This window comes from Mugil cephalus, chromosome 10, assembly GCF_022458985.1.
Source record: "Mugil cephalus isolate CIBA_MC_2020 chromosome 10, CIBA_Mcephalus_1.1, whole genome shotgun sequence".
Classification (NCBI taxonomy): Eukaryota; Metazoa; Chordata; class Actinopteri; order Mugiliformes; family Mugilidae; genus Mugil; species Mugil cephalus.
Window position 1 is genome coordinate 17,724,912 of NC_061779.1, and position 144,179 is coordinate 17,869,090.

The 144,179-nt window shown below is 42.9% G+C and overlaps 4 protein-coding genes across 12 annotated transcripts; 2 read left to right on the plus strand and 2 right to left on the minus strand.

Annotated features, from left to right (window-relative positions):
• The first annotated feature begins 933 nt into the window (after positions 1–933).
• Positions 934–70,521, plus strand: LOC125014874 (cGMP-inhibited 3',5'-cyclic phosphodiesterase A-like). 4 transcript variants are annotated; one of them, XM_047596382.1, is made up of 14 exons: positions 935–4,306; positions 39,703–39,753; positions 48,811–49,071; positions 51,265–51,422; positions 58,484–58,557; positions 59,075–59,229; positions 59,319–59,456; positions 59,731–59,842; positions 60,089–60,202; positions 60,756–60,955; positions 61,340–61,543; positions 62,739–62,900; positions 65,355–65,613; positions 66,582–70,521. In XM_047596382.1, exons 1-14 carry the CDS (start codon positions 3,377–3,379, stop codon positions 66,893–66,895), a joined length of 3,132 nt encoding a protein of 1,043 aa, XP_047452338.1. In that variant the 5' UTR covers positions 935–3,376; the 3' UTR covers positions 66,896–70,521. The 4 variants fall into 4 exon arrangements, with proteins under 4 accessions (XP_047452340.1, XP_047452338.1, XP_047452339.1 ...); XM_047596381.1 differs by having other exon boundaries at positions 937–4,306; positions 59,072–59,229; XM_047596384.1 differs by lacking the exon at positions 39,703–39,753 and having other exon boundaries at positions 934–4,306.
• A 1,944-nt stretch (positions 70,522–72,465) lies between these two features.
• LOC125015494 (solute carrier organic anion transporter family member 1C1-like) lies at positions 72,466–88,517 on the plus strand. 3 transcript variants are annotated; one of them, XM_047597428.1, is made up of 15 exons: positions 72,466–72,756; positions 75,770–75,941; positions 80,716–80,857; positions 81,388–81,520; positions 81,704–81,825; positions 81,919–82,065; positions 83,258–83,356; positions 83,599–83,847; positions 84,183–84,347; positions 84,990–85,185; positions 85,395–85,560; positions 85,776–85,960; positions 86,522–86,586; positions 86,916–87,033; positions 88,289–88,517. In XM_047597428.1, the coding sequence occupies exons 2-15, from the start codon at positions 75,846–75,848 to the stop codon at positions 88,506–88,508; spliced, it is 2,103 nt and encodes a 700-aa protein (XP_047453384.1). In that variant the 5' UTR covers positions 72,466–72,756; positions 75,770–75,845; the 3' UTR covers positions 88,509–88,517. The 3 variants fall into 3 exon arrangements, with proteins under 3 accessions (XP_047453384.1, XP_047453385.1, XP_047453386.1); XM_047597429.1 differs by lacking the exon at positions 72,466–72,756 and adding an exon at positions 73,264–73,520; XM_047597430.1 differs by lacking the exons at positions 72,466–72,756; positions 75,770–75,941 and having other exon boundaries at positions 80,755–80,853.
• Positions 88,518–88,667: 150 nt separating this feature from the next.
• LOC125015496 (B-cell receptor-associated protein 29-like) lies at positions 88,668–92,335 on the minus strand. 4 transcript variants are annotated; one of them, XM_047597433.1, is made up of 8 exons: positions 92,179–92,335; positions 91,402–91,508; positions 91,078–91,178; positions 90,826–90,973; positions 90,568–90,703; positions 90,293–90,389; positions 90,107–90,207; positions 88,668–90,028 (listed from the first exon to the last, which is right to left on the minus strand). In XM_047597433.1, the coding sequence occupies exons 2-8, from the start codon at positions 91,491–91,493 to the stop codon at positions 89,993–89,995; spliced, it is 711 nt and encodes a 236-aa protein (XP_047453389.1). In that variant the 5' UTR covers positions 91,494–91,508; positions 92,179–92,335; the 3' UTR covers positions 88,668–89,992. The 4 variants fall into 4 exon arrangements, with proteins under 4 accessions (XP_047453389.1, XP_047453387.1, XP_047453388.1 ...); XM_047597431.1 differs by having other exon boundaries at positions 91,402–91,504; positions 91,985–92,319; XM_047597432.1 differs by having other exon boundaries at positions 91,985–92,302.
• A 13,998-nt stretch (positions 92,336–106,333) lies between these two features.
• On the minus strand, positions 106,334–111,559 carry LOC125015502 (G-protein coupled receptor 22-like). The gene is made up of 3 exons (XM_047597443.1): positions 111,118–111,559; positions 108,853–109,994; positions 106,334–108,029 (listed from the first exon to the last, which is right to left on the minus strand). The coding sequence occupies exon 3, from the start codon at positions 108,023–108,025 to the stop codon at positions 106,709–106,711; it is 1,317 nt and encodes a 438-aa protein (XP_047453399.1). The 5' UTR covers positions 108,026–108,029; positions 108,853–109,994; positions 111,118–111,559; the 3' UTR covers positions 106,334–106,708.
• Positions 111,560–144,179: the final 32,620 nt, after the last annotated feature.

The window sequence follows — 144,179 nt, forward strand, 5'->3', positions numbered from 1 at the left end:
GACTAATTGCAGTTTACTCAACGAGCGTGTTTCTAAAGAGCAGTGATGTTTGTTGATTCATCCGATGTTCTGCAAGCGCTTGCGCAACTGGGATCAGCTGGGAGCACACACACACACACACACACACACACACACACACACACACACAAGATGAGTGACTGTGCCATGCAGTGTGTGCACGTGCATGTCCTAGTGTTTGATGGTGGTGGCATTTGTGTGTGTGTGTGTGTGTGTGTGTGTGTGTGGAGATGGATGTCCACAGCACCTCGGTGGAAACTTGGCCACCGACCAACTGTTGCCTGTGAGGGTTGGTAAACACACTGCGCCGCATGTCCGTCTCTGCACACAAGTGCCACACACAATGTAAACTTGTTTCCATCACTCCATTCAGTTACTTACTCTTCACTTTTTTTCCTTCTGTTTCCAGTCTTTCAACTGTGAGTCGCGTTTCATTTGATGTGTACTGTATAGAAGTAAAACGTTAATAGCTGCCGAAGCGTAATCAAACGCACGTCTGCTCTTTAAGGTTATTTACAACCCGCATTGCCTTAAGTGTAAAACAAGTGAGATGTGGCATTGGTTAATTTTCATGCAGGATACAAAGGAGTAATAGAAGCTTCGGGGTGAAGCGGTTTAGTGCAAAGCCACTCTGTAGGAAACCGGCCTTTGGTCATTCACACTTCCAGAGTATAGATCTGACCTGTCAGCAGCAGCCCCAGAGGCCGGCAGAGGTCTGAGCCAGGTCACATCTGACAATTGCCCCCCATGCAACATCAAAACCAGATGTCTGATGAATTGCTCCTCATAAAAGATTCCTCTTTTACAATGGACCGCGGCATTGCCTAATAGGGTAAGACGGTTACGTGTGCATTCCCCGGCCGTTAAAATTCCTATGGGTGATTCAGAACGGTCTCTTGACGTGTCTGTAGAGACGACTGAAAGAAAATTTCACAATGAGCCAAGGCGCTGGGTGTAGCGGACGACATGCTACAGCTGAGGACTGCGGTGATTCATCTGGTGCTGCCACAAACTACATCTGAACCAGAATGCGGTGCCTTTCATAAGTGAAATGTGTCAGTTTGTGATGAGTTTCCTTCTTCCTGGCCTTTGACACTTTGCTGGAAATCAAGGCCAGCTGTTGGCTTTCACTTTTGCTAACACTAGCGCCGTTCCAGCTTTTCCACATCTGGCATAACTGTCCCTTCATTCTTATTTTCCTGCCTGTAACATAATCAAAATCAATTTTTATTTCATTTTCAGACAACAGTGTTGTTGTTTCGGACAAACTCCGAGACATAAACGGGGACCAACGTTGTCGCCACATGTGTGCCCTGTGGTGAAACGGACGCTTGTCTGTTTTCTGGCCCACTACAACTCCTCTCTCTTTTTGTCTTATCTTCGGTTTAGGGAGAGCAAATGTTTCTGTGTCTGTCGCCGCTGCAGTAAACAATTCAGATAAAGCCACATTTGTTTGAGCTCCTCCCGAGGAAAGTTACCTGTGGCTTCTGTTTAAAAAAAAAAAAAAAAAAAATGTGTATACGCACACGGGGCCAGCTGCTGTCCCGTGTGATACCCTCTACTGAAAGGGCTGTGTGGCACATGTGCTGAGAGGTGATGGACAGGGCCTGGCCTCCTCCTGCTCCTATCGCTCCCTGTTAGCGCCTCCTCTCCTCCCCTACTTCTCGCTAATCACAGTTGACAGGGCCCTGTGTAAGCCCATGGATAGAAAGAGCTATGCTGACCTGTCTTGGTCTGGGGGAACGAGCACAGGTAGAGACATGATTGAAGGAAGGAAAAAAAAAGAAACACAAGGGGTTGTAAATGCAAGAGCGTGCGTGGCAGAAACATGCAGGGAGCGAATCAAGAAAGAGACAATAAAACGACTACATGCACAACTGATTTTTTTTTTTCAGCAAACATCAGCTTGCTTTGCCTCGTTGTGGATGCCTTTGTGCACATGTCGCGTATATGCACTTTATGTGACAGGCTGTAACCCCAGGAGAGCTTTGCGTGGACCTCCGGGAGGCGTGTGCCTCATGAACTGTGAACATACAGTATGTACCCACGCACCCGGAAGATCTGACGTTCTTGATGCAAACCCTCCACTGTGACGTGCCGCTTATCATCAGTAACACTTAAAGTGGCATGGCGGGATAAATATTTCAGTGAGCTGGTGAAGTGGGGACATTAGGGCTCAAGCAGAAGGCCAACCGCGCGACTATTCTGGGAATTTCCCTGCGCAAACCGTGCGCACGCTGAGCTCCCCTTTCTGCAGTCGCACTCCTCGCCCAATTAAAAATGGATTCATGCGAAGGCGGCGTGAGGCCCTCAGGTTGGCTTGGTGACCTTGCGAAAATACTACAACCACAACCACAAATCAAAACGTCCGCAGTCGGATGAAACGTGATCTGAAATGTTTGTTCCTAAATACACCAGATTTATTCCAGTCAGAGAGAAACTCAAAGGAAATACAGGCCAGCACAATTTTGTATAAAAGTTTTTTTCCCCCTGCTGTTTAAATAAAAAAAAATAAAAAAAAATAAGATAAAATAAAACATATGAGTACACTGCATAAATGTTTTAAGATAAAGCTTAGAACAATTTAAACATTTGTCAGTGAGGACAACGCCTGCTGGGCTGGCTGAGGAGGATTTGGGGGGTTCACTGCTGCTGTAATATCTTTCTGCCTGTGTGGAGCAGGAACTCGGGGGTGTGAATGGGGCTGAGGCTCGCGGCTGCTTGGGGAGCTGGTGACAAACACTCCGGATTTGCCCCTTCAAAACGCCGAGCAACAACCTGGAGGACACTCACCAAGGCAGCTTAAATTTCTCGGCAGCGGGAGACTCTCGTAGCATTTCAGGAGAACCTGGGAAGTGTCCAAACAAATGGTTTACGGGTGAATGTTCGCGGAGCGGGGCTGATGTTTCGGAAGGACTGCTGCCTCTGCTGCTGCTGCTGCTGCTACTACTGCTGCTGCACGGACCGGGCCGTGCAACCACAAGGAAAAGAGAATGACAGCAGGAATCAAAGAGACGGCGCGCCACAAAGGAGGGCAACGCGGGACGTGTGCCTACGGAGGAGCAGTGCCCTAGATCTGTGAAGCATCTGACTTATTCTGTCATCCCGGCTCCTCTTATGCTGTTTGGGGCGGCAGTTCCTCATCCTGCACCTGGAAAAACAAAGAGAGAAAGCATTCCCTGGCAGTGCGTCTCCATGCGTAAATGGAGAGGCAAATGTGCGTATGGGCTGCAGCCTGTTTTTTCAATGCGCTTACAATAAGTTATGTTTGCTTTGCCACTAACTCATGTGCTATCCCATGACGACACCGGTATAGATGCATTATAGACTTCCTCATATTTCATATCTGCCATGAGTGATGGCGATGCCTGCAGACGCGTACAGTACCGGTGCGCAGAGTAGCACTTGTGAAAAAAGCTTCAGCGCACCGGATCGCAATGGTTATGTGAAAACATGTGTCATCCCACTGTGCCGTGACCGAGGGTATGACTCGTGGGTGAGGCTAATGTTCACAAAAATATGGAGTTCCCAGAGATTCCGGAGTGCGGTGTGTGTGGGGTCGCTTTCGGTCTTTCTCGCTCTGCTGGTCAAATGTGCAGACTGGAAAGCTGAAGCCAGCAGCAGCAGCAGCAGCAGCAGCGCTGACAACAGACTCTCGCATTCATCGTCCCCCCTTCACTTCGTTTCAGGCTGCGCAGCGGAGCTGTTGCAAACTTGCTGGAGTGTGGTTTCGCCATTGTTCACCCTCGTATGTGCCTTCTTTTGGGTCGGTGTGTACTTAATCCGCTGCGGGGTTCTGATCCAGACCACCCTCTCTCTCCTAACCTTGTGTCACCTGGGTGAAGTAGCGGCGTGGTCTCTCCTTGACGGGACAGATGAGCCGCTGTTTTCATTCACCACAGCGGCCGTGGTTGTGCTCATCTGCGCGGCCACCGGCGCACTCATGGTAGCACGGCTGAACCAGGGCATATCGGTGGTTGTTTTCATCAGCGTAGTCAGGACTATTTCACTCTTCTCGCTGCACAAAGTGCGGGCCACTTGGAGACCGTACGTAGCGTACCTGGTTGGAGTGCTGGGCATCCTGCTGGCGAGGTATGCTGACAAGCTCCTTCCCAACCAAGGGAGACACAAGGAGGGCTGCACCCCCGTGACTGGAGCCAGGGAAGAGATCCCTGTATTTAAAAGGCGCAGGAGGTCCAGTTCTGTGATAGCATCAGACATGGCACACAGTCAGTCCAACAGTAAGTCACATCGCCGGACCTCTCTGCCATGCATCCAGAGGGACCAGGTAAGAAGTTTCTGTCCCATTCAACTTTTCTGTTTGTGCTCTGTTGTTTTTCCCCCCTCTCATGACGAATTTGGGGTTTGAGATGAAGGGAGGAAATGAGGAAGCAGTGCAATGTCAATAAAATAAGGACAGTTGGCCTTTTATGACTGGTTAGAATTTTCAGCGTTAGTTTTTTTTTTTCACTTTAAGTAATGCTGGGGATGATTTCTTTTTAAAGTCACTTATGCCAAATATGTAGTGTAGAGTAACAGTAAAAAAAAGTCCTAGTAATTCTAAGAATATGAATATGCACACATTAGTATTATTATTGTTATTGTTATTATTAGTTTCCTTGTTAGGATCATGTTACACTGCAGTGTGGATAAGCTTTGGTTTTACTCGGGTCATCTTTGGACTCTTGCCATGTAACATTCTGTTGAGCCACTTGCAGCCATTTTCAGGCTAAAATTGAGTTTGCACTGTTTGCTGTTTTCTGCTCACATCATTTGTCTGCGTCGACACTCCTATTGTTCGGATGCTATCTCACTGCAAATTTAACACACTCACGCCACGTTTTTCTGATTAGATTTTAGAAATAAAAACGGATGCACGTCAGATTTTTCCCTCACATTTTCGCATGCTTTCAGACCCCTCGGATGCTGCTCGTGGGAGAAAACAAAACTGCATTGTAGGCCTCTGATTTAAAGTGGTGCTTCTGTCATTTCAAAATAAAGTACCAAATTTGGTGTGTTGTTTGCTAACGGGATGCTATTTTGGAAACGGTGCCTTTCAAGAGCCGTTGAGAAAGAAAAGCATCTCTGTGGTTCATCTTAATTATTTATGTCATGATATTTTCCCCAGTTGATCCGAGAGGCATGGCTTTTCTGTCCTGGACTTAAATGTCACTTGCTTCTCATCACTTATCAAGGCTTGCCGTCCTCAGAGCCCAGGAATGCAGCAGCACAAGCTTTTGAACCTCTTCTGATACTGATGCACACGCGTACCTGTGTTAACAGGAGGTGATGTGACTCGAACTGACTCATATCAACTACTTATTATGGAAAACCAATGAGCACGCCGAGGATGTGAATGGGAAACAGGCGTTTGAAGTGATCAAAGCTCTCGTTGTGACCTGTGAGTGTGGTTAGGTTTGGAGATGAGAGGCAGCACTGTCGGCCCGGCCACTTGAAAGATGCCCTCAACTCTCGGTGCTAGTTAGCGTTGTAGTGTGCTTGTTTGTTTTTCTTTGTGGTCACACGCATGCAGCACACGAATCTAATATGAAAAGACTCTTAGGTATTTTGCAGTTTGCACCTTTTTTTTCTGATTTAGGTTTGATGTTGCAGCTGAGGCTTTATTCAAAAAATGTCAGCTTTTACTGATTTGATATGCAGCACTTGATTTGATGTAGTGATGCAGTGAGGGTGTTTTTGAGTGAGTGGTGGTGAGCTAGAAAAAAATGGTGAACGCACTGAATAGTTACTATGTGGTTAGAGACAAGCAGAAGAATGGCAGCAAATTTTTGAATTTTTATAGAAAAGCAATCTAAATATACAACATATACGACAAAAGCAGTTCATTTGGTCTATGTTGTCCTCCAAATGTTATGCTGGTATAGCTTCATACCATGTGATCATTCATTTAAAATGAATACAAGTTGAATATAGGTGATTTTCCGTACATTAGTGTAATGTAATGTAAACTCCTTAACAGTTACAGTATTAAATTCCCAATTGCAAAATTCAAAGTTTATCCAAACCTAAAGACCATGTATACCACCATGTTTAGATTTGGTCCCATTACTTTAAAGGATTCAAGATGGAGTTACTTAGAGAACAATAAAAACAGCCCCAAAATGAAGACATTAGTTGTAAACAGCTCGCATGGATGCAAAAAACGGCAATTAACACATCTTGGTCTGGATTAGATTTATTTTTTTTCCCCTGTCCCAATGAAAAGCAAGCAGGAAGGAACTGCCAGACAAACAAAGCAGACGACGACGGCAACGTCGCGATACGCTGCAGACGTTTCCAACATCTGTGACTCTTCTCTTTCTGCTCTGTCACCTCGTCCAAGCTGGAGCCCTCTGCTGAAAGATTGTCTCAATTACACGTTCGTTGGCTGTGGAACACGGAGACAGCAGAGTTCGAGCCCGTGCACATTGTAGGGAGCGTAAGAGTGTGGAACATATTACTGTTCCTGTGTCAAAGCCTTAGTGGTCCGTAATTCCCTTTCATCTGCGATGGTGCTGCTGAGCAGTTGACCAGTCGTGGCCTGCCTGTAATTGAGACACACATGGCGTGCATATGCTGTCTTAACCGTGTCTTGTCTGTGTGGTCTGTAATGTGTAAACAAGCCCATACTGATCCACGCTAGTCATCACCTCACCCTGGCCTCCCTCAGGGGGGTCAGACACACTTTTTCGGGGGCCGCAATGCAACCACCACATGGCGATGGGAATGGGAGGGATGTCCGACAGCGAGAACAGGCTATGTGTAAGAGAAGAGGGCTAATCGATTTTCTGGGAGCTTCTTTGTTAGATGTCTCAAAGTGGTTAGATGACATTTTAACAGTTTGCCCTTTTGCCGTGCTCAGAAGAGTTATGATGTTTTAAAGTAGCGGCATAACAAGGAGTAGATCTGCACTTTGTTGACCCGACGGTGTTTACACTACGCCGTGCATCTTGAGTGTTTAAAGAATAGCGTGAGGCTGGACGGAGGATTACATGTGATACTTAACTTTGTTTTTCTCAGGAAGCTTCCCTGATAGACCTTTGAGATTTATAAAAAAAAAAAAAAAGGCTCTTCAGACTGATAGTTACTGTATAAAAACAGTTTATTCGGAAAATAAATAAGGAATAATAAGATGAATCCCTCTGTCCCTTCTTCTTCTTCGTCTTGATCTTCATCTTGTTTCCGTCGACTGCTCTGCCAAAGCACAATGTACACAACTGTAGATTTACTATGGCCCTTTTGATTACAAATTGGCTGCCAGCATCTATCAGCTCACTAAATAGGTGCATTTTGCGATGCCGGGGTCATCCTCTCCATTATGGGCGTAATAAAAGAAAGTCATTATCAGCTGGTCTGATAGCAGTTAGTAGGGGCCTCTGCGGGATAGTTTTTCTTCTTGGGTTAATACAAAATGACAAGCCAGTCTTCTGTATTCCAGCTGGGGATATTGAACTGGAGGATGAGGTGCAGAGTTGTGGTGTGGATCGCTTTTCACAGCATGTAAGGAAATTTGAGTCTCTCCCGCTGCCGACATCAGCACTGTCACAGGGCTCCCTCTCCTCGCTAGCAGACGAAAGCGGTGTTTTCAGCACACGCTGAGCGTTTTTCAGCCACCTGAGCTGCAAAGTTTGGGCAGAAGTGATTAGGCGCTGAGTGGGAGTGAGCAGCTTTAAGACGCACCGGAGGCCACTCCCTTTACACTCCGCGTCCCCGCCCCTTTCCACAGCGCTCCCTGTCCTCTCACTGACACCAACACAAATATTATCCCAACCGGAGGAGGAAATTCTTTCTTAACTTGGATGATAAAGATATTCTTGAAATCTATGATAATGACTTCCCGTGGAATAGGATCCAAACACAATTACTGTTGCTGTTGTAAATGCTTCCTCTCACTCTATTTTTGCTGCACCGTCCATAATTAAATTGTATTTGGGATGGAGGAGGTTGTTGATAGCCTGTAGGGCAGTGATTTACCTCTGCGCACTCTCATCCCAAACAGCTTGTTTGTATTCTAAACACACAGCCTCATGGGATGTGATGGTTTTTTCATTTTTTTCTCTTCTCTTTTTTTTTTTTTTTTTTGACCGGCCTCTGGTTTAGAAATGGTCTCATTGAAAGCCTCCCTCTGCACTTGGAAAGGAAGCTGATATCAGCGTGAGGCTGTGTGCCTCGTGATTGGGTGATCCACTTCACACTTTCAATCCTCATTCAGTCCCAGTGTGTTAGCAGCACTGTGCGTGTGTGAGGAGGAGGAAGGGGTGGAGGAATTGGGGTAGGAATGAAAGTAGGTCATTCGAGGTTTTGTTTAGTAGCCAGGCAAAACAGCACGCTTACTCTTACCCCCCCTGAATGGTGGAAGAGTCTTGCAATTGACTGATGCAGCACGACCACTTTTTAGCGATCTTGTGTTCCAGATTTGTATGTGTTACCTCTGCCATGTTGGCTACGCGGCGCGAAGGTTTGGTCCTGTGTAGCCGTTGCCAGCTCCTGAGTGTTTAAAGGATAATTTGGGAATATTACAACCTGGTTCTTATTTTCGTAGTTTTGGCAATGGTTTCGGTCATGTTCACATAGCGAAGTGGTTGTTGAAATTTGGAAACACGGGGGAAAAAACACTACCACAAAATCCAACTGGCCTGTGAAATCAATCAGAGATTGTAAACAAACTGAAAGTTTAGCCGAACTATCTAAACCACTGAATATTAATGTTAAATCTAAAAGTTAATGCAATGGGTAATAATCCTCTGTTGCGCAGTAAAAATATGACACGTGTTTAGGCAAGTGGTAGCCTGGAAACTATCATCCTTCTAATGCTGATTCACACTCTGAGTGACAAAAGTTGCCAAACGACAAGTTACACCGCCGGCGAGCAGACGTCAAAGTGTTGTTCAAGCACTCCTTGACGTGGTTACCCTTAGTTCAAATGAAATTGCGAAACACACACATTGCAGCCTTAATTTATTGCGCGTCATGGTCCTCGCACACTGACAGGTGTCAGGCTTTAGTTTGTACCTTCATGTCTGTTGGAAAATGACCAGTAGTTAGTAGTTCTTTTTCACCAGTAGTGTGAACCTAGAGCGACATGAATAGCTGGCTGCACCTCTTCCATTTGAACGGTAAATTTAAAGCTGCAGTCAGTGCACAATAAGCTTAGGGGGGGATAGCTGTTTGGCCTCTTTAACAAATCTACTGCAATACTGTGTATTAATTAATAAGATTTTCAAGGTGCAAATAAGGCAGTTTTTCTTGCCTTTCATCAGAGCCAGGCCAAACAATTCCACCTAGTTCCATGCTAAGCTAACATGCTCCCCGCTGTGCCCCACAGACACACCAGGGAGGAGTAACATTATTCTTTTTGTCTTGCTCTTCCCTTGTGGAAACCGTATTTCCCAAACTGCAGCACCGCCTTTGTAAAATCTGTGTCTGTCCTTATTACCCCATCAGAACTCTTTTGCGCGTTTGCTCTGGGGGTTCCTGACCGGGTTTTGTAAAGAGATTTCTATCGTTATCGATGCTATTCAAACAAAACTGAGCTGAATTGTCAGTGATGTTGTTGCCGCGCTCCTGGAACTCAACAATGGTGAACAAAGTTAATATCATCAATAGCAATGATGGCCAACGCTAAGAAAACAAGATTCAAGAAGTCCTGTAGGTCTTCACCAAGCAGGTTCCTGTTTTTGACTCTACAGCACATAGTTCATACATCTGTGTCCAATTCTTTTATTCATTCTCACATGCTGATTATCTCCCTGTATTTCTGATCGCCTATGCTAAGCTATGCTAACCAAACCAGAAGTACAGGACTAAACTGAATGCCCCTCTCCCCTCTCTTCTCTACCCCTGGCACAACTACACTTTGGTTCCCTACTGATTACCATGGAAATTGCGGACGTCTGTGTGAGCGTGTGTGTGTGTGTGTGTGTGTGTGTGTGTGTGTGTGTGTGTGTGTGGTGCCAGCAGCTTGATGGCTGCCAGCTGCTGCAGGCTGAGAGGTTGAATCTGCTCTGAGAAACATGGAGGGCCTCTAACCACAGACGCAACCCAACGCAGCTGGAACTGCTAGACGGGCACAGGCCTCCGGTCCTAACACACATCACACATATTAACACCTCACGTTCCTCATGAAGGCCCCTCATTTGAATACAATGCAAGAGTCTGAAGCAAATTATGGATCCGTCCATGCCTGTGTGAGTTGAAGGACAGAATACGCTCCGTGCTTTCATCTGCTGTCTGTTCTTAGGCATTTTTGTCACTGAGGTTTTCTGTCTTACCATAAGAGATGGACTGTTTCAGAAATGGAGGTGAACAGAATGTTCCTGGCACAAATGTGTCTATGAGTGGAGTATGTGGGTGTCGGTGTCGGTGCCGGTGCGCAAGTGTGTGGGGCAAAGATAGAGAAAGCCTGTATGTGAAGAACTGGGTGTATGTTAAGAAAAGACTAGCGCCATAATGGCACTTTTGTTGAACATTTAGTTTGAGGAACATAAACATGCTTTTCTACGGGACCCTTTAGCAAAAGCCAGACCTCAGAGCACATGTGACCTCATCACTGGATGCTTGGGAATTTATTATGTTTTGGCAGAACAGAGGATTTTGTAATGAATCAAGTAGTAATGGTGTTCAGTATTCTCAGAGACTCGCTGATAAGTGTAAACAGAAGGCAGGGAAATGCAGAAAAAAAACAAATGCATAAATTGTTAACTCCGGAAAAGTTGGAAAACTGTCCAAATAACAGGCGGAATAACACAGAAACTACAGAAGCAATCAAAACACAAAGTCACTATGGGAGTTATCTAGTGACAGAATATTCCGGCAGTAGCTCCGCTCCAGTTCCAGATGATGGTTGTGAACTTTTTATAGTGTGTCCTCTTTTAAGCAACGGCTGCTCTCTGAATAATATCACTGCCACTAAGGCGGCGAGCTTCAGTACTGAGAACACTTAGATCAGGGGTCTTCAACGTTTTTCAGGCCAAGGACCACCAAACTGATGGAGGGGACCCTCTACTACTATATGTGTTATATATTAAACTTGGCCTAGTGCTGTTTATAAATCTACATCATTATTATAAATTTGCATTCAATATTAAGCTATTCAAATAATACACATTATACAAATAAATACAAATAAAGCAAAAGCAGGGTTGCCGTGCAATATAATAAACATAAACATACCCATATGTACGATGCACTGTTAGCTTCTCTTCTGCTAATTTTGCAGCGTGCTTCTGGATTTCACCTGTGGACTGAATAGGCTCTGGGCTAATTGTGGGGAACTTGACAGAGTCAGCATGTGGTATATGGCCTCATGATTGGCTCAGCAGCGACAGGGGCGTAGCCTACTGTGTACGGGAGGTTTTGATGGACAGGTCTCAGCTAGTGCGGCGCTCTGAATGAGTGAAGTGGTGACTGAAAGATAACGTCTTCTGCCTCCATTTATCCCTTTACTTAAATATGTTGGATTCAAGTTAATGTGCATTCAAAGAAATTAAAAAAAAAAAGATCTACAAATACCGACCGAAGAGACAGACCTCCTAGGGGTCACGGACCCCCTGTTGAAGACCTATGACGTAGATTGTTGACAATTTACTTTGAGAAATATCAGCATTGTTCTCTGTCAGACCCTTCATTATGTAGCAAGAAAAAAGATAAGAAGGCCGTCTGACAGGAGGTTTTCGTAAATGCAACCGTCTAAAGTGAAGTAAAAAGTAAATAAAATTTCTCCAAGCACTTAGCCTATGTGTAACCCTGAAGCAGTGCCATTGCTCTTTCAAGGATGAGAAGGTTAATAAGTACCACTACATATCTGTCACAACAGCACGTTGGGGGACTGACAGCAACACCTCGGGCTTTCGTCTTTATTTATCGTCTGAAGGGCCTTTTCAATCACGCGAGCAGCCCAGTTTGAGGACAGTAATCCCTTACATGAGGGGGCGTTTTTTTGCGCCTGCCCCGCTGCTGTGCAAGCTGGAATGTGCAGGTTGAGCGGGACCTGAAGGACAGGCCTGTGGGCCCATTCAGTCAGCCCTCCCCTCCCTCCACCCTGACCTGAGCCAACACCACCATCCTGGGCTGTCACCAGGTGTGCAACTCGCTTCTGCTGAATGAATAGACACTCTCACATTGCCCCAGGAAGTGTGTGTGTATATGTGTGCGTGTGTGTGTGCATGTTCGTGAGAGGGAGGTAGAAGTGGAGAGTGGGGGGAAGTGTAGTCCCAGACATAAATAGCCGCTGTCAGTAGAATGTGTGAAAAACAAATGGAAGAAACCACTGTTAATTTCCCCTCTCCGAGTGGGCACATTTTGGATACAGGCGCTGTCCCCAGAATTGATCTTGTGGCCTTTTCATCTGTGTCTGGGTTCAGAGAGGAAGTTCAGCTAATCCCTCAGGTCCCGGCGTGGCCCAGAGTGGCCATTGTGTCTGCATTAGAAACAGAGCAGGCCCCAGTCGCTGTTTCTGCTGCCATGATTCATTTAACGAGTAGGAACATTATGAACCCCTCTGACGGGGTCTGTCCAATAAATCCAAACATAGTCCGCTATTAATTGATTATATATTTCAAGAGCATGACAAGGGAGGCAGTTTTCAGTGATGGATGACTGTATTTAGTAATCCACTGCCTGGTTGGTTTCTTATGGTTTCAGTTGGATAGGCTAATGGGGATGTTTTATTTATTTTAAACGGTACATGCAACATAAGTTGTACCCTGAACATCTGAGCCGCTCCGTTTCACCGCAGGACGGTTGTACGCTATGTGTAAAATACTAGTGATATTTAGATCTTTTGTTTAGATGTAAGTAATTAAAAAAAAAAGTTGATATAACCTCTGCAGCAACCAGATGTTAACAAATATTAATGCACTGTCAGTTTTTATTTAATGAACTCAGAAAGTGGAACAGTGGAAATTGCGGACTGGACGTGGCCCGGTATATTTATTTATAGCCTCCCCGCGCTGTGCAGGTGTCACTTATCTTCATTTCCAGAGCCTCAGTCAGTGGCTCAGAGCAGCCGGCGATTGCGGTGTTTCCACAAGGTTTAAAGAGTCAGAGAATGCATCAGCTCAGGAAATGTCACAAGCTGATGGTTCCTTAAGTCGATTCGTCACCTGCCTCAGAAATAATGAGGGACCCCCTTCTTGTTCTGGGGTTTCTGAGATGTCAGGGGGAGGAAAAAAGGGATGTCCAGACTTTTGCACAAGACCAAATTACTGCTGGTTTTTGAAGTTTGTGAAATAACATTTGTTAATATTTAAAGGAGGGCTATTTTTTTTCTTTCAAATTGTTTTAACCCATATTTACCAAAACCTTTTCATACAACAACATTTACTGCGACCATCAAGTTTTCTGCTTTATTGATACTTTTGAATACCTTTGATACTTAAGTACATTTTGCCGATCATGAACGCACATTTACTTCACTGAAATTTCTACTGCAGGACTTCATTAGCCTGCTGTATCAGATCAGATCCGGTCAAAGTTAAATAAATATTGTTTTACTGATTATTATTATTGATTCCTGAACATATATGAAGAATGTTGGAGCTGACCTCATTTTACAACTTTTATGTTGTAAATTAGTTTATCAGCATGTTTTTATGCAACATCTTTTGTCTGCATTCACTTAAATGTGGTGCAGTAAAAAGCAGAATATAATGTAGAGTACAAGTATTAAGTAGAAAAGGAAGGGTTTATATTCTTTCAGAAACAGTTTAAATGTACATGGATCAATATTTTCATGTTTTTATTTCTTCATATAAGAGAGTTCCCCAGCAGACACCACAGGCAACTTACATGGTCAAACTGAAACTGTGACTTTTCTTTCTTTTTTTTTTTTTTGAATAAAAGTCTACGCACCTGAATGTTATGCAGTTCAGTCAGAAAGCTGCACGTCTCTCCAGCTCAGTGGCGTGTTGCAGGGAAATGTGTTATTGTAACCTCTGCCTGGTGAGCCCCCCCTGTCCGTGCAGGCCGGCTGCCTGACTGGCTCGCCATGAGCCCGTCTGTCCCTGCAGCCAACAAGGCTTCTGCTGTTCCCCGCTCAATGCTATGTTTTACTCTCTAAATACATTAATGAAAAAAAAGAAAATCTGTCTGTACATCTGTCTGTCAGTCGAGTTATTTCGCCCCTCGCAGTGGCGAGAGTCTTAGGGGTTTGGGTTAAGGGCTGTTTTTTCACAGTCACTTTCAATTAGGCCGATATTAAAAGCACAATGTATGGCTGTGGTTCTGTGCAGCGCTTGCATGATGGCATGCAGTGTCTGTGTGATTTAGATTTTTATGGACACGCCGTGTGTGAACAAATACCAGCGCTGGAATGCTGGTTGCGATGCTCAGTTTAAATGTAAGGCCATTTTTGGACAGCTTTGGTCACATTTCTGAATCCGCTCCGCAAACACAAGCTGCTGATGGTCAACTCAAGGAAGCAAGTTATTTTCTATTAATTAAAAATAGCTGTAAATAGGGAAAGGACACATTCGTTCATTCATTCTCCCCAGTCAGTTCCAGATTCTTCTGTTTTTACTTCTTTACGTCTTTCCCCGTCGAAAGAGACGTTTGCGTTGACTAAATTGTGTGCATTATTATTATTTATTAAAGCAGGACATTAAAACCTTATGTCTTTCATTGTGCTAAGCGTGATAAATATTTAATTGAGTTTTTGAAAGTGGAGGTTGACATTTACTTGTGAGGTACATGGTGAGGACAAGACATCAACCTCTCCACCCCTCTGTGCACCGTGACCACCGTCTAGTACACATACGTGTGGTCCAGCAGACTAGCTAGGCAGCCAAGGACCCATTGATTTGTTGCGACTGTGCTCTGCACTGCCTGGAGACAGTAAACGATGTCAAGGCTGACGTGTTCTTGTGTAGGTGACATCCGTTAATACTTAGCCACAATCGATGGCTACGAACAGCAGGGTCTCCTCTGCATATGCGCACAGTGGAGGGGCTCCAGGCGCCCGCTTCCTGCCCACGATGGCCACGCTCAACACGGCCACCGGTCACACCTTCGAACAAGAAGCCTGAAAAATAAAAAAAATTTAAAAAAGCACATGCCATGACCACATGTCATCCTGGTTGATAAGACATGTCATGGCATTGTTTCCGAAAACCTCGAATGAATTCTCATTCGAGGTTCCACAGGCCTTCATCCAAACAGATAGCACGTAGCCACATGCTTTGTGTATTTCTGCGAAGTCCCCATAAAGAAAGACTCACAACATTGTGGTTGGGATTAGAACAGGACTACTGGGCCTTTATTTTTAATGGTTATGCGCCTGGGGCCACCTCAGATTTCTCTCTCCATGCTCTCTCTCTCTCCCTCTCTTTCTCTCTCTCTCTCTCTCTCTCTCTCTCTCTCCATAATGTTTTCCATTAGCTGCTGTTCCATTCATGCTCTCTCTAGTCACTGCTCTGTTTCCTCAGGGGCTGGACAGCTACAATGAAATCTCCATACCTACTATAGCAGACACTCTGCTTCTTCTCTTCTCTTCTCTTCTCTTCTCTTCTCTTCTCTTCTCTTCTCTTCTCTTCTCTTCTCTTCTCTTCTCTTCTCTTCTCTTCTCTTCTCTTCTCTTCTCTTCTCTTCTCTTCTCTCCTCCTTTGTCAGTGGAACGTGTTTAGTGTTAGGTCCTCGGGCTCAAGGTATTTTAGCAGCCTCAGATCCTGGGTCGCAACAATGGCTCCGACTCCGACGTGCAGATCGTATGCCACCAGCATAATCTTTCCGTGATGTTTCACCTTTCACGTATCTCCTCAATCACGGTCTGACACGAGAGTCCTGTCTTAAATCTTGTGTTTTTTTCTTTTTTTTCTTAACTCCAGCTTTCTTGCTGTCGTGGTCAGACACACTTCAGTATCAACATTGAGGAGCTGTGATAGGTTTGGCTGGTGATTCATCAAGACTTTAGGGAGAGCGTTTCCATTGTAAGGATGAGGAAAGGCATGTGGTGGGTTTGGCAGAGCTCCACAAACTGGAGAGGCAGAAGGACTTTTGACGTCATTGGGAAACGTGACCCACTTCTCAAGAGGCTTGGAGCCTTGGGCTGGTGGAGCAGATGTTGCACAGATGAGCCTGCACTCACGCACGCACACACACACACACGCACACACACACGCACACGCCTACTCTATATGCACACTTTCTACTCTGCCTTTATTTTCCATTGTAATGCCCACAGAAAATGAATGTATGAGGCATAGGAACTTAAGCCGAGTCTCATTTGGGTTTGTGGTTGCGCCCAGGCGTGAAGTGATGTGGTCGCCCGCCTTTGCATTAACGGGAAAGGTGAAGCACAGCAAAAGGGAGGGTGTTATCGGGGGCCATTCTGGTTCATCTTTTCTCTTAACAGGTCTCAGAGGGGTAGAAAAAGGGGCTTGAAGCAGTTGGTAGGGTATGTCTTTCAGCTCCATTGCTTTTTGTTATGTAAGGTGGATGTTCAGCTCCCCACCAGTTCCATCCATCTCCTCCTTCCCGTGCCATCGTTTCCGCTGTTACATAAAGCCCGGCCCGTCAGTTTGTCAGACGTTTTCAGTGTAACGGACCCACTTTACCTCTCTGCTATTTGCACATTTTATTAAAAATATAAAGGCGCCTGTTGTAGTGCGCGTTCGAGAGACGCCGCGGTTTGAGCTGACATGTATTCCTGCTGGAGTGCCAAAGTTTTCTTGCTCGTCTCTTTGCCTTTTCTTAGTGTTCTTAAGAGTAAAAATGTGTCTCTTGTAAATACGTTTCTGTTAAGAATGGGACATGTAGGTGGAGAGCCAAAATAGAGCCAAAAGAAGAATTACATTTGGTGGTGCATGCACACATTTGCTAAAAACTACACTTCAAATGTTGCTCTGCATTTCATAAACATGCAATTAAAAGGCAAATGTATGTATTTACTGAGCTATTGTAGGTTTTCTATGCTTTTATGAGTTTTTAGTATTTTATTTTTTGTGGTTTATTGTTGCCCTGTGCTAGCGTTTGAGCTCTGTGGGGAGATGATATAGTTTCAACTAATCAGATTTCACAACATACGAGTTGCTTACTTCAAATCGTGGATGTAGTATGTTTGCTCCCAGAGCTTCCAGTAGTTGAGCGTTTGTGGGCGGAACAGATGATTTTTATATAAACGTACCATGTCTGTCTCATTCTCTCTGTAAACACTTAATTTCAGGGCATTTTCCCTGGAATCTTTGCAATTATTTGAAGCACTTTTGTTGGATATTTTTGGATTCATCTTTATTGCATGTAAGGGTCCACAGAGGGGTCAGAGCCTTTCTCCATTTCAAAAAATAGCATCGATTCACTAGCGGCCAAAGCCACAGCTGGCAGTCAATTTACAATTTCTGAGAAAAATCTCCAGATCCCAGATCTATGGAAAAACCATCAGTGCCCATTGATCTCAATTATAAGCTCGACTGTGCGCTGTTGATATGATGACTGATATAATGTTTCATTTTTAATCTACAGTAGCTCACTATTTAGCAGCTGCGTCCCCTTCATTTTGTTATTTGTCCCTGGGGACGAAGTCAGATGCTGCATCGCCTCGGACAGATGTTGGGTCGGGCCTGCTTTTCTGCGTGTTCAGAGATCAGACGGTCCGGCAAAACAAAATGGTGGCTCCTCCAGAGGTTGCTCACGCCGTCTATGATGAGCTCATTATTTCTGAAATGTCAGTGGTAATGAAGATTGGTCACCTTCGAGAAGCGACTCAATTTACCATGACTGAGGCCTTTACATTTCTTGTCACGCCCAGATTCTCGTGGTTGCTGAGGGATGGCGAGCGGCGAGCACAGCCAACAGCATTACATGCTTATGGAGATCACTCCTGCCTCATTTTACACTTGCATGTGCACACATAACATGCGATGCATAAAAGTGGCCATGGCCTGTGATGTCGCCGCAGACGTAATAAGCACCCATTCATTTCCACGCAGGCAGAATGTTAAGACCGATTCAGGGGCCGCTAGATGAAAAGGTCAGTGGGCTTGTTTTGAGTGAGTGTAAGATTTCCATCATCACCCTGCACGCTCTAGCAGGCCCAGTCCAAACTACACAAACAGTGTCTCTGAAGCCCTTGACAGCCTTGATTCTGCCATTAAGTCAATAATCTGCTCTCACTCTCTCTCCTTCTTCTCCTCTCTTCACAACTGACCTGCTGTTAGTTTACGTACTTCCCTTTTTACTTACCCTCAACAACTCTTATCCAAACAGCAGCATAACTTTCCCCCTTATGCGTTTCCCTTTCTCCCACCATATAATTTTCCACAATTCTTTACACTTTTTCTCCCTTCACACTTCTTCACCCAACGTCTTTCATTGTTTCCAGACAGTGGTGGACATATTGGGGGGTGGGGGCGTCAGAGTGTGTTTGCACGGAGAAAGGCAGGGACGCAGTGACGCGCACGCACACGTGCACATGCACGTGCATGCATACAGGAGGAACTGTTCCAGGAAAGTGGCATCTGTGCAGCCCATTAGACAAAGATTCAGCGGACTTGTGCGGGCCTTTTTACATATGGCGGTCAGCTGCTGGAAAGGAACTGGAACCAGAGGTCACATTTGAGAGAAAACATTAGGGGAGATGACACAAGTTGGACACACACACACACACACGCATGCACAGTCTCTTCCAAGTCCTATGGTTCCCTTCATAGCTGCCCTGGTAGAAATCCTGCTGGACAACTATTATTGTGGCTCCAACCTATTGTTGTGTTTGCTGAAATGGATCTTAAGAGTGCAGGTGTATCTGCTTGACTTAGGCAAAAAGAGGAGCAAGTGAGGAATAAAGAAAGGGAACTGGAGAGTGAGGGAGCCTTCAGTATGTATTTTCTGTTGGATCTCAGTTGGTCTGAGTGTGGATCAATTGTACTTCCACTTCCTTCGTGTTGTCACTGTTTTATACCAACATTTCTATTCTGCTTATGTTAATTCATGGTTTTCCCGTTGGACCGCGACATGTGAAGACCAGTTTGCTTTCTTTGTAAGGAAATAGTTTGAGGCATTTATCCGTAGTCAGACAGTGAGTGTGTTACCTACAGTAATTGGTGCCACTCCAGTTTGAAATGAAAGGCAGTTGTATCAGTAATGAACTTGTTAAAAACTTGTTTAAAGAAAAAAAAAACTACTGGTTTAAATAAATGCCGTATTTAGAAAATGATCACTGTCAGATTTTTAAGATGGGGAACTGAATCTGTTATACCGCTCATCATACTCCATTAATAATTTAAATCAGTACCAATAGTTCATTTCACATTTTCTTTTATGAACAGTCTTTATTTATTTAATTTATTTGTGTACCTACACAACCCATTAGCAGCGCGCCACTGTGTATATGAACGAGTGGCATATAAATAACTGAATGAATAAATGTCAAGAGAACTAAAGAGCAAAATTCGTTCAAAATCCCAATGAGCCTTCACTGTTTTATATTTTGTTGTACTGCACTGAATCTTATTCTTCCAAAATCCAAAAGTCTGGAGGAAGTTTTATTAATCTCAGCTTCAGAAAATATTGTGTATGTATTTTAACAAGCATGTGTATTACACACATTTTATATAACAGACATTTTACTGTGTTTTGCTAGTTTTGTTTAAGTCATAGGATGTGCTGTTCTGTGGTTTCCAAGCAGAAAACACCACACGCTCTCACACTTTGTTAGTTTGGTCATACTTCAAGTGCCGTAAATTCTTTTCACTGCCATGACACTGGATTACTTTTTTTACTTCATTTATGAATGCAGAAAAGGCAAACAAATTCAAATATCCTTCCCTGGACAATGTTTAGGGAGCCCCCCCACATTTTTAAAAGTCAGCCAGTGTTATTAGGGTGAAGTTTTACAGGGAAATGTGTCTTCTGGGTGGTATGTTCCCGGTCACGGTGATGTTACGGGAAGCGCAGTCCTCCTGGAAGATCCTGCTTACGCTGTTTGAAGATGTGTAGTGTCAGAGCACCTGGCTGGAGCCTCGGGCGGCGGATGTGGCTGTGCACGCTGCGTGAATACGAGACTCATTAATTTCACTGGCCTGCCAGGTGGACTACAGCTTGTTTCAGCACACACACACACACACACACACACACACACACACACACACACGGTGTGCATATGCGCACACTGTGATGCATGAATATATACATGTATTGCTTGTTAATAGGTGCCCAAGTAAGACACGTTCACACCCTTTGCAGCCACATGCAGAGGGAGGGAGAGCTACTGGGCTTGTCCTCCTCTAATCAGATCATCTCTGATATGGTATCATTGTAACCAGATTAGTGATGATGCAGAGTATAGTATATCAGGTTTTGGCCAGAGCTCAGTCACATTTGTGGCAGAGAAGTGACATGGAACACTTGTCCCAAATGCAATAACTGAACTTGCGTCATGGACATTAAGGACAGTTAAAAGTGCAGATACTTCAGAGGAAGGTGGACTGATGTTGGTTGAAGCTGACACACCTCACATCGTGTTCCAGCACAGCCAGAGGAGAGAGAGAGAGAGATTTTGAACATTTACTCGCAGCTTAAGCTTCTTAAGAAAACAACTGCAATGATATGACAAAGACATGCATCTATTTTTAGTGATAAGATTTATTACTAATTACTTGAGTTTTTTTTTTGTTTGTTTTGTTTTTACTGTATGGTAAAAATAATAATAATAATCTTGGAATTTGGGAAATACCAGGAATACCATGGTGATCGTTGTTGAGACATGGGTGAATTTTTATTCAAATCTATTGAGCCCTTTTAAGGAAATGAAAATATAAAACAATAAAGGCATGTCCTTTACCTGCCTGTAGTCTGTAATATAATATTAACATAAATACACGTGTAGCTCGCATGTTTGCCTGATTTAGAGCGCTGTGACGCATTACAGAAGTTTCCTTGTCATAGCTGTATTACAGAAAATAAATAAACCCTCATCAAGGTCCATGACTTGACTCCAAACAGGCCATCTGAAAGTAACTACCTAAATCCTTGCTTTTTACCACTTGACAAGATACTGTTTCCTGTTTCATATTTCTTTCCTCTGGACCTCGATTCACACTGCAACCCTGCGGTATTTACAGCCCGCCGGCTAGCTTCAGTGCAAAGCGCGTGTTTGTTTATATCCCATTTAGAAGTGGTTGGTTTGTTGCTAGTCGCTCTCTGTTAACCGAACACAATGGCGCTGACATGGATGCGTGTTGCTCCCAATACAAACATAATGAGCAATCCTAGGATTTGGAAAAGCAACCGAGACAACCTAGTTTTAGAGCGTTAGCAGGTGCAGAGTCTGGGTCGGTGTAAATGCTACGAGAGGGCTGCGCTAATGTCAGGAGTGGAGGGGTCAGTGAATGGTGTTCGCCGCCGCTGCGTCACCGTGTTTTGAATAATCAGATCAAAACAGATTTTTCCTGCGCTCCTCTCGGCCTCAGACAAAAGAGGCAGGGCTCCTTTCCAAAATGTGTGAGTTATGGTAACTCTCACCGTCTGTCTGCACTCACCTAATGGTCTCTGTGGTGGGAATGTGCACGGCCTCAGTAATGGAGTCTGGATCACATGTTTGTCTCTGCATACTCTTCTCTGATAGGCCCATGGTTCTTAATTACCAGAGTGACTGTTTATCCACACTGTTTGCCTGGATCCTTATCAGCCCTAACAGTGTTTTTACTCCCAGTGGAGAATGTGTGGGAGATGGCGAGGGGAAGTGTGCGAGCGGTGTGTATGTGTGCGCGCGCGTTGTGACGCACCATAGGGTACATGTCAGCGTCCGTGTTTGATGTTCTTTGTCAGACGTGGGTCAGAGTGTGTGGAATGCAGAACATGCAGATTCTGTCAGCGATAGCTCGCTCGCGGTTGCTGCTGATGGGGTAGTGTGTGTGTGCGTGTGTGTGTGTGTGTGTGTGTGTGTGTGTGTGCGTGTGTGTGTGTGCTCCTCCCGGTAGGGATGGAGGAACGGATTCCTGGTCCGCAGTCACTGGGCGGACACTTGTGTCGAGGTTTTTAGCAGTGAACGATGAGTGTTCAGGTTATTGCCTCATTCCTCAGCAGTACGGTTATTAAGCAAACGATGAATGTGCTTGCTTTCCATTCCAAATCAGGAGCCCTTGTAAAATTGTGACGACTTTACTGAGTCTGGATTGTAAAAATGTTCATACAGTGTATCATCCGTCTGTGTTTTATTTAAGAAGGAGCAAGAGTGAATTGGAATTGAGTGAATTGAAATATATATATATGTACATGGAAAACATATACATATATATACTTTGTTTGTGGTTCAAGTTTGTGTGTGCGTGTGTGTGTGCGCGCATATATTGAAGTATGTGTGTAACCTGAGCTCCGGCCATCTCCCGGTGTGTGAGTAATGGTCCCTGTTTTATTGGCCCGCTCCTCAACAGACTCTATGAGTAATCACATAATGCGTGCTCTGACGTCAGGGCTGTTTCCATGGTAACACAGTGCTCCCCACTCTGGGGAGGTGCGTTTTCATTTTTTTTTTTTTTTTTTTTTTTTTCCCTTTCCCCCACATCTCGTCCTGCAGCCTTCAAAGCTCGGGCTCGGGATGGAGACATTACCCCTCGAGCTAAAATCACCTCCCCCTAATCTATACTTTCACAATGCGCTTGTACGATCAGCTCTGTGGACTTTGCTCTCTTTTACCTTCGGCTTCTTTTTATTTATTTATTTATTTTTTATTCCATCCCCATCTCTCTCCGCGCCTCGCTCCGAGCCTTGCTTCTGTGTCCCTCTTTTCTCCGTCTCCTCTTGCCTCGCAGCTCCGTCTCTCTCATGATTAGCCCCCATTTTGCCCTCCGTCCTCTCCCCACCCGCTCCCCTTTCTTCTCGTCTCCGAACGGTGGACGAACCACCTCTCCTATTTCCACGCCAGATGTATTCATTTTTCTCCCTGCCTTTCATGCGCTGTTGAGTTTCGCTGAACGGCCGACCCCTTCTCCTTTCTACGGGCTTTTCCTCTTCACAGTTTTGCCTTTTCCTCTCTCTTTTCGCGCTCTGGTGAGAGGACAGGCTCAGATGAAAAGGAAACATACTCCCCTGTGTATCCATTCCTACGTCAGATTAATGCAGCGCCAGCCCTCCCCAGGGTGCCACAGCAAAATAAAGCAAGTTCAGGTTTAGTTTATGACTGAATTAAAAAGTAGTATCGTGAAAACATCTTGTCTGATTTTATGATATTAAACACACACACACACACACACACACACACACACACACACACACATATATATAAGCAAAACAATATTACCGCTCTGATAATCAGTGTGTTTCATGTGTAACTCACTAATGTAATGTTTGTTTAAGGACGACGGCCAAAATCTATCAGAGTTCCACAAAGTCTGACCATCAAAATGTCAATAATCAGTCCTGCCTCAATCTCAAGCTCGCAGCAGCCGGTCTGTCTGGCTAGTCAAACACTCACACAGTGAAGCCATTAATGGCTCTGTGTTATGTCTGATGTCAATGCTCAGAGAGGCCGGCCTGAAAGCATTACTCTGCCCATTTCCAACCCATTTCCTTCTCCATTGAAAGTGGTGTATTGCTGTTAAGGGAAGGGGTATTGCTGTCTCCCAAACCTAGGAGTGATTTGCCACCGCCTCTCCGTCCATGTGGATGCCTGACTCCGTCTCTCATCCACTCAGGAGTGTGATTGGTGGCTAACAATAAAGACTGACTGGTTGTCTGGGTGACATGTTTGGATTGGGAGCGGGACTACTGATCAACAGAGCTCAGCTCACACAGGCGTCTGTCTTCATTTTCCAATCAATTAGACCCCAGAGCACAGGACCCACACAGGTGCATGTGTGTGTGTGTGTGTGTGAAGTTCCTCTGTGGACGTGTGGGAGGAAAAAAGAGGCAGACGGGAGGAGGAACCGCAAGGGGCAGTTCACGAGTGTCTGCGATTCTGTGTGGTTTGCCAGGGAGTCAGCCGTACCAGATGACGGCCATAAAAAAAATATTGCCTTACTGGTCAGCCTCGAGTCACGGCTGGGTTTCTGGCTGAGTCGGCTTTGACTTTCAGAGACCCGGGGACACACAGTGCCGTACCCATTAGTGTATTGTTGCATGTGAGTGGAGTTTTGACCTGAGACCCAGGGAGCGCTATCGAACCATAAACCAATGAGCCACAGTTGAGGGCATAATTGCCTGAGGTAAGGCCCATTCTGCCAATACAGGTCCCCTGGTTGCACGGTTTAGCGTGGCACTGCCAGCTCTGCAGAGGGACTGAACCCAGTGAAGGACGCGGGCAAGGTGAGCATTAGGATCAGATGGGGGTGCGTTTACTCAGTGCAAAGAGAAAAGTCTTCTCCGTGAAAAACATTTGCAACGTGGAAAGGCATTTTCGGAGGCAACATTTTTGGAAAACGCTTTGCAGAGAGTAAAGAAAGAAGCTGCACTCAGGAGACTATTAGCATAAAGGTTTGAAAGAAGGGGACACAGCTAGTCCCTGGCTGTCTACCACCGCATCTTAAGCTCATTAATCACCTTATATCGCGTTTGCTAAATCCACACACACGCACACACACAAAAAAAAAAGAAACGCGTTTCCAGTCTTTACACTCAGCTTAACGTTCCTTAGCCCTGGCTTTACATTTAAGTAACAGAGATGCGAGTGATACAATAAAGCATATCTTCCAAAGTCCTATTATTTTACTGAGTCTCTCGTTCTCCGCGTGGCAGCCCGTTATCGTTAATCCCGAGTATTAAAGACTGGAATGAAATATGACACCTTTGACCTGGCAGACATCTTTTTCCCCATTGGCGTCCAACCTCCGCTGTGATTTGTTCTGTAATATTGTAATCACCAACGGTGAACATTTTGGATGCAGACGCAGGTTGGATGAGGTCTGTCTGCGGATTCTTCCTTGATTATTGATTATTTACATGTGACGGAGGTGGAGGCGGCCAGGTCGGCGCTCTGTGTTCACCGCCCCCTCCCTCTCTAACCCCGCTGGTTATCTACACCAGATCCATTTGATTCAGGCAGCTGTACTAATCAGGTTATATGGGGAGTAGTAATTTATTTTGGGTCTGTTTTCCATTAAATTAGTGCACACATGCAGGTAATAAACATGCAGATTTTTCAGAAGGGGGAAGAAAAAATAAGGAGCATTTGCCCAAATTTCCAGTTCTTAACTCCAGCGTGGCCATTTTGTATTTACAAGTCCTACACAGTACAGCCTTATCAAGTGTGCAGTTGTAGCTGTTTATGGCTCAGTTTTATGATACCTCTCTTCTAGTCTGCCGTCCCAATTAATTGCACTACTTCCCATTACAGTGGATTATGCTTTCCAATTGGGCATTTTTCGAGCCAGGATTGTTTTCACAATGGTCGTCATTTATCCAGAGCTGCAGCAGACATTATTTCTTTCTCCTTTTACATGGTCCATGGAAAGTGCAATTAAAGCAATTACAGATGAGAAGTCACACTAGCTTCAGGCTACAGACCTACTTTGTTGGGCTTATACGTGATGTGAACCTCGGCAGAACATGTTCTTAAAAGTAGGACTAATCTTTCTTTTCATTGTTTGATTAATTATCCTGCCATGATTACTGATTGGCCAATTAAGACAATAACAAATGAGCATTTGGACAATGCAACGACTGAGTGGGGTTAAACGCAGCCTCCGTCACATTTCCCCATGATGTTTTCCTCCCTCCTTCAGACGGTAGCGAGATGAGCCTGCTGTTTCTTTGGTGGCTTTAGAACATGGCGTGAGCAGCAGAATGCAAAAGGCAAAGGTCTCAGCAAAGTGTTTCCTCAGCTGTGCGGCAGAGTTGACTGTTTAGACATTAAAAGACTTTTGTTGTCTTAAACTTTCCCTGTTGTGAGAGTTTTTCTAATTTTTTGGGGGGGGGTTGTGCAACAGAATGCAAAGTATGTCGCCACCATTTTGTCACATAGGATTTTTTTTTCACAAAGTGACTAAATGTTAAAACAAAGGAATAACTAATATCTGTTACTAATTTGTAATATTTAGCTTTAAAGTGGGCGTGCTGCTCAGCAAAGCACTAGTTTTCGTACAGATGAGACCTTTAGGAATTGTTTTGGCACCTTAAGGACTCGGTGTAACTGCTTTGAGGTTGATAAATCTGGTGAAGGTGAAGTGTGGTTTAGCTTAAATGTTAATAAACAGCGTGTCTGAACAAGCCATTCGGTTTTACAATACCATAGGACATCACAGGGGATAAGCACCAGACTTGGCAAGTTCAGACGTGTGCGGCTGACCCCCGTGTTTTTGGTGTGGGCCTTGGGTAACCATGGCACTCGCAGGAGAGGCAGGGCCTTTTTCCAAAAAGGGGGCGTGGTCAGCAACATTTTATTTCTATTTAAAGCTACAGACAATGAAGCGGCTCCTTTAGAATGAACATCTGTGGGTACTTTGAACTGAAACTTGAATGAGTCAATGTCTGTTATGTCATTATTACTGTATTAATATTCCGCTGAGCAATGCCCTTTACGCCAAACAAAAAAACGTGTATGTTTAATGGGATTTCTGCAGAAAAGTTTATCTAGTAGTACCATGTGACCGTTCGTGGAGCACTATGAACCAGGCTGCAGCTGCCTTTTCTTGCCTCCCGGTCCCAAGCAGACTGAATTTAGAGCAAGTTCTGGCCAAGAGTTTTATGTCGTCTGTGTGTCGCCCTTTAAAGATAAATTTATAAAGGTGTGGATTACAACAAATCTCCTCACATGGCCTCTTCATAAAACAAGCTGTTTCCCGGGGCATGTACTCTTACTGTAAATGTTGCTAATACGTTCCATATCAACATTTTCCTCATTAAATCGATTAAACTGGCGTCCTGCCTCGCTCCTAACATTACTGCAGGTCTCCCAAAACAGTTGTGACTCATCAGAGAATGGACCTTCTGAGGGCGTCCTGTGGCGTCTGGCAACACAATGTGGTTAGTGGGGGTCTTTGGGACATATGGGTTGAGGGGAGGGGGTCTCTGTGTTGATCATCACACAGATACTTGATCAGTTTGAGATCTAGTGAATTTGGAGGCCAGGTCAACACCTTGTGCTAATTTTCATGTTTTTTTTTAGTTGTTCCTAAACCATTTTTGTGTGGTTGCCTCTGTCAGGCTGCATCCTCAAGGGGTGTCATTGCTATGGTCTGGTCTCGGTGGGTGGTAGAAGTCTAATGCCAGGTCGAAATGTTTCCCGGTAGAACACTGAATCATCACAAGATGTTATTCATTTCTCCTGTGAGTGGTTTTAATGTTGTGGCTGATCAGTGTATACTATATATTGATTCACATACTGTGCATTATTATACTAGTGTTGTACTGTGAATGTTTACTACCAATGTTACCTCTATGCTACAAGACATTAAGAAAAAAACTGTAATTTACAAGTGGAACAACACAACAACTAAAAGCACCAGACAAAACATGTGGATAAAATCTGAAGTATTCATACATATTTATGTAGTGACTTGTTATTTCCATGTATCCATCTCTAGACAGCAGTTTGGAAATTATTTATGGACTCCATGTTTTAAGTGGAACAGGAATACTATTTCAGGCAAGGGCTCCTCATGAGCTCACAACTGCTTATGAAAACAGATGGCAAACACAAAGTGGTGCTTATTTATTTTATCAGTAAAAGATAAATATAGCAAACACTGTCCTAGTGAATGATTGCCGCTTTTATAATGTATGATGTCTGCTCCCTGTGCTCCGCAGAATCTGAGACAGTATCAGTGAGAATTGAGACTGATGAATGCGTGGAATGCACGCTGACGTCACGGGGGCCGAACCGTAGCTTCAGTCACGTGGCTAGGTAAACACCAGGAGTCGTTGGGCTCGGTGTGTGTGTGGGTGGCACCAGTTGCTCTAATCAAGAAGATCCAGGAGCGAAGTGTTCTTTCAAGAAAGTTTTGCACCGTGCTCTTGAATGTAAATAAGGAAACAAACGCTTCGTGTGTTTTTTTTGTTTTTTAGGATTCCATGCGTGTTTAAAGAGCAGATTAACAAAGTTAAAAAACATTTTGTAAATGTTTTCCTAGCTTGTGGGCTGCCTTAATGCTGCTCCAAATCTTGAGCACACATGCATAGTATACATGCACATGCTATACACAGATACACTGATAGACATGCAGTGTAAACACACTACAGAACTGGCGCCTTGTTATAATACCAGTTGTTTTAATTCAACTACTGTACGTGCGTGCATGCTTCTCGGTACTTCTTCTCAACTAGACTGCAATTTTAACTCTACTACGTTCATCTATACTTAAAATTACTACTGGCTGAATTGTATGTTTGATTGTATGACCTTTGATACTTTCTGTCTGTACACTAAACAGAACTTACTGTGTTCAAATCACGTGGTGGTGGGTGCATATAGCTTCAGCTATCAGTGGGACATGTACAATAAATCTAAAGGCAATAAATCTGACTAAACACTGACTAAAATATTATGGGACAAGACTTTACAACTCTAGATATCAGTGTAGGTCGCAACTGACCAAAGCTGAAGAATATTTTTGGCCTATGCAGCCCACGGTAGCGGTGTAGCTGTGACTACACTCTGTTTTGGACCCAGCACCAAATCACAGCCAAAGCATTTAGGAGCTAAATGGCCTGGTGATTCCCTCCAGGCTGGTTGGGACCAAAGCTGAGATAAAAGATGAATGTACACTATGTATACTGACCTTTTGGAAGTGTCCTCAGCACACAATATGTCAGCCTTACAGGCCTAATTGCTGCCCCCCAAACAAACAATTCTCTTTTAAATAAAATTTAGTTAACCTTTTTGTACCTCCGTTTTTCGATGTGCCTCAGTACTGATGAGGGACTTCATATTCTACTGAAACCATTATATCATTAAATATACTTTGGCCAAAGACACATGCTGCTGCACAGCAAAGTCACATGATATGACATGTTGTAAGTACACTATCTTTGGTTATTATCGCACCATATATCATTCAGGTGAATGAGAAGTAGTATATATTGTTTGCTGGTTGCTAAGCCTCAGTTTGCCCCAGTGAGGGTGTGATCAAAGAGGATGACTTTCTGCCACCCGTGCAGTCTGGAGCTTATTTCCCCAGAGGAAAACCAACATGTCTTATATCTCATCCCCCTGTTTGCTTTGCTCTAAGCCTGGTTTCCAGGATGGCTATCAGCATGATGGGTCATTCTTAATGGCTCATGTGCTTTGTCTCATGGAGAGAAGCCCATCAGAGAGCACCTTTTTCCTTGTACCTTCACGGAACTCTGTATTCCCTGAACATGGGGGAATATGGCCCTCCGGGAATCTCCTTAACAGAGCAAGCATTTTGCAGTCTAATGGCGGAAATGTTGCCCATGGGGTTGACCTGAGCCTCTTCCAGGGAAACCGGCTCTGTAGCGCAACTCCCTCCACCTGCAAAAAGAGGAAGCAGAGATTTATGCCCTTGCACAGTTGCACGGGATGGCATTCACACACTTTTCAGTACATAGGTGCTGTCCTCACTGCACGTTCATGTTTGTACACCAGTGATTTATAAAGGATTTTAAGGACAAATGCTTGAGTGGGCAATTGCCATATGTTTGTTTACTGGAGTCCTGTGGGAATCTTGATGGGACTGTAAATGCTGAAATAGCAGGGTAGTTGTGTAGTAATGCGTGTGCAGAGTGTGGTCCCCTCTGATGAGCTCAGACAAAACACAAAACACAGACCTTGCTGAGTCAGGCTTGTGAATAAAAGCTAAAATAATATAAGCACATGAGGTGGCATGTGTGGACAAATTCCCATACTGCCCTCAAAACATTGGCTTTGACCGAACCTGTGATGTTCTGACACGTATAGTCCCATATTTATCTTTGAGGCTAGATCCTCAAGCTAGTGTCAATTCGAAACAGCGCAGCTCCACAGCTCATTATTTGGCCAAAATTAACACTATTCAGAAGTTCTGCGTGTTTTCCTTGGTTTTCATGTAAAGGTCAGCCCTCGATTGTTTTGGTATTCAGCTGTTCATTAACTTTGAAAATCCTGCTTGACGCACATTGCCTCTCCCAAAAGAAATATTGCCTCCTGTCCCAGTCAGACTTATGGCTTCATAAAAACATTTTACAGTGGAACTGTAACACGCAGCCCCGCTGTTGTCTGAGACCGGCACTGTGAGCTAAGAACTAGCATGTGTCTGTCCATTTTTCACCAACGGGCAAAAAAACAAAAACAAAACAAAAAAAAAAAAATAACAGGGAAATCACGGGTAAACCATTTTTATCTGCCTACACCCCAGCTCATTTGGCCTTTCCTAATGTAATTCATAAATGCTCCAGAAAGTCTTTAAGAAGACACATAAATCAAAGTTGCCGTTTCTAATTTGTCATGAGAGTTCCATTTGAAAATACCCACGCTGCTGAAACAGGTTGGAAGTGCTGAATCACCGAGCTGATGGATGACGGGGAAATGATGTCTTTATATTAATACCGAATATAAACACAAGGCCGGCCAGTAACACCTGACAGGCACGTAAGAGGATTCATGATGGGTGTTTAATTAGCCAATCAACACGCAGGTGTATTCACCTTAGTGGAAACGGTTAGAGGACCTATTGACAGCGCCGGCTTAATTTCTCCATATTTTAGAGGAAGAAAAGTTTTCTTTATTAGACGATCCGTAGCGTCCTGACCTGACAGATTTATATTGACGTAACAATGAGAAACAAGTGCGCTGTAGCCAGAGAGTAGCTACCATTTTTGACACGCTGCGTACAGTTTAAATCAACTGGGATTTAAGCGGCACAAAGCCCACTGGCACCTTGCAAACTGAACGGACCACAGGCTTGTAAAACAAACAAACAAGTGAGTGCTGTGTTCGCTTCTCGGCTCTCCAGGCCCCGGCAGTAATCCTGACTGTACCATTATACACTAATGGCTTTGGCATGCTGTTTTGAGATGGGCTGCCAGGTCCATCAGCCAGATCCCTTCTTTTTCACCCAGTTAAATGTGCAGAGCTGAGACGTCACAGGCAAGGAGAGTCGGTGTGTACACGAATAATATTACACGAAGCTGGAAAGATAGAATTTAAATCACAAAAACACACGCCGGACTCTTATTTTATACTTTCAACACTGGCTTTCATGACAGGGTTTTTATCAGTGACACATTCCATGTTGTTGAGTTTGATCATTTTTGAGGTCAGAATATGGGGTACTCCCACTGTGGTTTTCTCTGGGTCACAGCATCCTTGTGGCCTGCGCTTTCACCCTGCAGAGACGGATCTATCGCCGGGTTCCTTCTCGGATCAGGCTAAGTCTCTCCCAGGAAACGTAAAGAGGATAAATCCCATTAGTCACACTTCAGAAATTAGAAGAGTTTGAGTAAGAACGTGTGAAGTGTAGGGGAGGGGTAAATAGAAGCCAGAGACGCGGGGCCAGTGTGAGAAATATGTCATGGGATCATATTTGTGCGTGCAAGCAATTTTAATGCCCAAGGAAGTGTGATTTTATTCATTAAGTGTGCGCTTTGCCGGCCAGCGCACAAGAGAGAGAGACGGAGAGCTTCGGAGTGTGTTTAGTTGTACAAGTGCTAATCTTTGCATACACAAAAGTCTGTTCCTCCTTCCCTGCACACGGCCTCCTCCTCTGCCCTTGGCAGCCCACCTCAACAGTTCCCTTCCCTTCACTGATGACGCAAATGACCCACAATGACTGACCCCCACGGTAAAACCTGTAAAACATTAGCCAGTATGAATAGGAATGGTTCTCCATACGCTCCCCTCAGCAGCCAGGCAGGCAGGGAAAGATTTATAAGTGTCCTCTAACGGATGCTACGCTGGGGATTGATGTGGCAGTGGAAAGGCTGGGACGGGGTTTTCTGGAGTCACCTGGACAAGCAGCCACATAGATTTGCTTTGGCCTGAAACCCTACAGTTTCATGATATACTGTACACTTGCCCATTTATTGTTCATGCTTTAATGCATGTATGCATCTCATATGGAGTTCAGGGAAATTCAGGAAATATGAGGATGATGGTTTATTTAATGGAATGGTAAGAGAGCAGAAAACACACAGTCTGAGAATGTAAATATGGTGTAATTTCCATAAATATTATTTTTTGTTAATTACATGGAAATCTACCTAGATTTGTATCCTTTCCTATATAATGTTGGTGATAACTGACAAATTTGCATTTTCCTCTAGAGTTCCCGTGCTACATTTAGAAATCTGTCAGGTTAGCAGTTAAAAGCGAAAAAGTAACAAGCTAATTCCTTCTACCTGGGTGGCCTGTATCTACCTACACTTCCGTGAGGCAAACAGAGCCCCAGGTAGTCCAAAAGGTTTCCATTGTCAAAGTTTCCTGCTTCCAAAGTTTAGACAGCAATTAATGAAAATGGCAAAGTCTATGCAAAGAATTGTACTATAGTAGTTTGGTCCAAATCTGTGTGTGTGTGTGTACTCGTACAGCTATCTTTCTGAGGACCAGTTAGATTTAGATTGAGGACATTTGTGCAAAGTGAGGACATCTTTACGAAACTCAGTTTTAGGGTAAAGGTTACAATTACGTTTGGGTTGGGTGTTTAGTTTAGATGGTTAAGGTTAGGGTAAGGGACATTATGCCAATGAGTGTCCTTAAAAAGACATACAAACGTGTGTGTGTGTGTGCGAGAGAGAGCGAGCGTGTGTGTTCTTTTGTCATTATCTAAACCCACTGACATTATCGCCACATCACTATCCAAAAAATGGCTTCCTGTAAATGGGCACGATCACAAAAGTGCCATTTAAAAATGCTTTCCCAAAGTGTTTCCTCAAGAGAAACAGCATCCATGATCATGAGCATCATGAGAATACCTCCACCTGCAGGTGCAAAACAAGATTACATCTCACTGTCAAAGGTAGGATGAGCGATGGAGACTTCACCGTGATTCCAACAGCTATGAAAGCGACTACAGAGATCTGTGACTGTTGGTGTCCGTACGACTAAGCCACTGTCATTTCTGAAGATTTCACATAGCGAGAATTTTGCAGAATCCGACCTACTTTCTTTTTTCAGTCGAAGTGAGTGCAGGGAAGTGTGAGTCAAACGCTACAGACGTCAGAATATCTTTGACAGATAAAAGAACAAAGGCTGAATAAAGTAAGAAAATATTCAGGGACCTTGAGGCGGTGGGTGTGAGTTGGAGTGTGTGTGTGTATGTGTGTGTGTGTATGCGCTTACATAAGCAGGTATATTATGTGTATTCATGACTTTGCAGACTCGACTGTAAGTGAGAGCATAGAGAGTTTAATTGGACAGAGAGGTGGTTCATAAAACCCTTGGGTCAAGCTCATTGGAAATCCTGCAGACTGATCTCAATGGCCCTTCAACACTGCCTTAATTAACCCGACCATTCTGAAAGATCTGCACGCAGCTCTTTTTCTCCTTCCCTCTCTTCAAACAGGGTGATCTAGTTGGTGCTTCCTCTAACCATGTCCTCAGTGGACTCTGACTTAGCATCCCAGTAAATGCAGCGCACTAACAAGCCAAAACAGCCACTGCTCTGAAAAGCAGACACGGCATCACCGCCATTCATATGAAGCCATTAATGAGGAAGAAAAGGAAGTGGGAGGACAGAGAGAAAGGGGAAGAGCTGATCATGAATGAATGATTAAGAGAACACTGCCACGTGCTATGAGCCATATCATACGGCTTTCACACTGAAAATAACGCGTTGCTACGGGATTTTCTGACCAGGACTGACCTGCCTTTGTGTGCTTTCAGACTGCCAGCAGTGCCTGTTTTTTTCCTCCCTATCACATGTCATTGCGTTGGCACCGTCATCATTACACATTTAAGGGTGCCAGAGCATTGCGAGGTAAACGGCATGGATGTCAGCGTCTCAAATGTTAGCGTTGCTCTTTTGTGGATTGAAACTTTACCACTTTTTTTAAAGTATACAGACTCAGCGCTAACAAGCGGCTAATTCATGTATGCACTCCATTAAAGATCATGTAGCTACACATAGGATTTGTTTGACTGAGAGATCAGTCTCTGGGAGATCAACAGGAAGAATGATCTTATGGGAGTGGTGTCAAAATTTTGCTCTGTTTTGAGATCTGAGTGAGCAGCTCTCGCAGCCCTGGAGCTTCTACAAAGACAGCCTGACGGACTGCACAGTGACAAAATCAGGCAGATACATCAGCGTCATTGGGTAATTCAGTGGGACGAGTTTCACACTGCAGGCAAGCCGAGACGCTAAATTCCCGGGTTGCTTGAAGGGTCATTTGACCTGAGAAGAAATGCTGGGGCAACCCTTTCACATTACCAAAAAGCCCCGCAACGACCCGGGACAATGCAGGATTTTTGTGCAGTGTGAAAAGAAAGGGACTTCAGGAAACTGAAACTTTGAAGTGAGTTGATGACAACAAGTTGGGCTTATTTGGGAGTTGATCAGTGCTGGAGCTTTGGGTGCTGCCTCCACTTCACACCCGCAGAGAAGTGCTTCACAACTTGATATTGGCTGGAGTAAGTCAAACAACAAACATATTCCAGTAGTTTGTTTGTGCTTTGACACCGTGGTGTTTACCCAGCACCTCAGCAGCACGGCAGTGTGCCATGGGGGTGGACAGAGCATGGCTGCGTACTGGCTTCTACATAGCTACCCTCTTAACACTGTAGGTGAGAGGAAAGCTGGGAGTTTGCTTGGCTGGTACTATTCTGAGTCATGAGATCGCGTGTCTGTCGTGAAGAGTGGCTGCATGTTACAACTGACTTATTTCTTTGTATCTGTGACAAGTCATCTGCTTATCCCTCCTATTTATGGCTAGAACGTGTCTAGTCAAAACATATAAACAAACCTTGGAAAGGTCCACTGGAACACTGACCTATGATGTCATGCGCTAAGACAGATTGAAAGCTAAAGGTGAAGCTGCTTATACACATAGTTTGCCTGAATGCCTGAATTTTCTAGAGTGACCATGCTGGAAGAAATGAGATGCTGATTATGCATGCATAATCCCAATTAGCTGTGCATGCGGTGCAGAGAAGACGCGCCAACAGATTCATTCAAATGTCTGGCACAAAGCGAACTGTTTTAGTTTGTGTCTTTCTGTAAAATGTAAATGATTCAGATACATATATATATATAAATATAAATACATTATGGTGGTTTAATCAATCAACTAGATTTAATGCAGAAATATTATTAAATCAACTTGAGTTGAACTACAATCTAGTGGAAGTTGATCCAACAATGCCTGTCGTCCATAGCTGATGTTTGAATGTTTTCTCCTTCTCCGTTCGCCAAGTGAATCTCTGCTGGTAAATTTGCAATCTTTGATTTGGGAGATGTGCAAATGACACCAGACAGCTACAAAATCACAAGTTCAATGCTGCACCTTTAAGGCTGGTCAGCATGTCCATTCGTTCTTTCCTATTTTCTTTATGCAAACCCCCAAACCTTTTTCTTGGTGTGTTTGTCCTGACAGTGCAACCCTGTAAGGGACTTAATTTCATACATAATTTCATACACATGTTTATTTAATCGGTGCACAAGTTGAATAAAAACAAACGCCTTCTGCTTCCAAGTGCAGATTTGAGTGACGCTCTGTGGAAAAGCTTCCATTTTTAGGCAGATGTAGTCTTCTTGCGTCCCCTGTGACGCTGCTACTTTAGACACGGGTTATGAGCGAGTTTTAGGAACCAAGGCATCCTATGCGTCTATATTTAACTCTCTGCCAGCCTTCTTACGTGCTGCGCTGCTGTAAATACATGGACCAAATCAGCATTACAGTATGAATACACAGTAGTATGAGGAGATCTTACCGGGCGTCATGTTTTGGGCGTAATTTGCTCTGCCTTTGACGTTGGGTCGATTGTAATGTTCCGTATTAAAAATGATTTAATTATCACATGGAAGCCATTTAAAATAAACTGAAAGTGGCATGTTTAGATCAGGGGTGTCAAACATATGGTCTGAGGGCCAAAACTGGCCCATGGGATAAATCTGCTAAAATTAATTGCAATTTTATTTATTTTTTTTTTAAAGTAACTGCTATTCATAATATGTCCACTAGGGTCAAATTGATTTTAACACTGAGGCTGAGCAATGTGCCAAATTAAAAAAAAAAAAATTAAAAAAAATTGCTAGTTCATTAAATGTAAACATTGTCATAATGCACTTTTTTGCACAAAGGGAAGGTGATAATTATAGGTTAATGTGCAATTATGTTACTAGTCCGTCCCCTTTGGGATCAAACTGGGCTGTATGTGGCCTCTGAACTAAAACAAATTCGAAATCCCCGGTTAAGATGAAGGTAGACCCCCAGTCTGGCCTCATCTTCTATCAGAACGCAGCTCGACTTGCTCTCACTTGTTTCTCTTGTTCTTTCCTTCAGAGCATCTCTGTGTGTGATGAAGGCACAGCAGCTCTCCAGAATGCATCCACAGAGGGCCCAGAGTTGCACAAAAATGCCTCAGAGCTCACTGTGTCATGTTTCTCTGGTAGCTTTGGTGCAGTGATTGAAAGACGCAGCCACTTTCAAAGAGACAAAGCATTTGTTTTCTCTCTCTCTCGAGCTGGATTGAGACGCTAATAAATCACGGGTGTAGCTGTAAATGATGGAAAGCCACTGCCCGACCTGGCTCGTTCGGAGTTACGGGGCGGCATGATGAATCTAGCAGAGGGTGAAACAAAGGGCATAACTTCTACAAAGTTGTTATTTTTCCCAGTAGGTGTACTGGAGCACTAGGACAAAAACAAATCCATTTGGAAGTTTTACTGCTTCGGCTGTGTTATGCTGCCTGGAGGCTGTCCATGAAAAACCAGCAGATATCTAAGAAATCATTCATGTGTGGTTTTACCTCTTCAGACATAATACTGGCAGTGACCTGTCATGTGTTTTAAGTATAATCTCAGACTCCCCGAAGTAAAACAAGGTAATATAGCATGAACAAGACTTTTGGTTTTGCTTCTTTTTGATCTTTACTGTTTGTGTAGCATTGACCGGCTCAAACAGAGGATGTGGAGCTCGGTCTGGATTTGTTCTGCAGAGACATACTCTTATTTTTCCATCTGTGAGCTGTTATTGTCGACTCACAGTTGTTTTTATTCTCCTGACTGATGTTGCCTTCTGTTTCTTCCAAACACATGAAGTTTGTGTTTGTTTATTCTAACTCTGGTAGCTTGAAAGCACAACATTTTGTTTAGTGATTTTCCGACGATTTTTTAACGCGGCGCTGCACCGGGCTGCACCGACCACCCGAGATTGTCCACATGTGTTTTCGAGCCGGTCCCGGAAAAAAAAAAAGAAAAAAGAAAAAAAAAGCAATGAACTGCGCCGTGGCCTGTAAAGTCGCTCTGCGCGAGAGGCTATCTGCACCTCTCGAATTTTATGCTCAGCTTTGATATTGTGTGGCTCTTTTTTTTTTTTTGTTTTGGCACATCAAAGGACACATATAGACTTCTGTGTAGTCTGTGTCTGTCTCACATAGCAGGGAGATGAAAGGTTGGCTTACATAAGGCCGTCAGAGCGAAAGGCTGTTTATGTGTGAGCGCCTGGAGAGCCTCACTGATACGAGGACCTTCTAATGGAGCGGGACTCTGCCGGGACTGTGGAGGAGCTCGCTGCCATCTCCTGTGAAAGTCCAGCTCTGTCATCAGAGCCGTAAAGAGCAGGACGCATTGGCTAATGCTGTCGTTTACAGTGATTTACATCTGTGTTTTTCGCACAGCTGATTTTCTAAGGCCTTTCTTTTACATCTGTCACAGGTTTTAAAGATGCTGAGAACGGAGCTCGCCTCTTGCCTCTTGTTACATTTTATTAAACTTCCTAAAGGTCTGTTGCATTCATTACGTTGTTAGGATGCCGTCCTTGTTCGCTCGCCGCCAGGGTCGCCACATTTTGTCCTGCGCTGCCTATTGTTGCCAGGACCTTGTCAAAAGGACGAGGTGAACAATAACTACCCCGCAACGAAGTCGACGGGTCGAACACTGCGTCCTGCCGGGCTACGTGTGTCAGAGGCACGTCAGCCTTCATCAAAGAAAGCCGTCGCCAACAAAAGTGCATGATTTAAACCTGCCGTGACTCCCACCTTGACACCACTAGCTAATCCTCACTGTGAGCAGTGTGACTTTCAACTAAATTCTGAAGTAGTTTCGGCCTCTTTTGTTTGTTTGTTTGTTTGTTTGCTGGATTGAAGCGGGTGGCCCTGAGCTGTGAGATCGTATTTGCAGGATTTAGCTGTAATTTATTAATGTGTGACTTGGAATGTGGTGACAGCAGGAGGGTAGTTTGTCTGTGTTGGCTGGTGTTGATCAGAGCAGATTAATACAGCTCAGAATTATCTAGAATCTATTATTCATAGATTGTTTCTTACTGAGCTTTTAATATTAAAGGTCTCCGACGTTTTTCAGGCCAAGGACAGGAGGAGAGATTAAAAGGGACCCCCTACCTATTTATGAATATATATTATTATTATCATTTTGCATTCAATATTAACCCGCCCCTTATCCCTTTACTACAATGTGTTGGATTCATGTTATTGTGTATTTGAAGAAATTTAAATTTGTTGGGGAAAATTTAGAAAATATATTAAAAAAATGGCTAATCAACCAAAGGTTTTGCGACTCCCCTGCAGTGCCTCTGCGGACCCCCTAGGGGTCGTGGACCCCCTGTTGAAGGCCTGTGCTTTAGAGGGACTTTAACAAGACTTTTGTTTGGCACAGTTCAGTGTTTGTCATCAGTGATTTTGCAGACATAGTGGTAAACCGGGAGGAATGTTTCTTGTTAACTGTGCAAAATGACGTTTTTTAATTTTGAAACATATTGCATTGGGGTTACTTTCTGCGGAGAAAAAAAAAAAAGTCTACATCTAATGCTGATAGTGTGATATCCCGGGGCATCAGGATATTAATGCACAACAATAATTGGTTTGGCCTCACTCAGAAGACACCTAAACACATGAGAAACACAGATATAAATAGATTAATTAAAATTCTTTATGTTTCTTTCATACATGCGTATTTTTATGGTTAAAATATACCAGCATTGTTCGGAACAAAGCCACACTGTTGTCCAGACAGGCCCACAGCACCGGCGAATGAAACCCACTGTTTTTCTAATGTTTTCACTCGCAGCACGGCACAACTCAACGACCTCCACTGACACAGTAAATTACACCTGAATTATCAAATTGGCTCTTATACTCAGCCCATTGCCTCAGTGTGCGCAGCAGCAATTTGTCACAGCAACATGCTGGGTTTCTCAGGGCTTCACAGTTTTTGGGGCAGCGAGACCTAACGGAGGCATGGGAGAGAGGCTGGGGGGGAGGGGGTTTAATGTTGATCTGGCTCTCGTGTGTTGTATTCGGCGAAAAGCGGTGACGGGGCTGCACGCGTGCATCTGGTGACTCCCAGCAAAGTGGAAAACGGGTTTACAAGGCCTGTGGGAGGACACAGTGGCTGGTAATTAGACAGCATAAAAATCCTCAGCCTCCACCGTTGCCTTAGGCAGTGAATAGGAGTTAAAGTAAACCAAACCTGACTGTGAAATTGCATTAGACATCTGGGCTTAATGGAAAGTGAAAAAAAAAAAAAAAAAAAAAAAAATAGACAAAACTCAGTTTTGCATTTATGAGCAACACTCCCCCGAACTTACTGCATCACCGCCGCTGCTCCTCCTCCTTTTCTTGCTCCATTATGTTGTTGCCTTCTGCTGTAGGAGGCTAACAGAAACAGGATGTGCAGGACTGTGGTCTGAACATGTCTCTTTGTCTGTTTCCCACAGATGCTCTCCCGCTCAGAGTGGGACCACAAGAGAGGCTCCCGAGGATCACAGGTTAGCACAGTCCACCGACAAAGACACACATAAGTAATGGCAATAATGATTAACAGCTGACAAGAAAGCACACGTGGGATCTCCGTCGCTCTGGCCTACACACCCTGTAAATGACGCAACAGCCGAAGCGCCTTCCACTAACAAGCCTGTTCACGTGCTTGTTTCTGTTGCGGTTAAACAGCACGTCCAGAGGTGTCACTTCCCACCAGAGTCCTTGTTGTGGTATGTGATTTAGCTTCTAAGGCGCTGTACGAGCTATTAAAGGCCAGGGAATTGGCACTGCAAAAGACTCGAAAGGCGCAGGGGGACACACAGCTCGTAGAGGTCAGACTCACAGCCACATCCTTGAGATTACCTTCCCCATGTTTGGGGGAGAGAATGAAGGGAGTGCATGTGTGGGTTTGGATTGACGTATTGAGCTGCTACAGAGCCGCAGGGCAGGACTCTGGAGTACATGAAGAACAAACAATGCCCTTGGCATTTGGATGTCCTTACGTATACGTGCGTGTGTGCGTGTTCTGTACGGCTCGTTCTCCTATCAGGAGGATTTCCTTTAGAAATGAATAGACGGCGTCTGTGCTGACGGTGCACGCTGTTGTGCAGAGTTGTGGTCGGGGAGGTATTAGGGGAATTTTCAAGAATACTGGCGAAAAGCGCGCAGGGAAGAACTGAAAACAAATTCCACCCTGCATGACATCGTAGAGATGCTGAGGCTCGTGCGGCGCTATGTCTGTTCCCCAAACTCAACCTTACAACGTCCTCCCGCTGCCCACACCGCGAAGAAAATGTCCAAAAAAGCATTTGAAATATTGTGCAAGGCTCATAACCATTTGTTATGTGGAGTTAGAGGGCGAGCACATAGTTTTTGATTGATGCATTCCCTAAGCTGCCGTTTAGACTCAATGGTCAGTTCAGTTTTTTTTTTTTTTTTTATTATTTGGATTGGTGCTGCGCGTTCGTCAGTGGAACCCTGCAGTGGTCCAGCGGCTGACAACACGCGTAAGAAGTCTGGGCTTGTGTTGGCATCTCGCTCCATCTCATGGCTGTTTTCGCTGTCTTGGACCAGGTGAGGGAGGCTGGTTACACTTCGCCGTGCTACAGCGCCTCATGCCGTGTGTGTGCATCACACACACACACTCACACACAGGCCGGATCACTTGATTGATCTCCGCTGTGTCGCATTCGCCAACATGCACACATTAGCAGGCTCATTTTCCAAACCGCAGCTTTTTTTTTTTTTTTTTTTTTTTCCTATCCAAAGCTTGTGGTGGATGTTTTAGCTTAGGAATTGACAGCGAAGTTATGTATGGAAAGAGCTATTTAAATATTTGTATTCAACTTGAAAACACATTGGTTTTGGAATGTTACCCAGGGAGATTATCGGAGAAAAGAGTGTTTGTAGGCTCGGATTTGGTGACTGTTATTCTAAATTACCGAAAGGCTGGAAGAGTGGTCTCGGAGGCAGACGAGCCATGACATTGCAGTCATGTTTAAGATTTCTCAAAATCAACGTAAGCGCTTCGAGCATAGATCAACAGCTCCGAAACAGGTTTGGGACTTGCCCCCTTTTTTTCAGCGTGGTCCCACCATAACAGTCTTGTAGTGCTTTCTTATTAAACCTTTTCCTTAACTAAGTTTAAGGGTGAAAATGAATGAAAACATTTGACTACCTGCGCCTTTCGCATGCCACCAATAACACCCGGGGAGCAGCACTTCTTAAGCACCTACTTCACGCTGTGCAGCTTTTTTATTTCAAAGTATTCCCCATCATTTTGGGAGATCTTTGAAAAACCCATGACGATCTTCTGCGGTGCTGATCACATATATAAGTGTAACCACTTACATCGTGCGGTAAACGGATGCTCGCCCATCGGCCAGCGTAAGCCATCTGTTTTACCTCATGCATCTCTTTTGTTTGCTCCTCCATGCCAGTGTTTCTTGCCTCTGCCAGTCTGCCTCTCTACTTCTGGTTTTTGTATCGCGGCCCGACTCCTTTGCTGGAATCAAACACCCCGAAATATGTGGAAGGAAAAACAAAAGTTGAGATGGTTCCATGTCAGGGTTCAATTGGCTTGACCTTTCCCAGTAAATCTTTAATGAGGCAGTTATTCTTTTTTGTTTTGTTTTGATCCCCCTGCATCCACCGGCGACGCCCCTTTAATAAAATATATAATAGCGTGTAATTGTATCCTGGCTCGGCGCGGCTTCGGTCTGACGGAGGGTTTGCGAGGGGAGTTGGGTCGCAGCGGGGGTGAGGGTTGGTCGGGAGGAGGGAAGTGCAGCGCTGCAGCGCGTAGTTTTGGCCGCCGGAGCTGAGGCAGGGAGCTCGGCGGAGTGTCTCGGTGGAGTTTTGTGTTACCCTTCTGCAATGATTCACACTGTATCACTCCTGTTATTCTAAGAGGAGAACATCGCCATCTCCCAGGCTTCTCCTCGGCTAATCCATCTCGACAGATGTAATCACGCCCATTACACTAACTGCACTGCCACTGAAACAGAAAACTGCATGGTAATGATTTTTGAAAGTTTTGTCTAAAGGAAATAAAAGTAACTGACGCAGTCAAGGATTTTCTCAAGTATGTTCCCCGTCCTCTTGCTCAGCACATTCCTGCGCTGTGTGTGCGTGCGGGGTAATTGCAAAATAAGTACTGAAGTGTATCTGTCCTTTATGAAGAGGCAGAGTTGCTTACATTATTGAAATGTGTTTACTGAGAGAATCAAATACCTTTCTTTCTCCAGTAGGCCCCTGAGGCTTTTGTCCAGTCTCTAGCTCTCCCCTGGGATACATTATATTCTCATCATTGCACAATTTCGGAGGCCCACATATCGCTGGCGTTTTACCCGAGGCTTTAGAGGACCTCATGTTTAGATGAGCGGGTTAAAAGTGCATGAAGTGGAACATATTAGAAATTACAAATATGTGACCTTTTTGTCTGTGTATCCCATTAATAACCGTCATTAGACGGCGGGATCAGCGTTGTTCGTGGCACCGCATGTATTTTATCTGTCTGTTATTAGCAAACGACGTACAGACACAACAGGAAGTCCAGAATTTTTTTTTTTTAAATATGAAACTAATGGCTGCAAGTTTACATATTGTGGATTTATGTAAACACAGTGACATTTAGCGACTAGTCAGCAGTATTTATTTGATATATTTATTAAGGAAATAATAGATAGGTGTGTGTGTGTGTGTGTGTGTGTGTGATGGTCACCATAAAACATTACATGCAGCTTGTCAGATTTCCATCAGTCATAAAATATAAAATTCAGATTAACTAAGATTTATTGGCAGATATTCTGTGGTCCATATTTGGAGTACATTACTGCAACTTAAGAAAGCTCCAGAGGGCCCTGAGTACAGAATATCAATGTGGACAAACAGCTTCTCACTCTTCAGGAATGATTGCTGGTTTGTTTTGACTGGCCCTCTCTTTGGTTTATATGAACTGCTGTGCGGGTGTTAATTTACGGCATGTCTATTGACGTACTGTTCCAAACTGTGTTCACACAGGCAATTAGGGCCATTGATCATGTGCCCTGTTGTTATTCATAGTAAAATGTCATAACAGAATGTCCACGCATGGTTTAGTATATGACTTTGCTTGTTGATGACTCGTAAAAACTGCGCGTTGACGCTGATAGTCGGTCTTCGAGTAGAGCGACAGTCAGCTGAACCCGGGGGCCTCGTGACCGAACAGATTTGTGGTCGTCCTGTGACCGCGGGCGCTGGCGCAGAGGCCGGATTAGAGGCATCAATGGGTGTGTCGAGGGCTGGCATCGGGGCGAGTCTTGAACTTTCCTGCCTTTTAAAAGCAGTTTGCTTCCTGGCAGTCAAATGCAAAAGACTGGCCAGCCACACAAAATACCAAATGGCTGCAAACAGGAATGAAGCCACACGCTCCCAGATATTACGTCTTGGATAGCACAAGGTCACACGGTCAACCTCACAGGGCTCTCAGGCAGGATATTTAACCGTTATTTACAGTGCGTTCGCTGCTTCTTAGGCTAAAGCAAAACATGCTGTAGTGTTGTGTGATTGCTTCATTTATTTAAAGAAACAGTTTGACGTTTTTCTGGAAATGTCTTTATTCGCCCTCTCGCTGAGACTCGGGCGAGTACGTCAGTTTTTTTACATCGAGTGTCAGTGGAAGTTCGTCCAGAGCCGGTTATTCTACAGCCTGTTATTTCTAAAGGTTGAGATTAAACAAATAAGATATGAATATGTTAATCAATCATCTGTGGAAGTGCTGTCACGTGGATTTTGTTATGTTTGAACGGAGCCAGGCTTTCTATTTCCACGTTCTCGTATTCGCCGCGGACACATGAGAAATGCATCAGGTTTCTTATCTGGCTCTTGGCAAGGAAGCGGGTTTCACGAAATGTCAAACTATTCCTTGAACACCCTCTCATTGTTGCCGGCTCACGGAAGTGCTTTCGAATCGCTTTCAGCGTTGCATCCAGCACGTGGAACTAATATTTGGTATAAAACTCAAATTCATTCAAAATCAAACATCAACTGTGTAAATCCAACCGACTGTGCCAGTGCACCGATCAGACTTAATGAGCGGTTGTCAGTTTGCCACTTTCTCAGCGTGTAGGCCTGATGCTTCCAGCTTCCAGCTGTTTGCGGCCACTGACTATGTTTATGTTGCCTGTTGAAAGAGAGAATGACCAATCTCAAATGTAATGAGTGACGATGAATCATTTTCAGACGTGAAAAAAAAAAGAAAACGTGTTGCTTTGATAGCCTTGATAATCAGAGACACGTTTTATTTTTCGCTTTATAACTTTAAAGCAGATTTAGTTTTGACTCACTGGATCCCAGATGAACTCTGGAGGGTGTATTTCTCAGCAACGTCTCCGCAGAGAGGAGTGTGAGCCAGTGGCAGACAGTTGTTGACAGATCCCAGATGTGGATGTGCGTTGCTGTGGATGTTGTGCAGGGCAGCAGTGAAAAGTACACGTGTGCGCACCGTTTAAGTAATTAAACGTATCTCCCAGCCTCTCTGGAAGGCTCAGTACATTAGTTAATGTAATTTACAAACACCACAGATGTGTCCAAGGTAAGGCCAGCCACCTGCCTTAAACGCTCCATCATAACATCTGTTTGGAAAGTTTTTTTTTCTCTCTCTCTCTCTCCTATTCACTACTTTCTCCCAGACAGAGGTCACCCCATTGAGCTCGCTTGAGATCTATCCGTTCAGAACATGAAGCCTGCTGCTACAGAGGTGGCCACGTCTGATGGATGACAATGATCATCTAACCTGACAGGAAATGCTTATATAACCCCATGTTATTATGCAACTTACAATTCGATCTGTTCCAGGATGTCCAATGATGATTCTTAAGTTTTCAGTTTCACATTGTTGAAAGATTGGGAACATTATGAGGCGTCCTCCGGCCAAGACTCAGCTTTTTAGGGAAACGTAAAAGCTCAAAGCAGGGACAGACTTCGCATTCTTTATCTTTCCCAGCACTCGGCTTAGTTTTAATGGCTCAGGGCTTTAACTCTTTGTCTCGCAAACATTTTATCGAGATGCTTCCAGGGAATGTTTTAAGTTTTCTCCAGCAACCTGACATATCTTAGCACAGCACGGGCATTCCCGCTTTCTCAGAGGAAAGGGTAAAACTACAAACTGAGTGGAGGCAAGATTCTACGCATGCACCTGGATGCTGTCACTCTGTTTGAGGTTTCATGTCGGGCTGTGGACAGTAAGTAGTTCACGCTCAGTACAAATTCAAACCCGGCGCCACTCATTATGTGCACTCAGGTGCAGCTTAAGGAGAGACATTGTATGCTTTACTCATGCGTTCAAGGTTTATTGTCATTCCAAATCATGAGGTGCATGAAAGGGACCGAAACTTAGTTCCGATAACAACAGCGGAATAGCAGCACAGTCAAAAAAAATAGATCCATAAACCAGAGAATATACAATAAATCTAGCGAAGAACAATAAAAAATGGAGCGGTCTAAATGCAAGCGAGGATAAAAACAACAGAGCGCTTTCGCTTGACTTTTTTCAGTTGGCCGGGGTGTGAGAACCAGGGGTGAGGTTTGCAGGAGTTGCAGATGTGTTTGCGTGCGTGATTGGAGCAGCTGAGACCCCCTAAGGATCCCCGTTGTTTTTGCGCGGCCAGATGTTTTCCAGCGGCCATATTCTTCTTTTAACCCCCTCTTTAGCGAACCCTTAAATCAGCCTTCAAATGAGCTGAGAGACAGGTGTTTATGTCTTTCCCTTGCAGCGTGAAGCAGAGCAGAGTATAGGACACGGAAGAAGAAAAGAGAGCACGGCGGAGATGAAGGATGAAACGAATACAATAGGCTTCTGTCCAGAAATGTTCCGCTCGCTCCCCACAGGACGTCCCTCGCCTTTAAAAGAGATTAGCTGGCTGCAGTGTTGGCCACGAGTCAGATTTATCAATTAATGTGCGTCATTGCAGCGTGAGGATCAACACGTGCGGAGGTATTTCCCTGACTCCCAGCGAACACACGGCTTTTGTATTTTTGCAGACCGGCAGGAGAACTTGTAGCCATACACCGACTTATCTGATAGGACTTTAGGAAAATAAAATGCGAAACCTTTGCTGTTCCCACAAGTGGCGATGAATGAAGGCTGTTCACGCATGTGTTGTTCAGGTCAACCTTTTGCTGCTTAGCCAGTGTAAGCAGAATAATTCTGGGTGCCTGGCAGCTGGTGTCAAAGCGAATGGGACATCGGGGGGAGAAAAATCTGATAACATTCTTTGGGGAAAAGGGGAACTCGTGGGTTTATTAGATAAACTAGCTGGCAGCCAAGACCGATCCATGTGTAGCGGTGGTTGTTCAACAGCTCAAGGCGCAGCAATTAAGAGTGGGCTGTGAACTTTTCACTTCGGCCTTCGAAAACAAGGCCGGCTAACACAGGGCTGGTGCTCTTCAAAGCCACGCAGGCAGACGGTCAGAGAGCGATGGTGGCTGCTGGCCATCCGAGAGGTCGGGAGTGAGGATGTCAGGGGTCAGGTTCTGGCTAATGAGTCCATTCATTAAGCATAAAGCAACGCACAGCTGTGCTGAGCGGGTTTCACTAATGTTGCTACTCAGACATTTAACAAGCCACTAGTGCGTCAGCGTCTTCTACTGTAACACACCTCTCACTGCTGCGTCTCGCGTTTGCTTTCTCCGAGCTAAAAGGAGCCATATAAGGTATATGCATGGCGATACAGCTATAAAACCCTTGGCTGAATCTGAGTTTCAACACTACTGTTACGTCTAAAAGTCATCCAAAAAGAAAATCAGTCGTCTGTTGTTTAACTATTTTCATATTGTTGTGTTTGCGTATTGCTTTTTGATGTAATTTGTTTTATTCTGTGCTGCGCGCTTTTTTTTTCTTCCCTCCCCCATGAGTGCTCTTTTGAAATATGATTTGGTTTTCTTGCAATTTTCCAGCAGGATTCTGGTGCATGCAGACTGTGATAGTTTTTAAATCAGTTGTAAGCTGATGTAATTTTTCATGACTGAGGAATGAGTCTTCATGGCGTAGTCCTGGAATGCAACGTAATAAAGCTTAATTATAAGTAAAAGTCAAACATTAAAGAAAGTAAGAACCTAGCCCTCATTATACAGGCAGAATACCCCCTGTTAACATTATGTATAATTATCTTCAGTTTTTATTTAATTTTTTGTTGATATTCAATTATTAATACAGAATCAGCATTTAGAACATAACTTTATACCAGTTTGAGAGGCAGTGCTTCACTGCCCTCTCTGGTTGTTTTTGCGTAATATATGTGCTTTGTTGCACTTGTACCACAGTTTTGAGTCGCTTTTCCACCCGCCTTTAATGAAGCTTTTGAACTATTTTATATGTTTATAACTGTGCAGTTTAATGTGCTGCATAGTCACGGAGCACGTCTGTAGAGAGGTGGCATTAAATTTAAATGAAGCTACTTGAGCTGCAAACACTGCGCCGGCACATCAGCACCGTACGGGGCTGTTACTGTGGCGAGCATTTCTCTTTTCTTCTTTGCGCATGGCGCACAGACGTCAGCATTCGTACGCTCATTCAGAACACTAGAGCAGACAGCGAGCTTAAACTGCTGTGTCACAGGTAGATGGGATGACGTGGTCCTTTAGAGATCTCACATCGGTGTTTATCAGGTGGTGCAGAGTGAATCTATCTGAATGTCATACAGACATTATACAGTGTGCAGATGGAGACTTTAAGTTGGGATATGTGTTCTCTATTAAACTTGGCATAGTGCTGTATATAAATATATATTATTCTTATCATTTTGCATTCAGTATTAAGCTGAATCCCTTATCCCTTTACTGAAATATATTGGATTCATGTTAATGTGCATTTAAAGAAATTTAAATTTGTGGGGGGAAATTAAAAAATATATATTTATAGAAAATGGCTAATCAATCAAAGATTTTGCAACCCCCCACCCTACCTGCAGTACCTCCGCAGTACCTCTTGAAAACCTATGCTTTAGACATAGTAAAACGGTCTAGAATAGGAATATTGATTAGTGCATCATTAAGTTAAGAGCTCTGATGTCTGCTGTCCATAAACCTTTCATTATGAACCTTTAGGGCCGGCTTGTCACAGCAGGAAAAGCACAGGTGAAATTAATAACACAGACGATGGCTGAACTCCCTTTAGTGCCCCACTAAGCTGTGGCAGAGAACCACTATTCACAGCAGCACCTTCTCTCAGTGGGATGCAGCCACCTGTGTGTTTTCTGCAACGTCAGAGCATCGCCCGTGATGAATGCCCCGTCCCCTCGTGGACAAAGTTGAGCTGCTCGCCTGTACAAACACAATTTATTGTATTAGCGCAGCGTAGTTTGACTGCCAGCGCCACACAATGCCATGTCACAGTTAACCACATTACGCTCTCACGAGGGAGCTGCTGACATAGTTTACGCACCTGCTCTTCACGCCCGCCGCCACGAAGCTGCACGCGGCCGCTACCCAGGCCCGTCCATTGATTAGCATCGACTCGCGTTAGCGGCGGGGGGGAGGCGGTAGCGTTAATTCTCACTTCTCTGTCTCCCTTTGTCACCCTCTAGTCGTCGGGCACCACTGTCTTGGTGGACATAGCGGTGATGGGAGAGGCCCACGGACTGATCACAGACCTGCTGGCTGACCCGTCTTTGCCCCCCAACACCTGCACCTCGCTGAGGGCCGTCAGCAACCTGCTAACCACCCAGCTCACCTTCCAGCCGCTGCACCGGCCACGCCCTGCCCCCCTGCTCAACCCCAGCGATGCCTACATCTGCTCCGACTCAGAGGAGGGACCCGAGAAAGGAGAGAAGACATCCATCCACAAGGTAACCAAATGATTCACTGGCGAGATAAGCGGCACTAAGGAGCCGTGAGTGAGGACATTGCAGAAGTCAGAATTGTTAATCAGAAGTAGTCAAGAGCCAAGACGATTTTATTTGGAAACTGCTGAAATAATCCTTAGATGGAAATGTAGTCCACCTTATTAAGGCCAAATGATTTATACACCATGCAGCGCTCCCCACACATGTTAATCTTTTAGCCCATGTTTCAGCTAATGAGGGCTTCCTGCTCTCAGAGCTTTTAGCATCAAATGACGGAGTGTATTTTCATAGAGCTGAGTGAAGAAAAATAGAGCGCGTCTACTGCTCAGAGCACTGTTCTCCCTTTCATAGCCACAGCTGTGTCAACATGACAGATGTGCAGAGCCAAACAGTGTGTGCAAGTGAAGGCGAGTAAGGAGAGGAGAGGCGACCCGAAGGTGAACACATTTCTCAAAAGGGTTGCGGAGAGGGACGAGCGCACGTCAACCAAAGTGGACCCCCACAACGATTATCCGTCCTCAGCCGTTTCCCGCTGTCGCGGACGCCCGCGCGTGATCGATGGCTGCCGCGCCACCAAGCCGCTCGCTGGCCTGACAGGTGTATTTTCACATCATCCGAACTTAAGCTTAGACACGCTGCGCAGCCAGTGAAGTTGCATTCATTTAGACTTTTCCTCCCCAGAGACTATGTGCCCAGCTCTAACTGCCCCGAGAGGAGAATAACAGAAGGAGTGAAGGCGGTTTGTGGAGGAGAGTTTTTTTTTTTTTTTTTCTCTGCCTACTAACTAGTTTGATGTACGCCGCCGGTGCCCGGCCTCATGCTTTGCAAATAGAAGCTGTGTGTAAAAGAAAAAAGAAAAAAAAACTCATCAATCATTAAACATGAATGGAAAAAACAAAACTACTTTTTTCAAATTTACATTGATTCTTCTCACTTGAACAGGGAGCGAATCAATCAAATCAACACTGACAGCGGCAAGCATCAGCTTTTTTCTTTTTTGCGTAGATGGCCTGGTTTTTACCCTGCTGTTGCCAAAGGTGGTGGTGGTGTGTGTGTGTGTGTGTGTGTGTGTGTGTGTGTGTGTGTGTGTGTGTGTGTGTGTGTGTGTGTTTCTGTGCCACATGTGTGTCTGTTTTCGGTTTGTGCCCGCAGGGCTTTCATTAAATAATGTGACTATGGAGCTGCAAAATCACATCCTGGCGTCATTGCCCCAAACGGGGAGAAAAAAAAAAAAAATGATATTTTGATGCGTGCAGTTTTTGGATGCATCATGCAAAACGCACTGGTCATAATTTATTTAGTTATCATACACAATGGAGCTTTGTGGATCTGCGTGCAAATTTGTACACAGGCCGCGCTTATCTGAGTGTGTACATATGAACTGATAAGCGTGTTTATGTGAGTCTGAGTCAGTGAAATATCTCCTAAAATGGCCTAAACATCTCTACGCATGGGTGTGTGAGCTAGCTCTCAGTCTACAAGAAGCCTTGTTGTGAATGGGCTCATTCAGGATTCTGAGGCAATCTTTACTAGGTCACCCTGCAGAGGACCGAGAGAGAGAGAGAGAGAGAGAGAGAGTGGCTGCCATGTTTAGAGCTGCTGTGCCAAACGGCTGCATGGCACCGAACAGATGGAGGCATCACACGGGCACAGGCCACTGGGAATCCCAGGGAAAGAGCGCGGAGAAGACGGATAAAGACGACTGCGAGGATGAGATAAAAGAGACACAACAGAGATGGGCACGTTCTGTATGATGGAATCAGTCTGCGCGCCGCAATGCCAATGGTGCATCTGGTCATATGCCACGAGGAACAGGTGCCGCCCCAATATCCTCCATCCAGCAGTATCTCCGCTGTTGACTCTGTTTGGAGCCAGCGCAGACAAACTCATCAAACGCTCCCAGTCGTGGAAAACTTTCCAGGTGATCGCCTGCACCATTTGTTCCAGCTAGGCCAAATGCAGGAAAAACAACAGCCTCATCTCGATGATTCATTTGACTCGAGACAAAGTGAATAAGCATTAACCTTATCTCGCAGGTGGAAGTGCTCTAAGAGCCTTTATCTAAATACAAAAGCAATTACAGTTGTGTTTTTATGACTCTGGCAATCACTCATTGGTTAAGACTTTATTCACTTTTCAAAGTGATAAGATAGCCGTGGTTACAGTGTGCGTGTGCTTTTGTGTGCGTGTGTGCAGCGCCTGAGGCGGAGTCTCCACCCCGGCCTTTTGAGGAGGATCTCGTCCACGTGGACCACCACCACCTCCGCCACAGGACTGCCCACCATTGAGCCAGGGCCCGTCCGCAGGGACCGCAGCGCCAGCATCAAACCCTACCACGAGTCCCTCACCTGCAGGTACCCCAGCCTCAGCTGAAGACCTACATGCTTTATTAAATTTGAATATGTAGCAAATGCAGGGTCATTTTATTTTTTTTATTTACTTTTTTTCTTTTTGCCATCATTAACAGGATACACAAAGGAGTGAAGTGCCATATAGACAATACAAACAAGAAGTAGCAAGGATTAACACAACAGGAAACAGGAACAAAACAGATGATTTTATTTTTTATATATAAAATAACAATAACACAACTAATAAAAAGCAAAAAAAGAACCAGTAATAAAACACAAACTTAGATAGGACTAGGTGGTGTCAATGTGTGGGTGTGTGAAGTGTGTGCGGGTATGGGCAAAACCTTATGTGGAATAGAACTAGTAAACAATTAAACTACTGTATAAAAAATAAATTATATTAAGAATGTTTTTAAGACAACACTGGGCTCTAAGAAGAAGAGGCGTCCAGGTTGCTTCAAAGTAATAACTCTGGTCGTGTATGTATTGTATGTATATATTGTGTGAGGATGTTTAACCAGTGGGGCCCGGTTGTTTTATTGACGCTTTGCTGTATGAATTTTGTATTCGACAAAAGGGTTTATACGAACTATTTTCCCTGTTTGTAGAAAAATGCAATTAGGTCTCAGTGTGTGACACCGTAGCGTAGATATAGAAGCACTTTACAAATAACTGCAACGGAGGCCACAGCAGGACGCGTCTCTCTGAAGGTCATCCGGTTTCCCCCAGCAGCAGTGGCTGCAGCTATACCGAAGTGTGAGTGAGCAGTAATGGCACAGCAGTTTGGAGAAGGATGTGTGTGTGTGCAATGGGAGCCAGAATGGAAATATGCCCCACAGGCGAACGCATTAACCTGAATAACTAAGACGCATCAACCCAGAGCGCATTAGTGCTGAAGATAGCACGGAAACTCTGGCGACACACTAGTCGCAGGGTTCGGATGTAGGTCTGGGTGAATTTATCTTAACGGTTGAGGATTTCTGTGCTTTTCTGAGGATGCGTTGCTGTCGCACGAGTGCTGAGTGGCATCTGTGTGCGGATGGGACTGATGCACAAGCAGTGAATGCTGTGCTGTTTTTTTTTTCCATTAAGTCACACCGATGCAATAAATCTTGGGTCCTAATTTATAAGAGTGGGTCTGATTACTAAGTGAATTATTTAAGCACAATTTGCTGTGATCAGTGCACAGATTGCATTCCTTACAATTACCTCGTGATTATTTCTGACATTATGTTTGGACTATCTAGAACAGCACAGGGTAAGTGATGTTTTTTTATGAATTTCAGAGAAGCAGAAAATGGGTTTTCAGCTTGAAAATCTTCAGCTGTGCGTGCTCGCGTGTGCTTGGAGATGAGTTATCGTGCGAACGGCATTTTCGCAGTCCGCCGCGCACATGCACAAGCTCCCTGCTTTTAAAATATTAACTATGCCTCGACAAGAAAGAGTCTTTCGGTGTTTCATCTATTTTATTCAGTTCCTCCCCTGTCGAGTTTGTGTCACAGAGCCCAACGTCTTCTGGTGTGTGAGCGGGGGGGGGGGCATCGTTTGTCTGCAAAAACAGACACTCACACAGACACTGGGTTTCTCCGTGTCTCTGTGCTGTTTGGTGTGAGCCCCACTAGGAGGGCAGTTTTTTTTTACATCCTGTAGGTTTGTGTATATGTAATAAACTTTCATTTGTCAAAGCACAGCAAGTGTCTGATCTCTAAAACGAAAGCGCGGCTCGATTTGTTAAGGTGCGGAGGAACTTTTTAGAGCCGCGTCTGATGTCTGAGTGAAAGGCGCAGTGAAAACTGTCTCCACCGATTCAGACAAGTAAACCTCCGATAACCTTTGCTCATTTAGTTGCATTCAGACGCAAATGTGTGCGCACACACAAAAGAAACAACACTGCAGATGAGCCTTCTTTCTCAGTTTTTGTGTTTCAGACTTTCCAAATAACCAAACTATATATATATATCTTCTAACCGTAAAGGAGCAGTATAACTACTGGAACAGTCAGTAGACTTTTATCTGAAAACTAACTTCTGCAAACTCCCTGAAACTTGATAACGATGGCTGAAACTAGGTGTTGTAGTTGCAAAATGAGGCATGACGCTGCAACTGCATGGTCTATTTTCCTCCTCAGATTGATTTAATTTTAGGGCAGTTGTTCTGGAAATAAAAATCCCAAAGAGTTGTCATGTTTTTATTTTTTTGGTTCTATTCTGGAAAGCGAAAACCAGTCTCTGCACAGCACTGCACCGAGCGGAGGTATGGTATATTAAAGATTATTTAAAACAACATCGGCCTCAGTTTCTATGTTGTTAGAAGAAGAAAAAGGTCTTCCCGGCCCTTCGTTGTGCCTGTTCGAGTAGTTCTTGTGTTATTGTGAGACAGGTCTCCTTTCACTTTCGCTCACCTTCATCTGTTTAATCACGTGCTCAGGGTTAGATTTAAATATCAGGTGCGGTGATGTTTCCATGGGTTTTTACTGGCCGCGCGCGCTTCTTTCTAAACGTTTATTGAACCGGGCAGATCAGTGTGCTGCTGCATCCATCAGGCCGGATCGTATGACACATCTTCGGCACCTGCACAACGTATTTAGTCCTTGCCATTCTCAAAATAGAGAAAAGACTCTTCTGGGGAAATGTGAGCTGCTCTAAGAAGCACTGCCGTGTGTTTTACTCTAGTCAGTGACTCGTCACTATACAGTAGGGCTGCAGCCTCACTAGTGTGCAGCTTTAATAATTATTACACATAAACAGTTGCGTTCCAAACTTTGCAGCCAGTGTCTGTGGAGGGACATTTGTTGCGTCACAGTGTCTGTGTGTACAAATTCAGGTCTCAAAAGAATTTGTGTTGCTCCTGACTTTAGCTCCATCTAGCACTTGTTGAATGAATTTCTTCTGACTTATCCAGCAGCACTGTACCCAATTTCACAAACACTTAACTTATTTTGCAGAGTGAGAGAATATCCCGTTTCAGAAGGCGTCTGTGTCTGTTCTGATTAATGCTCACGGTGTCATAGATTTGGAATCAGATCATTTGGAATATTTTTAAAAAATAAAAATCTTTGAAGATAAACTACAATTTACTACAGTTTCAAAGTGTCAAGCAAAGATATTTCCATAAATTTGAAGAATGACAAAACAGAGTGTGAAAAGTGACAGAAGCAGGTTGAATAATAGTAGGTGTTATTTAATATACAAATAAACCTGAAATGTTTTCCCGTTCCTGTGATACATATTTTTACACCCTTGTTTCAAAAACAGCAACATATTCTAGCGAACAGTTCATCCTCACTGAAATAATACGCTTGAAACCTCTGCTGTTGTTTACCACCCTGCCTCCCGGGCTCCTCTGTTTTGCTTCGTGCCTCGGGCCCTTCCGAGTGGAAGGCGCGGGGCCGTCTCCGTCAGTGGCAGCGCGACACTTGAACTCTTTCTGTAAATGTAAGCACACCGAGCGGCTTCTGTACACAAAGGCCCCGTCTCCTGGCCTCCAAGCCTCCCCCCGGCCCAGCAGCCGGCCCCAGCTATGGACACTTACGGTGGTGTGAGTGTAAACAAACACCTGGGCTTCTCCCCAGTCACCAGTCAGCTCCCTTCCCTCCCCCCACACACACACAATTAACACACACAGTCACAGTCACAGCTGCTTCTTCTGGCAACGATTATACAGAAACAATTGAAGAGTACAGAGCGTCTCGGGGTTGAATTTGATGCGGTGGAGAGGGATCTCTTGTGAGCAACACTTAGCTTAAATTTTAAGTATGCGGCTCTTATTCAGATGCCCAAAACAAAGAAAGTGTGCTCGTAGGGTTTAGCTAATCGTCAAGCTACTTGCTGCTGATGGATTTAACTCATTTCATGGAGTAGAAGTGAGTTTTTTTTTTTGTTTGTACACAATTGAATATATTTGTCGGCGTGTCTGTAATATATGAATTTCTTTACAGATGAAACTCCATCTAGGAGTCCACGCTCATGTGCAATAAGTCCTCTCTGAGATTGTTGGGGAAGAGGGAGTAGTGAGGGAACACATGGAGGGGAGGCTGGGAGAAAATGAACACATGGCTTCAATTGCCTTCTCTCTGCTCCATCATCAAATCTGTGCAATCTTAATTAGGACATTAGGCTTCTTTTTTTTTTCCCCTCCCTCTTTTTTTCCATCATGTCAGCCTTCAGTGACGTACGGCGTTAAGAAGAAATAACACCGACTTCAAAGCTACAATATCAGGTCTTAATCAGACAGACGCTGTAAAAAAAAAAAAAAAAAGGGCGCGATTGAATGTCTTCCACTTCCCCCCAGTCCTGGCTGCAGCGCCGTTATCTTCTTCACGTCATCTGGCTCGATAGTAGGTAGATTACTGGAAGCAGAAATAATAGCTGCTGTGTTTATCGTGGCTTGGACACTGTCCGTTTGGGCTCCGGACCAAAGGTAATCTGTCAACCTGCTGCGAGTGGTTGAGTTTAAAATCTGGGAGTAAACTTTTAGCGGAGAGGGTTGCAGGCAGAGGCCGGTCAGAGCTCGCTGCACGGAGCACACGGGGAGGAGAGGTTGCAGGGCTGTTCTCGGTGTTTCCTGTTGCAGGATAATTAGCGTGATTAGAGTTACAGTAAAGTGCTGCAAGGCGTTATTTTTAAAAATGATGCATAAAACAAGAAACAAAAGTAACATGATTAAAGTCTTGTAAAAAAATTTAAAAAAAACACACAAATTTACCCTGACCCATAAAATGATGTTAATTTACTACTAATTCACAACTGATTTCAGAACAACATATTCATTTACAAAAATAGTTCATTCCTCCAAATGACATTTTTTATTGACATAATGAGGAAGCATTTATTTTATTCCATAAAATATCAACAGACACAAAAGGCTTGTTCAGAACTTCTATGCAAAATAAGTTACATTTAAAAAAAAAAAACAACAAAGCACCAAATATTCACCTATAACTGATACGTTTATGTCCTTTGCATTAGAACTTACACTACATTAATTCCTGACACACTAAAGAGTGCAATGTTAATTGAGGTCATGAGGAGGTAAAAACACAGAAAAACTGCTATGCAAAACCTTCACAATGTATCTCATATTTTTCCTACGAATGCCCTGTACCCACTTGAAGAAACAACAGCATAATTAATGTTTTCATGGTTGCGTTGAGACATTCACAGGCCTCGGTTAGGGTCATGGAAAGACTGTGGTTTTGGTCACATGATAGAAAACTTCTCGCACACTTAATGCGTGATATTTAACCAAAAACTGTGATTTTTTTGATTTATTTTATTATTATCTTTTTTTTTTTTTTTGACGAAACTAACCACACCGCAGGACACAGGCAGTCGTTAGGTTCTCCCCAACGGCAAAAAAAAAATTCTCAAAGATCACTTCCAGCAGACATGGTGGAAGCAAATACCGACAGTAATGTGTATTATGTCTCCTTGCCCTGTGTACATCTCGCTGGGACAGTTAAATTACTGTAACTACAGCGCTAACCGCCGTAACTACACTGCTTTTAGTGATAAAAGCAGCGTCACTCGATACCTGACTGACAGATTCCTCGAGAGAAAATGGCCGGCCTCCTTATTTACATTCTGCGCTGAAGGCTCAATGTCAGTAGCTGAGGTTATTCTGCTGCATTAGCAGAATAGGAAAAGTGTTTGCCAGTTCTTCAACTTTCATTAAAAGTAAACCTTTTAAGCCAAGCGCTGCTGCCTGCCCAGACCCCCCTGACAATAATGTACTAACTGTTCACCCGCCAAACTATCAAACTATTTTATATTCCACACCTGCTAGGCATTAGACACAGTGGTCCAACCTGGCCACGCAAACACAACAGAACTCCCTTTGTTGGGGCCTCATGACCATTATGCTGGGTGGGTACGGCTCAAACGTGTTCCAGAAGCACTTTATCAGAAGGAGATAGACACACTACGGGCCTTTGTGCTCCCTGTGACACCATGCTTTAACGGCAGGCATTTCCTGCTCGGAGAAGGCAGGTTTTACAACATTTAGGCAGAGGTATTTTAATTGGATCCACCTACAGCCTGACAGCGGCCCCGGCGGAGAAACGCGGAGAAGCTGTTGAGAGCAGCTTTGGAAGCTCCCCGCGGTGTCACACTCCTAACTAACCGGCACGGGCCAGCTCCTTACACGAAAGACAACATTTGCCTTTTGATTTATGGACCAGTCGATAAATGTGAATAGTTTCAACCGTGTCTAATATGGCTGCGAGTTGCTCCTGCGGCTGACAGGCCGATCTCGAGCAGGGTGGGCTTGGCTTCTAATGAGTCATTAATAACGACGCCAGAATCAGCAACTGTTTCAGATTTGTTTTGTTGTTTATTCCCATTGCATTGTGTTAATGTGTGCATCCATTAGGTTCATTAATGAGTACTTTCTTGAACCATCTGTACACCGTCTCTTTCATGTGGGGACAGCACAGTAGGAATCCCATTAAGTTTTTTTTTTTTTTTTTTTTTTTCCCTGACAACTTCTGCTGACTGGTTAGACATCAAAGACAGATGTAGTAAATGGCATTATTCCCATTTCTTTGGCACAGCTACAGACAGCAACGTCTTGCACATTTTGTTTTTGTACAGATGCACGTGTGTTATTCAGTTTTTTTTGTGCCCCATGTGTTTTTCTGAAATATATTTTTTTTAAATATTTTGTTCTGCCATGTAAAAGTTGTTGAGTTCTTCTCATAAAAAAAAAAATTGTCATCTTATCCCACAAAAATTTAAAAAAAAAAGAACAAGAAGATTCTTGAATTTGATCAGTAGATTTTCTAACGCACGCACACGAGGATGTGGATCTCAGAGGGATAAAACCGACCCTGGCTATATGGCTCTCACCCTCCAATGTAATGATTTACATGTCATGGACTTGATTTTTCTCCCTAAAAAGGATGTGGATCCCCACAATGTGACTGCGTAATGAGATTTATGTCCCCGCAACATGATTTGTACAAATACGCCCACACACAGTAGTTAAAGATGGATATCATGTACGACAGAGTCAGTGAAAAAAACATATTCTTTCATCTAGCTAACTAAAACATTTATTTTCTACAGTTGCGGGAGACCATACATCAAATTGAGCCATGGGGAAGGATCTATAGACAAAGGAGATAGGATACCACGATCAGGTGAGCTCGCAGTCTCTTTTTTTTTTTTCTCTAATTTCTATTGCCTCCAAGCAGCAGAGGAAGAGTGTTTGTGTTGTTTGTAGTCATAAATTACTGCTTTTCCCTTCCTCTGATACTCTCTGTGACTGCTGTAATGTGCTGATGTAGGCGTTTAATATATGCATTAAACATATACAGTGCACTTAGTTCAAAATGTCCATTTATTTCCATGTTTTGGTTCTATATACACAAAGGGACCAACTTAACCTCACATACTGTAAGACATGTCATGAATAAGACAATCAGAGATGCTCCGTTGTTAATGAACACAGTAATCACTATCTCTGGGACCTTTACTGTGACAGCTATAGAAAATAATCTATTATAACAAACCAGGATTAAGGGAAGTGGATTTGGAAGAGAAGTAAATCCAGCACCCCGAGACACCTGATGATACACATCAGTTTAAGGAGATTAACTGTGGATTTTCCTGCAGGGCCGCCAGTGTGACATCTCTTTGTTTTGCTTTCACCAGCAGAGGACCAAGTGGTTGCGTCGTCGGACTACGACAGCACCCACGAAGCCAACCACAGTGACAGCAGCGATGTAGCACATACATGTACAGAGGAGGACGCGGAAGACGGGAAAACCCCGTCCCAGAATGTAATCCTCCACACATTAATACCTCCGGAGGTAAGGCGAGGCAGGGCGGCCGTCGCTACTTAGTACCGGCCTGTGCACCCGCGCTAATCACTTCTCACCGTTTGGCCACTTTTCTACAGGACAAACCAATTCTGGCGCCAGAGCCGTTAATAATGGAGGACTTGGAGCCTTTGATGAGTCAGCTAAACAATTGGAACTTCCCCATATTCGACTTGATGGAGAGGACCAGTGGGAAATGTGGACGGATCCTCAGTCAGGTGAGGGCATCTGAGAGCATCAAGGGGTCAGAATGAGCTAACGAACTATTCACTGCTCCATCCTAACCTGCTCCCCCTCTCCCTATCAAACAAAGACACAACAGTAATAAAGTCTAGCCACAAAACAAACCTAATACAAACTACTCAAACACTAATAATCATCTGCAATACCACACTGTTATCCCCTATGTTAATATATGTTCATTGAAACACTTGTGATTCAAATTGCTGAAGCCATGTGACGTTCACAGACTGTTTGATTTTTGTGTTTCAGGTATCTTACAGGCTCTTTGAGGACACTGGCCTGTTCGAGACTTTTAAGATCCCTGTAAAAGAATTCATGAACTACTTCCACGCTCTTGAGAATGGTTACCGAGACATACCGTGTAAGCTCGAACGTCATAGCTGCTTGTTGTGTCTTTTTGTCTCACATCCCTACGGTCCTGCGCACAGCTGTAAAAATGACATCTGCCACTAGATGGAAATGTCATACAGTCTTTCTAGCGATGGTCATATATGAGTGCATGCTTTTGCTTTATGTTGTCGTGGCACATGTGCAGCCCAACAGCGCTCCCCGGTGGTGACGGTCACACACACACACACACGCTGAGTTGACTTTTGTTTTCCTCCAGATCACAACAGGGTCCACGCCACAGATGTGCTCCATGCCGTCTGGTACCTCACCACGCAGGCTGTGCCCGGCCTTCCAAGCCTCATAACGGACCACGGCTCTGCCAGTGACTCAGGTTTGTCGATCAGCGTGCGCATGCAGAGTGTGTTAGAAGTCATTAGAGACAAGTTAAGTTGACCCGCTACCTTCTTATATGTAATTTATGATAGCAAATGTTCTATCGGCCAGACTTTTTTTTTTCATCTCCCTCCAGTCTCACTGTGAGCCATCTCATTAATGTCAAAGCATCAAACCTGCAGGAGTGTGTGTTCTTATCCTCCTCACAGTTTGTCTTATCTTACTCAGGCTTTTGGCACTTGCACTTACGTGCCAAACACTATTTGAAGTTGAGAACAGCATGAAATCGCAGGCAGATTAGAGTTCCCTCTTACCCATATTTCCATAACCTCATTTGTATGCCTTACTAGGGCCATCTCTTTGATCCACATATAAGTGGATTTGAATGTGGAAGTGTGTGTATGAGCTCTAGAGTTCTGGTGCATGTGTGTGTGTGTGTGTGTTGCAGCATGCGCACATGAAAGTGCACGTGTACAGTGTGTGTGTGTGTCGTGTGATTTCTGCCGGCCCGATCTTCGACCCCCTCACTTTGTCTTCTTCCTTGCGGCTAGACTCCGACAGTGGAATAACACACAGTCACATGGGCTTCCTGGTTTCAAAGACCTACACTGTGTCAGAAGATGGTTATGGCTGCCTGTCAGGCCTCATACCTGCTCTGGAGCTCATGGCCCTTTACGTGGCAGCTGCAATGCACGATTACGATCACCCAGGCCGGACAAACGCGTTCCTTGTGGCCACCAGTGCCCCACAGGTAACCATGCCGTTCGGCCTACATAACAGAAAAATGTAAAAAAAGACTAGGATCAAGCTAAGAACAAATGATATCCTGGATTACTGAGAACCTTCACAAACATAATTTACACTAGTTGAAACACTAGTTTAGCTAAACATGACACTAAAAGAAACCTTATCTATGGGAGAGTGCAAATACAGACTTTAATTTCCTCTACAATAGTTTGGAAGTTTAATGCTTTATGACTGATGATTCTCTTATTCATACTTAAACAATGCAGTCATCTATTTTACCTACTGTCACGTTTTACGATTCTTTTTGAGTACTTTAAGCACAGGGCTTTTGGCTTCGTACATAGACAATTTTTGTGCATGTTTCTGTAAAGTGTTTGTGTGTTTGCAGGCAGTGCTCTACAACGATCGCTCCGTCCTGGAAAACCATCATGCTGCCTCGGCCTGGAACCTCTTCATGTCACAGCCGGAGTACAACTTCCTGGTCAACCTGGACCATGTGGAGTTCAAACGTTTCCGCTTCCTGGTCATTGAGGCCATACTGGCCACCGATCTGAAGAAGCACTTTGACTTCCTGGCAGAGTTCAACGCTAAGGTATTCTAAAAAACATTTTTATTACAATAAATATTGGAAAGACACGACCTCTAGAGGTGGAGAGTTTACATATAAGGTGATTGATGGGTTGTTATGTATCCTGCAGAGGTGTTTTCCCCGTACCTCAGATGTTTTAATAGTGAGTTTCACGGAAAGAGAAATGCCTGGTGGTCTTCGAGGAACAGCTCTGTTTGTGCAAAACACTGCAGCACTTCTCGTACGCTCAGCTCAAGTCAACAGCGCAAAGCACCATGTCGCTTTTCAAGAACTCATTTAAGTGTAGACAAAAAGTTGGCCCTGCTTTGGAACTTCTTGGGTTTTTCCATTGTGAGCATTAGTCCGGTGGTGCCGCTTGACAGCCAGGGCCCTGTCAGCCTGTCAGCGAACACCGAGCCCACTGGCCTGGCAGCAAAAGCAACAACAATGTCTCTCACATGGCCCGGCCCAGATCTTCCTGGAAGTGAATTAGCTTTCTGTGAAGTACCCATTAAGTATTGCACTTCATCTCCCCAGCTTCCTGAGCTTCTCCAGGTCCAAAGCTAATTAAGAATAATGAGAGATAAGGAATTTTGTGAATCAGTGCTGAGATTAACGCTGTTGAATTTGAGTGGTGCCTCATCTGTAGAAATATATTCATGAACATATTCATGAATGTAACCCCAAGGTTTAATTACTACTTAAAGACAAACCATAGGTGGTCATACGTCTTCAACAGGGGGTCCGCGACCCCCATGGAGGTCCTGCAGGGTGGGTCACAAAATCTTTGGTTGATTAGACATTTTTATGTATTTTTAATACACAAATTTAAATTTCTTTAAATACACATTAACATGAATCCAACATATTTTAGTAAAGGGATAAGGGATAGCTTAATACTGAATGCACAATGATAATAATGTGTATTTATAAATAGCACTAGGCTGAGTTTAATATAGAAAACATATAACAGGTAGGGGGTCCCTACTTAATCTCATCCGTTTGGGGATCCTTGGCCTGAAAAACATTGAAGACCCCTGGCTCAAGTCATTATTTTCTTGTTTCATCCTAAGTGCATTACGAACTCACTGTAAAGTAGAGATTACTACAAATCAGCTGATCAGTAGCATCAAATTTACTGGAAGTCTGGTCATCAAAGCTAGGTCTGCCATGTCTGACGATGCTAAATGTCAGAATATGTATTTGTCGATCCTCCCAGGTGGGTGATGATCCGTCCACAGGCATCGACTGGTCCAACGAGAATGACAGGTTGCTGGTCTGCCAGATGTGCATTAAGCTAGCTGACATCAATGGACCTCTGAAGTGCAAGGACCTGCATCTGCAGTGGACAGAGGGCATCGTCAACGAGTTCTACGAACAGGTGAGTGAACCGCCTTTGATAGGAACTGTGGCCTCTCTTGTGTCTACTAAACTAAAGATCAGAGTGCCGTCCTGTTTGTGTGCAGCAACACAGACATCTCGCATGCTCTGACCTTTAAACATAACACAACATCAGAAAAACTGTCAAAACAGGAAATTATGTGGTGAACAGTTGCTGTTCATTTCAAGTCTGATTGTATTCTATATTTCCTTACTGTAACAGTTCAACATTCAACCAGCAATTCCCTGATGCTACTAATAAGAATGGCCTGTATATAAAAGCCTAGCTTTCCATTTGTGTTTGCCAGACATAAAAACACACACAGTATATATGCCAGTGGTGACCTACTCATGACGGTTCCTTCTTCACCATTCACACCGACATTACATTTTACATATACTCTCTTGCCAAATGGTAGCAAGGCACACGGAGAGAAGTTATAACATTTGAAGACATTTTGGATAAATATTTGAACTCTCTCTGTTTCTTGTAAATACCAAGAAACTTTTATTGCTAAGCCCCATCTACAAGAGGAGCAAATATGACAGCAGAGAGTAACAGCTAAAGGCTTAAAGGAGTCACTGGAGCTGGTTAACTTTTTGTTTATGAGTGTTTCTCGTGCAAATCATGACAAAATGTTGCTCTCAGTTATAATTTAGCTTTTTTCAAATAAATAAATTGTTTCTTCGCGACACTTCGCTGAACCTTAAATCTCTGAAAACGCAAGGCCACAAACTGCGAGCCTTACCTCTTAATATGCCTATTCTAACCCTCACCCTGACATCATTTTAACTTAAACCCTATGACCAAATTTAAAAACTTAATCCTGATCCGATCAAAGACATACACATAAGACAAACAACACTCACAATGTTAAATAAAATAAAAGAGCACTGACAAAATCTTTACTCGATGTGTGCTGTGAGATATTCATTTATTCCTTCTGTTTTACCTCATACCCAGTTAAAGCAAGTACAGTTTCAGTAAGGTTAGGAGTAAATAGTTTAACTCCCCTTAATTAATTCATTAACCACCACCACCACTTTATTCACATAAAAACATGTTTTATATTGTGGTGTAAACATGGACTAATGATTCATACAGTAAGCTGTTCGCCTTGTATGTCTGGCTCCACTGTAAAGCTTAATCCTGTGCAATCATGGCCTCAATTTATATACGGGGTTGCAGCAGCAAACAGAACGTAGCCGTGCCTTCAGCCTAATGCCACCCCCTGAGTGACCTTCATGACAATATGTCCTCTTACCACTGGATGGCTGTTAATCTCGGCTAATTGTTTCTGGGTCAATTAAAACATGCTCAAGCCCTTATGTACCCCGCTACTTCAGCTGGGTGGCGCAGCCTGCTTGTTACGAGCCTGTCCGAGGTCTATTGAGGAAAGACACAGATTGCAAGAGCAGTGCAGGAAAAAAACACTCTTCAGTGACAATGGCTTTAGTGCTGCTAGATGTGGTGACGCAGTCAGGGTGCCCGGGCAACTGTAATTCAGGTGGAACGGCAGCATCTGATTACGCATGTCAGCCTTGAAAGTCCAATGCCACTAAACAAAGACAGATTTACAGTGAAGAATTTCTTCAGCCATGTACACGGTGCGTACACACCACAGCGCAGCACACACGCACACACACGCATCCAGCATGAAGCGCTAGAAAACATGTTGACAGACCCTTGTAGATGAGGTGCGTTCACATCTTCTCTGATAATGATGATGATGATGTATGAAAGATGATCTGGAGGTCTGTAATCTATATTTATACTCTGGATTAATTTCTGATGTCATGGAAACTATGAAACCAGTTCACTTATATTCATTTGCCCTGTTAGAATACATCTGTATCCACAACATCCATTTGTTTAGGATGTAGCCATGGCGACAGCAGGATCTCAGAGCTTGTTTTTCCTCCATATATGTGACTCAAAGGCCGCGAAATTCCATCAAATTGAACAAATCTGAAACCCGGTCTTTTGATGAATCTCATTGTGCTCCACATTAATATCTCGCCGCTCTGCAGGATTAGAGGTATATCTACTGTAGACTACAGTGTGTGGGGATAACACTTGGGGTCAGTTACCAAGGCAACCAGCAAGCCTTGCTATAGCTGCTGTTTCACTCTACACAGGCATCATAGACAGCACACATAGCACACTGGGCTTTTCTTAGGGCCTTTGTGTAACATGGACACACAGTGAAAATCTTACCTGCATTTGTTTGATTTACACTCTAGCAGTTTTTGGTGATATTTTATTTTCCGTTGCATCATATGTTTTGAATGCCACAAAACCGTTTCTGGTGCAAAAGGCACATGTATGACAAACCATTAAAGTAACAAATCCTGCCATTTCACTGACCTAAAGGACTAATTTCTTTTTGAGTAGCGGGAAAAGGCGAAATGTGAGGATGCTTTCATTCCCTCTTGTGTCTCATGCTTGGTGTAGGGTGATGAGGAGACCAGCATGGGCCTTCCTATCAGCCCCTTCATGGATAGAGCAGCGCCGCAGCTGGCCAAACTCCAGGAGTCGTTCATCACACACATCGTTGGGCCACTGTGTAACTCCTATGACTCAGCCTGCCTCATGCCTGGGAGATGGGTGGAACCCAACCCGGAGGCAGAGGAGCCAGAGATCACGGAGAACGAGGAGGAGGATGAGGAGGATACTGCAGAGGAAGACACATCCACCAGCTCAGAAACATCACGTAAGCATTACAGTCTAGAACAAAGCTATAGCAGGTGCACAACTATAAACTGGAAGTGGTCACTAACGTTTAGCCTAAAATTTCTTTTCTCTAGTTTATTTTCATTCATTTATTTTATACAGACTTATTTCTATGTGGATGTAATCAAATCCACCTTTGTTACATTGCTGATGATACTCGTATCATTTTCTGCTGTGGTTTCTTGTGATTTAAAAACCTTACAGCATAGGTCTTCAGTGACCGTGAACCCCTAGTAGACAGGGTCGCAAAATCTTTGGTTGATTAGACATTTTTTATATATATTTTTTAAATTTTCTCACACAAATTTAAATTTCTTTAAACACACATTAACATGGATCCAACATATTTTACTAAGTGGATAAGGGATAGATTAATATTGAATGCAAACTTGGTGATAATAATACAGTTTGACATTAGATAACACTGACCAGAATACACTGATAACAATAACAACTGGTTAGAAAGCCAAAAGGAGGTGCTGCTTTTAGTACGCTTCTAAATCAGCCTGAGAGTAACACTGTACATGTTGTTGAGTGCATTTATAATTTATTCAACATGTTGTATTTATCTCCCAGACATTTATATTGAAAAGCTATATAAAAAAAATCTTTAAGTAATGCAGGTATTAGTGGATTGGTGATGGATAATAACAAACAAATGTAAGTCACTAAATGACAGGTGCCGTAGCCTGGCTGATTTTTCAATCTTACATGTATTTGGAGTTCTATTTAATATTTGTAGTTTAATGAACAAAATAACAAAATACAAATACACATTAAAGGACCAGTGTGTATAATTTAGGGCCCTCTGGTGGTGAGTTTACAGATTGATACCGACTGAAAACTACTCCTTCACCTCTAAGCATGAGTGGCCACCACTGGTTTACTGGTTACTGAACATTTAAGTATATGTGTAGAGTAAATTTAAGTCACGTATTTTTCATGCAGAGAAAGCAGCTACCAAGAAGAGGAGGAAAGTCTTCTGCCAGATTACCCAGCACCTGCTGGAGAACCACGAGATGTGGAAGAAGGTGATCTCGGAGGAGGCCCAGAAACAGGGCCAGGGAACAGAATCTGTCCATTTAAACAATGTAGCTGAACCAATTCTGGCTATTCGCGAGGAGGAAGAGGAGTCCGGCAGCAGAGAGGAGCTGGTAGAAGGAGAGGATCCAGAGGAAGAAGTGGAGGAACCAGAGTGGTCCGTGTCTCTGAAGGAAGACTGTAAACCTCCAGAGGAACTAAAGGAGGCGGACCCACAGTGAAACTGCCCATGACATCAGTCAGGACAAGGACGTGAAGAAGTATTACTTTTTTTCTTACCCTATCAACTGACTCCTGTTTTTGCCAGCACATCACTTAGACACAACACTGTAGATGTTTGGGAAATGTGTGCCTATACAGAAAAAAAAAACAGGGTGGGAAAATCTGTGCTTTACACATTTTATCTGAATATGCGGTTTCACCAAACATTTAAAGGACCTTTCCATATTGCAATACGGGATTGTTCATGTACTTTGGGATACAGACTCTTTTGCTACTGTCAAGAGAAGAAGAAGACTGGTTGCACAGGCTTCGAGCCAGTGTGGTAACACAGGACTGCAGACGTTTGCTGCCAATTTATACATAATTATTTTCTGAATGCAGTTATATATAGACATCACAGTTACTTGTACTTGTGTTTTCAATTCTAGCGTTATTTTGTGGTCTCACCGGGGGCTGTAATATGTTTTATTTTGTATACAGTACATAGATTATAAAGGGAGTCAGAGACAAATGCGGACCATTGGCGTAATTTTCCTCCTTTCAACTTCTGCCAAAATGAATCAGTCACCGCTGGGCTTTAACATACACATTCAGACACATGCTCATATTATCTGTTTGTTGCCAAATTAAGTACCATTATGTGGAGTCACATTATCTTAACACAGAGATTTTAGGCTCGTCACTCTTTGTATGTCCGTATGTGTGCGCCTTGTTTGCTTGAAAGGATTCTTTCACATGCACTCCCCAATTCCCCTGCAGAGGATACAGATGAATTCATCTAATTACTGAATATCTGCACAGTGAATAAAGGTAAACATGCCGTAACCTCCACTGACGGGCGGCAGTTTGAAATAAACATGTGCTAAGTACAAGGCCATTAAGAGACCTGACACAAAGCATACACCAACACAACCAAAACGTGAGGGGAATGTCAATAAAGCTGGAAATCATTCATTCCAAACATTACAAAGTTATTTTAAAAGGGCCACATGCAGACTAACCACTTCATTTTTCTTTCCTATTAATTTGTGACTGTGTTTAGACTCAGTGTGCTGTATTACGCTCCATACTCACTGATCCTATTTATATGAAAACCTCCAAATGATGCTGATCTCCAATCCTCAGGAAAAACCTTCAGCTGTTTAAATTCAGAGTTAAATTCATACGAATCGTCCGCCAGAAGAAAAATCATGAACGTTTAAAAACGCACAAGGGTACTAACAATTTTGAAGTCTCTGTCAGTCTCTGTGATCGTTGCATAGTGAATCTGTCTGATTCCTCTCCTGGCATCTCAGGGAGACATTCACTCTTAACAGCAGGCAGCAGTCCAGAGTGCATTAGTCGGACGTAGGTCATACAAACACAAATCACAACTGTTATGGTGATGATACATGACCAAATTATTCTGGACAATTTAGCGAGAAATTATTTTTTACGTACAAAAAGGAGTTTTGAATATACTGAAGGCTGATAAAAGCTATTTTGGCAAATTTCCAAAATCAGCCAGTTGTGCGTCAGGTGACCCGTCTACAGCGCAAATATTCTCACAGCAGTGGAAACAAAAACAATACTCTGAAAAAAATAGTTTGCTGTCACTCAATTTCTTTTCTTCTTAAAATCCTATATGCTGCGGATTCTGTTAAACCTATTAATTAACCAACGTAACATTAATGGCGATTTGACTCTTCAAAGCATGAATTGATTCAGTCCTTATTCATTTACGTCCACATTGCTTCGATTTTTACCATTTTACCAATAACGGTGGAAAAAAACTGCATGTGTAGTAACGTTACAATCACTGTGACAATTTTTAAAAAAAGAGAAAGTTACTTTTTCAGTGATGGGTCAGGACTGAAGTCACAACAATAACTTTCACCTTAAATAAAGCCATAATTACACATGGAGGTTCACACAGTAAGATGCCAAAATGCCAACTTTCCTTTAATAGCTCTACACTTTAGTGCTCCACACTGATTTTGTGGCTCAAGACTCCTTTGCGAGGACACTGAGGCCATATGTAACAAATAATCCACTGCAAGATTAGCAGTGTCTTCATTTTGATATGTAAATCTGAATCTCCTATGGGCTGTGCTCTCATCCCCCATGATCACATTTATCTAAACTGGTCTTCAAAAAAAGCCAAACAAAACACACGCTTTGCTGGTTTTGGCTGAAATCACATCTAAAGATCCAGACATGTAGAACATTGTGTCCCTCTATCCGCTCCTCCACTAACACACTTTGTCGCCACACAATGTTCTTGGCCGTAGCGAACTGCTCATCCAAAATAGCTGCCCTGTCTCTGCCACAGTGTCTGTCGCCGACACACACACACGCACACATACACACAAGCTCGGTAATTGGCTGACCTACGCAGTCCCTATGTCAGACTAGAATTGTTCGAGGTCAATGAATCAGAACAAATGACCGTTGTGTAGCTTCGCCTCCTGTATCTTATACACTTCCCGCTTCATGCCAAATGAGCTGTAGCCACAATACCAGAAATAACTGACACATTTAATTTAAATTATGAATAACCTGGTTAGCTGAGATGAAAGCTCATCTAATCATCTAATTGGAAAACTAATGTGCTTTCTTTCATTTCTATTATGTAACTTCCATACAGTTACATAATTGCGGCGCCTTCAAAAACTCCTGCTTTGTGAATGTACATAAAGTTCAGTATACAGTATATGTGCACGGGCAAGAGAGTGCGCGTTTGTCTCTGTGTGTATTTAAAATCTTCCACCGGCCCCTCTAATGTGACTCTGTCCTGTATTTAGTTATCTCGTACTGTTGCTCGTCGCTTTCCTTCACATTGGTGATGTAATGGAGGGGAAAGTGATGCAGAGAGTAGTTCTCCATTTCTTCACAGATGAAATCATCATTCACAGACGGTCCTATAGCATATTTCTCCTTGCGCTTCCTCTTTGATCTGAGTGCTGCTCGCGGAGCATTCGGCGCATCTCTCATCTTTAAAGGCAAATGGATTCTGTCCACTGCGTTAATTTGGCGATCTAATGTTTTATTTTTAGAGTGGATGACCAACGCGTTATAGCCCACAGTCACGTCTGTCTCAAATCAGTAATAGCATTTGAGCTGATTTCATTTCTTTCCTCTTTTCTTTTTATCTCGTTTTATTTGACGCTTATTCACACATGTAGAATAACTGTAACCATGGGAACCAAACAAGCTTTACAATTGTGTAAACTAAATGAGTATTTTTATATAGTTGACACATGATTAAATAATTAATTGCTTTCTTCTCACTAGTACCTTGCACTTACCACATGTACTAAGGAAGAATATGTCCAAATACACAGTATTTGTGAAAGTAAAATAATTAATTTCCTTGCAGGTCGATGCTCCATTTTGTACAATATACATAACTATATGCTGTACAGTAAAGAAATTTTAAAACTACAAAAACTCTTTTAGATATACATTATTTATTTTTACCATTTTGTAATTTAGACACTATACTGTAGCTCCAATATTGCCAGACCTACTGGAAGTGCCTATATTGGTATTATGTATCATACAGTGAATATATTTGATGATCATTAGACGTTGTCACAAACTGAACCATGTGGATGTTGTAATGTGAATACATTGAATTATAAGATTACAGTTTCTGTGGTATCATTGTGTCCGTGTTTATTTGTCATCTTCTGAATGAATTAGATAGATAGATAGATAGATAGATAGATAGATAGATAGATAGATAGATAGATAGATAGATAGATAGATAGATAGATAGATAGATAGATAGATAGATAGATAGATCACACCGTAACACACTTTATATACTGCATATGTACACAGACTAGTGACACATTTAATCAGAAACCAACTGCCTCAAATCAATGTCTGTCCACCTCGACTAGATGGACGTTACTGGAGGGCGTTGTGTGGCATATTGTGCCACAGAGTTTGATTGGATTGTAATTGTTAAATTGCAGCTACCCGCACTCGTGTTACTCCATTCAGGTTTGTCCTGTTAAATATTTAATATTAGTGTAGGCTTAATAATGGAGCAATCATCTTTCTTGCAGCCAAACAATAACGACAACCTGTTTGGCCCCTCTTATTACACACAATTATAGCAACAAATACTGAACGCCTAAAGGGAGACGGTATACAAAGCTATGGCTACTGAATAATGGATTGTTGTAACTCTGTATTCCTGTGGATTTAAAGGTATCAAGTTTTCATTTGATTTTTGTATCAGCGTACAGTAGGTATCTTGGTATTAAATTAGCAGCGTTGCCAGAAACCTTCATTCCTTTCCCGTAATTTTATCCATGGATGTTTGATTTCCCAAAACTACTACTACTATTTATCTATGATCTGTGATACAATTTCATGCACGGATCACAGTATACAATAAATAACTGCTAAAGTTACAGCTGTGTTTGTAGCTCCATATTTTTATGACTTTGGCTGAGAAGATGCAGTCCAGCGCCGTGGATTCTACGTGGAACCAAGAGCAACAGTGTGTTTGCAGACTGCAGACACCATTTCTGTAAATTAAAAAAAAAGAAGCACACTCTTATCTGAGTGCAGACATGATAGAACAAATCAGAAGCAAAAAATACTATTCCAGCCCCTTAGCTAGCTCTTGGCTTTGGGTCATTAACAGATTTTGTCAATGAAGCTACAGAGGGAGATGCAGGCATGCTCAGAAGACGGCCTGCTGTACATAGACCAGCTGTCCCCATGGCAACAGAGAAACTTGAGAAATTAGGTCTGACCACCTGGTGTGCCGGTCGACTCAATGGGGGGAATTATGACCTTATCTAACAAATGCGTTTCCTCTGGGGGGGACGAGCGTTAACAATGCATTCGATTCATCCTGTTTATTTTGTCCTTCACGTCGATCAAAATGGCTTTGAAGTAAGTTTAGGGCAAACATACTCTGAAGTCAGTACAACAATCCATTCATAGCAGTTTTGAGAGCCAGCCTTTCATTTATCAGTTTCTCTCCCAGACTTCCTCAGTTCAAGACAAGTTCAGCAAATTGCTTTTTTCGGGCAAAGAGCTGAGTTCAGTTTTCAAGACTGATTGAGTCGTTACTATTTGTGAGTCTATTCTGGCTCCTTAGTGTTTTCTTTTAATGAAGCAGGCTGAAGTCAGATGACTTTGCCTCAGACAAACTTTTGACTGAGTTGAGGGTAATAATAAATGGGATAAATTTTCCACTGCAGGCAAAGTTTGTTAAGGAGCAAATCCAGGTTGTTCATGAGACAGGCATGGACAAGCAGGAGATGATCAATGGAAATGTTAATTTCACAGAGAGGTAGTAGTTATACAAAAATGTTGTCCATGATAATATTTTCCTATTTGTATTCATGATTTAAAAACTGCAATGAAACTATAAAAGAATCAGAATCTATAATTGCGTTTGCAGGATATGTTTTTCCATTGTTGTTTGTTTGTTTCCTGAGTCAAAGCTGTAAACAGTGCATCACACGATCACAACGTGGAAAGCTTGGCTGCAGCTCTGCTGGTACACACGGCGCAGCGACGTGTCTAATCGGAGCCGTGGCTCCACCGACGCGCTTCGTGGAGACATGTGCATTGACGTCCCACCGCTCGCGGTTCGCAGCGCGGCGCCTATGCTATGACAACTAGTTCTCTCTCTGCAGCACATCATGCGTGTTGCACCGTGAGCGCGGCGCCCAGTGTCCTCCGTGTCGTCTCAGGCGAGACACCGCCGTCCCCCCACTTCTGCATGCAGAGCGCGAGCAGGTGACTTAATGAGGAGAGGGTCCTTTTCACCGGCGGACGACAGGATTTCTTTATGTTAAATAAGAAGTTGGGGTCGCCGTGAAAAGGAGGGCTTGGATCTCCGAGTCGGGTAAGTGTCATTGTTATTTGAGTGAGTCCTTTCTTGGTGTTCTTCAGTGTCATTTAGTGAATTAGCAGTGAATTAACAGCGCGGGGTAAAACGCCACGGTGTCCGTGAAGAACCGAGTGCTGGTGCAGTGCACACGACTGTACGTGGAAAGATCAGGGTCATCTGCAGAATCTGTGAAAGCTTGGTAAATATGCATGGATGAATTAACATGAGCGCATGTGCCACAGACGGTAATTCAGCACAGGTCACGTGATTGTTAAATAAGACCGTTTAGGATACTCTTTGAAGTTTAATTGTGTTTTAAACGTAGTTTGGTCCAAATTCATTGTTGACGGTGGTCATTAAGTTTTTACCCAAACAATACTGCTGATTTGTCTTCTTTCAAAGTGAACACCGTGTTCTTCCTTCCCTGTTCTCCACAATCATATCAGTAATATCCTTTTATTATGGCAGATTACAGCTTGAACAGTGTGCCAACATCCACCAGGCCTGTTATCCATCAGGAGACATGGAGCTGAAGTCACTTTGACATTTAATTTGTGAAGTGCTTCACTCACCCTTCCTGGTTGCACTTGAATGTGCAGTCCTGTCTCAGCCACAGCAGTGACTTAGAGAGCGGACGTGCGTGATTGTGCAAAAGAACCATTTCCCATTGAGATCCTCTCCTGGAGCCAACACACAGCTTCCGAACAAACTGAAGGATTTAGATTTGTCTCGTCACAGCCTGATTAGACAATTGTTAACAGTTCTCTTTTAATTACAAGGTAGGTACTTCTTCTACTGTACGTGCAGCCATAGATTTTTAGTTCAAGAAATTCACTGCTACACGTATGGAGGTTAGTCTTGCTGTGTCAGAGTGTTGTTCTGATTAAGGTCTATTCGTGTTACATGAGCATGAGGGCGTTTATATCCTCAGCTACACGCTGCTGCTCTTTCTTCCCAGAGTTCAAAGCCAAGCTGTGGTTTGGTGCATAGAGGGGAGATCTATAAGGAGTTGTTATGTCACTGAATGAGCAGCCTGCTCTTTCTGAGTCTTTATATAAGGCATGCATCAGTCGACTTTTGGTCATTTTTTCACATTTTTAAAATCCAAACTCTTTATTCTCCCTGAGACCCCAGTCATAGACAAAGCCATTAGTTCTTCCTCTTCTTTTTTTCTTGGAGCACATTTTGCTAACTTCTCTGTCAGTGTGTTCACATACATATTATTACAACACTGTATTCCGTATTTGACACAGGATGTAACGATGGCAGGTAAAGGTGGAGAAGGCTCAGCTCCAGACTAGCTAGTCAGCAGACAACATGAAGAGCTTTCTAACTTCTTTATTACCTGCTGGTCTGAACGTCCACCACACAAAGCCTGGCGTCCAGCCCCGCTGTGTCTGCCGTCATACATGAGCCAACCTACACCACTCGAATCAGAGAGAAAAGAAAAAGGCTACACACAGAGAGTGTGGTGAACTCTAACCTCTGATACGTCACAAAACAAACATAATTTTTTCCCCCCGAAATTTGGGAACATTCTTTGGACAATAATGGAAAGCAAGTGGGATATACAGTCAGCTCGATGTGCCATATGTACAGACCAGCCAGCCAGCAGTATGTGAAGACTGAGTGGAGACACTGTGAAAGGTAGAACTGAAAAAATGTTTGCAGCTATTCACTTCTATTGTTCTTGTAACCGCCACCAGTCATAGAAGGCGTCCACCATCATTATACATATGAAGTGTACATGTTAATATTCTCACAGACAGGTAAAAGAACATTTTATAAAATGACACCTCTTGTGGTGTCCTGTTTTTTGTTGAGACATGAAGTGGAAACTCTTTGTGCCATCATCTGGTTGTTGATGAGAATGACACACGGTTTTCCTTCAGTGTCCATCTGTGTTTCTACATAATAATTCAGCCATACAGTATGAACTGTCAACATTTAATTTTAGTTTTCTAGCAAGGCGGCTAATCTCCAATCTGACCTTTTCTCTTTCAGATTGATTCGCTTGTGTCTATTGAGTGTCTTTCACGCCACTTTCTTCTGATTCGTCAAGATCAGTTGTAATCAGTTTCCTCTCCAGTATGAAAAATCAGATTGACTGTATTTACTGAGGTACCCATTAAATTGTTAAGACAGCTTAGGGCTTGCTTGTATTTCCCAATCGTTTCTTAAGTGTGCTGTGTGCCGCTGTCTGGACATAGCTGACCTATATGTTAAATGGGGTGTGAATCCAGCTGGTGGTTATGAATTATATACGGCCATCCATTTAACCTCCAGTAGCAGCGCTGCACATTCTTTGCATCATGGAGCTGTCATCTACCATGATGTCACCAGTGTTTAAGAAGCCATGTGTTTTGTCTGTTTTTTTTTGTTTGCTTGCATAAGGTAAAAAGTTAATTCATATAGTATGAATAGACCGATGGTTTATATTTTCTCAGAAGCATTTTAGGCCTGAAACCAGTTTCAAATAGACTTTGACCATAGTGTGGACTTAAGCAATGGTCAGACTTCTTATCTTAAATGATTATTCCATTTTTTTTCCCCAGACATCTTTCCTATTAATGTGGCTAACTTTCCACTCTCCACCTCCGTTGGTGAGATTTAGGGAAATGACTAGTTGTGCAAACAGCATATATCGGTGCAGCTGCCGTGAGCTCAGACAGACAAACAGAAATGGCCGCCTAGAATAACAATTTGCCAACTGCACCAGGGATCAAATATATTACCAATCTGAAGACTGAACATCGAGGCGAACGGTCGCACGGTCATTTGGGGGAGTAGTTTCTTGTAGTGTTTAGCCCAAAACGTTTTATAGTGACGTGAGAGAAACAGTTAGCTTGTTTCACAAATTCACCTCCTCAGTGATGAGGATGTAGTGGTTTAAGCTTCTTATCTTCCAGCAGTTGTTTTGTTTTATAAGGAGAGCAGACTAATGGACGTTGAGAGAAACAGGCTAAACATTTATCCCTATCTAGACTACGATACGGGCTGATCTTTCACTCTGAACACCCCCAAACAGGTGTGGGTGAGAACAGCCGCAGCAAATCCTCTAAAGAGAAACCCGCGGCCCAGGTAACGTACAGCGGGAGGCAGCCATGAAGAAAATAGACAACGCAGCCACGGGCAGCTGGACTCTAGGCAACAATCCTGCCTCCTCCGCGGTGAAGAACTCCTGTCAACCCAATCTGAAGGTAATGCACTTTGTTGTTGAAAAAATAGCTGCTCCCTTACATTTCCTTCGACCTTTATTCAGATCGGACCAGACAGAATGATGTGAGGCTGATATAGACTTAAAAAAGAAAGATCTTCTTTGTAGAATTTCGTGGCATCCAGCAGTGAGACTGAAAATACCTCCCTCTCTAAGCGTGTAGGAGAACCTCTGTTGGAAGACACTTCAATGCAGTAACAGAAAAGCCTTATTTAGAGTCAAGCTTTTGGCCTGCATGTCCCTTCAGGGCTACTGTAGAAACAGGGAAACATGCCTTTCGACAAAAACACAATAACTGATTATTATAATTGTGCCATTTCTGCTAATGGAGTCTATAACACACACACAGACACACACAGACACACACACACACACACACACACCATGTAAAGACATTTAATAAGTACCAACATTTCATTGATTGTGAATATCAAACTAGGTCCTTCATTTCCACAATCCTTCATTGAGCCCCACGGACAGTCACACATACCAGAGAAGGTCATAAAAGCATTTACAAAGTGTTTCCCGCAGGAAGAGACAGAGGCCCTCACATTTCAAAGCCATCTGACTGGCCTGGAGGGAACTAACAGATAATTCTCTCCTGACTAGGAAGAGAATTATAACATTTATCTGAGTACACGTGTTGCTGAATGCTCTGTCTTGTGTGAGTGTCATGAACTGTATCTACAGCTGTGCTGTGATTTCTTCAGTCCCGTTACCTGAACTAAACGTTTTCTACATCTTCCACTGAAAGTTTTTAGTCCAGCACGTGGCATGTTGCTAGTGGGCCTCGTTAAGGACCTCGCAAGGTGTTGGGCGCAGCAGCTCTCAGCCCCCTTCAGCCTTCCTCTTAAGTCGCTGTGAAAAATTCTCCAGACAAAGTTTGTGCCTCAGTAAGAGAAGTCTGAACGGAGGGTTTGTCCCTTTTTAACTAGATTAACAAGCACATTGAACAATAATTAAAAAGCTGCTTAGTGAAATACTTGGGCAACTGCAAGCAACGCATAAGGAATCCTAGTCATGCTGCATTTTTGTCCATGTGTGTTTTCCTCTCGGTGTGTGCTAATCCCACAAAGAACCTCACAGAGTGGTTCTTTTGATACAACATTTGCTTGTTCATCTAGAGAAAGGGGTTTTGTCTGCTTGTAGGACACGCGTCAACGGTCCAGATTAGGCCTGTTACACATACATGAGTTGATGCTCGCATGATGGTAAAATTGGTTTCGGCCGGATGGAGCAGCAGTGCCAGATTTCGGTGGCACAACTTCTATTCGTTGGCATGAATCTGGATGTTTAGCCGCCTGGTGGATCACTCACGTTTTATTCTCAAAAAACGTGTTTGACTGTAACTGGAGCCGGTAACTGGAGCTATAGGTGTAATGACAACTAAAGAAAGGCATAAGCATTCAGGAATTCTCATTTCTATATATATACATATATAAAACATCATGACTATTCATGATAGTATTATAGACAGGTTTCATTATGCTTATTTTTGGATAACGTTGGAGTGCAGCGTTAGTGAGTTGAGTGTGATCGTAAAGAGACCATCAACAATTCACCAGAAAATTAAAATTAACAGGAATGGCTCGACTGTTTGTTCTGTAGAAGGGTTCCTGTTTTAAAAATGAATGAAAGGCATGTCCCCTTCAGCGATGTGTTAAGCTGAAAGCAGGATGTCTGATAATGTGGCACACAACTCAATTTTCTCATCCACCAGGCCGCCATGGTTCCCTGCGTAGCTGGTGCCTCATGCTGTTTGTTTACAGTTAAACCGAAATTAAACTGAGGTTCTTGTCATTGGACCAAAAGCTGAAAGAGGAAAAATGTCTGACCGCCTATAATTTGCCTTTGCACCAAAACCCAAAGACTATGCAAAAAAAAACCCCTGTGTTGTAATTGATCCTGATCTTAACCAAAGTATCATTTTATCATTTTGAGGATCATGACTAAAGTCAGAGCGTTTCTCTCCCAGACAGATACAGAAAGATTTATTCATGGTTTTATCTCCAGCCGAGTGGACTGTTGCAATGCTCTTCTTTCTGATGTATCCGAGAAGGCAATTTCTAAGTTACAGCTCGTGCAAAATGCAGCAGCACGTGTTCTGACAAGAACCAGGCACAGAGCACGCATCGCTCCGGTTTTAAAATCGCTACATTGTGTACCTGCCAGACAAGGAATACATTTTAAAATGATTTAATTGGCTTTTAAAACTCTAAATGGCCTTGCCCCGCCTTATCTGTCTGACACGCTCAAAATGTACATGCCTCCAAGATCCCTAAGATCCTCGGCCTCAGATCTCCTGATTGTTCCAAAGGTTTTAACCTAAAGGCATGGAGAGGCAGCCTTTGTTTATTATGGCCCTAAAACCTGTTGAAATTAAATCTTAAGAGACACCTTTTTACCATTGCTTTTGTTTGAAATGTGTTTTTATGTGCTTGGGTTTTTATTAGGCTTTTTATTAGTCACGCTTTTATTTTAGCCCACTCGCAATCGATCCCCAGAGAGAACACGGCCGATAAAACCAACTGTTTATAAGCTTACAATGTATTTTTATCACCAACCAGTTTACCTGATGCGTCTCTGGTTGTTGTATGTCTCCAGACTGTCTCTCCTCCTTTTAGAGGAGTCTGGCACTAGCATTATGCCTTTTCATCATATTCACATAAATGTTGTTCCTATACAGTGCATGAACTACAGAAAAAAAATGCCAGTGTTATATAATGTCTCTGATGTTCCATTTTACTGATTTCCTGAAATCTAATCTTCCCACAAATTTTTGACCAATCTCTCTCAAAACTTAGTATAGATTGATTTGTCACGATTGCCCTGTGAACACAAACCAAATCAAACACTGTATCATATGAGTCCAAGATCAGAAAGTTGTGAAAGCAACCTTAGACTTAACGGCAGTATTCAAATTAAATAAATCAAACTGGATCAGTGAAAAACTGGGTTACAGATTAGATCACCCAAGGTTCAAGTGTAAAAAAGCCAAAAGTGTCCAACATCCACAGTAGCACTGCTGCTGTAGATCTGGCGTCACTTCCAAAATCCGTTTATAAACCACTCTAAAAGGCTACTAATCCCCTTGCTCGGGTTCATTACCCACGGCGTTTATGGCCCTTTTTCATTTCACATTTCTCTGTTTGTTTTGCCTCCTGGTATCAGAGAGCTGCTATTGCTGGTGAATGCCCAGGCTACTATTTAATGTGTGCTTACACTGGAACCATGGTCCAAAAACATAACATAAATTATCTACTGTTCAGTTTGGAATCATGACAACCGATTACTCAGTTTACTTATTGAGCAAATGTGCCCCAGAAATCACTGGTGTTGAGTTCACTCGAAGATAAATATTTTCTCTTATGGCGTTTTATGATATTAAGTTGAACATAAGTTGGGTTTGGATGGCTGATCAGAAAAAATGAGCACGAGGCAAGCTTTAGAAGCTCGTGATTTGCCATTATTTTGTGATTTTTCTGTAGAGCATGGATGTCAAATTCATTTTAGTCCAGGGACCCAGTAATAGCACAATCACCTGTAAATAACCTAGAAATAAGGACAACTCCACATTCTTCGTTTAGTTTCAGGCTGAAGACGTAAATCACGTTAATAAAGTGTTAAGGAACTTTTCCGAAACGTTTTATGAACAAGATGAAATTTCTCAAAAAAAAAATCAATGCAATGTTGGCGCGTTGCTGCCCTCTGCTGTCTAGTCCTGGATGTTATGTGCGGAACTATTACTAGAAAAGCGACCTCTAATGGACAAAGAAGGAATAGGCGCCAATCTCTGAAAAAACTTAACGTCTTCTATGATATTTACACATTTTTCAGATTGATCCCATGGGCCTGGTTGGACTCTGATTGGATTTGATTGTTATGATAATGATCCTTAATTGCAACCCAGCATTCGGGTGCTCTGATCTACTGACCAGTTAGACAACAGAGATGATAATAAATACATGTGCTGAGATAACCGTAATGTACCAAATACTGTAAATAAATGCTCAAAGCCAATTGTTAATCTTATTTATCATGATCCTTTTTCTTCTAATTATGTTTAGAAGCTCATCATTGACTTGTATTAAACACGTTTTGGTCCGTTTGTGCAATGACAGGGTCTTATCTTTAAATGAGGTTATTTCTGTTTTATATTTCAGTTGAACATTATGTGTCCTTGTCGTAGGTGTGTGCATCTCTTCCATGCTTGGACTATTTTTATCCCCAGGAGTGCAGACTGTGGTTACCTCTCACCTGTTTCCAATTATGGTTGCTCTATCAGCTCATAGTTCAGTGGATGTGTCTGTGCCGTGGAGGGATTGGCTTTTCTAATCCTCCCTTTGTTCCTGACTGACAGTGTCCACGGGTAGGTGGCTAAGCAGAAGGAGAAGGGAGCTCCAAGCACATATCCAGCTTTTAAAAAGCTCTTCGCTGCAGATCCATGTCATTCACACATACATATGCCCACGTGGACACACTCCTGCTTCTTCTCTAATTCTCTAATCTCTAATTGGTGACCAAATAAATCTTTCATCACTGTTTTGTTTTAGAAATGCATTTTTACTATTTAGTCCCACCTTTGGAAATATAGCTGTTCAGATCAATGAGCTGGAGTTCTGTGTCATAAAAATGAAGGATGACTACTACTACTACCAAAACAAAAACTTCTTTTGAAATTCAAATGAGAGAGGAGAAGCCCTCCAGAGCCAGTTTTTTATTTTTGACGCTTTTAATTTGCTTTTGTATCTCCATAGATGTTCCTCGTATCCTTGTCCTTTGCCTACTTTGCCAAGGCGTTAACTGGCAGCTACATGAAAAGCACAATCACACAACTGGAGAGGCGATTTGACATCCCCAGCTACCTGATCGGCATCATAGACGGGAGCTTTGAAGTAGGTGAGTTTGTCCGTCCCTTTTTTGTCTGCGTGACTCTCTGTTTGCCGTCTATATTTGTGTGTTTGTATCTACTGAAGCAAGTAGGCAGAGAACATGTCTGCGGCGCGTCAACTGGCTTGATTCCTTATTGTATATACATCCCCTTTGATTTTTTAACAGTCCCCGGTTGCATACCTAATCGCCTCTTAATGAGAGAAGAAACCTTTGAAGTCACAGTGTGTATGAACAGAGGGATTTTATAATGGCAGGGTAAATATTCACACCGACTTTGATCAAGAGTGCTCTCTAATAGGGCCGGAAGACATTTGTCCCTTTCGTGTTACATAAACCCAGAGAGCAGTTATATGCAGACATATTAACTAATACTGAATGTGGACTACTCGTGCCATTTAAATGAGTGTGACAATCGGTTTAAAAATCCATGTGGAAGGAAGCCTTTAATGAAGACTGCAGCAGAGGTGTTCTGTGTTCTCACGTTCCACGCCTTTGACTCCTCTCCATCGTCTTTTATGATCGTCTCCTCACTGCAGGGAATTTGCTGGTGATTGCCTTTGTGAGTTATTTTGGCGCCAAGCTCCACCGACCCAAGATCATAGCGATCGGGTGCATCCTGATGTCTTTTGGGACTTTCTTGATCGCCATGCCTCATTTCATCATTGGCCGGTAGGCGCTGGGCACTTTCTGAAAGCGTTGGTAGCACTGTAATCTTAATCATGATGCACGTTGAAAACTGAACGCACTGTAGTTTGTGATGTATTTCTGCTTCACAATGTGAAGAATGTCTAACAATACTTGGTGCTCTCTCCCTTCCCTTGTTTAACAGTCACATTGGTATTTTATACGCAGCTATAAGATCGAAACATCAATTAGATCTTCGGCGAATTCAACCAATAACCTCTCTCCATGTCCAGCAAGCTCACCTGAGTCCTCCAGGGCAGGTGACAGACCCTCGATACTGCCCTCTAGAGGTAAAAAAAAAGGAACAGAGAGTAGAAATGGGTTCTGTTTTTGGAACGGGCCAAATACTGACTTTACTTTTCTTTCTTTGCTTTAAACTGCAGGCTGTGAGCGAGAGTCCAGCGTCTCCATGTGGATCTATGTGTTACTAGGAAACATCCTGCGTGGGATTGGAGAGACTCCAGTGCAGCCGTTGGGGATCTCCTACATCGATGACTACGCGCAGTCTGAGAATGCTGCTCTCTATATCGGTAATACACCTTGCTCACTGTTAGTCTCTGTGGCCGGTCACTTCATTTTCAATGGAGTTAATTTAATAAGTGGTTTTATTTGAAGTCCTGTATCAGAATGAGAAATGCTGTACAGAACTAATTTACTTTATGCTATTTATTTGGTAACTATTACATATTTCAAAGCAATGTCTGTTTTAGAGCTTAGAGCACTCGGCTAATGGTTTTCATCAGGGTCATCAAGACACACACTGCAGAGGACATTTCAAATAATGTATGAGGTTAAAAAAAAGTTTAATTTTAAATGGAAATGACCAATAACGTATATGCACATATACCCTGTGTTCGGCGGTCGTTCACTCCCTCCCTAACCCCTGCTCTATATGTAGGGCTGTACTATATAGTGAGCTCAGTCCCAACAGCTTTCAGACACTATACGTGTGCGTTGTTTGACGCTTAGTTAATGACATCGCTGCTGTCGCATCATTACATGTCAGACTGCTGCAGCTCCCCTTGTCATCATGTTATGATTTACGCATTGCTAAACCGTGATGATTTTGCAAACAAATATGTGTGATGTTCATGAAATAAAAAATAAAATTATGTTTAAAAAAAGGTTTCACATTTTCACAACAAAACTTCAAAATCAACCTCACTAATCATCACTCACTGAGTAGCCATGGCTGGTCGCTACTTTTCGCAATGCTCTATGGGAAATTTTTAAGTGCCCTATGTAGGGTGTGGAATTTGATCACTAAGGTTTCGGCCAGGCGGCACAGCGGCTCGGTGGTTAGCGCTGATACCTAGCGAGAAGGTCTGGGTTCGAGTCCAGCTCGGGCCTTTCTGGGTGGTACTCCTTCCACTTCCTCCCACCTCCAAAAACATGCTCATTAGGCTAATTGGTGACTCTAAATTGACCCTAGGTGTGCGTGCGAATGGTTGTCTCTGTGTTAGCCCTGCGATAGGCATGTGTACCACATGGCCATACACATGCGATACCTCCAAAGGGATCATAGTCATGTGGCACCAGGCCAACCAATCGCACACATCCACATACATATCCACCAGAGTACAATTTACATCAGTGCAATGTTGACAGTCTGAATCAAAGTTTGCAAAGGAGCATGTACCACCCAGATTTGTAGATGTGTTAGATATTATTAGGTGTTGAATGTAGCTAAATAAATATATCCTTCCTTGCTGTGTATCTCAGGTTGTGTTCAGACCATCTCGATCATCGGCCCTGTCTTTGGGTTCCTGCTGGGGTCACTGTGTGCTAAGATCTACGTTGACTTTGGCTATGTGGATATGGGTGAGTAAACTGTTGACTGACCTAAATAAAATATCTAGTACTCAGTGGTTTGTTCTGTAGAATTGCAGTCCCTGTCAGAAACTGATTAGCATGCATGACTTTGTCACACCTGTCAAGTGAAATTAAGAGAGTAAATCCCGGGATACAGTGGGAAGCAAACTATTAGTAGCTGATGTCAACAGTTTTCTTTAGCAATGCAATTTAATAGACGTTCTGCCTCCGCTTGCTGTACCTCTCCACAGAGACGGTCACCATCACCCCTGGTGACACGCGCTGGGTGGGGGCATGGTGGCTGGGCTACCTCATCGCTGGCGTCATCACTCTCATGGCCGCGGTTCCTTTCTGGTTTCTGCCCAAGTCGCTGCCAATGCCTGTGGATAAGCATGACTCCAGCTGCACGCCAGAGCAAACCAGGTTCATCAAAGATTCTCCAAGGCTGGAGCACAAATTCAGAGCGGAAGAGCCAGCTAATTTACACCTGATGGCCAACGGTATGAAACTCAAACAAGTTGTGCAGGAAAAAAAACATGACACTTTTACTGCCATCACTGTATTTTTACCCCAGTTTGTTTTGTGACTAATTCAGATTCTCACTAAACTAAACATTTCTATCACAACTATTTCATTTCTGGGGTAAACCGTGCCAATTTAAACACATATCCACATATAGGGTTACAATGCCAGTCATTTAACATAAATTGGAGTCAGGTTGGAAGTGCCAGTTACATGTCTCTTTCTCGCCTTCCTATTATTTCTCCTCTGTGTAAAATAATGACACCATAAGCTCAAATGTATTTACAGTACTCATTTAATCGTCCCCATGCAGAGTTTGTGCCCACGCTGAAGAGTCTCCTTGGAAATCCTGTGTACATCATCTACCTCTGCGTGACCATCATTCAGTTCAACTCTCTCATTGGTATGGTCACCTACAAACCCAAATACATAGAGCAACACTACGGCCAGTCAGCATCAAAAGCCAATTTTCTCATGGGTAAGCAGACTATTTTGATCATTTATACTGCCTGTCTTCTTGATTTTGTTCATTGTGTCTATGCAAATGAGATCTTTGCAGAGTTAAAAGCTTGTGTTTTATTGCTGAAAGGAACGTATTTAATAATGCTCAAGGATGTGAGCCGCACGGTCATTATGAGAGTTTCCTGAGCCAGCGTTTGATCCATTTTTTATACTTCATCTCCCAGTTCCCTCTTAAGTACATAACCGTTGCGGCTTGGAAATGACAGACGTTTTTTTTTTCACCACTGTCCCACGATATTGCGGGATGACAGGCGCTGCTTTAAAAGCGCACACATCAATGAGTCCAATTAAAAGGTCAACCGACCGACATAACCGGAGACAACAAGGCTCTTTTCGTCTCCGTAACTGAATGGGTGAAGAGGAGATATGCGCTGCATGTCCTCCCGGCCCCCAAAAGTCATTTTCAGCTTTCCACGACACGACTTCAATTCATGTTAAATGAAATATGAATGAGACTACTTTGAAATGAATGAGTGCTCTGGCTTTGATCCCTTTCGGAGGAGCGCCGACGCTGCCCGATGCCGCTTGTTTAAGTCGTTTCCTGATTGTCTCATACTCTGTCCCTTTAAGAATGACTTGTATTCTGCGGTTTGGCTAGGCATGATCAACATCCCGGCTGTGGCCCTTGGGATGTTTTCTGGAGGGGTTGTCATGAAGAAGTACAAGCTGGGTGTCATGGGAGCAGCTAAATTCGCCTTTGGGACCTCCCTGCTGGGCTACTTCCTGTCACTCTTTTTCTTAGCCATGGGCTGTGAAAACACCAAAGTGGCAGGCATCACAGTTTCATATACTGGGTATGTATTACTTCAGACAGAACTAGTTTTGGATTAATTAAAATTCTGCTATTTAAGATTACACCTGCACTTCCTTTATGTGATGTTGTCTTTATCTGTCTCTGTTTTAATTTTCCATGCACAGTAATGGCTGCGGTTTAGCATTGGATTTATATATTTATTTGAGAGCTCTCAATAATGCATGCGTTTTTCCACGGTGCCCCTTGCAGAGTGGAAGGCTCGTCGTACGAGGAGCGCTCTCTCTTCTCTGACTGTAATTCGGGCTGCTTGTGTTCAAGCAGAGAGTGGGATCCAGTGTGTGGAGAGAACGGGATCACCTACGTGTCCCCCTGCTTGGCTGGATGCATCTCCTCCTCCGGCTCTGGGAGGAACACGGTCAGCCACACGCTGCTGCCTTCATGACGCCTCAGTGCGACTGTGTAACAGACACTGCATGATGCTTAGGCTCCTGTGTTTCGTGTCTGCAGTGTAGTGAAGATCAGTGTGTGACATTTCAGTTGGATTTGCTTAAGTATTTACCCACAGGACACGTGTTTCTTGCTGTTCTGCAGCTCATCTATCATTGAACTCGTTATTTCCTTATCCGGCAGGTTTTTGACAATTGTCAGTGTGTAGCAGTGGCTGACAGTCGACCGGGAAACCTGACGGCCACTTTGGGTCCGTGTCCACGCGGTGACAGCTGTGACAAAGTCTTTCCTTACTTCCTGGCTCTGTCTGTCCTCAGTTCCTTCATCATTTCTCTTGGAGGAACACCCGGATTCATGCTGCTGGTTAGGTCAGTCAACAACGCCTTAGTGGGAAACACCAGAGTCACTGGCCTCATCAGTGCAAGCATTCTATTAACACAGTAACTATGAGAAGTGACTGATAAGTTTGGTGCTTAAGATATAAGGAGGTGAGTCATTCAAGTTATATTTCTGGTCATTTCTGCAAGTCAGCAGCACTGTCTGATAAAACGCTGGCCTCCATGCGGTCGTCCTCTACTTTTGTCTCAAGGGCTTATCCCTCAAGGTCTGTGGACATGGTGCCAACACCAGGGGAGGCTGCTCTTTCTTAGCACATGATGAAGAATAAGGTCACCGAATTCAAGTACGACTGATGCTGTGGGGGCCTGACTTCCAGAAACAAAAGATCCTCACGCTCCCCGACACGCTCCCTGAGTCCTTCTGCCTTAAGCCACAAACATATCTGAATCCCCCTATATGAATTAGATGTTTTTCTGCTTACCTAAATCAGTGGGATATGCATTTTTCTTTCATTCGTCATTCACTGACATTTAAATGTTTCCAGAGTGAAATGTGAGTTTAAGTTTAAGACCACATTCTTGTTTCTGCAGGTGCATTAAGCCTGAGCTAAAATCCCTGGCCCTTGGAATCCACATGATGGCCACTCGCACTCTGGGTGAGAACCACCTTTTACGTTCTGTGCATTACTTTGTATTTTGTTAGAAAACTGACATAAAAATGGAAATGTGAGCGGTCTGCACTTTTCCACCTTTGCGGTACTCAAAGCACTCAAACAAGCTTCTCAGGCAACCATTCACACACGCTCTTACACACCAATTGTGGAGGCTCAGAGTGCAAGGTTCAGTGTCTTGCACTAGAGGGCATTTCAGCACATGAAGGAGCAAGAGATTGATGATGAAGTGGACAACGTTTACCACTGAGTATTTAGGAACCTACAGTGTATATCTACCCCAGCTAATTCACTAATTTTATTCTGTACAACAGCTGGAATACCTGCCCCGATATATTTTGGAGCCATAATTGACACAACCTGCCTAAAATGGGGATACAAGACGTGTGGAGGAAGAGGAGCTTGCCGGATATATAACACCTCGGTTTACAGGTATTCATAAGTTTTATTCTGAGTCTTTGTGTTCAGTTTCATCCAGGATTAGCTGTCCTGTAAACTCTGTTAGTGACCCTAAAAGGCGCTAATGCCTGTTAACAAAAATGTCAGAAAGCTGAAAAGAAAGTGTTGCTGTTCTTGGATTTCTACCGTTGTTTGGCACCTTTAGAATGTCGCAAATCCTTTCAAAGCCTGCCTGCTTTGAAGTTGCTACCCTTTGAGTGCTATGTTTATTAGCAACAAATCTTTTTGACTGACAATTTTGTTTTTTGCGCTCTATCTGTTGTATGAGATCCAGTGCGAGTAGGGAATTAGTTGAACAATAACGGTGTTGTTCAAAGTTGCGTACAGATATTTTGTCTTGAGAAACAAAAGAAATGGCCCTCTCACCCTCATGGGGTGGTATCTGTGTCATCCTCCAGCTCAGGTCCTCTACCAGAGGCCTGGGATTTTGAGGGTCCTGTCCAGTATCTTAGCTGTTCCTAGGACTACGCTCTTCTGGACCATGCTCACCTTAACCTTCCACAAATGTTCCAGCTGCTCTTTTAACCCTTGGTACTTCTCAACCTTTTCGTGTTCCCCCTTTCTGATGTTGGCGTCAGCTGGTATTGCCACATCTATCACCACCACCTTCCTCTGCTCTTTGTCCACTATGTCTGGTTGGTTAGCCAGGAGCTGTTTGTCAGTTTGGAAGCTGAAGTCCCACCGAACCTTGGCCCTGTTGTTCTCAACCACCTTCTGTGGTGTGACCCATTAAAAGTTGGGTGCTTCTGTTCCATACTGGGTACAGATGTACTGTACACCATCCCGCCACTTGGTTCTGCATCTCCACGTATGCTGATCCTAGATGTTAGCATCTTACAGCCTGCTACTATGTGCTGGATTTTTTCAGCGGCATCTTTGCACAGTGTGCACCTTGGGTCTGATCTACTCTAGATAGCCTAGATCTAGATCTTGGTCTCTATAGCTCTTGTACTTAGGGCCTTGTGCTGCCATGGTTAGTGCCTCCATTAGTGTCCTCAATATCCAATTTGACTGTGGTACATGCCATGTAAGGGCTCGTCCCTCCATGTTGTCTGCTGCTCAGTTCATCATTTGGGGCCATTTTCTTGATGTATTCTTGGATTTTTGATGTTTCATCCTGAGAATATATATCTATATGTATATATATACTGTATGTAATCCACTGAAATAAAATAGAAGCTCTCAACCCTGCATTTGTGCTCTAACTGTGCTGCTTTCATTCATACAGAATTGTGTACCTGGGCCTAACACTGGGCTTGAGGACAGTCTCTTTCTTCCTTTGTATTTTGGGCTTCGCTCTACTCAAAGGACATATTAAGAGGGAGGAGAAAAATGCACTGACCAATGGGAACGCTGAGCTGGAGTCTCTGAGGAAGGAGGAGAGCAGCTCATTACACTGTGAGCAGTTCGCTTTGGACTGCAACGCCGACAGAGAGACTCACTTGTGAATGTCAGCACCTCCCCTCCTCATCTAACTCCGCTGGCGAAGCACCCCACACGCATTGAGGAACATTGTGGACACTTTTCATAGCACATGCAGAGTATATATTTGTACAGGATTTGTGTAGACATACAACCTCTGAAATAAGTCCTTTTTTTTTTTTAACAAAGTGTGATACTTCAGGAGTGTGTATCGTTAGCCTAATAGCATTATTGCCTAAGTCATGTTTTGACTTAATGTTACATTATCAATAAAAAAATACCAATGTGCTTGATAAAAATTGTGTTTTTTGTTTTTCTTGTTTTCCGAAAAATTTTTAAATTTGACATAGGCATTTATGCTATTAGGCTAATGAAATGTGTGTTTTGAATGGAAGAATTTTGTAGAAAAAAAAGAATGTAACTGCTGTATTTTCTGTTCTTTTTTTCTTTTTTTGATTAAACTTGATAAACTCAAATTTGCAATGTTACATATGTTAAGGTGCCTGAATGTTATGATTGATGTTTTGGCTATGCATCTGTGCATAGACAAAGTAAGTGAGTGCAGGGGTAGTAGGAAGGTGATCTCGGTCGCATATAGAGGGAACAGTCGTAAAAAAAGTTTTACTATCAACTTAAAGAACAAAGACTCTGCACATTTGTCAGAAATGGCTCAAGGTGAAATTTTATTACAGATTGTGTTCATCTTTGCTTTGGTATCAAGGCTTTGAGACTACAAAGTCTCACTCTCCTTTACAGTGTCTCACATACTGTATGTAGTCTCACAGTGTTTTCTCTTCATTGTGTCATCTTTTGTTACGGCAGTATTTTCATGACAATCGTTAGCACACAATCTGGTATTCTGTTTATTTTTCATGCTCGGGCCAGTCAGACCTCAAACAAATCACAGATTAGATGCACATGGCACATGGAAGTTGATGTTGAAAGACATATCATAGTAAAAGAAAAAAAAACCTCAGCTTAAAAACAGACAAAACAGCTCTCATTGAATTAAAAGTTCACAATATACTGTATTTAAACAACCACACTGACTTGGTTGTCAAAGCAGTAGTTAATTACGTAGGTGGTCTCATACGTTACTGAAATCTTAAAGCACGGCAGTATAAAAGCCCTCGAGTTATTCTGAGATGTTACTCATTATTAAAGGTTAAGATTAGCAATAACATGAGATACCCCTGAGATATTTCCCCATTTATTTGATCGTGAAATGTTATTACAGCGGCATACAAAGACGCAGATATTCACAATCCAGAGTCGAGTGACCGTCATACATTATTTTATGTCTTATTTGTCCAGTTTTCTACAGTGTGACATTTGTTTTATTGTGTAAATATTTTAAAATATGACTCAAACTCCACGATAAAGTGACAAGTATAAAACATTATACAAATACGTCGTGTGCAGGGACCTACATGCAACACACAGTCCCACTGAAATAAATAGAAAATGTATCAACGGAGGGGAGGAAGGGCTTCACCTGCAAATATTTGTTTCACTGATCTTTCTTGTCTCCAACATTCTGAAGATTCTGAGGATGAAGCCCAGGATTTAAGTTAGAGGTGTTGGTAGGGCGAACATGCTGCACACATTGGTGGATTTGTGTTACCTGGAGCTGATGGTGTTCCCTCAGTAGTCTGTCATACTCCTGCGCCAGACCTTTGGCCTGCCTCCTCATTGCTTCCGCCTCGGCGTGGGACTTTCGTACGGCTGGACACAGCAACAATGCTCATCTTTTCACAGCTCCTCGTGAACTCTCAAGAAACCCATTGTGAAGGCAGAGAAGAGTACTCACCCTCCTCAGCAGCCTTCAGCTGACCTGCCAGGTTTTCAACCTCCTGTTTCAGTTGTTGCTTTGTTGCTGACATGGAGTTTTCTCCTTCCAGCAGAGCCTGAGCACAAAAGGATTCTCCTTAATTACCAAGTGTAAGCTGATTATTTGAACAGCAGACAAGTGAGCACATTACAGAACAGAACTCGCAGTAACAAGACTCTGGATTGATGCCCACGGTGTATTCATTTGGCGGACACAGCCCACAGCAGAAGACAAACATGAATTAAACTTCTCACTTGTTTGAGTCTCCGGTTGTCCTCCTGGTGCTGCCTGGCAGCTTTGACGGCACTGTCCATCTGGGCCTGAAGACCTGCAGTGCTCTCCAAGGAGACGGCAACCTGGTTTAGCAAGGTGACAACCCGACGCATGATACTGTGTGGAGGTCACAGGTCAGAAAAACAGAGACAAGAAGCAGAGGAAACAAATGCAGACCAAGACAAGACCTCAGAATGTGAACGAGCAGGCAGATGAAGACGGAACAAAGTTACACTAACAGCCAGAGAAAGATAGAGAAGCCAGATATGTAGAGGTTCCTCTGGGCTCTGAACAACTTCATGTGGACGTGGTCGTAAACATTAGGGTTCACTTTAGCATCTTGCATGGGTTCAGGACCTGAATACTTGTGCACCTCACGGACAGCATCTGAGGGCGGACAAGAAGACAGAGACATGCCGGCTGGGACGGATGGACATCAAGTTGACACACATGCGGGAAATGTATAAGCAGAATCCCTGCCGATTTCTTACCGAGGAAAAGAACAATGAGGACCATGATCATAGTGAAGAAGCACTTGTTCCAGTATGGAGATAACCAGTTCCATAATCTCCAACCAAAAACTGAACGCCATCTGCAAAGAAGGTCAAATGGAGGCTGTGAGTGTGTCTGGAAAGGAAAGGACACGGACGCACTCTGGTGGAGACTTGTGTTAACTGCCTCTTTTAGTGTATTAGTTATAACGAACCATTGCACAGGCCGTGATTTATTTATCTAGTCAGACATAGGGATGCTCCACATGAATGAGTTTCTGGATCACCTTAAATGTGTTGGGTTTGTGTTTAACACTGGATTACCTCTTTGCTGATAAAAAGGGTATACACAAGATGAGGTTGAATGCTATCTCCGCATACAGGAAGAAAGCCACAGCCGTCCACTGGAGAGTCATCGTGATTCTGACTTTCTAGGGAGATTGAGAAGTTGGATGGTTTGTATGCACATGACTAAAATGTGGGAATTAATATGTTATAAAACTATACATGTCAGGACATCTGGAGTCTTCCCTAAAGGAATGAACAATACATTTAGATTACAGAAATTAATTTGCACATGAACAAGTAGGAGTGGAAGTGAAAGTTGAAATCCACAAATGCTACTATATTTTTTATTTCCATATAGTCTATTGTAACATACAGATTATATGTTCAGGTAGTGAGTGCTGCCCTTTTACAGTGACTTTTGAAAATTTGAAAAAAAAAGTTTCTGTAGACCTACATACTACAGGCAGCTTAAATCCATGGCCCATTTGCTATTTATAGGCTTTTAACTCTAAATCTATTCTTACTCTTCGACCATGACTCGGCTAGTTTTCTGAATCTTACTCAAGAGTGGGAGGTAGTGAATCTATAAACCGAGCAATAATTAGAGTTGTTGGCTTACCAGACAAAGTTGTGCGAGGAAAAGTAGTGGAAAGTCCAGACATGTACACACACAAGCTCACATACATTCACGACAGCTGCTTGGGAGCATCAGAGGAGCCACAGCCCTAAATAAAACCCTGCTCCTTGACCTCATTAGTCAGTCCCTTTGGATTTGTTAAAGATCAAAACCCTAAAAATTGACCCACAGCTTACGTTTTAGTCTAAACAAGGACGTCCAGGCGAATCTTGATCAGGTTTTCCTCTTGGTGTGTTGCATGTGGGAGTGTAGTCGTTGGTGCCTGCTCGTGTTTCATATCACGGTATAAAAATAGTCCAGTAAAGTTAACTCCTCCTCTGCATATATATTCATTAAGCTTGTTAGTTATTTATATCTTAGGTTATAATCTTATACAACAAAGAACATACTTTCAGTAATTGTTCAAATGTGTTGATTCTTTCTTTATGGACGTTTCCAGCCACAGAGAAGAGAAGAAGCCACAGAAAGGTCCAGAAGGGGGCGATGTTTGATAAAACATGGTTTTTGAATGGAAATCAGTGAGTGTGTGTATTAATTAATCAAGAAATCAAACTCAATCAAATTAAATCCTGATGTCCCCTATATGATGATCATGTTTACAACCAGGGTGAATAAAGACTTAGACATTTTTACAAACCAACACTCATTGGCCGTTGTCTTACTCATCAACCCATAGCATTCAGGACCGAACCGAGAGACTGCGAAGACTCTTGTGAGTAGCCGTCAGTACACTCTTCATTTTGAATGATGAGGGAGTTTTTGTTTTTTTTTTCTGCTGGCAGAAGGCAGCTCCTAGGAATATTCTGTGTATTCTGCCCCCTCCAATGTATTCAGCTTGAGAAGTGTATTCACATGGGCTTCCTCTGTGAAAGAGACTGATAGCTGCTATCATCTCCGACTGCATGTCTCAGGGGTGCTGAGGAGCAAAATGTTTACAGCTGCACCCTGTGATAGCTTTTTGAGAGCGGGTAAATGACTGTGGCAGAACTGAATGCGCTTTGATTGCTCTCCTCTCCTCAGTATTTCAGAGGCTGCACCTAACTGTTTGCGCCCACAATACCGCCACAGAGAGGCATCAATAAACATGAGTTTACGTACGCTCACCAAGCACTTTATTAGGAACACCTGTACACCTGCTTATTCCAGTCACATAGTCAAGTGGCAATACATGAAGGGGAGCAAACATTTAATGTTCACGCGAAACGCCAGAATGGAGAGCGCGGGCTCGCTGGCTTTGACCATGGGCCGATCGGTGCCAGATGGGCTGGTTTGAGTGCTGAATGCCGTCTCTGGAGGGTGCTCACAATGGTGGAAAAACAAAAACCATCCGGTGAGCAGCAGCTCTGCGGACGAAATCGCCTCGCTGGCAAGAGAGGACAGAAGAGAACAGTCAGAGTGATTCGAGCTGGGAGAAAAGCTGCGGCGACTCTGATGGCTGCCCTTTAAAACTGGTGTGCCGAAGCACTTGTCACAATGCGCCCAGCCTTCAGGTGGTTGCACTTTAAAGGCACAAGACCACACCAGGAGATATGTAGCATGACTGTGCAGCCGACAAATCATGTGATGCATTCATGTAAACTGGAACCTGAATCTCAGAGGGATGTTTTCAAGCTCTTGTGCAATCTGTGGCACAAAGATTAGAGAGGAAAGGAAGGGTGCCCACAGTAATAGTATGGTACTCCTAATAAGTGCTCTGTGCATGTATATCTGACCTTCTTACTCTGTCCTTGAAGGGTAGCACAGGGAAACTCATTTCAGCCTCTTGTCTCTATGATCTTCTAATTTCAGTCACTATAAGCTCCTACCTACAGCAGACGGCAGGAACACAAAGCAGCTGGAGAGCTCTGCCTTCAGGACCAGGCGCTTTTTCACAAGATGGCTCAGCATTAGCATTTACATGGAGAAGGGTGCGTCTCAGGTTTCTCCTTACCCAATTTTCTTTCTTTTCCTCACAGCATCCTCATGTGACAAATGAAGAAATGTAGTTTGTGTTGCTGCTTCTAAAACCAGAAGCCATCTACAGGCAGGTACCATGCTAAGTTGCCATTCATCTTCTCTGGGTTGTTAGCTACTGTGATTGGCAGACGAGGATGGCCGCCAGATTTACAAATGGCTGTCCTTGAGAAACATAATTATTAAGTGGTAAGTGACACAAACACATTAGTTTCAGTTGGGTACACAGGCTGAGGTTCACCTTGGTCATGGCTTTGGTTATGATAAGTCTTTTTTTCTTGAAAAAAAAATGTAGCCCTCTATTTGCTAACCTTGTAGATTAAACATGTTGTCACATGTACTTGGCAGTACAGATCATCATGACATCAAACCTGCCTCATGCATTCGAGAGGTCAAGAGGGTTACGCTGACATCAGTGTAGCACTGAATAACCGCAACAGACAAAATCCATGTTACTGTCTTCCCCAATTCGTCCATCCTCCCACAAGGGCATGTCATTTGTACCTTTAAAGTGCTTTCCTACGTCATTTCCTGACATCCCAAGCCAAAGTCTGTATTCTCTTCTAGCTATTTCTATTGGTACAAGGGATTTTAACATCTCATCCTGTATAATAATGAATGCTTTCATGGCTTCCCGTATTTTGGCACCTGGGCTAGCTAATATTTTCAAAAAACTGTCAAAATCAAGGTGCAATAAAGTATTTTTACTTTATTAATATTAATGACCCATTATGACTGAAATTACTGAATGTTCAAAAAATAGAAAGATTTACATGCTAACATCGGTGTACTATTCTTCTGGGGTTCATCAGCTTCCTCTTGTTATGCCTACACCCTACAATTTTCACAAATGTTAATAACAAGTGATCAGCAGGAATCTTTTGCAGCTTTATTCAGACACCAGCTTGACATTTCTTTTTTCACCCACTCCTATTATGGCCTTGCAGTGTAGTGGAGTTTAAATTTTATGTTTCTCCGATACTCCGATTCTCCCTGACAAAAATAAGTACGACAAAAATAAGAATGTATTAATCCGTTGGTACTTCTGGCATTTACATATAAGTTCTCAATAAAATTTGAAAAAAAAAAAAAAATAAAAAAATATATAATATATATATATATACACACATACAAAATGCCATAACATACTAACAGCTGAAAATGGTTCCTACATATCCATACTACCTAACCACACAAGACAGTCGAGTGTTACATTGTGGGGTTTCTATGCCACATTTCTATCCTATTGCCCAATTAATGCACATCATTCACATTGAGAGAAAAGAGAAATCGCACACACGGATGATATAAGAAGGGAGACCCAACAACAATGATCTAGACATAAAATCTATGGAATGTGGCTCAAACAGTCATGACTTCCAAAAGCCCTTCTGAAACCTAGCTAGAGAGATATGGCCCCTCAGTCCCTTGGAGACTGATGTTGATTTGTTTACCCTTTGCCTTTTGTATTCATCAGTCAATATGCTCTTGCTGCTTCGTTACCTGTTAAAAATTTACTCCACTGTGAATATTGATTGATTGATTGACAACTGTAGGACAACAGTAGGTAGGTTATATCTGCAGGTGTGAAAAAAACAGCATCGACTGAAAAAGCAACGCAATCCTTGGCAGTAGATGGCGCATGCGCAGGAGTGGAGCGTAACCGCAACGTGTTGGACCAAGCGCCTAAATTAAACTGTTTGACGTTTTTGGAGCTGTACCATTAGTAGCCTATAGTTTAGGATCGTCGTGAACTTTAAGAAATACCTGTCGCTTACGGCTGTGAAAGTACGAGGCCTAACTTACTAACTACGACTGAGGTAGCTGGCTACACGACATGAAGAGTTGAAGAAGATACACCCAGGTCAGTGTTTTTAGCTAATGCTAATTGTTTGTTTGCTCTACCTGCACATGTTTACGGGTTAGCATGAACCAAGATGTCAAAAGATGCGATACTGCTCATAACTTTCTATGTGAAACTTATGTTTATCACATGATGTTGGTTCGGGGTCATTTCCATCGACTGTAAAAGATATTTTTGGGACTTAATACACATTTACGTTACTTACTTTTTCCTTACAAATATTGTTGTGTTCCCAAAGACATTTCTGATTGTGGTCCAAATGAACTGTTTCATGATTAAGTTTGCCCTGCAGATGAGATTCTTCATCATAATTAATATTAATCGGACATTGCTATGTCTTAAGTTCACCTTGAGGCACATATTGGTAGTTGATAATTAAAATGTCCAATAGGAATATATTTGTTTTTCATGAATTGTGACCGAAACATGCACTGAATGAACCTTTCTTTAGTTCGTGAGTAAGTAAGTGTGTCAGTGAAGATCGTCTGTTATGCAGGTAGTAGTACTGTACATCCATTGTTTTGGAAAATCAGAGTCCAGTTGTTGTTGTTTTTTTTTGTTTTGTTTTTTGATAAACTTGCTCTTTGGCGCTAACGTGGACTGATATTGGCTGATCTGACTGATACTGATCATGTTTCTGGTCAGCGCTGGGTGTGTATGTTATTGGAGATGGCATCTGGCCCTCTAACTTTAGACCTGACCTTGGCTTGTAAAACAGAATTATGACTTTACTCTGACTGCAAATTAAAAACCCGAGATGGGACTTGTCTTTCCCTTTTGTTATTTTGTTACTGTTAACACGTCTGCTTGATTTGTCAGGTACTTAATATGCCGAACCAGTCAGAAAGCTTTAACTTCAACCAGAACTGCTGACCATATGAAAATTTCTCTCTGTTTCTTCCTTTTGAAAGAATAAACCAAACAATGCCGTGCCTTAATTAAATAATGATTTAGACCTGTGTAACATAATAGCAACTGTATTTTTGGAAGCAGAAAATGAGGCCAAATTATATATTTACGGTATCTACAATTTGCTATTGACCGTTTCCAAGCAATGCTATTTCAAGACGTGTACGGATACTTTAGATGTTGGTAAATCACTGTCACTGTGAGCTATGAAGAGAAGAGTACAATTATCTGCTTCTAATCTCATCCTGAATATTGTGAGATTCTTGCCTCACATTGAAGGGAATGTTTTTGCCCAGGCAGTGGTGTGGGTAAACATCTGTTAAATCAGAGCAGACGTTCGACCTTTCTTTGCTGGCAAGTAAGCCTACGTGCGAAATGGTAACAGCTGGTATTTCAGTTTTTACAGGCGTGTGTAATATTTTTAGATCCATTCAAATGTTTGGACACAGCTTCTCATTTTCTACTGTTTTTCTGCCTTTATAGTGTAATATCAAAGACATCAAGTGGAATTATACTGTATGCTCTATGTAGATAATATGAACCTTTATAGTAAAAAACAAACAAACTGGTATGTTAAAGCAGAATACAATTTACATTTTAGATTCTTAGTAGTAGTCAACTTTTGCTTTGATGACGGCTTTGCACACTCTCTGATATGGCCCCCGCCATTTCTGTCCTGCCAGTTCCCAGGTGTCCAGATGGAGACTCATTGCCACGCCCCTTGAAGGGCTGATGGGTTGGGGTTTTTTGTTTAAATGGGAGTTCCCATTTAAACAGACTGCTGATGTCACTCTGCAGCATCTGGGATCTCCTTTTGCCCGACACTGTCGAGTCCAACAGTGTATTTGGACTCGTAATGCTTAATTAAGCTCATGGTTTTGTTGCCTAAGAGCTGGACTTTTCATTTATTCACCTTTTGGTTCACTCTGGTTAGTTTTTGCTTGCATAGACTGACATTTAGAATTGGGGTGTTGTTGTTTTGATTTTGGTTAAAGAGTTGGGATTTTCATTTGAGATTTTTTACTAATTTCTTTGGTTTATTCAACACCCCTTGTCCAGCTTAGTGCTGCTTTCTCTTGTTCCCTTCACAATAAACCTTAACTAAAAGCCAATTCCATCTGGTTTTTAACGTTGCTTGCCTCACACCTTACAGAGCGAGGCTGTAAAACTCTCTCTCATCTTCATGAGGTTGTCACCTGCACTGGTTTACCAACAGTTCCTAGAGGTGTTGAGCACTTGTTGGATGCTTTGTCTCCATTCTGCTGTCCAGCTCATTATAACTGGAAGTCTCTGCTGTGTTAGTTAGGGCTGTAGTAAGCTGTAAGGATAATAAAATAGCTTTTTTCACATGTTTTCTTGATGACACTATTAACTATGATCATTATCTGAAGATGATGTTTTCAAAGGACTGTTTTTTTAGAGCTGATTTAACATTTAAAAAATAGATTTTTTAAAATGTAGGCCATTTCCGGCATCCTCTTGTTAAAAATCTCACTGCGGTCAATACTCACCAATCTGCACAATGATATTAGTTCACGTATGTGATCAAAAACATGACTGCAGTTACCATCATATATGTTGTAAGGATCAACTAGTGGTAAAATATTGTGGAAATACCACAAATCTCTGGAGCAAAGAGTTTTTCCAAAAATCGTAACTAAGTAGAATAGATGTGAAACCGAAATATTTTTCAAGTAATAGATTTTGAATCAAATTGAACTGGAACCTGGTGAATCTGAATCGAATTAATTCAGGAAATCAGCACCAATACCCATCCTCACTGGTTCTGTTTGACTAATGTTAAAGTAAATTTAAAAAGTGGACTCAGACGGTGTCATAAAGTTGCATCTATATAAAGATGGATGAACCCTCCATGACATCCCACAGGTTTCCTGAGCAGGTTAGAAGCTCGGTGGAGGCTCCGTCCGTCGCCATCTCAGCAGACTCATTCCAACACACGGGCTAATTCAAAAAATGGGCAAAGAAGTGGAGCGTGAGTGAATCAGGGGCAAGTGGGCGATGCATAGGTAGAGACAGCCAGCGACCTGTGATGACACCAAGCTGTCACTCATAGTGGCAACAGTATTAATTATGTATATAACCCCCACCTCCACACTTTCCTGTTCAGTCGTCATGAATGAGAAAATTAGCTCTAGAGACGAAAAACCATTTTTGTGCCAGGTTGCATATGTTTATTTGTGCTGTAATGTTCTTCCCAACTCTACTGTGACATGAAGCCACTTGGAGGAGGATGGAATCTGTTTAAAATCTAAGAGTCTATTTTTATCTCGCTCGAATACAAATGCCCACCGTATCTTGTCACATTCAAACTAGCTATCCGTGTTAGTGAGTTATTTTACGGTGGCCCCATTCATATCATATCAAGAGTGGTTTAATCACAGTAGTCATCGCTGGGAGGAGAACAGGAGGGCAGCAATCTTCTCTCTGCTGTCTAGCCTCTCACACACAGTAGTTGACACTCTGTCACTGCCTGATAAAACAATGGGACTGACACATGGCTGTGTGCACACATCACACGGGCATAGCTGCATATGCTGCAGTATAAGCTCACAAATACAGGGCCCACACACACACACACACACACACACACACAGCTGCACGCTGACTGGCAGCTAAACACACACAGAAACTGGGCATTCAGCCATGTCGCCACAAAACTTCTGACTTTCTTTGTCCTTCCCGTTTTTGGTTCGGCGCGATAAGAATATGCTAGTCTGTCCTTTTTTCTGGAACACATTTTCTGAAGGATGTGTTAGATTTTACAACGTAATGGAGAGTTCTTACACACTAAAAACGGACTCTAAAACCAGGCCTGCTAACATAAGCCTTTGTCTATTGTCTTCTTTAGCACTTATGTGAAGTTGCTTATCTGTGGTTTTCCCTGCCAGATTGTTTTTGTTCCATGGCAATTTGAGAAATGTGATCTTTGACCAGATTTGGAGCTGGTCTGGGTTGCATTTTTTTCACATTCCTTTCTTAGTATGAACGCAGTACCTCCTTAATCGCATATACACTCACTGGCCACTTTATTAGGTACCTGTTCAATTGCTTCTTAACACGAATAGCTAATCAGCCAATCACATGGATGCAATTCAATTGCATTTAGACCGGGTGCCACTCCTGTCAGCTAAGAGCAGTAAACTGAGGCTACAGTTCACACAGGCTCCTCAAAAATCGATAATAGAAGATTAGAAAAACGTTGCCTGGTCTGACGAGTCTCGATTTCAGCTGCGACATTTGGATGGCAGGGTAAGAATTTGGCGTAAGCAACATGAATGAACATGATTTTTTTTTAACTTGTTTGTTTATTTGACAGGTGATGTATGGGCGCTGCCGGAGGCCACTAGCTGCTAGCCTTGGTCTCTCTGCTAGTCCTCACCTGAGCTAATGACAACCTTTTCAGCTGAGGTTTTGGTCCATTTTGGATCATTTTAAATAAAAAATAATAGCTGTCTGCTTTGCTGCACCTCTTACAAGACTGTCTGGTAAGTGAATTTGGAGAATTATTTTTATGGTTGGTGTCAGTGCACAACATATCTAGCCTGGTAGCTGAAGTTAACTATCTAATTAGCCAGCTAATGAATTAGCCTTAGGCTTGCCTACCAGCGAGCCTACGGTTTGTTAGCCAGGCTAACGGGAGGCTATCAATCAAACCACCACGAAGTCAGAATGTAAATAATAATTGATAATACTTTTAAATAAAGTGTGTCAGTTTGGGAGATATTAATCCACCACGTAAAGTAGGAAGCAGTAATGTCTTGTTCATGTTAATTTTTCCATACGACCAATGACAGACTTGGTTTGGTTTGCTGTGTTGAGCTGTGTTATTATATTACGATGTTGAAACAAGGTTATATGTTAGTAGTTTAAGTTAGACTGTAATGTAAATTAAGATCAAGGAACCAAAATGTGAATTTTCGTAATAATATTCCGTCTTGTTTGTCTTGTTTCCGTCTTATTGTTTTACATGTCTTTTTTTCTGTGTACAATTTTCCTCCAGGTGATCCAGATGTTCAATATGAGGCAAAGAACTGGACTATCAGGACTTCTCATCTGGGCAGAGAACACTGTGAAAATCATCACTCCTTTACTGATTTTTATTTTTGTGTTTACTTTAGTGTTGATGTTTTGATGATTTTGATTTTAATTTGTTGTTTTTGCTCTTAAAATTATAATGATTAATGATTTATTTGTATGTATTAGTATTTGCTTGCAATAGAATTAGAACAGATGCAACAGATTTGACATCTTTGTGTGACGAAGTTCTGCAGTCCGATCTGGCACTCTTCTATTATTGACTCATGACTTGTAACAGAACTCTAATTAAAAAAAAATATATATATTAAAGACATTAATCTCTAAATCATGACTGTATTTAATATATTATGTTTTATGTTTTAGTCGGGACAAATGGATTCAGGAGCGAGGCCAACGTGTTAGCCGACTACTAGCACCTCGGATAGCGATTAGCATAGCTCGGTAGCCTGTGCAAACCCCATAGGGTTCAGGCTGCTTTAGGTCCACCCCATCATGACCTCCATATCTATATTTGGAGTATCCCAGTGTGGGCGGAGTAAAGCGCATCCAACATGGCGACCGCAGGCTCCTTCCACTCGGGCTTCAGAATCCAACAGGTGACGTCACGATGGGTTTGTCCAAAGTATATACAACTGACAAATCTGCAGCAACTATGTGACGCTATCATGTCATTATGGACCAAAATCTCTGAGGAAAGTTTCCAACACCTTGTTGAAAGTATGCCACGAAGAATTAAAGCAGTTCTGAAGGTAAAATGAGGTCCAACCCTTTACTAGCAAGGTGTACCTAATAAAATGGCCAGTGAGTGTATACACAGTACAGACCGCCTATACTCAGTGGGGGTGCTATTATAAATGATTGCCTGAAAAGACAAAAGCACCATAGGTGACGTATGTTCATTAGTTATCAGAGCCTTTTAAAATATTCTGTTCATGTAGCTGTTAACTAACTAAAAATTAAATAAATATAATCAAGAATTAACAAGTGAAACTATTTAATATGAGTACCTGAGCGTGATTCCGTCATTAGCATGTGTTAGCATGTGATTAATTATTGATGGGCTCATGTTGTTGTATAAGGAGCCACACTGGTGTCTTTATTTACCTTTTATTTACTTACAGGGTTGGAGTTATAATTTGAGTTTTGTGCAGGTCTAAGCTGAGATCAGTATATAATAACTTCACATGTTTGCCGTCTCACACATAAAACAATGCTCTTGGTTCTGGAGCAACGGTCAAGAGCAGACACAGCAGCTGTTCAAATATTTTACTGTGCCCTGGATGATGTTGGATTTTATTTGCATATAGAGCCCGAAACTGAGGTCGCATATGGAGACGCATGTTAATGATAGGTCTGAACACACTTAACTAAAGCTAGCCACTTGCGATGGGATAGCCCTGATTGGATTTCAATACAAGATCTGAACAGACCCCAAGTGTCTGCTTTCTCCTGATAACAGCAGATAATCTACACTACACTGATTCAGAGGGAGACTGTGTGTTATTTTCTTTGGCACCATACAATAATGCCATTAAGGTCAAAGAAAGTGGAGGTCATGCGCCATTGTATTTGTCTGCCTTTGATTCCGGGTTTCTATCTCAGCCATAGATTTTCGTGTACAGAGATTATAGGTTTTTATCACGCTCATATATCTTCCAACTCTATAAAGTGTCCTACCCTCTCTGTAAATGTGGCTTGGTGAGAGTAACATTTGGAAAATGACCACAAGCAACAATTTGTCAAGCTGTGCTGGCTGGTGTGCTCAATTCACTTTCTTCTTCTCTACAGTAGCAGAATTACAGTTGAGTGTTCGCTGACCTAATGCAATAGAGGCTCCATACGGACCGAGTAATGTGATTTCCCAGGCTTTTATTCTGTGTCTGTGGCTGGATAGAGAGGAGCCCTGAAGAGATGGCATCTGAATTGGGAATGGCTGTCTAAGAGAGGGAGCCATTGAACGGGGGACGGAATGACATAATGTATGTGATGGGGACAGCAAATAGCAGCCTTAATGTGGACTACAGGAGAGAAATGAAAAAACCAGGGTCAACTGATTCTGAAAAGCTTCACAGGAAAGCAGCAGGACCCCTGCTACCCCTGCTATAGTAGTATATTCCTAATTTTTGTTTGTGAAGGTCATCCAAGCTTACAGGTGTACTGGCGGCCTGCTGTATTGATAATTCACAATTTTAGTTTCAGTGTACCTTTCTCCTGAAGGAATAAACACTGATTAACCATTACTGTTTGATTGTAGCCTAAATGTTGTGAGGCTAGCATGTGTTTGTTGGCTTATAGTCAACCTTTCAGGATCAGTTTATCTCAATTTGACAGGCAGACATTACTGAAGACTGAAAACCAGTTCCATTTCATGAGGTTTGTCAAATATGACGAGCTGAAAGCAGCAAAAATGCTGAACATCAGAGCGAGTTATTTTGAACATTTCAACAGCATGAGAGCTTGCAGTTACCCGACTGGTAGACAATATCATTTTTTTATTTTTATTTTTTTAAAGACAAATCCTTCAGTGGAGGACTCTCTTCTCCACTGTTGCTATAATCATGCTGACTGGTTGTGGTGCGTTGGTAGTAGTGTGTGTGTGATATCACACACATAGAGTGTTGCTGTGTTTATACAATATTTCCTTATTCATATCTCATAGTACACTATCAGGCAATGTCCAGTTGTTCAGTTATATAGACGTATTGCGTAAGAAGGTAATTATTGTCAGTAAGGTACAGTATTGACTGTTTATTGTGCATTAGCTTTTATAATTATACAACAGTGGACGTGATTGACTCGTGTCTGCTGTGCAGAAACTGCAGTGTCCTTAGATACTTGACCTCCAGTACTCGTACCATTCAGGCCATATAACACAGACAACCTGGTCACAATTATTACTTCATTATGTTACTGCATTTACTAAAGCAAACATATCAGCATATGCGATTGAAGTAAAATTCATTAATGTTTTAATGAGGCCATAACTAATGCAAACAGAGCATAGATCACACTATGTTAACTTTAATTTGATCACAGTAACAATATGATGATGATAATCCTTCTTATTTACAGAGCACTTTCCTAAACCCTCTTTACAAAGGGCTTTGCTTTCATAGTTTGGCTGTGGTTGTGACATATAACTGAAATCTCATAACATCTAAACATACTAACAAGGAAAAGATGCAAACCCATTAACGATCTGCATTGCGTGTTGGTCGTTAGTTTTTTGTGTGGAGCCTTTGTGTCGCTTTGAAATGTTGCTGTTGCAAGGAATTAAGCGACAGGATTAAACCCTTTCTTTTCATAAAGAACGGTCCACTGCGTCCTATGCTAAAAGAGATAATAATGGAAGCACTGAAGCATAAAAAGCGTTGTTAGCATTTAGGGAATTTCACCGTCTCTTATCGTGACTCTTACTTGAAGACTATTCAGCTGCCGCTAAGCAGCTGTAGTGGAAGTGGTGGTGTTAGGTAATTAGACCTCATCATAAAAAAAAATGAGGGTGTTCTCAACTTTGAGAATTTCTTTGTTGGCTGTGTTACCTTATCACCGTTGAGACTTGTAGCATGAGTTTAACAAACCACTAACCAGAACTGAAATTTATAAAGGAACAAGAAACAACTGGAATTACAATAATAAAAAAACAAGAAAACAACACAACAATCTGTGCCACTTCTACAGTTTGGATCAAGGTGCGACATCAAGAACCCTTTAATTAAATGAAAATGATGTTGTGTGTTTAAAAACATTCACATATATACAGTGTTATTCAGTGGTTTCAGTGTTGTAGGTCGAGCCTGGAAGACCTTGCTTGTTTGTTTTCGCCAGCATCTGGTTAGCATGTATTGTATTGGTCTTGCCGTGGTAATTTTAGACGTAAATCAATAAAAAGGATTTTTTTCAGTATCACTGATGAAGTTTGGAACAGTACCTGACACATGAGTAGCAGCTTGATTTATATGTTCACCAGGACTAGATTACTGTAAGTAGTCCTGTATCGTTGTCATAGCGGTATCAAAATATAAAACTATATAGTATTCTGTATATTGATACCCCACCTTTTGAAGTTTGCCTTCTAAAATGCATACTTACGTGCGTATTTGTTTTGAATGTGTCCTCTAGCTTAATGTGTCATCTTATAGGTCATTTCACTCCCCCTGTCAGCTAATCTGTTGCTGGCTGTGATCCCATCTCCACTCTCAATCACAGATGTGCCCTCAAGATGCCGTGACATCCACACTGCCTGTTTACAACGGGGCCATAAAGAACCTTGCCTGCATCAATATTCCCATATCACCTCTCGCTACTGTGCTACAGACCAGACGCCGACAGCCAGAGAAGCATTTGACAGTTCTTGTGTAATCACCCGTCCACCGAACAGCCCCGTGTTCTCAGGATCTAAAGGGCTTTTCAAATTCCTACTGTACCTGAGATGTCACAGGCGTATATACGTGAAATCATATATAATCATTGACCACGGGATTGAAAAAAGTGCATGACTGAGGTCACTTCATTTATTTTCTAATAAATATTATAACAACACATGGATTTGCTCCTACATCACAGACTGAGTGCATTAAGCTCATCATTATTTTTTTTTCCTCATCTTGTTAATTCGTACAACTGAGATTCTTCTGCAGCCTTATGAATAAATTATTCCTACTTATATGGGGCAAACTTGTTAACAAGATACGTTGGGCCAAAAATACAATACTGGCTGCATTGTAGTCTACCAGCAGCACCAACTGGGAAAATACTTTTTTCTTTTTTTCTTGACAAACAATGGATAGTTGTACACAGGCAGGGAACAACATAATTTTTTATATAGTGTATTCACATTAACAGAATCTTTTATTTTTGCAGTAGTCTTCTATTATAGCTAATAGTTATCTTATTTGGACAACGGTATTGTTTAGCTTAATGTAACTTTTATAATACAACCGTTTCCTTTTAGCTTTGCTAAATAATGTTTGTATTATTCTCTCCTATTGTGCTCTGTCTGAAAATTAACACAATCTGTTCAGTGTGTTCTTTTACTGTTACGGTGCGCGCCACCATATTGTCACACTTAATTCGTCACACCAAAATAAGGCAACTGTAGATTTCCCGTTTGGCTCGAAGAGGCGCCTGCTAAAATAAAACAGACCAGGGTTTTGATTACATCTGGCTTATGTCAAATGAGATGATGAGGACCATGGTGTCCTGTTGTTGCTAAGGAATGCGAGGGCTCTTCCTGAACTCTAAAAGCCGTGTTTGTGAACAGAACTCGCGCTGCTTTTTAGCCATAGCAACATAACATCGGCTGTTTCCCATTCCCATCTCTCAGTGTTTGACCTGTCAGTCTTTGCTGTGTCTTCATACCTATAGTCTCATTTCAATGCGGGGGCCTTTCCTCAGAGGGCTCCCGAGCGGTAAGGTCAGTGGTGACTGGGGATTGCAGGGCCTGGTGTCGGAGCAAGTGGCACAGTGATGAATGGGAGTAATCTCACGGCTGAATCGCAAACACTTTACTCAGGGGAGGCTACAATATGACACTGTTTGCTCCATCAGGTGAGTAAACACAAAATTTATTATAAATATACATTTACATAACAATTTCTACTTCTCTCTCTCTATTTATATACCTTGTTTACCCTACCCTGTACATGTATTTACTGTATATGTACACAATGTACTGTATGTTGCTACGATACAAAAAGCCATGCAATATCTACAGTACAGTATATGATATATCTATGAAACCTACTTTTGTTCTCAATAAATAGTAATAAATTATCCACCTCTTCTTTTTGTACGTCCTATTGCACATATTATTTACATTACTGCTTTGGATTAACATTTTCCCTTTTTTGTCCTGACCTGACGCCAGTGTTAGCTGCATTGACTGTAGTAACTGCATTCTCTAAAGATAATGAGTTCCTTCACCCCACGTCCTCAGAAGACAGACATTTCAATTGAGCCTCTTTGTCCTCAAATGTCACCTTTTTGTTCCTCTTTGGATCGATCCAGGAGTTGTGAATAACGGCATTATTAGGGGTGGGATCCGCCTCGATAATCGATACCACTCGCTTCTTCATCTTGCTTTTCAAGACCTTCTGGAACTTCTGCCTGGTGAAGGCGTAGAGTAAAGGGTGAAAGATGGTCGTCCCGTACGCCATGACCAGGAAGCCCAGTCTCAGCTTGACCATCAGATCGCTCGGGCCCACGCTGAGGATGACCGTGTTGAGCACCGTGATGGGCGTCCAGCACAGCAGGAAGGTGGACACTATCAGGAGAGACATCCTGAAAACCCTCTTTTGGCGCTCTCGCCTCTCCCTGTGGCGCTTGACGGCCCTACGCAGGGCGATGATGACGGAGACGGAGGTGCGCATGCCCAGCGTGGGATTGCGGCTGCCGCTGCTTTGGGACGCGTCGGTGGCCTCCTGCTGCGGTGTCATGGCCGTCATGGACGGGCACTTTTTTCTGCGAGCCTTCTTCTTCTGTGAGGTGTGGAAACGGGTGCCGATGCGAATGTTGAGTGCCTGCAGGATCTTTGAGTAGGTGATGAGCATGACAACGGCGGTGAAGAAGAAGATGGGAATCTGAGCGAGCAAGTGATAATAGAGGCCAAGTTCGGTGTAGTATTCGTTAACGTGCACCACGTTCTCTACCGCTGTCTGGTTCAGATCGGTGTGGCCTTGGGCAAAGAAACCCACCTCTATGAAGGGTACCAGGAAACTGACGAAGGATAGCACCCAAATAATAGCCAGCAGGGCCAGGGCCCGGCCCATGGTCAGCACTCGGTTGGCCGGTTTGACAGAGATGTCGTAGCGATCGAGGGTGATGGCGAGCACATTAGCAGCGGTGGCGACACTGGCGAAAGAGACGCAGGCTTCATGGAAGCAGCAGACGAGGGCAGTGTCTCCTTCCAGGGAGAGCAGGACCACCACGATGGTCAGGGGGATGCAGCACACACAAACTAGCACATCCAACACGTGGAGGTTCATAGTAACGATGTTACTGACAGAACTAATGAGGTTCGACTTCATACAGTAAAGGGCAAGCACAGTGAGATTGGAGCTCAGGCCCAGCAGGATTTCTAGCATGAGGAAGCCTGTCAGGGAGACCTGAAAACTAACAGGGTAGGGATATGGGCTGGGGCTCGCAGGACTCATGGTGCGGCTGATGGGCTCAGTGTTGTCGGTGACAGTGACGTTGCTCATGGTGGCTTCTTTTTCTGGGCAGGGAAGGATATGCATTATCCTGCGTGTGAGAACGAGAGAGAGAGAGAGAAATGTAATTTATGAAGAGGAAAGGATGTCTGTGATTGTGCATCTCTGGGAAGTTAACATACGTGTGAGCGATGTTGTCACGTAATGCTACCAGTTACGAAATGATGAGAAGCCCTTTGAGTTTAAATGAGAACTCACTTAAATAATGATCAAAGCGTTTTCCCACCATGCCCTGAAGACTAGATTGTCTCGTTATGTGCATGGCATGACTAACTAATTACTATATTGCCTCAATCAGCTTCTATCATCCTCCTATCAGACTGTTCCACATCCACACCGCTGTGATATGTAACAGAAATAGTTATAGACATAATGACCTCATATTTTGTGGCTTTGGGTGTACTAAACAACAAAGATGATGTAATGTATTGACATTCACTGTATAGATAATGAACATGAACCCTGGATGGGGATTCATTTTACAAGCACCACTCCTTGGTGACTAAACGCATTATTTCTGACTGCATTTTAGTCATTTCCAAATTGCAATAGGCTGTTCATAACAAACAAGAACATTCTGCCAAAAGTCATGTTTGCCTTGTCAATAGCAGATTCTCCCCTCTCAGAGAAGTAGACGTTGATGTGGACACTGCATAAATAATTAAAGGACTAATGAATGCACCAAAAGCCGTTGGAAATAATGTCACAATGTAGAGACATGTACAGTTAATTCCAATAAATAATTTGCACCTGCATTATTAAAGCCCTCTATCCACACTTGGCTGTTCTGATCTGAATTTAATTCTAGATGACTTGGAGAAAAAAACACATGTTTTTTTTTTTGTAATATTTACCTTTCCCTCCAGCACTATCTGAATACCAGGGCTGTGTAATCAGGCCATAGAGTCCATGTTAGATCCACAGAGACGAGCATCCCATCCAAACATAGCCAGTGGAAAAGTGTTTCCGCTCCAGCAGAGCCCCGGAGCGAGGCTTTTCCTTTCACTGCTCGGCCCTCCCAGAGAGGCTGTCAGCCAGAAAAGCACCTGTCTTTCTGTCTGTCTGTTTTACCACAGACCGTCTTCCAGATTTTTCCTCCTGACTTCAGTGGCAAGAAAGCTAAGGAATTAGTCACCTGTACCCAGGGGATGTTGGAGAGTATACGCTAATGTCCTGGATAGATCTTTCTCCCTCAGATCTCTTGCTTTGGCAAGCACTTATCGATGAGTGGAATAGGGATGAGATGCTGGATCCACCTCCTGCTTATAATCTCACGATATTCCCAGGCAGGAGAGACGCAGCCAACCAAAAAAACAAAGACGCAGAGAGTCTTCCCCCCGAGCTGTGCTGGAATGCACTGCTCATAGTACAATCCAAACCCTTGCTTTTACCCTTTTTGTTCAAGGTGAGAAAAAAAGCGGTCGGATCTTAAAATGTAAAAAAAATCAGTTATATCCATTAGCTTGTACTCCAAGAGGCAGATTTGTCGATCAGTCCGTCGCAGATTCCCCGGTGTACACCATAGTAATGTCCAGAATGTGTTAGAGAGAGGTCAGTGTGTCCGGGCAGCGTTCAGGCCCATGTCTCCCCTGGGGGCACTAATGGAACAGGCCTTCACTTTCCACCTTTCTCATCAGTCTCTGTACGCCTGGCTCCAGCTGCCATTGACTTGTAAATGGAGCACAGGTCTCCAGTTTGTCCCTTGACATGCTGAACCCTAAATCACTGGAGATGGCGTGACTGGAGCAGATTATTGGAGAGTGTGTGTGTCCAGTCACCATGACATATGTGATCACTGTGACATTTGTGATCACCAGTACTTATATGTGCTGGGGTGGGGGGGGGGTGTTGACTCAGCAGTGCGGGAGGAGGTCCTTATTATAAGACAGTTCATCAGATGGAGAGATCCCAGGTAATAATTGGGCTTTAGGACGAAGGAGCTGTGTACGGCATCATCTCTATGCCCTTCAGTCCCACATCGTTCACTGACGGTGACCTGAGGAGAGAGAGAAGGGATAGAGTAATAGATGAGAGAGGGAGCGAGATGGGGTTAGAGTAGAAGGAGTAGGAGAGGGAAGTGTGGGGGATGCGTTCGTGAAAATAAACATATCCTCAGCAGAGTGGCAACAAGGAAATTCTCATTAACATAGCAACAAGCCTCTGATGTCTTATCGTGCTCCTGTGCAGTGCCTGATGCTCTTTACATCTCTGTTATTGCATTAACATAACAGTTGCTTTAATAAAGCCTTCGCAAAAAGCAAGTGGTATTTTTACGTCTCGCCCTCCTGTTTTCAGATTCAAGAGTAGCTGTAATGACATTCCTCTGTTTTTGCTCTCCAAATCACAAATGAGCAAAGGAAATTCTTAGTGCGAATTACAATTCATTGCAAAGCCCCAGCGCTGTTGAAATTACTCTAAAATGTTAAGGACGGCGCAGATTTGCTTCAATTCACTGTGGTCTCTGAGGGAACTTGTCATAAGGACATGATGCCTCCCCGTGTGTCACTGTATGTGATCCGTGTAATCTCTTTAGAGGAACATGTCGGTCGCTCTTCAAGGTTGTTTCAGTAAGAGGTGCCTTTACTTTGTTATGACACCGCGTCAACAGAAACCAACAATCACACCATGCGTGTGTATCACGCAGGATTATGCATTTTTTTTAATGATGCACAATATTTCAAGCTCACGCTTCAGGTTTCATTTTAAGTTTCTTGTACCATACACTGACATTTGCGTGTGTGTGTGTGTGTGTGTGTGCAACAGTAAGAAACAGATGTGCTCCGTGTTGAACATGCAGACATCTTAACGCATAAACAAATGACCAAAAGGCTGTTAGACTTTAGTGTTCACAGCAGCAGCTTTTTAGAGTAAAAGTTAAAGACTGTGCTTCAATGAGTCACTAACTGGCATCACTATAACCTTAACTATGCGTTTTTATTACAACAATTCATTCTAACTTAAATTACTCAGCAAACGATAACAGTTTTCAATCCACTGCATTCAGTGAAACATAGATGTCTGGCGTTGAGTTCTCTTTGCTGCCGTAAAGGCTTTTCTCGGCTTAGTGCTGTAGAAACCAATAAGTATAGAGTGCCCCATCAAAACTGAGCAGAGCTCACCATGCAGAGTAAACACAGATGCTCCGGAGCTGGTCTGTTCACCACAGTGTCCCCTCTCCTTTCCACCTCTGCAACAATCTAGGTCGACTGATTCAAACTGCGGTCTTATCTCGTGCTTCCTCCAGCAGTAATCCAAAGAATTAGGGTTGCATGTTGATGAACATGCGAGGGCCACACAACAGACATATGTTCGTCCCTTCCTTAGTGCCAGACGTGAAGAAGTCCACAAAGATTAGTCATGTCAGGGGTGCTGCTTGGATTCTTCTTCTGTCCCCCTTTGTCCCCCTTTCCTGTTATCCATCCATGTAGAATGTTGTGTGAATACTCCTCATACAACCAACTCTCTGTTGCGCTGCCTCCGTGCCTAACTGTCTGGATAGGAGTGCAAACCATCACACTCTTGGTATCTCTTTATCTCCCGCTCTGCTCCCCTCCTTCTCCCTCACTCGTTCCCTCTCTCTCTCTCTCTCTCTCACTGCGGAGGTTTGCAGTGCTCCCCCATTCCTGATTGGTCTTCTGTAATAGACTTAACCCTTTCCCGCCCAGTGAGGGGAGGTATTTCCTTTTGTTCTGACTTTCTCCTCTGCTCTCTGTCAGCGAATGTAACATCCAATGTGAGGCTGTAGTGATTCAAAAAAAAAAAAAAAAAGGAAAAAAAAAGCTTCTACTACTACTGCACAGGGACTTTAGATGTCACTGCGCTGAACAGAAAACCTGCTGCAGACACAGATAGGCAGACTGTTGAGGAGAAAGCAGCAGGAAAGGCTGGGATGATGTATTAATTAGCGCTGTCACACCGTAATGAACAAGTAATGTGTTTGTGTGCCAGGGGCGACTGATGAGGATGGAGAGCCAGCAGAGAGAGGCAATATTTTTTTGTATTGATGTTGCGCAAATGCATAGGTCTTCGTGTGCATGTGCACGTGAGCTTGAGAGACAGCCAGACTGACGGAGAGGCCACGCATTCTTGTGCACTGCGAGTGGGAGCAATGGATTATGCGGGAAAGAATAAAATCAGAAAAGAAGAGATAGGGTGTAGCGGCTCTGATTGATAGTTTCAATTAAGTTGCTCCGTCAGATCCGTGAGAGGTTAACCACACTCTATCTTTTGTCAAGGCTCATTTGTCAGGTGCAATTATTGCCAGAGGGCATCCTGGTGCCCGCCTGCAGTAAAGAAGATGACAGCAACTGTCACTCTGGCATGACAATCTGAAACTAAAGATTAAAGAAAGGAGAAAATACACCCTCTTAGAACTTTGTTAAGAACAGCTGTACACCTGCTTTCTCATGCAATTATCCGCTAGGTCAGTCATGTGGTAGGCGTGCAATGGATACGCTTATGCAGATACAGGTCAGGAGCTTCAGTTAAAAACACGGTGGTATAATCGTTGGTGCCAGGTGGACTGGTTTAAGTAATTCTTCTACGCACAACAGTCGGTCAGTGCTAGCATGCCTGTCTGTGTACACACTGTTCCTGGCCTCTTTCAAAGGCTACTCCCCACAGGTGGGGGACAAGTCTTTTGACTTGTCCCTCGATATGATATTGAATTCAGTGTTCTCCTGATCCCCGCTGTCATAGATGTGGACCCAGTGGCCCACCTCTGGGATCAGCTAGAATGGGGTGTGCATGAAATTCAACCATATGTACCAACCAACATTTACCAGAATCTCAAAGGAATGTTTCCAACATTGAATATATGAGGCTGTTTTGAGAGCGTAGCACAGCCCGACCCAGTATTAGTGGGGTTCTCCTAATAAACTTCTTGATGATTTAAGTTTTGTTCTTATTTTTGGTGATAGCACTCTGTCAGGCGGTTGTTTCTGCTAGCTCTAAGGCATTGTCAATATTAAGATCAAATGAGATTTTTAATTTTAACATTTGTCAGTGGTTAGCACTGATCCCTCCCAACGAGAAGGTCCGGGTTCGAGTCCAGCCTTTCTGGGTGGAGTTGCATGTTCTCCCTGTGTCTGCGTGGGTTTTCTCCGGGTACTCCGGTTTCCTCCCAGCTACTAAGACATGCTCCTTAGGCTAATTGGTGATTCTAAATTGACCTTAGGTGTGAGTGTGAGTGTTTTTTTGTCTCTGTATTAGCCCTGCGATAGATTGGCGACCTGTCCACACCGCCTCTCGCCTGATGACAGCTGCAATAGGCTCCAGCAACCGCCGCGACCCTAGTGAGGATGATCATGGAAATGTGCTGCTCCTCTTGATGTATAAATGTGTTTTACACCCTTGATTAATTAAATAAATATTTAACAGATTATTGAGATTATATCAGGTACAGTAATATTCGTTGATGAATGTTAACAATTTATTATGTCGTAGTACTTTGTCTAATAATTCGATGCATTCCAAGGGCAGATACTGAATCTTGCCCGTAACCTCTAAATATGGTAAAATTGTTATTCACTGACCAATCGGAGGTCACTAAACTTATGTGGAATAGGTGTGTTAGTTTGACAAAAGTATGTTGTACTCCATAGTTTTCCCTGGACCCCTGCTCAATCACACCAGCGATGGCATGTTTATTCTCCTGTCGTCATTCCACCGCTGGTTATCTAGGTTGTGTCCAGCCAATGACGTGACCCTCATTGATAACTGGAACACTTTCTGGGGAAAGCCTGGTCTGATTGGGTGAGATGGAGTTCACCCCACTTTGGTGGGTGCTGCTCTCATCTCTAGGAATTTGGACGATTTTATTAACTCCTCAAAACTATGACAACCCAGAGTTCAGCCCAGGAGGCAGAGCTGCAGTCTTACACACTTCTCTGTCGCTTCTCAAGAACTGTCTCACACCCAAAACTCCGTAGATATTCTGTCGGCTCCCAGATTTTTTCACTCAAAAAACAACAAAAGAGGAGTTATTCAAAGGAACTTTATACAAATCAGTTCAAATTCAGTGGTACAACAAAAGAATAGGAAAATTAAATGTGGTCTTTTAAATGTCAGATCTCTCTCATCTAAATCTTTTGTAGTCAATGATCTGATCATCAGATTGATGTATTTAGTTTGACAACGTGGCTGCAGGATGATGAATATGTCAGTTTAAATGAATCTACGCCACCAAGTCATAGAAATTATCACGTTCCTCTGAGCACAGGCTGAGGAGGAGTGGCAGCAATCTTCCACTCTGATTTATCTGTTAATCCTAGACCTGAGCAAAGCTTTAATTCGTTTGAAAGCCTTACTCTTAATCTTGCCCATCCAGACTGAAAAACACAGACAATTCTTTTCTTTTGTGGTGTATCTCCCCCCTGCTCCTTACTCTGATTTTTTTTAGCAGAATTCTGAGTTTTTACGTGATTTAATGCTTAGAACAGATAAAGTCATTATAGTAGGTGATTTTAAAGTTTATGTAGTTGTCGTTCGGTGACAGTCTCTTCATTTGCATCATCATTAGATTCAATTGGTTTTTCTCAGAATGTAAACAGATCAGCTACTGTTTTAACCACACCTTAGATCTTGTCCTAACATATGGCCCAGAAACTTAAGGTCTGACAGTATTTACTCATAACCCTCTGGTGTTTGATCATTTCGTTCGACACTTATCTGATGATGCTATGAGTACATCTCATCTCATCTCATCTCCTGTACCGCTTAGTCCTGCACTAGGGTCGCGGGGGCTGCTGGAGTCTATCCCAGCTGGACAGGTTGCCAGCCTATTGCAGGGCTGCTATGAGTACATATAAGGAGTTAATTCCTTCATTGTATATCTCAGTGCCATATGCCAATGATGTGGATGATAGCAACCACACTCAGCATCTAAACCATCTACTTGTCTTTTGATCCCAGCCCAACTAAACTGCTCAAAGAGGTTTTTCCATTGACATTAAAACCTCTGTATTAAATCAGATAAATGTATCTTTATTAACAGGATATATGGCATAGTCTTTTTGACTGATGTAATTAAACCTTTACTTCCTGGTTTCAGACATTGGATTTGTCTTAATACTTGTCCTACTAGATCTTAGTGCTGTATTTATGCAAAAGTAAATTATGGAGTTCCCCAGGGTTCTGTACTAGAACCAATATTATACACATTTCCCTTAGGAAATATTATTAGGAAACATGGCATAAACTTTCATTCCTATGCAGATGACTCCCAGCTATATTTATCCATGAACCAGATGAAACTAATCAGCTGGTTAAACTCCAAGCATGCCTTAAAGACATAAAGGCTTGGATGACCAGTCATTTTCTACTCTTAAACTCAGACAAAACAGATTTGACCCTAAACATCTCAGAGATTCATTATCCAATCACCTGATTTCTTTGGATGGCATTACTTTGGCCTCCAGTACTACTGTTAAAAAAAAAAAGGAAAAAAAAGGCCTAGTTCCATCATATCTGAAAAACCTCATTGTGTCACATTGTGTCATATGACCCCAACAGATTGCTTCGATCTCAATGCGCACACCTATAAGTGGTTCCTAGAATTTCAAAAAATAGAATGGGAGGTAGCCTCACCTATCCGGCTCCCGTATTACTAATCATGTCCATATAACCTGTTAAAAGGGAGTTTTATGTTTCTATCGTCGCCTTCATGCTTGCTCTGGAGGTTTCAGCCCAGATTTTGTGAAGTGTCTTGAGACAGTTTGTTATTAACGCGATATAAATAAATCAAACTGAATAGAATTTAATTATCCTTACCCCTATATATTACCCCTATACAGTATAATGTGTCTTGATGGAATCCTGGGGGCGGGGGATAACAGAGCTGTACAATCAAGGGATTAGATACCACTGATCATACTGAGATGCATCCTTCCCATCCACTTGACATGCAGTGTGCAACAATTATTGAAGGATTAAGGCAAGCATGTACATTTTAAGCCAGTCATCAACCATTCTCGCTACTTCTACACATGGCATGAAATGGAGCTTGGAACATGTGTTAAGATAAAATTGTGTGAGTGAGTGAGTGAGTGAGTGACCTGTGCATGCAGGTCTCATGGTCTTCAGTAAGCCATCGCATGTCTGACTGTAATTACACAGCACATGGACGCACAACAGCTCTACCCCCATGCTTCATCAGAAGTATCCTGAAGAGAGTGGAAAGTGGACATCTGGGCAGACCGGCCAGCCCAGCACTGTCACGACTCCTTCTGATTTAAAGAGTGCTAAACATGCTGCTGAAAAAACACCGCATTCCCAAAGTTTTAGACTTTAATACAAGTATGACGTTAATATTTCATTTCCATTAAATTTTCATCCAGCTATTTCTCTCCGTCCCCAGAGTCAAATGTCTAATATGAACCAGTTTCTCTCCTTTTTCGCTCTGAGGGCCCCCACACATCATTGACAGTGGGTTTTCCTGTCAATACTCAGATGTGCAAATATGTGCAAGACATATTCCGCGCCCTCCTCTGCCACTGTATTTGAGCTGTGTCTCTGGCGTCAAACCCACTGGATAAAGACGATGCAGATGTGCCAGAGGCAGAGGCTGTTGTGGACATTTCTACACAAAATTAAGGAATCCGAGCGCTCTCCCAGGTCTTTGTGTGCGTTGAATACAACATCTGCATGTGTGCTCACAGCACAGACAAAGCACCAAGCATTGACAGTAGCAAATGAGCAAATAATACACAGTGTAGATGTGTTTATTTCTATTGGAGGTCACGTTGTTCACTCCTTTCGCAATCTGTCTCTTTCTCTCGTGAAAGAATATTAGAATACTACAGAACATATGGCCTATACCGCAACAGACTTAATTGATTGTGGAAAAGTTGTCCATTACACTGACACATTACAAGTACAGCTCATGCTATAGTGGGGTGGTCACATTAGGGCCTGATGCCCCAGTGCACAGACATTTATCTCCTTCCTGCAGCAGGCATTATGTACCTCGATTTGGTATCACTGTGCCCCAGAATCAAACTGACCTACCATTCACGGTGAGGCCGGTCTGCTGTCACCTGATCCATTAAAAGTGCCCTTTTCGCACACCCTGAGGAGCTTCTGGTCCGACCTCACGCGGCAAAAAGGGAAGATAAATTATGAGCTGCTTCTGATTTAGTTTCTTTCTTTTGTAAGAAATCCTTTTTGCACCTAGGTTACATTCTTAGTTTCTCATCTGATCCTTCCTCGCTCCTCAGTTCTTCATTGACCGGGAAATTGTTTCTATTCTCTATCTTGAAGGCCATTCCGTGGCTCGTATTTCTGCTCCGAGTAGTTAGGAGGGATCTCTGATGAGCCATGAGATGAGCAAAGCCGTCCTATCCAGTAAATCTAAAATGTCATCACAAGTTCACCGCAGTTTTATACAGAAGTGGACAAATTACAGTATTCATTCCAAGGTTTAGATTTAGTTTGTTTGCCGATTCACCAGCTCGTTAACATGGTACATATGAAGAACTATTAACACATTTCTTTGTTCATTAACAATAGTTTTCCTCTCATGATCACTTATTTTTTCTTTCAACCTCCGTAAATGTTCTTATTCTCAGACTCTGTGGGATTTTAATAAAGGGGAAACCTAGTTTAAGAGATTCGCAACAATACTACTGTCAGGGTAAGAACGAGTCGTAGTTGTCATGCAGAAAGGGGAAGAAGAGGCGTCACTAAAAATAACAAGTGGGAAATAGTGCAATACCCTGCAAGAGACACGGAAACCACTTATATTTTACAAAACCTTACAAGGATGCATAGATAACAGATGCATTTGGAAAGGTGAAGAAATAAGGAAAGATTCTGCCAGATAAATTCATAGTATTATAAAAGCATTGAATGAATGAGAAGAGTGGTATCACAGAAGGGCCCATGCATTATAACGTGACTTTATATGGTGATAACACACACATTGTAATATAATGTTTCAGGTATATAAATACTTTACTGCAGTGGCAAAAAAGAGAGGAGGCTAGTCTGACTTGTTTGACACTACATACTACAAATAAGTAGTTTCTACAAAATATTCTACATCATACAGGTAACCTGGGTTATTATAGATTTTGAAGAAACCCACCTTTACCTCCTCATATGCAAAGCAGTCCTTGAAATGAGCTGAGTAGAAGCTGAACATAAAATTCAGCCTCCTTCCCAGAGGAGTTATTATGTTTTCCTTCCCCTTTCAGGTCCATCACTAGGTTCATTTGTCGATGGCATTTGGTGTAGCGATTCCAGACCAATAAAAAAAAGGTTAAATCGTGTTGTCCTTAGAAACATATGGGGATAAATGTATAAACATTTGTAAAGAGCAAATGTTGCCTGGAAATAAAAGGTGACATCTTTATTTTTCTGTTTTCCTCTGGCGACAAGATGTCAGCCAAGCAAAATTAGTTTTCTCCCTCTCACAATTCAACTACGTGATCGTCAAATAACCATTTCACCGTGTTGACAGTGCAAATCTAATCCACAATTATCTGCTTCTGAGCAACAGATAAAACATGCAAAATTCTGTCATGGTAATCATCTATAATTGGCAGACATAATTTATTATCATAATGCGATTGCTCACATTTGACAGCAGCATGCGATATTTCCTGATGCAGTTGCAGCCTATCGGATAATATCTGCCTGATAGTGGCGTGACCTGACAGACACGGGCGGTCCGGACAGAAATGAGCATTGGGCATGGCAGCTTGTTTTGTTCCGTGTAGCATGTGTTATAGCGGAAGGGAAACGTCCAGGCATCTGGGACCGTTTCTGAAACAAAGACGAGCTTGGCCGATTGTTCCTCCTTTGACTGGTCCAGATCATGTCTGCCTTGTCTGTTGTGTTGTTGTCTGGTACCAGCATAACATTGCTGTAGTATTCACATATGGGGTGGTTTATGTGCCTGGGCTCTTCAGCCATTTCTTAATATGATGAAAAGGTGAATATTGTTAGTAAAACCATCAGAATATATGTTATCTTACTCATTTTAAAGAGTCACCTCCACTTAAAATACAATCTGACTTGCCCATCAACCATGTTAACAATCTACTTTTTCTAAACCTTTTGCACATGGATGTACTTTGACAATCAAGTACCTGGGTACAATAACCGGACGGTGTTGGTGGGATATTCATTGCATGTGAATGTTTGAACTGATGGTGGGGTTATTTTAACAACAATGTTACAAAGGTTTGGCTATTTGTATTCAGCCAGATGTGTTAAGGCAGAGCACTTGTTCAGTGGGTGTAAAACACTGGGCAGCACTCTTGCAAGTTTTTTTCTTCTCAGAATCTTTTGAGACCAAACGCATCAACTCTGACAGTTGTCGAGCTTAAATACCTTGTGAACTTGTTTTTCGCACATCATGATTTGAGTTCTTCCTGGGGCGCCGAAACATGTTGCAGGAGTCTCCGGCAAATGGAAGTGAAGTACTTAAGGACTAAAGTTGAAACACTTTAGAAGACCGTGACTGAACACAGTTGACTTGTCAAGAAAGACCTAAGTGTCAGGAAAGCTCCCATCACACTTGTACCTTTCAACCCATAAACACGAGTGTGGCTGTTGTTATTTCCTCGTCTTAAACGACCTGTGTTTATATGCTGAGTCATTACACTATTTGCTAAATAAAAGCAGTATATCTCAGAATTTACTCCCTTAAGTCTCATCCTGCGATATCCCATAATTCTCTTAAATTCTTGTGAGACGAGGCTTCACTTTGAGGAAGATGGACTTCAAATGAACTGGTCACATGACCCCCTGCATCCTCTCGGTGACGCCAGTGACGGGGAATTGTGAAAACAGTGTTTCCACTGCGATAAACATTTTTGTCAGTACATCTGAAAAACCATCTCATGAGAGCGTGTTTTAATGATTTTTGAGAGGTTTTCTGAAATGTATGCATTTCAATTACCAGGTTTTTATTGCGACTTTTGGGTTTTGCACATTTCTAGGGACAATGGAATCACGGCAAGTGTCATACTTCATCAGTTCGTCCTCCCATCTGCTTTGCTTAAATATGACCTCACTATGCTGCGTATGATTGATAGTCCAGATGGTATTGCGGGTCAGAGCCATAAAGTTGCACCAGCGGTGGTCGAGTGTGTAACGCCGACAGTGGGACTGGATGCGTCCTTCGCAGTGTGTCCAGTCCCCCGTCCCCCGAACACTCGCGCCTGGGAGAGATTGTTTGCTGTTTCCTGCTGCACGGTGACCTCCTCGCCGCTCTCTGTCACAGAGACGAACAGCTCCTTTTCCATCAGCCCCTCAGAAGTCGGCCACTTCCTGTCCTCGTGCGACATCTGTTTACGTTAGAGAAGTCAAAGAGTGTCCGCCGAGGCGTGGGAACGCAAGCCAGTGCACGGGGGACCCCACTCGCTCACAGGGTGGTACGAGTGCAGTGGAAGGCTGAATCTCGGCGGAGGCACGTACAAGACAACTACACACACACACGCACACATCCAGTCTCCTCCCTGCAGGCACTCGGCCATCAGAGCACTCAGTGTTTGTCATCTCATTTCATCTGGCCATGCCGCTACCCCCTGAGAGTTCAGGGGAGTTGTGTTGTATTAAACAGCTGTTGTACAAGAACAGCTAGTTTAGGAACTTTTTAACTTTGCAACTAGGTCAGCAGATTTATTTATTTTATTTTTTGAATTGCCCATGTCTCTCGCTCATATCGGGGAAAATTTTATTATTTTTCACGCAGGCTTTGTGCATTGGACATTTCTACCTCAGAGGCTGTGTTCACATACGTTTGTGTCTCTCTGGGTGAGTTATTAGGAGCTGAGACAGCCGCGCTGTCGGACCGCCGTGCTGTCAGTGGCCTAATCCTGTCTGTCCCTTTTGCTTTCGTTACCGACTGTCTACCAACACAAAGCCTTATCCTTGTGCTCAGCCGCCACCAGAGACCCAACAGACAGAAGGGAATTCCCTCCTTGAAAGAAATGACCTGCCAGAGACTACATAGGCCATTAGTCTTTGAGGGCCACGGCAACATAGACGAACGACCTCTTAATGGAGCACAGTGACATTTGCTGCCATTTTATTCCAGAGTAGTTTGCCATTATACAGTGTGTGTGTGTGGCATTTCTTTCAAGTAATTGGTTTAATGTTCAATTGCCCGTCATTAGAAAGTTGAAAATAGAACTGTGAAGTTTTCCATTGTCGCCTAAAAGAATTTTTTTGTGTGCGTCATCACCAAAGCTCCATAATGTTATTAATTTCTGCAGAATGGGACGGGCACACCTAGTTAGCAATGATTTAAAAACAACAACAAAAACAATGACTGTTCTGAGGGTGCCAGGCAGATGGATGCAAGAGAAAATATGTTGGCGTCCTGCCAGTTGTGTTTCCTTTCAATTGACAATGTGGCTATTACTCTGAGGAGGGAGCTCTGCATACAGTATATTGATGAGTTAGAGGTTAATGCAAAGAGGGGTTTGTGGTTGGAACACTTTGGCCTTGTGGTTGTTGTCCCAAATAATGCTTGTTTTTTTTCTCCTCTGCATATCTTCTGAGTGTTAGTCTTTAGGGGGAGGGAGGGATTATCCTCAAATAGATGGGCCTGTGAACACCGACGGGAGGCCCACCAATACGCTGGAGTTACCCTCCGTTGTACACGTACACATAATGTGAAATGCACACTCGCACACAAAGACGTGTGCATGGATACATAGTCACAGTGTTCAAGACTTGGTGATTTCTACTTTTTAAAGAAACTTCACTCTTCTCCAAAAGTAAAAAAAAGTCAACTTGGGGATTCCTGTTATTTCCTTTTCACTCGAGAGAAGCCTCCTCGCAGAGTGATTTATTTGCCTTTTGACAACTGTCCTACTTTAAATGAAATCTAACGCCTGCAGGGAAGGGTTCCAATATTACACCTTGTAGACACGGACAGCATGGCGCAAACCTTTCGCTGTTGCCTCCACCCTCAAATCGCCCATTTTTCTTCACCCTGTCTTAAGCCTTTGCACGCTTCTCTCCTCCTCGCTTTCCCTGCTCACACCTAACGATAATTAGCCGGTGCTAGCTTTCGTCGTGTGCCTGTCCCCAGTCGCGGCTTGTCAGCGAGGCCTCTCCTGTTGGCGGCTCACCACTAATGGCCTACTGCCTCGGCTCTGACAGCCAAGATGAGCCTATCTCCCTCAGCTGCTACCTCTTCATTACGGCCTGCCTCCAGCAGCTGTGGCACAAAGATCAGCACCTTTGTCTCAGTGTCTGTCACTCCAGTCAGGAATCTTCGCAGCGTCTCGGCTCCACCTCCCCGCCGAGTCAATAACCGCGCAACACCTCTGTGCTCCTGCAATCGGCGGGATCGGTGTGGCCTCTGAATTAAACCGATGCTTGCTGTTGTCAGTCATGTGAAAGAAAATTCTCGATATCGGCATATCTTCTAATCCACAAGGTGAGACGTAAGTGGTCTCCATGTGCGCCAGCGACTATTTAGACGCTAGATTCCTACTTATCTGCTTCTCCAGTGGAAGAAAATAGACGTCAGGAACGTGTAATTAAGAGTTAAATGCAGCACCGTGTACTGTAAAGAGGATGTTAGCGGTGAGTTGAGTCCTTTATTTTATCTCGTCGCTCATAAATCAGCGTTCGGCGGGTGTGAAAGGAAGGTTTTATCTTTTCATGTGCAGAATTATTGTATTTTGTATATATATTTTTTTTGAGCATCAGTGACACCAGGTGCAGTTCAGTCCACACTCCCATGCGTCACTGGGATGACTGTTCCTCAGCAGTGTGACAGTCTGTGTGGGTGGCAGCAGTAGGGTATGGGGCTCTGCATGTGGGCATACCGGGCTGTTGCCCTTGATTGTCTGGCACGGGGTCAGGTAACGCAGGGCTGGTCAATACCGTCAGCACTTCTCCCTTCGAGACACATTCCGCACGCACTGAAATGGACCATTACAGAAGAGCTGCACATGCTGTTATTAGAGTGTTGATGCCGTCCATGTATTGCTCTAAGTCACATTAAAGTGGATTGACAAAATATTTCTGTGTAGCCGGCGCATCCTTGCTGACGACGCAGTGACTCATCCGCTAGACTGTAACATGTACATCCTGTTTTGTTGGTTTAATCGTAGACTGCCATCAAATGCCTTTTTCCCCCCCGGTCGTGTCACAGGAAATTGTGCCTTAGTTCATTCAAAAGTAGGAAGAAACCAGGAATATTATTCACATCTCTCTGCGGCGTTCAGTTATTTTGTGATCGTTTTCCATTAAGAGATGTTTGCCTCCACTGTGAATTAGTCTTGCTGTCAGCGTGGAGGGAGCTGTTGCTCTCAGGCTCCTACTCATCTCTGCAGAATGGGAACCGATCGTGCTTTATGGAGGCAGACGTACAAGCGGGGTGACCTGGAACCTGGTTGAAATTGATACGGTGTGAAATGGTTCTGGGTGAAATGACAATTTCCCTTCCACAACTGATGAAGTTAAATAACGTAGGTTCAGGAACAAGACCACGCCTCGACCATCCAATTACTCACACCTGTCTATATAGGTGCGCCTGACCTCTTCTCGCCTGTTTGGCTCCTCTTCTTTACGTTCTCATTACAGGACTGGGGAGGGGTCAAGGAGTCGGCACCCCCACCCTGAATCTTACTACCCAGGTTCCCACGTCCACACTTCGGCCGGCCACGCACGATCGATACCACGCCATTCATCAGGTCATCTCCTCGACCCTTTCGTCCCCTTCCCCTCGATCCCTCGATCCCTCGATCCCTCGACCCCTCCGTTCCTTCCGTTCATGTCCTATCTTTCCCTCCCCTTTAACTTGCTCGAATAAACTCTTTATCCAATCAAGTGTGATCTTGTTAGTGAATTTGGGATAAAATGTGTTATTCTCTTCCTATGAAATCAAAATTAAAGGTTAGTAAAGCATGTCTACCACTGATCTGTTCTGGTATCCCTTTCCCCAGCACCAAACTCGGCTGCTTCTCGTTGTAAATACTCAATGCTGATTAATCTTGATACCAATTTTTGAATTAGACACGAGAAAAATACAGATGCCTTACACTAACATTACCACTTGAACAGCAAAGTGAGCTCACGCTGATCCTACAGGATAGTGTTTTCCTCAGACTTAACGTTTAGAAACGTTTGGATTTTCCAGAACATCTCACAGTGCAGTGTCAGTCATACGAATATAAGTATATTACCCTTTCCTTAAGTTTAATCATAACCCCCACCTCCGTAATAACTTAACTGCCGTTGCAAATGATGAAATACTAAGAGCGGGTTAATGGCAGCTCTGAAACGAGTACTGTGAACTGAGAGGTTCTTGTGGGTTTTTTAATGTTGGCGCCGAGGTTTATAAACACACTGTGTAGTGGGCCCTGTAGAAAAGAGCCTCGTATCATTAAACAGACAGATTAGATTTTGGTTTCACTTGACAAATTGATTGAAATTTCTTGTGCTGGCTGAGTGATCGTTAGAGATTGGATTCTTCTCGTCTCTGTGCAAAATTCATAAGGAAGCATTAGCAAATCTAACAACTGCTAGTCTTTATTCAAGCACCCTTTTCACATTATCCAGAGACTCAGAATCACTTCGACATGAAATGAAATAGTTCGGTGTGAGCTAATGAAACAATTAAGCCACAAAGTTGTTTTTCTTTTCAATTCTAAGTGTGGAGATTTACTCTGATTTGGGTAGGTTCATATAAACTGTCGACGTGATTAGAACAAAAGTGATAAGTTTATGACAGGAGTGCCAGAGTGAGTAATCAGCGGTGGCCCCGACAGGAGGGATCTCAGATAGGAAGTACATGTTCTTATGGCAGACATGGCAAGCAGATGGCAAGCAACAGGGCCCTATCAGTCCAGTGTAGGGTTGGGCATTTGGAAATAAGTACTGGGTGGGGGGAAAATGGTCAGGATGGATGATATCACGCCATCTGTCTGCATTACAACAAGGTGTCATATCTAAAAGAGATGGAAAGCTCACTCCCACTCGTCCTCAGATCTGGTCTTTACAGCAGAAAGCTCGTAACAACTGTACTTTTCCCTCCCGTGTCTTAGATTTTTATATTATTTATTTATTTTTTATTTATTTAAACAACCAAATCCCACAGTGGCTTTTGGATTTATTTCCTACTTTGTTATGGACACTACATTAAAGCACCAATAGTTTCTCCTCCCATTCACTGCCCTTCAGGAGGAACTAGCTCTGCATCAGATTTTACTGTGTTAAACTGTGAAAGGTCAGATGAGATTTTTATAAGGTGTATAATGCAGTATATAACTCAGTATTTTCATGTTCCTTAGTTTTGTTCGCTTTAGGCACACTAGAGAAAATTAATATAATATCACATTTTCGTAATCTATATTGAATGATTCAATCATGCAATCTTTCCAAACATAAATTTGAACTGTTCCCCCACCTTAGAAAACTATATTTGTGATCATGCTGTCAAAAGTGGGTGTATCCATTTTTTTCTTTTTCTTTACATATCTTTCTGTTAGTTTCATAGTGAATCCTCGTTCTGGCATGTTGTAATGATGATTGAGGTATTCTTGTGAGGCTATAAATAGCACAGCCAGTAAGAGTGTTTCTACGCTGACTTATTGATAATTGAAGTAGCGGAGATGGAAATGGACCTCTTGCATTTGTTTCCACAATGAGTCCAGTTTTATAAAAACCGGAATCCTGCATCCGTGCAGCTTAATAAATGCGACAAAAAGAATGCAGATCTGCACCCACGGTTCACAGCTCGAGAATCAGAGGTCGAGCCTACTTGGATTATTTTATCTGACATGACGTCAACGCTGACATTACGACTGCTTTGTGTTTAGGTAACACGCCCCTGTTCGCTTTGTTCATAGGCTAATCTTAAAGTCTGAAGCTAATGGAACTGATTCAGTGGCATGAGGTCACAATTCTGTAGGTTGGGTCGTACTTAACATTATCTTTATAGTATATACTGAATTATACTGAATGTTATAGTGAATTGCACTGCTACAAACATGAACTAGCTGATCAGTTGGATGCCCCCAACAGTTACTATAGAAAATAACTCAAAAATGACTCGTAAAATAATACAAATACAAATCTTCTTATGCATATTTGTTGTCTCTTCAACTTGTGTGGTGCTTTCTTCTTCATTTTCAATGGTAATTGGCTTCCTACTCTAGTTACTTCATTACTCTACACTGAGTTGGGTAAACTAAATTTCTAATCACTCATTCTTATAATGAAATAGCAGATGAGGACACATTGTATTTTCTAATTTGATCTACTTCCATGGTTCAAAAACTAAATTGGTTTTACAACCAGACCCCTCCTGGTGGAAAAGTAGAATCAGTGTGAACTCCACAACTTGGCTGGTTCATTGTCTGTCTGGACACAAACCTGCCTGACAGTAATTGTTTGGACCCGAGGGTGTGCTGAACACGAGGAAGTCTGTACTGAGCAGTTTTGGACAAGTGCACGTACTGTTAGGCCCCCTGATGCTCTTATTTTCTTCTTTCTGTCAAGACATAACTACAAGGTATACACCACATAAGAAGGAAGCCTCTTGGAAAGCGAAACGCTGAAGTTCACACACTCAGGGAGACGTTCCGGCTCTAACACAGTCGATAGGAGTTTGTCCGCCTACACACTCAGTAGACCAGGAGATGTGTGTCTGGGCCTGGTTTAGATGCTGCTGGCTTGCTATACTGTAGCAGGTGGTGTACATTTTCCATTTACAAGAAGAACACTACGTGTAGGCAGCGACGAGGAGTGCTGTCATCTTTCCCTGCGTCGAACAGCCAATCTGAAGAACTTTATGTCAGTATGGATGGTCACGTATGATGGAGGCAGTTTATTCCGCCCTCAGCGAGGAAGCGTAAATTGGAGGTTAAATGAATTCACGATTATTCGATGACTGCAAGTAATGATGTCATTGATTAAAAATATATTAATTCAAAAGATGAGGGGCTTGTGGCTTAATTGTCATCCGGTTGCGCCACTAGGTGAAGGAGTCTAATAAAAGGAGTTACGTGTGTGTTTTCTGTAAACAAATGAAGCCCTCTCCTCCTCCTCCTCCCCCTCCTCACGCTGATGATGATCCAGTTTAGCTAGCCATCTGATGCTGGTTCTAATATCAAACATCACGTTGAATAGAAGAGGCGAACAGATTAACACGGAAGTGTGTAAGAGAACAGAGCGACATGCTAATGTTCAGGACCAGTACAACACAAACTAGATTAAATAAGTGTTATGTCAGTGACCCTCAAAACTGGCTCCACAGCGTTTGCAGTCATCATTCTGTTTTAGCTGAGTGTGAGGGGCTCATAGTTTACATTATGTCAATTTATAATTAAACTATCTTTGTCAAAATATACTGTAGATAATTCTGATTTAAAAATTGTTCAGTTATTATATTGGAAAACATCCATTGAGCTTAATTTTCATCATTTTCATTATAATCATTATTTATTGTAATAAGGCAAAACATTGATTGGTGGATTTGTTTGCACTTTAACCAGAGTCTTGAGAAACCTAACCAACACACAACGAGGACTTCAGTCAGATTTAAAACAGGTAACTGCAGCACATGTAGACCAGCCTGTTTTTTTCTTTTCAAAGACTATTATTATTCTCATATAGGTAGAAAACTGCCACATGATTCTAAATTATGCCAGATACATTTTCCAATAACAACAAAAAAAATTAAAGAATAATTAAAATGTTGTCCAAAGCACAGTCTTGTATTTGTTCAGTCAGACAGTGACCTTCACTAACCAGTTAACATAGCTGGCAGCGAAGGGGAAACAACGCAGATGGCTGGTTTGGTGAAGAGCTGGATTAAAAGTCTAAAATTAGCGCCCCCGTTTCAGTTTTTTGAATAAATGCTCGATTTTAAACTGGGAATGGATCCTCACTCAAATTGTGACACGAGAGTCGTCGTTGGATGGAGTTTTCCAGTCAGTTCTTCCAGATTAAAACTGTTCCACCTTGTTCCCATCTAGTAGATCAAAACACTCTTCATCTTCTCGGTCGCCAGTGGAACACCTTTTTTTTTATCAGTCATGTTGTCAACGCGATGAACTCGGCTAAGAATCAAATATTTCTATCACTGCTGTCTGAACAGCGACGTCTCGCTTTCAGCCTTGAGGGTCATTGTTCTGCGTGAATATTTTCTGGGTCGTTTTTCTGTTTTCATTTCGCTCCAGAATATAGAGAAGAGACCTTTAACAGATGTACATGTGCACTTTTTTCCCTTTTTTTTATATAAATGACGGCGAACGGAAGTTAAAATGTCACGCGAGACATTTTCAACTGTAGATAAAGAAACACAGACTCAGTGTTGGCTCTTATCAACATGACCCAGAAAAGTCACGGAGAACTCAGGGGGGCATTGCCCTGATTTAGGCGTATTCCACATGCAGGACTGACGGAAGGATGGAGGGTGAGTAAAAAAAATAAAAGAAGAAAGAAACATGCATTAAGATGAACCATATATATTCAGTAGTTATAATACTGTAGATGGTATAGAGTAATTATGTAAATGGTGGGTATTATGCAGCCACACAGGCTGGGACAAGGCTTCTGGGGATTCTCAGTCGTTGAGATACTTCAGTCAACAGTTCAGCAAATACGGATCCAGAAGACGGCGACTCAAAGTCCTTCATGTCCTCCCTATTATTCTGTCGTGTTATCAGTGCTCTGAGCTGTATGTGGTAAATTGAGATTATCCCTGTATGAGGGTTTCCTTTGTAAGTCTTCTGTGCCTGCATGTTACTCTTACTCATGTGATCTGTGAGAGTTCTGCCATAAATGCTTTCTGAATACATCCATCCAGAGTGCACACACACACACACACTGCAACTTAGCTGTACATATTTCTTCTCTTCATAGACGCATTTTTACATTTTTACATATCATGCTTTGAGACGTCCACCTTCCCCTTCCATACTGACGTTGTGGTAATATTTCGGTGTTTCATTAATAGCGGAGCAAATCAGGCCGCACCGGACGGACGCCTCAGACTTTCCCCCGTGTATCCCCACGTTTTATATTTACACTAAACTGAACACTGATGCTGATTAATGCCGCATGATGGGCCAAGCTTGTTCAATCCCCAAAATGTGATGCGCTTCAGCGGCTCAGGTCAGCAAACTCAGGGGCAGCATCCATTAGAAAACACTTTTAATGAGTCCTGTAAGCTCCACATTGCTTTTCGGTCAAGTGGATTTGTGGCGAGCACTTGCTTTCCTTCAGGATATAATTATTTCTGATATTAGCTTTTTTTTTTTTTTAAATTTACTTATGTTTTTGTTTTTTACTACGTTAAGTAGAAAACTAGAGATGTAAACTATATTTGATCCAGAAATATTTTCACCGAATTTCGCGGGATGATATTTGTTTTCTTTCTATTTGTGTAGCTTCTCCTTCCTGTTGATGTGTTAGGTGTGAGGGTGCCGTCACACATGGTAGAGAATAACAGATTTTGCTGTTTTGCATTTCCCTCTCTCCACTCCTCTCACCTCTTTTTTTTTATTTCTTTATTTTACCTCTTAATACCCCCACTCCCAGTCCCTCCCTTCCATTCACTCGCCTTCCCCTTGGGCAATGAGAGCTGAGATGGATGATGTTATTTTGATCTGTGACATGTCTCCATGCAAGTCATTCCGTTATTATTCATAAATAATTGGCCAGGGCCGTCTGTGGGAGCTATTTATAGAGCCGATTGCTGTTTTGACAAGGAGTGCAAACTCCTAGAGCTTTGTTTCTTCCCCCTTCTTTTTAACCCAACTGGAAACCAGAAGGTTTTGTTTGTGAGGGTTGCCTTGCAAAAACTCTTGACCCCTAATTCTAACTTTGTTTGCCCTCACGCTCTGGGGAAATGTTACAGCCGGTGTAGTAAATGGAGATAAATGCGTGAAGTATAGATTGAGACTGTGTCAACTCCCTTTTTCCATCCTGAAGTCTCTTGAACTGTTTACTCTTTTGAATATGTTTAATTCTCTTGTAGTGGCAGCAAGAGATATTAACTCTTCTCTCCTTTCTGAGGCTCCGTCTTCCACTTAAGTTGGAGATCGATACGGACCGGTGGGGCCGGTCAGTTGTAGTGGATTAGACGGGAGCGCCCGATCCCGCTCAGACAAATAGCCTGCAAACGCACGAACCGCTGCTCGTTTGTTCATCGTGACCACAACATCACATACTCCATTAGGTATGTCCGTGCTAGTTTGCGTATCGGGAGGTACCTATACGACCAGGCTGGCGCTGTTGAGTCTTTCACAGTGCCCTTGAAGGTTGAAAGAGAGAGCAGGCAATTCAAGGAGAAAAATGAGGAAGTAATCAGATTGGGAACAAAGGAGTGGATTATTTAGCCCCCATAGTTCATTAAGATTAGCCCAAATCCTTGTGAATATTATTCACGTAACGTAAGAACCGATGAGGAACACAAGCCCAGACGAGCTGTGCGTATTGTAGATTTAAATGCACTTTCTTTGCACGATGTTTAAATTGCAGGTGAAAACAGAGCAAAGGGTGAAATCATTTTTTTGGTTTTTTGGAAAGCACTTGGAGATAATGCACCTTTCACATGCACGTGGGATTAAACAGGTTCAGGAGCTAGCGTTGCCGGGAGGATTTCACATCATCAGCCTCTGCTGAATCAGGATATTGGGGCGCGGACAGCATGACACACGTTAGGCCCGGACTTATCTACATGACAATAATGAATTCAATTCTAAACATAAGCCGGCGCATCGCCCGCGCCGAGGCGAAGGAGACGGCGCCGCAGCGCCTCATAAAGCGCTCCATCTCCACCGCAGCGTGACAGCATGAGAACATGGCTGGAATGCGGGATGACAACGCTGTGTGGTAGAAACAGGCGACTGTCATTAGTATGCAGCACAGAGCCGTCTTGTCTCGCTGGACCTTTGGTGAAACACTCTCCCCCAGAACAGCAGATAAATTGTCTGTAGTGAATGGAGCAGCTGAGGCAAATCTGTGCCCTTTTCTATACAAGGAGATTTCTCTTGTGTTTGGACCTGCTCCACGCAGAGCCGTCAAAGCAGTCTAAAATACAGAAGTTGTATGAAGAAAGGGGTCAAAGTTCGACATCCTTGTAATGCTGCCATGAGAAAGAGGAGCTAAGAGATAGATAGAGGACCTTATTAAGACCGGTTCTCAAGCGGCTTAGTTCTGAACTCCTGAGTGAGTTTTATCTGAGAACCTCTTCAAGCATGACCACAGTAATGAACCTATTAGCCATGAAATTGACTTTTGTGATAAATAAGGGACAGACGAGAGTTTAGGGGAACAATTCAGCACCACAACCCTTTGTTTGCACTTCATAATTACATTTGGGCATTAGTTCATTTTTTTTTTCTTTTTTTTGGAACAACTTGATTTGCACATGTGCGCACGGGTTTTTCGTCATCGAGTTCTCCACTCGGCCTTTTTAGGATCCCGCAGAGTATTAATTGGATCTGTTTTCTGGCTGATAGCATTAACCCACGCAGCCTCTGTTCAGAAAGTGTCCAAAGTGTATAAATAATGGAATGCTTGTATTTGAGGCAGTATATCAGCAAATGACTCAGTGAGGAATAGCGAACGTCTCCGCATCCTGAAATAGCATTTTAATCAACTGCTGTGATGACAGTCAGACTGTCAGTCTTCTCTCTGCCTTAAATTACTGCTCGGAGATGAAAGCGATTTGTCTTCCTGCTGAAATGCATGGTGTGTGTTCAGGGGTGTGAGCGTGTGTGGCTAAAAGTCATGTAGCAACAATGAGACTTGCAAATAGATTGCTTCTTAAAGGACAGGTGTGGTTGTGGCACCTCAACTCCACTGTGAAGATCGGTGTGTATTGGGGGAATTACAAAAGCTTAAAAACGAACATTTAATACTTTCACCTGCCCAGTTTGTCGCCCTGATATAAACTGTTTTATGCAACCGCTTGTTTCTCCAGATCTCTATAACCAGGGGGGAGAGTGCAGAGTTAGCATAACGCATAGGGATACAATAGCCACGTTAATGGGTTGGAAAATGATCTTGTTAGTGGCAGGGTGATGCATTGAATACCAGATCTTGTCACCCACCCAATAGTCGCATACTACTCTGGCTCTGCATTTTCTTCCTGAAAAACTACTCTGAAGAAAATACTAAAATTCCAATCAACATAAAAAAAAAAAAAAATGAAAAAAAGGCACTTGGCCTGAAGCCATCCAAAAAAGAAGCTAACTTTTCCCTGTCAGTGTTTTGACCAAACCCATGCCATCGCTGTGGAGTGCAGTCAGTTTTTTTAAGCAGGTGTTTTGGGTATAAAACACCAATGAACTTCAACTGTTGCTGGTCCAAACAGGGTTCAGGCAGCCACTGCCAGCGTGTCTAGAATGGCCCACAGCATGGCTGTACTGTGACATCCAGTCAACATATCCCATTGTGGTGCGTGTCAGCCCCTGGTTGATTGATTGTAGTTCTGCTTTGCACCCCTCTGCTCAGAGCTCAGCTCTGCAATGACAGAAAGGACACACAGATGAATAATGTATGCCTCTATCAACCCATCTTGCAAGCACAATGTAAGGAGACAAAGAGCCGGATAGATTGAAAGAGAACAGAGGGAAGGCGGAAATAAGAGAGAATACAGAGGTGATCAGGATGAGCACCGACCACGAGATTATACGTCCCACCCTCTCGCATAAAGTGTTCAACACATGCGAAATAAAATCATAATGACCGGTGACTTTTATTCAGTGAGCCGCATTCTGCTGGGATCACAAATCACTCATCATCACTAATCATCTTGTTTAAACTCGTCTTGATTTTTCTTGCTGTTCTCAGAATTCACTAATTGCGAGATAAATCCGTCTCGTGTCATTTGCTCCCCCAGACATCAGCACCTGCTACAGTGTCAAATTAGTTTTTTGAGCAAAACAAAGCATGAGCTTAGAGTGAATTATAGTGTCGAAAGGGGACCAAAGACACTGCAGAAAAATGTCTTATTTATTAATTTTGGCAAGGAGCCATCCATTGTGATGGGTCCACGGCCAACATATTGAATTTGTATCAGTAATTCAGTCGCTGCTTTTCTGGGAGGTCCTTAATCACTCTGCAGCAAAATGTTCCCCTTCAAGAGAACAAGAACGCATCAACCAGCTTCCTTCTGTTACACACCGCTGGACAATGCTGTTGATTTTGACCACTGTTGTTCTCCTGTGCCTTCAGAGTGATCCTCTCTGATGCTAAATGTGAAGGTTGGTTCATGTGAAGCAGATGAAAGGGAAGTGCTAAGAATAATAACGAGAGAGGGCTGACACTTAATCTTGTAATCTGTCTTGTGCAAGTGTTCTTAGTAATTAAAACTAATTGGGACGCATGACTAATAATCTCAATAAACCCAATGTCAAATTAGGTATGCACATTCACAAGCTGACTCGTGATTAGTGATACATAGTGATCTCATGCACATTTGTATCTGCTCCTGGAACAGCCTTCATTCCTTTGTTTGGATGTGGCTCCATCTTAAACGTACGCTCACTCGCCACTTTATTAGGTACACCTGTTCAACCGCTCCTTTGGTGGCACAGCCTCACCAAAATAGAAGATTGGAAAAACGTTGCCTGGTCTGACGAGTCTCGGTTTCAGCTGCGACATTTGGATGGCAGGGTCAGAATTTGGCGTAAAGAACATGAAAGCATGGATCCATCCTGTCTTTTATCAATCGTATGGTATGGAGTATGGTTTATATGCCACAGCCTCCCGGAGTATTGTTGCTGACCATGTCCATCCCTTTATGTGTATCCATTTTTTTATGGATTCTTCCAGCAGGATAATGCACCATATCACAAAGCTCATATCATCTCAAACTGGTTTCTTGAACATGACAATGAGTTTACTGTACTCCAATGGCCTCCACAGTCACCAGATCTCAGTCCAACAGAGCACCTTTGGGAGATTGGCATCATAGATGTGCAGCCGACAAATCTGCAGCAACCTCGTGATGCTATTATGTCAATATGGACCAGAATCTCTGAGGAATGTTTCCAACACCTTGTTGAAAGTACCACAAAAAAACGAAACAAAAAACATTGAAACCATTCAACATTTGACTTTATTTAGGCTGCAAAAATGAGCCATCTCTTGCTCCGATAACTGCTTTGTGCTCTCTCTCTCTACGCGCAACCAGCATCATGAGTCATTCGCCAATCTTGAAAGACTTCCTACATATGCTTAGCGCTTGCTGGCTGCTTTTTCCTCACTCTGTGGTCCAACTCATCCCAGACCAGGTCAGGTCTTTGGCCATTTTGCTGCAGCTCCTCTGACACAGCGCTCCGTCACTCTCTCCTTTCTGCTATCAGCAGACAGACTGAAGGTGCGTTGAAGGTCGTTCGTCCTGTTGAAAATGATCGCCCCAGAAAAGTGCAAACCAGATGGGATGGCGTGTTCCTGTGGAATATTGTGGTAGCCGTGCTGGTTAAGTGCTCCCGTGAATTCTGCCAACACTGTCACCATCACAGCTCCTCCTCCATGCTTCACTGTGGGAACTACACAGGCAGATACCATCTGTTCACCTTCTCTGTGTCTCACAAAAACACAGAACCAAGAAATCTCCCATTTGGACTCACCACACTAAAGTCCAGACTTCTACAGGTCTGATTCCTTGTTACTTAGGCCAAACCGCTCTCATTAGTTCTGACTCATGCGGTCTCTTCCCAACAGTTAAAGTTAAAAATGTAGACGTTTTGATGCAGGCTCCAGTCGGAGCTGTGTTTTTTTTTTTTTTGGTCAATGAATGCAGCGGGCTTAACCTTTGGTCTTGTTTTCCTCAGGTGGTCATCACAAGAGCAGCACTTGTTTAAAATTTCATGTGTTGATTTACCTTCATGTCTTAAAGTACTGTTGTACTCTTGTTTCTTATTACAAAGTCTATAAAAGCGATAATCCCAAAGACTTTAAAAAGGCAAGAAATAACACCTGTGAATGTGAATTCAAACCCATTGGGTCCTGTCATTCATGTAAACAGTTACTACTAGAAGTCTACAATCTACAATAACAGTATGCAGTAATTTACTTTATATATAATATTGAGTTGTGTTTTCTTGTCTTCACTATTGTCTTACAATGTAGAAAAATGCAAAATCTAAATCAAAAAGAACATCTTGGGTCCAGATGATTTTTGATCTTCAGAAGAAGTGGATGAAACAGCAACTTTACTATCATTTTATTTATTTTTTTAACTCTGTATTGAGTCTGCGAGGAGAAAACATGGGAGATGTGGGGAGAGACTGAAAGCCTTAAAACATTTATCATTTAGTTATTCTGCTCTGTTTTAGGTTCCTCACGGGCAGAGTGGAAAAGTGTTTCTGGAAGAAAGAGTGTAAGAGTGAGACGGCTATTGAAAGACAGAATGGAAAGAGAATGGAAACGCCGTTAAAGGCATGATCAGTCCTTAAACCTATCAACATTTATGCCATGTCCTTACTGCTTTAACCAGTGGCACAGGCTTTAGGTACAGCACATGATAAATCTCTTAAAAAAAAATAAAATATATATATCTGCAACCGCAATTAATAATGGATGTAAGCAAAAGACAAGATGCGTATAAATATAGGATCGTCCTCGCGGACGGCCCACACGCTCACACATGGCTTCATGCTGTGTCTTGTGTGGCTGTAAATGGGTGGGAGGCCAGTAACATGCAGGATAACTCTCCTTATTGTGCCTGATTTTGAGGAGATTAACTGCACAAAGCTACAAAACTATTAACGATGCTACTGTTGCATTTCTGAATGTTGTGTTTTATCTTCTGGTTCTTTAAATACAGTTTTAATTATATCTGGAACTACAATATCAACAGTTAAGTCCATCATGTTCTGACTTGTTAAGTTGATCAAAATAATATATGTTGCATATTTGCAGTACACAAAGGCAAGAAGTGATTTTAGAGTGAATGTATGTTAATTTTGTTGACAAGTCTATGGGTTCGTTCTGTCTAAATCATGTTTTAATTTAAGTGTATTTACATTTGTTTTCAAACTCATCATCTCCCTAATACATTTTCAGAGGGAAAGAAAGTATGAGATTCAGAAAACACAAAGTGTTTTTCTTTTGCGTAAAAAACTGCCAGCATTAGAAGAAATCCTTTTACAGAGCCTAAATACATTTGCACTGTCTAACTCATATGTTCATCTCACACAGGTTGACCACTGCATCAAAAGCCCAGCAACAATTGCTTTACACCCAGCAACGGTTGCCAGTTGGGGAGAAAGATTCGAATATGACCCAGTTTTAGTAGATTACTTGCTTTTGCTGACGTCACGGTCTAAAACGCTGGGGGCCTGACAACTTCAGCATGAAGGGAAGACGTCTGTTAAAATATTAGGAACTCCATGCAGAATGCAGAGTTGGGGGAGCATGCCGTTTGAAGTAAAAGCCTGCTCGACCTCAACAGCATGTTAATTTTAAAGTTTCCACTGAACTCTCGACTTCAGTAATACGTTCAAAGAAATTCTGATGATCCTGTTTTCACGTTTAAGGGTGCGTGATAGGTCGTAGTTAATTTGGTCCATCACATTGGGCGCTTCTGCTTTGTCCCATTTTGACTGCTTCACTGCACGTACACCTGCAGTTTTATGTAACGTGTACTAATCAACGAGCGGGCCTGTTGACATTTTAAATGGGTCAGTGAAGTAGCAAATGACGCAACACCTCCATTTCTTCACACTGGTGTTATGAATAAGACTGATTTGAAGTACTACAACGCTGCTTTTCAATAAAATCCACACCATTCGTCTTTTGAGGAGTTTTAGTTGTAAATGTGACTGAAAGACTGAGGGTGCACTTGACTTTCCAAAACAAGCAACAGAGCATATTTGTCTAATTTCCAGCCTTGGGGCAATTAATACCTTAAAAGGCTAGTTTGTTGGAGAAAAGGCTAGTTTGGCTAGTTTGTTGTTTTTTTAATTGCACACATATCAATGAGACCATGAGCAATTAGGGCTGCACAATTCATCGAATTTTAATCAAGAGATCACGATTTTGGCTGCCACCATTAAATGAACTTGATCGTCTGCAATATTCACATTCGAAGTGCACGCGCTGCACAGCAGTTTCTCAACTAGTCGTCAACCAACCACCTTCATTAAGCTTTTGGATTTGGGGGATGTGACGTGAAACAACTTATTTGCAAAGAGCGCAGCAGAGTTGGGTAACACAACTAATCTGTTCAATAATCTAAAAAACATCATAAACCAAATTATGAATAATGCACGGGCCAAAGCTAGCGCTGCTTCAATAAATCCACGTTCATGTCGATCAGCAATCCAGACCAAACCATTTGTGTGAATTTAATTTTTTATTATTAAGCATTTGCTCTAATTTAAAGTTTCATTTTGCACTGAAAACTGTTTGAATATCATTTGTTTAAAAGTAGTGCAATAAAAAGGATCATGTTTCCCTAACATGATTAATAATCTTAATTATCATTTTGACTCATAATAAGCAATACTCAATAAATAATTCTTTATCAGGGATTATTATAAAAATATTTACTGCGTCTGTGTTTGTCAAATATATTTAATGTCTGACTTTATCTTCCATATAATGATCCAAACATATTTTTAATTTGGGAACTTGTATCACATTGGTGCTCTTTATTAGCAGGTGTCTGAGATCAGAGTCAGCACGGAGAAAGACAAACTGTTGTGTGTAAGCCCACCTTTGTTTATTATTAATTCTAGCAATCAGAAAATTGTAAATTGCAGCAGGGGATTGCTTCTTAAACAGGAATGTCACACGTTTTACATATCAAAGTCTGTTTGCAGGTCTCAGGGATTACTACTGCTGCTGCTGCATGTAAAGTGATGTAGAGCTGCAAATGAGGGAGGAAGTCTGAATATATACAAGTTAAAAAAAAAAACTGAGGTGAGCTGCTTACCATGTCTCTTATTAAGCTGTAGTCTTGAGGCTAGTTCACCCTCTACCAGCACAACACACCAAACTGTTAACTGTTGAGTTACACAAAGTATAGGTACCACTGGGACAACTGACAGCACTGTCCAACGCAGTGTCAGTATCAGCGATGCACTATATATATATCTCAGATGTGCTAATCTCTTAACTAGTCCTACTTTTTTTTTTTCCCATTTTAGGTTTCAGACACATTTTTTGAGGTCTGGCTATTGGTAAGCGTCTAAGAGCTGTTATTCCCCCTTATGATGTCGAACATAGACTTCTACTAGACTTACTTCCTTTCAGGACCTAGGTTGCCAGCTGGCCGATGGATGCTGACTTTGTAGTATGTGCCAACGCAACAATGTTGGCTAGGGACAGACAACACACTGACCTTTGTTGCTGGTAGTTCTTTGATGTCTATCTGATGTTGTGTCTATAGCTTCGGAGTTGACTGGTTTCTTGCACTGAGCTAAACAGTAGTCATCGTATCAATTCCACATATTTTTTTATTTGATAGCTGATTATAATAGATGAAAGATGTAACGCTATCTTTCCTTAGCCTCCGTGGCAGTCAGCATGACAGAAAAACAGATTAAAAACGTCTGCTCAGTGAAACACAAGACAGCTTCCTGTCCTTGTAAAGTATGTTAATGGATGATGGATTTCATGGCTCGCTCTTGTCCTTGTACACCGAATCCTCCAATTTTTGCATTCCCCTGTGGCAGCAATTAGCTCCCAATCTGTCAGCGGCTAATGGCTTTCTAATTGAGTCTCCACAGGTAGTGTACCTGTTTGTGGAGGGTAAACGGGAACGGTGTGGGCGGGACACAGTTCTCCACCGTGCTGCTGTTCCCTCACAGCGAGCAGCAGGAAGCCGTGTCCTCTGTCTATAAGTGTCATCCTCGCTCTGTCTCTCCGGCTTTCACCCCGCTGGTCTTCATTCAGCACGCTGTTGTTTTGCGCTGCCCAACTCTGACATCGCTTTGACTCGGTTTTTCTATCAGAAGAATCAGAAATCCATCCTGTAAGCACATGTTTGGCTTCCAGGATTATATACAATATTATAATTACAGCTACTAGAAATTAATGATTTTTGGTGATGAGGGTCATTTGGTTGTTTTTATGGATGGGAAGTTGGGGACACGTGCACATTTCATGTCAAAACGCCCTTTGCTGTTGCAATACTGGACGTCCGTCTTTCATTTTTCTTAAAGCTCCTCATTCCTCCATGCCACCTATATATCTCTAGCCTCTTACAAAGCTCCAATCTTCTTTCCAATATCCCTCTCCTACGGCCCATTTTCCACTTTCCATTATCATTCCAACACAGTGCTCACTCTCTTTTTTTAGAGCTCACTCTCCGAGTCCATCCGCAGCGAGCGCGCCTTTTTAAAAGCCTTTCTTTTTTCTGGCCAGGCTGAAGGACAGCAACATCACTAATATCATCGAGTCGTTCTCATTATTCATTATTCACGAGAGAAAGTGACCATTTGTGTGGTAATGGCAATGCGCTGACTGTGTTCAGTGTGGTCACGCTGCCGCAAAAACCTTAAAATAAAAGCGCCGCTCGTCCCTCACCTTCGTCCAAATGAGCAGCTCTCCGTATTGATCAGAGTAGGGAGCGCATTACTGCCTAAACATGGACTCTCACTCTCAGCCTGGCGAGGCAATAAAGGGCTATTGATCATCCTGCTCATCTGACATCTGCCCGTTTTGTATGTGTGTGTAGCTTGTCACAGACTGGTTTGAGGTGATGTATTGTTTCAATACCACCTGGCTGATGAGAGCGCACTACCTTGTCTACTCCGCTCAAATATAATCACATATTAATGGCTTAATTATTTTCTTCACAATTGAATTCCACTGTGTAGCAGAGACGTGCGGTGGTGTACTGGTAGTCTATTTTCCGCCGAGCGCTAGTATAAGCTATTGAGACAGAAATAGCTGTATGCACGAAAGCTGTAGTTGTGTAACTACATCCGACCTTTGACCTTTCTGGGAATAGGACGAGCTCAGAATGAGGACTGAGTTTCCCAAGACAATCAATGGTTAACTGTTGTCCATTTGGCCATTTAGAATAATCCATATCGGAGTAGAGTTATGAGTGTAACGTAATGGCCTTAGTAATGCATATGAGTAGGGAAACGGTTCTTTAAAGGAACCGGTTCCCTACGTTCATGCTTGTCAGTTCCCCTTATCGATTCTTTCCGTGGCGAATCTTTTTTCGTGGCACGTCATTCACATCACCTGAAGATGCAATTGTGGAGAGACTGAAACGGTCGAAAGTGTGGCCCTTTCAAACAAGGGCAGCAACACCACCAACATGCTGAAGCATTTAAGTTGACGACACATGGCATCAAATGGCGAGAGTGCCGTGTGTTCGACAATCTCCGATCAATAAGTGCAGCTGCCGCTAAGTCTCGGCAGAGCAGTGCTAGCGAGGATCCAGTGACCAATTTCCTACATGTTTACTTATACAAGCTCTTATCTCTTGTTTAGAAACTTTCTGTTGTTTACGTGAAACCACAAATCCGTAGATATGAGTAAACATTGTCTGTTTTTATTAGAGAATGGTTGTCTGTGGCAAGATTTCTAAAGAAAGGCTGCATTAAGTGACTGCTAATGTCATGAATGGATATAAAATCAGATAGATGCTATCAAATCTAGAAGCTAGATAGACATTTTGTGATAGATTGTAGCAACTGCATGATGAACATTTCCTGCTGCTGCAGCTTCGCTAAACACATTAAACTGGAAAAAAAACACTGATAACTGACTGATGAGTGAAATAATCACTACACAGGAAATGCAATGTGCGTCGTTGGTTAGCATAGCGTTTAGTGCTATCGTTGATCAAAAATGTGTCCTGGGAACAAGACAGTAGCCATTTATTTCATTTCTAGTGACAGCGGATCATTAAAAAATTTGGAGTAATCCAATATGAAGGAGCAGCCACAGTGAGCTGTTGGATGAGGAGCTGCAGGCAGAACAGAGCACGCACTTCTTAGGGAGGCAGCCAGCTCCCCCCACCGTGCCCTTCCAATCACTGACTCATGCTGTGCTCTGCATAAAATCAAATCACGGTTGCTCAGAGAATGATGGAAAATGGCCCTATTGATGTGATCTGCCATTTGTAAATTTTGGCAATTAAACAGATGGTCTACATCAGCGAAAATGAATTTCACAAAATTGCGGCGCATTGTGCAGTAATATTTGCAGTAAAGGAGAGCGCTACGGCAACAGTAGACGGCTGAGGAGAATAAAATGGATGGTGTAGAGCACAGTGTGTAGGGGGATCTGTTGGCAGAAATGGAATATGACATTCGCAGTTACTGTGTGATGAGTGTATTGTGTTTTTGTGTTTTTGTTAGCTTAGAATGAGCCCTTAATATCTGTGTTTTTAGTGGCAGCTTCATATGTTTGAAAAGAGAAAGGAATTCAGTTGGTTTCTATCTGCAACCTCACTGCTAGATGTCACGTAAACCTTTGTACCGGTCCTTTAAAATGTGCCTTGATCTTATCTTAAGCTGTTCTGTACCAATCTCAGGGGACAGAGCTAACTGTTATTCAGGTTCATTCACATTCTGCTCTTTTACACCTGCGTTGTGCACACCGTCCTCGTGGTTTCACTTCGGGGTTAACACAGCTAATTGCCCAAATTGTCTGGCACGGGCCTATTTATCTCCCTCTGTGACATCTATTAATTATGAATAAAATAAAGATCTCATAGTGTCATTGCTTGTGTGGCACCTCCTTTCACACCAGTCCGGTCCTTTGGGCAGCTGGCGCCATTTACATTGTGTGATACTAATTTGCACCTCCAGTATCTGAAAACAATAGCATTCCCTGCGCAGGCCTTTGAAGATTGTGTGCTCTTAATAAATTTATTTCTCTTTAGGTGGCCTTTGAAACGGAATTCACAGATACAACTGAATGCGTCTGTATCTCTTCCGCACTCATTTTGCTCAAAGCAGTCGAGCAGAAAATGGGAGCGCTGTATTGGATTGTGTGTGTGTGTGTGTGTAGGTGTACGTACTTGTGCATATTTGGAGTAGGTGTTGTTTGAGAGATGTGTTAGATTATGTGCATGTGAATTATCCTGCATTTCCTTGTGTGGCTCCGGGACATTAGTTCATTCATTAGTAGTGGGCAGTCTAATTAACAGAGATTCAGAAATCTCATGCTTTTCAGGTTAAGTGACATTTACATTTTAGAGTCTGTGTTAAACAGGTCTTTTTTAATGATGCACAATGATGGAAAGGAAGGTGTGTGTGTGTGTGTGTGTGTGAGAGAGAGAGAGTTTGGAGGGATGCGAGTGAGGGAAGGAGGAGGGATGTGAATCCATGATTAATGCAGCATTGCCCTTGTATGTTTCAGAGAGGAGAGCGGGACAGAGGTGAACCTAACAGCATTAGCATTCTCCCTGTGCTCCTGGAGGAGTCTGCTGTGCCCCGGTACAGATGCTCCGCTGCCTCTCAGATTACTGAATAGATACTTCACAGACCAGACATCAGTCTGGATGCACATCAAACAGATGTTTTCCAAACAGTTTTAGCTCCACTGTGTACTCGAGGAACCACTTTAGGTGTCTATATTTTTTTTTGTTATGTCGCGTCCGTTTATCTGTTTTCGGCCGTGTTTGCTCTACGTAACTCTCATTCTAAAGCGGAATCCATTACAATTACACTACCTCACTTTTCATTCACATGTCTGTGTGCCGCCACTTTAAAGTACATGAGAAGTAAAAAGCATTGCTTTCATGTGTCAAGGTTGGACAAGGACTTGATTTCAAGCTCACTTCAAAACTCATCACATATTTAAATCCTTTATGCTATGCTATGCTGCCAAAGCCCTTTGGGCTTTTATTTGGAGTAGTGACAGCAGGCACTGCAGGGTTGCTGGTATGCAGAGCAAGGCACTCCGGCACATGGAAGAGCTACTGGCCTGACGGTGCAACTTTTGACATTTCTGGTACTGTGCTGCATTATAATTTGAAATATGAGCGTTATCCTAACAACAAACTCTGCCACGAACTTAACTTTGGTTCTGTGCATCTCCGAGCAGAGCCCGCTCTGTTTGCACTGCACACGGCGGTGTCCTAATTTAAATTATTTTGCCTCGCATGTGACACAGATCTGAACGTGAACGGCCTGGGTGCATTGTTTCTCTAGTTTAAATCAGGACAGGTTTTGTTGAGACCTCAGATCCAGTGGCTATGAATCTATTTGAAGCACATAAGCAGGTGTAAACCAGCATATTTGGAACATTTATTCAGCAGATGTTTGCTATCTTGGGTTTGTTGTGTCACGATTCATAGAAGCAAAGGAATTTTTTAACCAAGTTTCTTAACTCTGCTGTTATTGAATGAGTCTGAATCTGAATCAGTACCTTTGAATAGCTACATCTGTTTAATAAATAATAAACAGCCCAAACTAATTCATAATTTCACAGCCTCCCTGGTTTGAAAGAACATTGACGGGAGGAATTTACATTCCATGTTATTTATACATTTGAAAATTGATTTTATGTCTTAGTGGCTCGGTAAACAATGAGTGTGAGCATCTCTCAGCACTGGTGTCTCAAAAGGGGCCTTTTTTTTATGCCAGTAGTGTCGGAGCTGTTAAAGATTGCCTTTTTGATCCATAGAGCTGAGATCATCACAGCTGCCACTGTACCAATCGATTCCTGCATTTACCCTCCAGTACTTGTCGTCGTCCTTGTGTTCCTTCTCCATCGGGCTCAGGAAATGTCTGCACACACAGCTTGTTTGGGTAGTTATTTCTGCTCCTGCCTCAGGTCACGTATCGAGCCAAACCTTGCAGTAATAACTTTTTTCTACAATGCGTCAGAGAGGTACTGCTGATCGTCTCCTTACTTCATGTGCCTCAGGGTGTTTGATGTAAATGATACACTGTATTGCCAAAAGTATTCTCTCACCTGCCTTTACACGCATATGAATTGAAGAGGCATCTCATTCTTAATCCATAGGGTTTATTATGACATCAGACCACCCTTTGCAGCTATAACAGCTTCAACTCTTCTGTGAAGGCTGTCCACAAGGTTTAGGAGTGGGTTTATGGGAATTATTGACCATTCTTCCAGAAGAACATTTGTGAGGTCAGACACTGATGTTGGACGAGAAGTTCCTGGCTGGCAGTCTTCATCTAATTTATCCCAAAGGTGTTCTATAGGGGTGAGGTCAAGACTCGCAGGCCAGTCAAGTTCACCAAACTCACTCATCCACGTCTTTATGGGCCTTTCTTTGTGCAGTGGTCACAGTCGGAAAAGGAAG

Bases quoted from the DNA above. Each gene is read 5' to 3' on its own strand.
- LOC125014874 (XM_047596381.1), top strand. From the start codon at position 3,377: ATGGCGATGCCTGCAGACGCGTACAGTACCGGTGCGCAGAGTAGCACT. The intron at 4,307-39,702 runs GTAAGAAGTTTC...TGTTTCCCACAG, and splicing joins CATGCATCCAGAGGGACCAG to ATGCTCTCCCGCTCAGAGTG. The intron at 59,843-60,088 runs GTAAGCTCGAAC...GTTTTCCTCCAG, and splicing joins TGGTTACCGAGACATACCGT to ATCACAACAGGGTCCACGCC.
- LOC125015494 (XM_047597428.1), top strand. From the start codon at position 75,846: ATGAAGAAAATAGACAACGCAGCCACGGGCAGCTGGACTCTAGGCAAC. The intron at 82,066-83,257 runs GTAATACACCTT...TGTGTATCTCAG, and splicing joins GAATGCTGCTCTCTATATCG to GTTGTGTTCAGACCATCTCG. The intron at 83,357-83,598 runs GTGAGTAAACTG...ACCTCTCCACAG, and splicing joins CTTTGGCTATGTGGATATGG to AGACGGTCACCATCACCCCT.
- LOC125015496 (XM_047597431.1), bottom strand. From the start codon at position 92,051: ATGTATGTGAGCTTGTGTGTGTACATGTCTGGACTTTCCACTACTTTT. The intron at 91,505-91,984 runs GTAAGCCAACAA...CTCCCTAGAAAG, and splicing joins TCCTCGCACAACTTTGTCTG to TCAGAATCACGATGACTCTC. The intron at 91,179-91,401 runs GTAATCCAGTGT...CCTTCTTTGCAG, and splicing joins CCCTTTTTATCAGCAAAGAG to ATGGCGTTCAGTTTTTGGTT.
- LOC125015502 (XM_047597443.1), bottom strand. From the start codon at position 108,025: ATGCATATCCTTCCCTGCCCAGAAAAAGAAGCCACCATGAGCAACGTC.